Source organism: Lycium barbarum, chromosome 12, assembly GCF_019175385.1.
Source record: "Lycium barbarum isolate Lr01 chromosome 12, ASM1917538v2, whole genome shotgun sequence".
NCBI lineage: Eukaryota > Viridiplantae > Streptophyta > Magnoliopsida > Solanales > Solanaceae > Lycium > Lycium barbarum.
The window spans coordinates 105595985-105740163 of NC_083348.1; the positions used below are offsets into that span (position 1 = coordinate 105595985).

General features: G+C 35.4%; 12 protein-coding genes, 2 non-coding genes and 1 pseudogene across 18 annotated transcripts in view; 7 read left to right on the forward strand and 8 right to left on the reverse strand.

Annotated features, from left to right (window-relative positions):
• Positions 1-1325: 1325 nt before the first annotated feature.
• LOC132621882 (uncharacterized protein At3g27210-like) lies at positions 1326-4300 on the forward strand. The gene is made up of 3 exons (XM_060336354.1): positions 1326-1739; positions 3247-3327; positions 3643-4300. The coding sequence occupies exons 1-3, from the start codon at positions 1538-1540 to the stop codon at positions 4068-4070; spliced, it is 711 nt and encodes a 236-aa protein (XP_060192337.1). The 5' UTR covers positions 1326-1537; the 3' UTR covers positions 4071-4300.
• A 5389-nt stretch (positions 4301-9689) lies between these two features.
• On the forward strand, positions 9690-17421 carry LOC132622740 (triacylglycerol lipase 2-like). Its single transcript, XM_060337399.1, has 9 exons — positions 9690-10110; positions 10960-11070; positions 15367-15507; positions 15638-15748; positions 15840-15983; positions 16073-16113; positions 16198-16277; positions 16384-16479; positions 17024-17421. Exons 1-9 carry the CDS (start codon positions 9904-9906, stop codon positions 17344-17346), a joined length of 1254 nt encoding a protein of 417 aa, XP_060193382.1. The 5' UTR covers positions 9690-9903; the 3' UTR covers positions 17347-17421.
• Positions 17422-19611: 2190 nt separating this feature from the next.
• LOC132625075 (mavicyanin) lies at positions 19612-21029 on the forward strand. Its single transcript, XM_060339851.1, has 2 exons — positions 19612-19884; positions 20500-21029. The coding sequence occupies exons 1-2, from the start codon at positions 19716-19718 to the stop codon at positions 20841-20843; spliced, it is 513 nt and encodes a 170-aa protein (XP_060195834.1). The 5' UTR covers positions 19612-19715; the 3' UTR covers positions 20844-21029.
• Positions 21030-21243: 214 nt separating this feature from the next.
• LOC132625074 (chloride channel protein CLC-a-like) lies at positions 21244-27777 on the reverse strand (annotated as a pseudogene).
• Positions 27778-41067: 13290 nt separating this feature from the next.
• On the reverse strand, positions 41068-43283 carry LOC132622696 (small ribosomal subunit protein bS21c). 2 transcript variants are annotated; one of them, XM_060337347.1, is made up of 2 exons: positions 42736-43283; positions 41068-41385 (listed from the first exon to the last, which is right to left on the reverse strand). In XM_060337347.1, exons 1-2 carry the CDS (start codon positions 43067-43069, stop codon positions 41228-41230), a joined length of 492 nt encoding a protein of 163 aa, XP_060193330.1. In that variant the 5' UTR covers positions 43070-43283; the 3' UTR covers positions 41068-41227. The 2 variants fall into 2 exon arrangements, with proteins under 2 accessions (XP_060193330.1, XP_060193331.1); XM_060337348.1 differs by having other exon boundaries at positions 42729-43259.
• A 1185-nt stretch (positions 43284-44468) lies between these two features.
• Positions 44469-61234, reverse strand: LOC132625022 (vacuolar protein sorting-associated protein 52 A-like). Its single transcript, XM_060339787.1, has 21 exons — positions 61029-61234; positions 58846-59090; positions 58669-58730; positions 58495-58552; positions 58223-58318; positions 56886-56987; positions 56441-56524; positions 54513-54593; positions 53532-53675; positions 52749-52840; positions 52176-52257; positions 51520-51702; positions 48526-48641; positions 48324-48382; positions 47870-47970; positions 47368-47418; positions 46599-46778; positions 46381-46515; positions 45845-45919; positions 45056-45113; positions 44469-44983 (listed from the first exon to the last, which is right to left on the reverse strand). Exons 2-21 carry the CDS (start codon positions 58870-58872, stop codon positions 44679-44681), a joined length of 2091 nt encoding a protein of 696 aa, XP_060195770.1. The 5' UTR covers positions 58873-59090; positions 61029-61234; the 3' UTR covers positions 44469-44678.
• Positions 53387-53484, reverse strand: LOC132625292 (U6 spliceosomal RNA). Its single transcript, XR_009576730.1, has one exon. It is a non-coding gene; the product is annotated as a U6 spliceosomal RNA (small nuclear RNA).
• Positions 61235-68288: 7054 nt separating the features above from the next.
• On the forward strand, positions 68289-79327 carry LOC132622357 (ATPase family AAA domain-containing protein FIGL1). The gene is made up of 12 exons (XM_060336958.1): positions 68289-68658; positions 73570-73708; positions 73922-74272; positions 75580-75818; positions 75995-76241; positions 76321-76413; positions 77294-77395; positions 78021-78123; positions 78395-78478; positions 78558-78653; positions 78802-78929; positions 79059-79327. The coding sequence occupies exons 1-12, from the start codon at positions 68369-68371 to the stop codon at positions 79158-79160; spliced, it is 1974 nt and encodes a 657-aa protein (XP_060192941.1). The 5' UTR covers positions 68289-68368; the 3' UTR covers positions 79161-79327.
• Positions 79328-79423: 96 nt separating this feature from the next.
• LOC132622358 (cytochrome P450 94B3) lies at positions 79424-82402 on the reverse strand. Its single transcript, XM_060336959.1, is given in 2 exon segments — positions 79424-82183; positions 82186-82402. Coding segments are annotated over 2 exon segments (1587 nt in total). The 5' UTR covers positions 82214-82402; the 3' UTR covers positions 79424-80624.
• A 4078-nt stretch (positions 82403-86480) lies between these two features.
• On the forward strand, positions 86481-86553 carry TRNAR-ACG (transfer RNA arginine (anticodon ACG)). Its single transcript has one exon. It is a non-coding gene; the product is annotated as a tRNA-Arg (tRNA).
• A 169-nt stretch (positions 86554-86722) lies between these two features.
• LOC132622359 (sulfite oxidase) lies at positions 86723-94147 on the reverse strand. 2 transcript variants are annotated; one of them, XM_060336960.1, is made up of 13 exons: positions 93989-94147; positions 92486-92601; positions 92331-92393; positions 92189-92225; positions 91931-92012; positions 91671-91715; positions 90470-90588; positions 90122-90217; positions 89148-89258; positions 88966-89067; positions 87792-87839; positions 87352-87567; positions 86723-87035 (listed from the first exon to the last, which is right to left on the reverse strand). In XM_060336960.1, exons 1-13 carry the CDS (start codon positions 94061-94063, stop codon positions 86919-86921), a joined length of 1227 nt encoding a protein of 408 aa, XP_060192943.1. In that variant the 5' UTR covers positions 94064-94147; the 3' UTR covers positions 86723-86918. The 2 variants fall into 2 exon arrangements, with proteins under 2 accessions (XP_060192943.1, XP_060192944.1); XM_060336961.1 differs by lacking the exon at positions 91671-91715.
• An 8550-nt stretch (positions 94148-102697) lies between these two features.
• Positions 102698-106099, forward strand: LOC132621354 (pentatricopeptide repeat-containing protein At5g56310-like). Its single transcript, XM_060335584.1, has one exon. The coding sequence runs from the start codon at positions 103734-103736 to the stop codon at positions 105147-105149; it is 1416 nt and encodes a 471-aa protein (XP_060191567.1). The 5' UTR covers positions 102698-103733; the 3' UTR covers positions 105150-106099.
• Positions 106100-106417: 318 nt separating this feature from the next.
• LOC132621355 (B2 protein-like) lies at positions 106418-109707 on the reverse strand. Of its 3 annotated transcripts, none has more exons than XM_060335585.1 (6): positions 109551-109707; positions 108267-108835; positions 107783-107883; positions 107148-107231; positions 106954-107064; positions 106418-106862 (listed from the first exon to the last, which is right to left on the reverse strand). In XM_060335585.1, exons 2-6 carry the CDS (start codon positions 108823-108825, stop codon positions 106821-106823), a joined length of 897 nt encoding a protein of 298 aa, XP_060191568.1. In that variant the 5' UTR covers positions 108826-108835; positions 109551-109707; the 3' UTR covers positions 106418-106820. The 3 variants fall into 3 exon arrangements, with proteins under 3 accessions (XP_060191568.1, XP_060191570.1, XP_060191569.1); XM_060335587.1 differs by having other exon boundaries at positions 108267-108855; positions 109551-109666; XM_060335586.1 differs by lacking the exon at positions 109551-109707 and adding an exon at positions 109409-109538.
• A 5126-nt stretch (positions 109708-114833) lies between these two features.
• Positions 114834-128428, reverse strand: LOC132624776 (uncharacterized). The gene is made up of 2 exons (XM_060339501.1): positions 128253-128428; positions 114834-114999 (listed from the first exon to the last, which is right to left on the reverse strand). Exons 1-2 carry the CDS (start codon positions 128426-128428, stop codon positions 114834-114836), a joined length of 342 nt encoding a protein of 113 aa, XP_060195484.1.
• Positions 128429-140251: 11823 nt separating this feature from the next.
• Positions 140252-144179, forward strand: part of LOC132625223 (mitochondrial import receptor subunit TOM20) — a 4678-nt gene continuing 750 nt past the window's right edge. Inside the window, exons 1-5 of the mRNA XM_060340062.1 lie at positions 140252-140471; positions 140982-141060; positions 141919-142088; positions 142176-142223; positions 144070-144168. Of these exons, the coding sequence (XP_060196045.1) occupies positions 140376-140471; positions 140982-141060; positions 141919-142088; positions 142176-142223; positions 144070-144168 (492 nt within the window). The 5' untranslated portion in view covers positions 140252-140375. The remainder of the gene's footprint in view (positions 140472-140981; positions 141061-141918; positions 142089-142175; positions 142224-144069; positions 144169-144179) is intronic.

Here is a 144179-nt window from a genome sequence, read left to right on the forward strand (position 1 = left end):
ATATAGGAAACAATAGGACTATATCAATTGTTTCTTCTAACTTTTGTTTTGTGTATTCCTTTCTATATGTCTCCAATACAAACAAGCTTCTCTATTTATAGAAAAGGAAAAAAACTTCTAAGACAAGCCATAGTTGAAAATGACTTCTAAGACAAGCCATAAAAACTTAATGACCACACTAACAAAATGGCCAAGTAAAATGGACATACAATATAATATTTACAACAATATTTTATATTTAGTGACTATTCAAAGTTAAATTTATCTTTTTAACCTTAATGAAATAATTTCTAACAATACAAATTTCTATGATTTGTTTTAAACCACAAATTTTAAAAGTCTTCATTTATTTCTTAAACATCGTGTCAATCAAACACCGTCATATGAAATGAAACGGAGGCAGTAATAATTTTAGTTAGTATTTACTTTTCTTTAATGTGATACTATTTCACTTATCAAAAGTTAATTTAACCAATCTTCAAAATTAAAATCAAGGCCAACTCAATATTTTAAAATTAAAATTTTGACACAATGTTAAATAGCGATACAAAAAGTACAATTGTAATTCTTCTCATATCAATTTGATACATAAGCGAAAACACACATATTAGGATGAAGATAGAGAGTATCAAATTCTATTTCACTCTTAATTTGTTAAACGTCTCACTCAAATAATAAGAAAATTAAAGAAGAGTAATAAATAATTCCTTATTTTTAAAATGTCAGATATGCGAAAACGAATGTAGTTTGATAACTGATTATTTCTTAGAGAAAAAATGAAATAAATAATTTACTGAAAAAATGAGTCTGAATAGTCATCATTCTTGTCCGCGGCTCTTATATTCTTAGGAAAACTCAAAGCAGAATTAATTGGAGGGAGAGAATTCAAACGCGGAGGATTAGGCCCACGTGACTTGCTACTCGAAATGATAAACTTGCAACTATAAGCGAGACAAAGAAAGTAAATCCCCCCAATATCTTTTTACATTATTCTTTTTGGAATCATCTATTTTTATTATTGAATTATGAGCAGTAGTTAGACTAATAATAATTCTTAATATCTTCTATCCAAAAATAAAAAATTCGATTCTTATGAATCACATTCTTTTTCTTTGTTTCCTTAACCTACCACGACCCCAAACTACTTTTAAAAAATTAAAAGTAAATAATCTATATTTCAGCTTATATAAAACATCTTGGTACACGTTATGAACTCGTAAGAAAAGCCAAATCTCATATAACAAATTATTTGCAATAATACTAACCTTTTTACGTAGGACCCACTTTTCTCCATTACAAATTACGATAAACTTGGTATTCAAAGCGCCCACAATTTTCATATGATATAAGTTTGCTCTCCGCTCTCGGGGTATTCAACAATTGTCCATTCCTTGTCAAAGCGTGACGCTAAGGCACGCCCTTTGTTTTTTCTCTCCCCTTTTACTTCACTCTCTCTTTCTCTCTGTGTATTTTCCTCTCCTCCTTGTAATGACTGTTTTATAGATTCTTGAGGTTTTTTTTTTCCCTCCTGTAAGCGATGGGTTCATGTGCTTCAGTGCATAAAGACTCAAAATCAGCAATGAAGTTCCGTCTTGTTTTTTCATCTAAAACTGACAAGCTTGTAAGTCCGTCACCCATCAAAGATAAACCACTGGATAACGATGAAATCAAAATCCCTGATCCTCAACTCAAACCTCAACATTCACTGGTACTTCCCAAAACCAGTTTTAGCGACTATGGTGCGATCTTCTTGCTTTATCTTGTCGTTTTACTGTAGCATTAATTTTCTTGGATTTCTATTTTTATGTTCTTTAACTTTTTTTTTTTTTTTTTTTTTTGTGGTTTTCTGGTGAAAAAACTGGTATATTTATGCTTTTCATTTGAAACTCTACTTTTTTCTCAAGACAAATTTTTCAGTTAGTCTGATGATTCGCTAGTTTCTTTGCTATAAAAATAATTGTTTGTCCTGAATCAGTTTCTTGTTTGTCTGGTTTTGTTATGTTTAAGAAAATTATAGAGATGTTCTGTTTGATCGGAATGACATGATTAACACAATTTCCTGTTTCAAATTATTTGCTAATGAAACTGAGATTTAACTGTTTTGATAAGAAAAAAGTTAAAGTTTGTGGCGTGAAGATTACAATTTTAATAATTTTAGTATGTTCTTTGAATTAAAAAGGAGTATTTTCTTTTTTCTATTTTGTCTGCTGTCCATTCCTTTGTGCAGTTAGGAAGGATTGACTAACGAGCTATTGTTAAAAGTTAAAATCATGTGTAATGCCAAAATTCTCTTATTGGTGGGCCATCTGCAGCACATGTTGTCGTGGCACTACAGTTTTTTAGTTTTCTAGTGACGACCTCTCAGGAAGACCAAAAAAAACAAAAAAACAAAAAAAGACACCCTGTAGCTTAATGAGAATAATTCAATTGAAAAGTTATTTTCATTATTCTTTACACTATCCAGATGGGTTTGTCATTATAAAAATAGTTGCCGGATGTATTATACGTGTATGATTAATGTATACCGATTACGAAAAGTAAACAGTGAATCAGGCTGGCTTTATCTATGCAAGCAGTGCTAATCTCACTATTGAGATTGACATATCTAATTTTGTTTAATTCAGAGCTTTTCTTGAATATTTTGCTGGTAATAGCACTCCCTCTGTTCAAAATAAATTTCTTTTGTGTATCTTATGCCAATGACAAAATGTAGTCCAGCTTTTCACTGTAAACACCTAATGCCCAGGGGCGGTGTCAGGAGTTAAATTCTATGGGTTTAATTTTAAGATTATTAGCATTGAACCCATTATATTTTTAAAGTTATGGGTTCATATCTACTATTTATTGCAATTTTAGTGAATTTTTACACATAAATTTATACTTTGTATTTGGAAGTTCGGGGTTCAATTGAACCCATAACAATAGTTTAGTTTGCTAACAGAAGTTTGTAACTAGTTCTGGTTTCTTGCTTATTTGAGATGGATGTATTTATTTCAAATGTGATGTTTACTTATTGAGTTATTGTGGTTGAATAATAATGAAAAGGACAAGATCTATGTTTTCTTTCAGTTTTGTCTTTTGTTTCTCTAGTATGCTCAAACTGATTTCATGAAATAGAGTCCACATTGCTAGTATGCCTGGTGTCTATAGATAAATTGTGATCAAGTTATTGTGCATCGTCGTTATAATTTGTAACTTTTGATACATTTTATCTTTTCTAATAGCCTGAAGCATTCCTTTGTTTAGGTAGCAAGGAGGAGACCTTCTTTGATTCCCAGGCCTGGTTGGAGTCAGATTGTGACGACGACTTCTTTAGTGTGAAAGGAGGTGAGACAGACCTTCAATAACCGATGCTCTTTCCATATTCGCCCTCCATCTTTTTGCTTGTGTTATTATATTCATAAACTTGAAAATGCCCTATAGTGCATTTAACTGAATCACTTGTAATGACTGACAAGTCAATTTTAGAAGAATAGGAATCAACGCAATCTGGTATTGAAGGTGCTTGGAGTTTTTAGTTCAAGAGAAGTGCAATACCAATGCAAAGTTATTGCTAAGAAAGGATCAAAATGTTAGGAGCACATTCTATTTAAACTCGTCATCATCATCTATTCTTATATTTTCTGTCTTACTTAAATGCAGATTTTACACCGTCACTCGGAAATACTCCTTCGCGTGGAAATACACCTGTTCATCGGGGTATGTTGGCTGGTAATATGTTAGGTAATCGAACCCCTTTTGTGGAAAAACCTCCTACTTCATTACCACAATCTTCTCCAAGACACAAGAGGAAGAATTTACTTGAGCTTTTCAAAGAATCAAGAAACCGGAATGCCAATGAGCAAGGTGCTGAAGACAACAAAAACGGACTGGCTGCTGATCTACCTAAATCTACATTGAGCACACCTTATGTGCCGGTGTCTAGTGGCAAGAGAACCCCCACAAGAAAGTTCAAAAGTGAGCCCACATCGCCGAGGTCAGCACAGTGTTGTCTTCCCAGGTTGCGCTCAACTGGCAGCTTTAGGGAAAGGAGGAAGAGTATGAGCCCTCCTGCACATAGCGTTGCTTAATAACTAAAACCTGGCTTTGATAAGTTCTCTATGTATGTGCAAGTGCACCAGGAATTGTGCACCTCTTTAGATATGCAATTTGACCCTCAGTATCCAACTGAACCTGAGGGCCATAAGATTGGGTGTGCGTTGGCACACACTTACGGTGTATAAAGTTATAAAGAACGGCTTTGTTAATAAATTAACGAGGACATATTCCGTTTATGTATATGTTTCTTCTTCATTCCTCAGTGATCTGATTCACATCTCTCTTCTATTTTTTGTTTGCCTTCATAAAAACACGTCTGCTGAGAGGTGGTTTAACCCGGAAAAAAAAAATCCCCTTAACTCAGTGCCCTAATATCCAACAACCAAATCGTCCTCGCCTAACCTCCAGTCATTAGGTTACTTATAATGAAACTCGGACCTAACTTATTTCCAAAAACTAGCTCATGAGGTGAAGATTGCCCAAAATCATATAAAAGACCAATTTTCCATCACCACACTGACGTGGAAACTCAACATAAAAGGAACCTAATTTTGTTATTATTTAGTAAAACTTTGCATTGTTGTACATATGGTGGGACTTGCCTTTCTGCAGGAAACTTCAATTTTGGAATTTAAGGCTAGATATAAGTATGAAGGAGACTAGAGATTGTTCATTTCCTTGAACAAGTAACATAGTAGAGATTGCATTTTTCTAAGCCTCTTAAAGGGCTAAAGAGCCCAAGGCTAACTGGACAGACCTGGCCGAGGCGCAGGACAGTGAAAACTCAGAAGGTTTTAGTCATTTTTGAGGCCCAAAAAAGCTCACGTCCATCATAACTTGGGGTGTCGAATGGACGGGTTGGACATAAATCATTTTATTCGCGGATTGTCCTTCTTTTAGGGTGGTCTTTAATTTTTTCCCCTCAAATTGGTGGTCTTTAATTTTTGTCCTTCGCCTAATATCTTAAGGTTCTGCGTTCGAACCCCAGCTCAATAAAAAAAAGGAATTTCGCAAGGCAGAGGTTTGAATTCGCAAGGTAGAATTTTGCCTTCAAAACTCTGTCTTGCGATTTATTTATTTTTAATTTTTGACTGAACGAGGGTTCGAACTTGAAATCAAGGGATTTTTAGTGAAGGACAAAAATTAAAGATCAACAATTTGAGGGACAAAAATTAAAGACTAACCCTAGCGAAGGGCAATCCTCCAAATTTCTCGACAGAATTTAGGCGGGTCAAAAAGGGATCAGTTAATAAATGGACGAGTTATTGACCTGCCCAAAAGTTGCTTGGACTGAAATAGGCTAAGAAGTGGGCCATAAACTAACTCGCCCAATTCTTATTATATTTTAATTTCTTTGTTTCTACATTTATAATTTTAGTACCTAAAACACTGTATTCTTCCATATTATTGCTATATATGAGATATCAAATAAAAAAATATTTTAATTTTTTTTTTTTGAAAGTATTTTAACGAGATTTTTCATTAGTCAATTTGGGTTACCTAGTGGGTTGAGCGGATCATACTTTCATTGCCAATTTGCACAATTGTCCTTCATACGGACTGGTCTGTAATTTCTGCCCCTCAATTCGCTGGTCTTTAATTTTTTCCCTTTGCTTATAAAGGTGGTCGAAAATACCCCGAGGTTCTGGGTTCGAAACCCAGCAAAGTCGAAAATAATAGTAATAGTTTCGGAAGGTATTCTATGAACTAATGCCTATTCGGGCGAAGTTACATAGAACCTACACCGAAGACGACAAACTTTGTCTTGTAAGGCAAACTTTTAGTTATGCCTTAAGGCAAAGTCTGTCGCATAAAACAGACATTTTGCAAAAGCCTTTCCTTGCATTTTTTATTTATTTATTTATTTTACTGAGCGAGGGTTCAAACTTAGAACCTCAGGATATTTTTGGCTACCTTTTTAAGTGAAGGCAAAAAATTAAAGACTAGCAATTTCAGGGACAAATATTAAAGACTACCTCAAAAGAAGGACAATCTGCGCAAAAAAAAAAAAAAAGTAAAATTTACTTGGCATAGCTTACATTATTAACTATTTATGGAACATAACCAAACTTTACAATAATTATATTTAGTAGCTAAAATATAACATATTTACTTCCTATAACTATCACTTTTTTACCACTCATCTGGTAACTTCCCACACCCCTAAATTTAAGCAAAAAAAAAGGTCCCTCTCTCCTATCCCCCTAAATACACGCCATTATGCCCAATATCCCTTAATTTCCTCCAATTTCAAATCAGTTTTATAATAGTTCAACTTCCTTGTTTATCTCTAATTAACTACTCATTAATTTCACTCATAATTCAAATCTAATTCCCAAAAAAAGTAAGATTCTATATTGATTTTTACGTTTCACCGTGTATTTAACCTATATTTTCATTTTTTTTCGTTACTTCCTGAGTTTTCAATTCCTAATGTTTTGGATTGATATTTTAGTAGTTGTTTTTCATATCTATATATTTTTGCTATATTTCAATTGTATTTTGATTATTATGTTCAATATAACTTATTCTGATTTCTGTTGACTATATTTCATATATTTTGACTATATTTAGAAAAATTTCAGAAAAATCAAAAAAATAAAAAAGTTGCAGTGAAAACGTTGTTACCTCAATTATGACTATATTTTAATTGTATTTTGATTATTATGTTCAATATTACTTATTCTAGTTTCTGTTGACTATATTTCAGATATATTTTTCATATATTTTAGAAAAATCAAAAAAATCAAAAAGTTGCAGTGAAAACGTTGTTACCTCAATTATGAACTCAGCTTTAATTCGATATTTCAATAGATGAATTCAATTATATATTCGTCGTTTAAAACGAGTTCTGTTCACTGGTTTGATATTGTTCTTTTTCAAAGTTTTTTTATGAACTAGTTTTTGAACCTTTTTTTTTTTGGTTAAAAATATGAATGTACTTTTTGAATTCAATTTTTTTTTTTTTTGAATTTGTTAGCTGTTTGAATGAGATATGAGATCAGATATGGAATGGGAGGATATTTGCGTGAATCAGGGAACATTAAAAACTGATTTTAATTTAAATTGGAATAGATTTTGTTTCCATAAATATAGCACTTTCAGTTTTCTCAGCGTGTGTATTTCCGTTATATTTATCTTATATTTAAGTCGATGCGTCTACTAGCTAAATATAGGTCATCCAACTACGAATTGTAAATGTAGAATATATAGTTATACGTTGTTAGAAGGAGCTAAAAGGTAGCTGTTTGTGAAAATTTTACAAAAAAAAAAGTACTTTTATGGGCTAATTTTGCAAGTCATGATAAAGGGAAAAGGTTTCATTATGATCCTAAGTTAAAAAAGGAGGGGAGAAAACATAAATAGATAGTTTTAAAAAAAATTATTACATATACATGGCAGCATTAATTGATTATCAGTTATGGTACATAAAATATTAACTCAAGTAGCAGATTCTAATACAGAGAACCTATATTTAAGTTAAATGAGATATCATTACCATGTTCCTTATAATTTAAATTGCTCAATTGAAATCGAACACGTTTTTTTTTTTTTTTTTCAGTGTTACCGAAAAGGATTTCTGAATTTACTCTTTTTTAAGTAATGGGATTTGAACGGAGTAAAAAGATCCAAAGCTCATTATGATATTTCCCATTATTTTTTCTAACGTTATCGTTACTATTAATGTTATTAACCTATAATTGTGATTGTGGTTTTATATTTGGGAACGTTTCGGGACGTGAAGTGTGTTGTCCTTATAATTACATACATAACCATATCAAACGGATTCCATATGCTCATGTATGTTTGCTCTGACGTGGGACATTTAATTTGCCCATTGCAGCGTTATCCCAACTTCGTTTCCTTTTTCTTTCTTGTTATATTTTGTTTCCCCCACCTAATAAGAAAGTTGGGTCATACGGGGCTGCCCATAAAACTTGGGACAGTTAGAGCCACGCAACAACCAAATATGTTCTAGGATTTAAGTTGAGTACCTTGACGGTGTAACTTTTTTAACATAATTAGTTCACGTGATAGGAAGTTAATCACCATTTATACTGAATTATCAATTGGTATACCCCACAACTTTGTGATTTAGAGCAAATACATATCTCCTTACAAAAGTGGTGTATATATACCGTTGCCGTTACAAAATGATGCAAATATACCCCTGTCATTACAAAATGGTGCAAATATACCCATGTCGTTACAAAATGGTGCAAATATACTCCTGCTGTTACAAAATAGTGCAAATATACCCTTTTAGCTGACGAGATTAAAAAACATATCATTTAGGTTTTTTTTTGTCACGTGACTTTAAAAAAAAAAAAGTTACCGATTTTTTTTTAGTAGACATACTTTTCTAAAGACACATAGCAATTTTCTTCTGGTGGGTCAGGTCTGGTTTGTCTAAAAAAGTGGGTAGACTTATTTTTTTAAAGTCACGAAGATATCTTTTAAAACAAACCAGACCCGACACACTAGGGGAAAAAATTACCATGTGGCTTCAAAAAAATATGTCTATTAAAAAAAAAATAGGTAGATTTTTTTTAAAGTCACGTGACATTTTTTTTAATTAAAAAACAACCTAAATAATTATTTTCTTAAAATCGCGTCAGCGAAAAGGAAATATTTCCACTATTTTGTAACGACAGGGGTATACTTGCGTCATTTTGTAGTGACAGGATTATATATACATCACATTTGTAACGAGGGGTATATCTGCTCTAAATCGCAAAGTTGAGGGGGTATTTTTGCACCTTTTCCCTTATCAATTAATGCTTTTCATAACTTATTATTTATTTATTTACCAACTTCTAAGTGACCATTGTATCTGTAAATATTTTGTACTCCGTGCATATAATTTAAACACTAGTATTTTCTATTCTTTGCTAGGTAGGATGCTAAACCAAAGGAACGTTCAAATCCAGTCCCACTTGGTCACGTTCAAATCCAGTCCCACTTGGTTACTATCTTCAAAAGCCATCACATTATACTTTAGCGTCCGGATGACATATTATATTTAAAATTTCAATGGGTTGTTTTTCCTTTTTTGCCGTTTGCTTGTTTAAATAGCAATGGGTACTAAGTTGTTGTGCGAAGGTCCAATTGAAGAAAGAAAACGGTGAAAAAGTCAGCATGTACAAAGAGCATAAAAAATTAGCTTAGTGGAAGCAGTAAAGGTTATAAAATCTCGTTGAACGGTTATCACAAGATGATTCGATGTAGATGCTATTTCCTAAACAAGTGGAAAACCTAACAAGTTGCAGTTACTTATTCCTGTTTTGGAGATTTAACTGGATTTAAGCCGCATATCCAAAGATCACAACTATAATCTACCCATTATTAGGCACTATTATAGAAGGAGCCAAATAGATAAGTAACATGTGCAACAAAATGAGTCCCATATTCTCGCAAATGCTGCCAAGTGTAATCCATCCCAGATAATCCCTACACAAGTTGAGTAAATTAGCTTCAAAATTTGTTTACAGTAATTCGTTGAGTTTCAACATCAAGAAAACAACCCCATTCCTGACTGACGTTCTACATAGATTATCTTGCAACGCATAAAACATCCAAATATAGTGGGCTCCAACACCCATTCCTCCAAAATTCTCAATTCTCACTAGAGAAACTGACTCGAGAAAGCAAAGTGACAAATTCTCCACACCGTTTCGAAAATCAAGAAATCAGAAACAAGATTGTCCACTTAGTTGGCAAGTCGAGAGAACAAATTAAACTAAAGAAGAAATCGTTTTCCCACCTTCTCTATCTCTTTTCTTTCCGTCTATAAATATTTTACATCACTTTCAAAGCCCAACACCTCAACGTCTAAACTTAAGAAAATTGATTGGCACAAGCAGAATGACGCTGCATAGATTGTCAAATTTAGGCTTTTTGGGCTTTATGACATTAATAATCTTAGTGTTTGAGTCTCATCCAACATTTGGGTCGAGCATGAGAGGTTTTCTTGGCGTTGTTACTAATGAAAATGGCCTGAATGCTGCAACGCAAAGTGCAATGTGCGCTACCTCTGTGACTATTCATGGTTATAAGTGCCAGGAATATGAGGTAATTAAATTTCCTTGATTTCAGTCCCTCTGACTAGCTCCCCTGTTTTTTGCCACATTAGAAGGGCTTTGTTCACCGGATTAAATGTTGGTGATAATACAATAAAATTACAATTACAATTGAAAAATAAAATGAAGAAATAAAAATATCTTCGGCTGCTGCGCGGATATCCCGCTCTCTTTAAAGAGATTCAAGCCCACTGTAGCAAATTTACCGGTCCAGCAGTAATCTTTTTGACTTGTCCCTTCTAGGATACAACAGCCCGATCACGTCGTATAACTCAACAAACTCTGGACAAGATGTTGAGTCCAAAACTTCACCAAAAAGAAGAACACCTTCCTTCAACTAATAAACTCTCTTTTATTTTCCTCACTTTTTAAGAACTCTCCAAAGTATATATTTTTCTCTACCTCCACAAAATAAAGATGACAAACTATTTATAGTTGAAAAATTCATCCTTAAATTAAATTGGATGAAAGAGTGGAATAATGAGGTATTAAGATGGTGTAAATATGGAGAATATGGAAGAATTATGAGTAGGAGGTTACAAAAGAAAATAAAATCACATTCATCCATAACTCATATGAATAATGAGGTAATTAAAAAAAAAAGTAATGGCCAATTAAAGGCACAAAAAACGTGAGGAAAAGTAGACCACTTCTGCCAACTTTATGGCCACAAAGTGTAGGAGTAATTAGGACTAAATGAGGCACTTTAATATATTAATAAAATAATATTAAAATGCTCCAAATGTCCTTCGTTAAACAATGAATGTTACATGTTTTTTTTTTTTTTTTTTTTTTGTGTGTGTGGATTTTACATGTGTTTCTTCAATTTATGATTTTTCAGGTGACTACTGAGGATGGATATATACTAAGTGTGCAAAGAATTCCGGAAGGCCGTGTTGGTGGTGGTGGGCAGAATAGGCAGCCAGTTTTATTGCAGCATGGAGTATTGGTGGTAAGCATGCATGTTGGACAATAACTTAAGGAAAAAAAAACTATATTATTCCAATATCGTCTATCATGTTAGACAAAAAAAGAAAAAAGAAAAAAAAAAAAAGCTAAATGTGAAAACATATCTGAGTCTATTTAGTACCATGAAATTCTCTAATCGTGCGGTTATTATTATTTTTTTCTCAAACCAAGACCTATGAATTTCAAAAACTACAACTTTGGTCTGATTTAGAGAGCATTATTCATTTAAACCAAGACCTATTTATTTCTAATTTAATCCATCATTAGATTTACAAGTTACATCATGATATTTACACAAAAGCTCGTTTTTGTTCTTCGTAGGAGTACATGACTCGTAGGGATTAGGGAAATACTGTGGCATCTAGCAAGGTTTTGTCATGTTTTAACGATTCAATCCGGCATTTCATTTCCCTTAATTGTTTGTTTTTTCGCATCTAAAAACTGATGTTACATCATACATGTGATCTATAATGTACCACCAGTTTTTATCTATCAATGAGGGATCCTCACCTTAAACAGTTAGTAATTATTTGGTCTCATTGAATGGTTATAGTTGTAACGTCTGGAACATAGGGATGGGAGCTTCATTTATTTCCTAGCAGGAATTTATTTGATGTAGATTTGTGACTAGGGGTGTACATGGACCGGGTTGGTTCGGATTTTTTAAACACCAAACCAAACCAATTGCATCCGGTTTTAAAATTTATACACCAAACCAAACCAATAAAATTCGGATTTTTCAACCTCGGGTTTTTCGGGGTTTTTTCGGAATAGTCTTGATACAAAACATATAACTTTTACTTCAAATATTTCTTTAGCCCTACTAAGATACAATTATATAATTAAGGTGTTTCTTAAGAAAATAACACAAAATGTGAGAAGAGTGATGACATTGTATTAAAATATTCAACAAAAGCTAATATAATCGGTTAAAATAAATATTGCTAATTAACAAGCCATAAAAGAAAATGACCATAATCTGAAAATACTAAGTCATGCTAAAATAAGTATTAATTATATGACAAAGAAAAAAAAAACTTAAGTTATGTATTTTTACTCTCTAAATCAATTATGCAAAACTAAAGAATAGATATCCAACATTATTGTCATTTCTAGTGGTAAATTGAATTTCTTTTGTTAGGATTAGTGTTGAGTTGGTTTTGGTTTGAACTTTATTTGAGTTACTAACATCCATAGGATATAAAACTTATTGATATTCAAAATTCTAAGTTCAAGCTTGAATAATATGATAATAGATAAAAAATTTAAGAAATATTTATAAATTATTTTACAAATAAATATTTTTATGTATAAAATATTTTAAAAATTGAATACATGTAATGTCGGGTTGGTTTGGTTCGGTTTGACTTTTTTTAGCTAAAACCAAACCAAACCAATTATGATCGGGTTTTTTTTTCCAACACCAAACCAAGTCAAACCAAACCACTAGTCGGGTTTTTTTCTCGATTTGACTCGATTTATCGGTTTGGTGCGATTTTTCGGTTTACTTTGTACACCCCTATTTGTGACTGGTGTGTCCCCCCCCCCCCCCCCCCCCCCCGGTCTTTCCCAAACAGAAAATAAGAATACTATAATTTTTTTTTTCATTATAGCTTAAAGACGAAGCTCTCATAATTTCGCTAGGGGAGGATTTACGTGTGAAACCATAGGGACATAACAGTGAAACTGCGCGGCTTTCCTCGTCGTGTTGCTCAGGTTACAGAGCCTGTTTGGATGGGCTTAAAAAAAACAGCTTATAAGCTGTTTTAGATAAGCTAAGTCAAATGGGCCCAATTATTTTTTTGGGCTTATTGTACATTTTTTTGCACGGATTGCCTTCGTTTGGGGTGGTCTTTAAATTTTGCCCCTCAAATTTGTGGTCTTTAAATTTTGCCCTTCATATTTGTGGTCTTTAAATTTTGCCCTTTGCTTGGAAAGATGAGCGAATCCATGAAGTTCTGGGTTCGAACCCCCGCTCAGGCATAAAATAAAAAAATAATTTCGCAAGGCAGGACTGGGGATTGTATGCCGGATCCAGCATACAATCTTTAAGAAAAAGTTAAAGTTATGACAGATCCGGCATAACTAAAAGTCTGCCCCTCAAGGCAAAGTCTGCCCCCTCCGGCAGACTTTTAGTTAAACATAACTAAAAGTCTGCCGGAGGGGGCATACAAAATTTAAACTTTGCCTTGTAAGGCAAACTTTTAGGTATGTCTTAAGGAAAACTTACGCCTTATGAGGCATACTTTTAGTTATGTTTTATGGGCACACTTTTATTTAAGGCATTACTAAAGGTTTACCTTGAAAAGTTTAAAACAAAATACATATATATGCTTCAAGGCAAAGTTTGCCCATAAGGCATAAGTATGCCCCCATCGGCATAAGTTTGGTAATTCCTGAACAAGTTTATGCCGATGGGGGCATACTTTTAATGGGCAAACTTCAAAATTTAAACTTTGCCTTATAAGGCAAACTTTTAGTTATGCCTTAAGGAAAACTTATGCCTTATGGGGCATACTTTTAGTTATGTTTTATGGGCACACTTTTAGTTAAGGGATTACTAAAGGTTTACCTTGAAAAGTTAAAAAAAAAATACACATATATGCTTCAAGGCAAAGTTTGCCCATAAGGCATAAGTATGCCCCCATCGGCATAAGTTTGGTAATTCCTGAACAAGTTTATGCCGATGGGGGCATACTTTTAATGGGCAAACTTTTATGCCGAATCCGGCATAAACTTGTGAAGGAATTATCAAAGTTATGCCGAAACCGGCATACTTATGCCAAGTCTGCCCATAAGGCATAAGTATGCCAGGTCCGGCATAACTTTGCTAATTCCTTCACAAGTGTATGCCGATAGGGGCATAGCGAAATTTAAACTCTGTCTTGCGAATTGTTTTTAAAATTTTAACTGTGTGGGGGTTCGAACCTGAAACACATGGGATTTAGCGAAGGGCAAAATTTAAAGATTTCAAATATGAGGGGCAAAATTTAAAGACCACCCCAAAAGAAGGGAATTGCCCCTTATTGTAAGCACAAAATGGCTTTAAGCTGGTTAGTCAAACACTCAAAAAAGCTGAAAACAGCTTATAAACAACTTATAAACCAATCCAAACAGCCTCACAATCAGTTGGGACCTTATCCCAATGTGGTCTATCATTTACAACGTGGCTAGTTTAGCAAGGATATATATATATATATATATATATATATATATATATATATATAGCGTTTGGTTATTACTCTCCCCGTTTCAAATTATCTATTATGATTTCTTTTATATGTTTCTTAAAAAATTGTTAATTATGAGAAGGTTTTAATTATTTTATCCTTCAGCGGTATTTGAACAATCATAACATCATTCTATAATTGGGGTGCTTACAGTCTTCAAGAATAATTAAAACTAAGGGAAAATGGAAAAAAGGAAGTAAACTTATCTTAATTTCTAAAATGATAAATCATTTGAGACAACTATTTTTAGACATCATGACAATTTGAGACGGAGGAGTAATGTTTTTTCCTTGAAACTTATTCCACCGAACTTTGTTCAACGTCCAGTATATTTTAATAGCCCTCTCTAGCTGTTAAATTTAGATATTATTCTAGTGGAAAATTAAGATCTAGTATATCTAGTAGAAAACTTTGCTTCGCTCCTATCCTAAAAATTATAAGATGTTCTAGTTAAGTCGGCCGTACGTCTGTACCTTAAGCCACGTAATGATGCATGAAATCCTCATTTTGTCTCAATCCCATAGAATTTAGACAAAGCAGACACTGGGATATATATGGGCTGGCTTATTGGCCGTTTGCGCAGCTGCTCACGAGAAGGTAACTTACAAAATGCTCCTTTATATGCTTGTAGGTATATTAAAAAAAGTTTTTGTATCAGCATTAATCAAGACGTGACCCGGTGATCAATAAATAAAAGTGATGAGACAGCCAAGTTTCAATTACAATATCGACACTTTGTAATTTATTTTTATATATATCTAAAACAAAATTAGTCGATGTCTATGTTGATTGAAGATAGCACATATATTGGTAAAATAGTTGAGGTGAACTAAACCTAGCCCAATCTTTGTGAATCCGCAAAACATTGCAAGTTGTTTCCGGCGGGAATAGGTCTTGCTTAGAAGAGGCAAAGCTTGTCTTTGAGTAAATACGACAGATTTACTATTCCAAAACGAATACAAAATATGGACACGTATGATTAACAGTGCTGACAGAAATTGTCGATTGTGGAGGAAGAGTTAAACAAATTTAATTTGGATGTTTTGCAGGACGGAGTAACGTGGCTAATGAATTCACCAGAACAATCACTAGCAATGATTTTAGCAGACAGCGGCTTTGATGTTTGGATTGCCAACACCAGAGGAACACGATACAGCCAGCGCCATGTCAATCTTGATCCTAATAATCCGGTATCTCCTTCAAATCCTCCTTAATCAATAACACATTCTTAATCTTTAAAACTAGTTCTATAATTCTTAATAAGTTAATTCTATAATTTTTAATATAATATATCTTATGAGTCTAAATTCTGGTACACAGGACTACTGGAATTGGTCATGGGATGATCTTGTAGTCCATGACTTACCCACTGTCATCAACCTTGTCTACAAACAAACTGGACAGAAAACTCACTACGTGGGCCATTCATTGGTAGGTTCAGAATAAAAAATCGTTTCAACATTCTCTGGTACTATAACTTATAAACTAATTAGATGAATGTATTATGAAATTGTTATTATAGGGAACTTTGGTAGCTTTGGCATCATTCTCAGAAGGAAGACAAACAGACAAGATAAAATCAGCAGCTTTGCTCAGCCCAATCGCTTACTTGAGCCATATGACCACTGCACTTGGTGTGGTTGCAGCCAAATCCTTTGTTGGCGAGGTAATTTAAGTGCAAAATTAGAATCTTTTTTTAATTCTTTATAATTAAACTTGATGGCGATAATTATATATGTGTGCTTATATCAACAGATCACTACTATATTCGGTCTTGCTGAATTTAATCCATTAAGGTAATCACTTATGACTAGCTACAACTTATTTTTGTTTCTCTCAATCTTCTCAACTGATGACATTCTTTTTTTTTTTCTTTCCAGTCCGCCTGTGTCTAATTTTGTCAAGGCCTTGTGTCTTCAGCCTGGGGTTGATTGTTATGACTTCCTGACTGCAATTACCGGTACTAATCTAATTACTAATTCGACCTATTCTTCGGTAATTGACGAAGTCATTTGCATTTGCCATCACAATAATTAAAAGCTTAATTACTTTCCACGTGGTTACAGGGAAAAATTGTTGTCTAAATGCCTCCACGGTCGATTTATTCTTGAAGAACGCGCCTCAACCCACATCAACCAAGAACTTTGTGCATTTAGCTCAAAGTAAGTCTCTTCAATAATATAAGTGTATGGTCATTAAATTTTATCGATTACAATAATAAAGTCACAATAGTACTTTTATAGCACAGTAAAGTAATTTGACTTTGTTCACTATAACATTAGTCACTAAAATTATCCACTATATTAGTAAAATCACAAAGCTATTTTTTGTCCTATTGAATTGACTGTAACTATACAAGTTATAATAGTAAAACCATAATTTATTCATCCTTTATAATAACAAGACCCACCATCAAGGTCATTTTATTTTGTTGACCCAAAAAAAGATCATTTTATTTCCATCCTGAGTAAAAGTTTTTTCACTTTGTTATTATAGTGGGTAAATTACAAAAAAAAAAAAAAAATTGCAATTTTACTGTTATAGTGAATAAAATTAAATTACTTTACTAGCTTTGTGAAGCTACCGTTACACAGAGTAAAGTTCAATGATAAATACGTGAAATCAATCCCTAATCATAGAGCTTAACAATTTCATTAGTCATGTTGCTACTTATTTCAATTAACTGCAATCATTAATTAAATGCAGCTGCTAGAGATGGAATCCTAAGGAAATACGACTATGGGAGAACCAGTTACAATTTGGCACATTATGGTGAGGCTAAACCTCCACAATATAATTTGGCAAATATCCCTCGAGACCTTCCCCTATTTCTCAGCTATGGAGGCCAAGATGCTCTATCTGATTCTAAAGATGTGGAGACGTTACTCGATTACCTCAAATTCCACGACGTGGACAAATTACATGTTCAATATGTCAAGGAATATGCTCATGCTGATTTTATTATGGGAATTACTGCTAAAGATATTGTCTTTAACCAGATTGTCACCTTCTTTAGAAACCAACACTAAGCTATTGATTTTAGCACCCAAAAAAAAGAAGAAAAAAACACTAAGCTATTGATGGAGTTTTCGTATTGTACTAGGTCATTTTGCATGCTCAAGTGTTATGAAATTATAATAATTTTAAATAGAAAATTCAATCTACTATTTTCTTAATGAGTGCGTCAAAATCTTAAATAACAAATAAAAAGGATCAGAGGAAGGAGTAACAAAGGCTCCTTCCATGAGCAGAGATTGTTGAATTCATTTTATTACTTCAAATATGAATCTATCTAATTCAGAGGAGAAAAATTTGCATCAATATCTCAATTTCAGTTTAAACATGGTTTGGTTCACACTCCATGTTCCGAGAAATATTTATCATCCGAAATCCGGAGTAAAGAAATGTGTTGCGAAAAGATAGATGTATAATTTGACTCATGAAGTATTTAGAAGAGCACGAACGGTGACCAATTATCGTCACTAATGGTTTTGACTTTACGCTTAAGGGAACATAAGATTAAATTGGCAAAAAGGTGATATTTTTATTTCCAAAAGGTCTTGCATGGCCTAAAATGCACGTCTTTGTATCACCTACTAAATCTAATTAAAGTAATCTGTCGACAAAACTCTATTTCACCTATTATTGGAAATCAGTAGCACCTAACCTTCAAAAGAAAGAAAGTGGCAACTTTGATTAAAACCCAAGTCTGCGAAAAATCAATGGACCAACCAGAACTATTTGCTTAGCATTCCCTCACACTCAACGCGTAGGCCTGTTTGGACATGATTTCTTTTTCAAAATAGCGGTTGGTTATATATTTTGGACAGATTTTTTTTAATTTACATTTTGAAAAAGTGATTTTAAAAGTGAAATTTTTTCCCACTTACAACTAGGGGTGTACAAAGCAAACCGATAAACCGCACCAAATCGATAATCCGAACCAAACCAAAAAAAAAACCTGACTAGTGATTTGGTTTGACTTGGTTTGGTTTTAAAAAGAAAAACCCGAACACTATTGGTTTGGTTTGGTTTTAACTAAAAAAAGCCAAAACGAATCAAACCAACCCGAAATTATATTTATAAAATTTCAAACATATTTTATACATTAAAATATTTATTTATAATGTAATTTATAAATGTTTCTTTAACTTTTTCATAATTTTTTTATCTTTTAACATATTATTTCAAGCTTGGAATTAGAATTTTGAATGGTCCAACAAATTTTATAGCCCAATGATATTAGTAACTCAAATAAAACTCAACAAAAATCAAATCAATACTAATGCTAACAAAAGTAATTCATATCTAACACTAGAATGACAATAATGTTGATATCTATTATTTAGTTTTATATTAGTTTAGAAAGTGAAAATATATAACTTAATTTTATTTTTTTCTTTAATATCTAGTCATGTAATTAATACATATTACCGTACTTATTTTAGCATGAATTAGTACTTTTAGATTATGATCATTTTCTACATGTCTTATAAATTAGCCGTATTTATTGTAGCATGACTTAGTACTTTTAGATTATGATCATTTTATTTTATGCAATTTCACTAAAAAAAATTTGTTGAATATTTTAGTACAATTTCATTTCTCATCTCACGTTTTGTGTTATTTTCTTAATAAATATCTTAATTAGATAGTCGTATGTTACTAGGACTAAAGAAATATTTGAAGTACAAATTATATGTTTTGTATGAAGACTTTATCGAAAAAAACCCCGAAAAACCCGACCAACCCGAAAAAACAGAGAAAACCTGAGGTTGAAAAACCCGACTTTTATTGGTTTGGTTTGGTTTATAAATTTAAAACCCGATGCAATTGGTTTGGTTTGGTCTTTAAAAAATCCGAACCAACCCGGTCCATGTACACCCCTACTCACAACCTTCAACATTTTTTCAAATTAATAGATGTTCAAACACAACTTCAATTTCAAAATACTGATTTTCAACCTTTTTTTTTTTTTTTTTTGCAAATACTACTTCTTTTCAAATATTAGTATTTTTTATGTTGAAGCGCTTACTAAGTGTGTTAATTAAGCAAGCTTATTCTCCTATTTTTGTACAATCAGCACAAAATAATGTGAACAGCAAGCAGGAAATAGTACGTATAAACCATTGTTATCAATATTCCATGCAGTGCACCAACTACTATACTTACAAAAGAAACTTCAGAAATATAAACATTCTTGAGATCCAAGATTTGTAGGTACCAACTACCAAACAAATAAGATGACAATCATATGTGTACAGCTGTTGTATATACTATATACCAAACTTCTTCTTGTTTCCTAAATTGAAGGTCAGGTTTATCTCAAAAAACTAGCTACTACCTATTTATAAGCTGTGAAAGCAAGTGTGGAAAAAATCAATTTATTACAACCAATATGGAGGCTCTACGCAAATCTTTGTTTATTTTTGTTATTGTAGCGGTTATGATCCAGAAAACAGCAATGGCGGCCCAACACGTTGTTGGAGGAAGCCAAGGATGGGATGAATCCACTGATTTCAAATCCTGGTCTTCTGGTCAGACATTCAAAGTTGGAGATACACTAGGTATGTTAATTGCTCATTTATTTGTGCGTTTATACCAAAATCAGGTAGAATTAGAGGTAGCAAAATCAACACGTGTTTAACAATGCTTAACTCGTCTAAGTTTAAACTAGTTGTGTCACAACACATTTGTTGACTTGACCTAACAAGTTGAATCCAGACCTAACGGGCTGAATCCAAAAATGATCCATCAAATAATTGGGTTGAAACGGGTCAAAATGCAACATAAAGTCAAACATATGAAGTCAAGTTTGGAGATTGAGAATTAGAATTATGTAAATATGGAATAACTAAGCTAATAATATAAGAAAAATACATTAGTTTTCACCCTTTTTATATAAAAAAAAACACCAAATAAAAAAGGAGGGAAGGTGTTCATGTTGGGCAGGTTGAGTTATGACTTTATTATTCGTCTTTACCAACCTATCTTGTCCCAAATAAATTTTGGACGAGATGAGTCTTGAATGTTAATTTGATTTGTTTTGACAAAGCTCAAGTGGATTCTTTTAGATTTCATTCGATAGACTTGTACTAGTAATCTGCATACCTTGTTTGAATAGAGAACTAAACTTTTTAGTTTATTGATCATTTAGCTACAATTTTTCGATATTTTTGCAGCATTTAGGTACAATCCAGGACTTCACAGTGTTGTAGAACTCGAGGGTGAAAGCTCATACAAGAGTTGTGATATAAGCAGTTCCGTGAACTCGATGAGTGCGGGCAACGATGTTGTTAAACTAAACAAGCCAGGGACTCGATACTTTGCTTGTGGAACAGCAGGTCACTGTAACCAGGGAATGAAGCTTAAAATCACAACTGTTACTGGAAGTGCACCTTCTAATCAGGCTGCCTCTTCCACACCTAGCTCCTCTTCTGCAGCTTCTTTTCGGATTTCTACTCCGTTCTTCGCTTTCATTGCTGCAACTTTGACTATACAAATAACTATAGTCTTTCTGTTATAAGAAATATTTTTGCTTAATGATTCAATGTTTTGCACTTGATGAGGCGGAGTAGCTGGTATTTATACGGAGTGGAGCACTATGTTAATTTTGTCCCGTAAGTTGTTCATGTGATGTATTGTGATTCTTTTACTTCAAATTTTGTTAAGACTTTGAATAATGACAGTAATTTGTTTGTATTGTTGATTACACTCTTCTTGTAGTCTTATGTATTTACTCTAAAGTATAAGTTTTGGTTTTGTCTCAAATGTAATTGAATTCTATATTTCTATGTAAATGACTATTGATAGCTTTTATAAATCATTTCTGTCAACTTATTTACATAGTGAAGTGGTCTTTAGGCGTCCTGTCGTTTACTTCTGCTGTATCTCTTCCTAAAATACTGGAAGAAAAGAAGGGATGATTGGAAAAAAATATACAATAAGAATGACAAGCATATTTTCTCCATGAATAAGTTCAGTGCCCCTTTTTGCTACTCTTAGACTTTGCCAGATGTGGGAAGACACTCAAAATGTTGCAGGCCCTTAGATCTTGTCTGGTTAAGATTCCAACCACTGGAAATACCTACAAAAAAGCACAACGCAAGTTAGTAATACTACTTGTATTGAAAAATATACGTAAAAAGCTCTATTACTACCAACTTCTTTGGGATTGAGGCGTAGTTGTTGTAAAGTATCTTATATACTCACCCCTGCTGCTTGGTATTTGGGTACGATGATCATGTGTCGAAGCCCCACTTGCCTGAAAGCCACTAATACCTTTGCTACTGACATGCTTTCCGCCACGGTATGAGGGGTTGTGTTGATCAAGGGATGCAAATCAACATACATCTCCATTTCATCCTTTGTAACCGTAAAATCTTCAATTTTACCCCACCTTTCTGCTAGATCAATCCATGTGAATTTCTCCTCTACTTCCCAATCCTCTGTTCTCCTTCTCTCATTCAAGAACCACTTCTTTTTTAGCACCAAAAGAAGGTGAGTCCTTAAGACAAGTCCATGCAATTCAGGTATCTCTCCACCTACAACAGGGAATCCATTGTGTGTGGTATTTTTAAAACCTCCACGATTCGTCTCACTTTCTCAATTCCCTGAAGTGTAACTACTGGTGGCTTTACATCAGCAAGTTCACCAACTATGATATTCCTCATCCATGGCTCAGGATGTGCTTCCAAGAAAGGTAGACCTTTTAGTTCCAAAATTATTTCATAGATACTTGGGTTAAAGCAGTCTCCTACACTTTTAGCAATTAGAAGGACTAGCATTGTGATTGGTAGAAGGAGGAGGTTGTTTGTTAGCTCAAGAAATATGACACAAACAGAAACAGTCATTCTCATCGAACCAGCCATAAGGGAAGCTGCTCCAAGAACAGCATACAACCCTTGATCAATTTTTGTGTAAGGTCTCATGGCAATGCCAAGCAAGCGACCATAACCTGAAGGGATAATTACACTTTTGGACCATTCAAAAAAATATAGCCAGAAAATGTATAGGTTTTTGTATATTATGTATAAATATACATATAATATACATATTGTATACACAAAATATACATATAATATACATAATCAGTGTATAGATTGTGTATATTTTGGCTAGCGCCCGTAATTAATTTCTGGTAAAAATGGAAAAGCCCTAACCTGAACCCATGAGGATGATTGGAAGGAAGAGACCAGAGGGCACTGCAATTCCAAAAGTAACAACTCCCAAGATGCAATACAATACAAAGAAGATGAGAAGTGACATTACTTGGAATTCAGTGGCAGTGTTTAGGGAGAAAATGTTTCTGACCGCGTCCTTGTTTGTTGTAAGGAGAAGAGTGGCCAGATCATTGTAATAGCCATTCGGACAGTTGAATTGTTTGAAGTTTCCTGTCCCCCCAGTAGCAGGACAAGACACTGATAGGGATGAATCACAAGGCTTGCATTTAGCAAGAAAAGGAAGTCCATACATGCAAATGGAGGTGAAGAGGGAAACACTTAGAGCAAGAAACAGCTTATGTAATTTTCCCTTCCTGCAATATCACAGAAGAATCAATGTTAGAGCAGCCTTATCTGGAATATTCTTTATAGCAGATAAAATATAATATGGAAGATCTTTTGAATTGTGTAACCACCTCATCTAAAAGCTGAAACAGTTAAAGAGAACACTTAGTTATATTATGTTTGAGCCTGATTTCTTCTCTTTTTCTTCCATGTGAAAGTTTCTTTTTTGGTTCACGGATGATAGTGAGATTTGAACTCAGAACCTCTTGTCTGCTCTGATACAATGTAGGATTATGTTAATACCTCATCTAAAAGTTCAAGTTGTCAGAAAGAACACACTTCTAATTACTTGATCATATTATCTCAACCAAGATGATGTCTTGAGTAGGAGTCAAGATTGAGTTAAGGTCCAAATAAGGACTTCAAAAAGGTACTGAGCATATATATCAAATGGTTTGGTGAGCTTCAATCTGTTTCTAATTTCGGTAAGTTAACTTTAGAGAACATTCTCTGCCGAATCTGGAGGAAGTTTTAACTCAATCGAGAGTGCTTACTCATTAATGAGATTATAGAGCCTGAGGACCTTGTGGAGGACATGATTGTAGAGGCTACCAAGGAGACCGCCAATGACTCCAATAATAACAACTGGGATGATGTCCACACCATGGTACCTAACAATTACACCACTCACATCAAACATGATAAGTCCTCCTCTACCAAAAAGTCCACAGCTACCAGATTTGCAGTATTCCATGAAGGCTCTTAGTACTACAACCACAACAGCAGTGCTAAAGAAAGTTCTCCAGAGGAGGGCGCTTCTCCACCACGTTGCAACTTCCTCTAAAGCAAATAATACGCCACCTATTGGAGCACGGAAAGCAGCACAGACACCTGATGATGAACCGTATGTAATGAGATCTCGCTTGTCCCTATCATTGTTGAAGTAACGGAGCCAATGCCAACTTAGTCGAAAATTGTCTGATCCACCTTGACCTAACAAATAAGCAATGCAAGTGCCAATGTGAATTAATGGCCCTTCTTTCCCAAGATCTAAGCCTGCTGAAACTGCTCCAATGCTTCCAATGATCTGTGAATAAGTGGAAGGTAGTAGTTAAAGAATCTGCTTTGAATAGACTGTTACTTGAGCTTTAAAGAGTAATGAACCAAAAGGGTACATGCTGAGGCTCTATAGTGTATAAATAGCAGAGGTGAGAACTTGTGACTAGAATCCGTTTCTGCTCTACAAATTCATTTTTGCCAAGGCATTTGAGCAATTAGCTTAAAATTCTGGTTGTTTTACTCTGTAATGCCTCATTGTTTTGCTTGTCACCGAGAGATTAATTATTAACTTGTCAAGCAGTTCTCCCTTCCATTCATTTTCGGGCAAGTTGTTATATTTGAGGCCAAAAAGATGTTAGTTAACAAATTGTAAATATGTATATGCCATTGTGACATATAAACCAAAATCTCCTGTGCTCCTTCCTCACTTAAATGCTGGATGAGACAATTACGATGGCTATGACAGAGGATTAAAAATCGGTGCCCATCTGAGTACTGCCTGTCCCCTTGTAACTACGTTAAAGAATTGTTGTCTGAATGGAATCAAAATGGTAAAATTATAACGTCAGTGTATATAAGTTAAATCAAATATGAAACAGGGTGCAACACTCGGTGGTTCTTTTATGCTGGCACTTGAATTATCAGCATTAATGTGTTAGTATATGTGTGTGACGCACTATTAGAATTATATTTTTTGACTGTAGTAACTTTTTTTACTGCTTTAGTTATTTTTTAATAAATCCTATTTTAATACTCCCTCTGTCCCAAAAAGATTATTCTCCTTTTTCTTTTTAGTCTGTCCCAAAAAAATTGTCCTCTTTCCATATTTAGAAATAATTTAACTTTATGAGATGATTTACAGCCACACAAATATTTAAGGCTTATTTTGGACCACACATTTCAAAAGTCATTCATTTATTTCTTAAATTTTATGTCAAGTCAAAGGAGGACAATCTTTTTGAGATGAAGGGAGTACTAGTTTGCACAGCTAGCATTTTAACTGTATTTTGTTACTGCAGGTACTATAAATTAGAGTTCAACAGAGCTAAAGAAAATAGTTTCCGTTGACTGCATAGCCAAATATTTGCTCTTAGCCTTACTCTATTAAGTATTTTTTTGGTTAAAAACAACACGCACCTTGACGAAGAGTGTGGTTGCTCCAAACATATTGGGAGTGTCTACACCATTGAGATAGGCTTTGATTTCCGGAACTCCAGGCCCAGCAGCGGTAGGTGCAAAATAAACAGTGAGAAAGGCAGCTACCAATGTCAGCAGAAAGTTAGCACCCGCAAAATATGCAAATCCCATAAGGTACCTACATCATTGTTTTAAGTCAGATTTTTGAGATGTTATTTGAAGGTATTTAACATAATTGTTCAAATCATCAAGTACTAATTAAATGTCAATAACCTTTTTTCGTCAATATAGTTCACTACAGCCCGAAGTTTGTAACCAGCAATATTTTCGGTTGAGAGACCGATGAGGGTGGCCACACCTCCTGTAAGAAGCCCGACCAGGAATGCCAGTGTCCATTTGAAGAAGACATACTGTAATGCTTGAGCTCTGGATCTTCTTCTCCAGTCATGCTTGAATATATCATTCTCGTTGATCCTAAATCAGGAATACATATATAACTGACATGCATGAACGCATTCAATTTCTGAAGAACTTGGTAATACATAATGTAAGGTTAATCTAACTGATGGTTATCTAACTTTCAGTTTATTCGACTAAATAAAACACACTTTTATATCCAAAAAATAACTAAATTATTCCTATATGTCACAGAAAATTTAAAGAAATACAGATTCGGTCCAAAAAAACAAACAGATTGTTATCTCAGTGAATCGCCTTAGGCAATATCCACGCCTAGCACTACTTCAAAAAATAAAAAAACCTATATTCTGAAAGGAAAAATAAAACGCAATGTGCCACAAGGTGAAAGATATCATCATGTCTTAGGTTGGTCGGAAAATAACTCTGTTTTAATCTGAAGTGGTGCTAACTGCTAAGTAAATATTTTGTAAATATTTCACCCCCCAACTTTGCTTTAAAAATCAAACTCCCCCCTCAATTATGAACAATAGACATTCTCCCCCTTTATCCCAAGCAATGTCTATTATACACTTGACATTTTCAATCCTCCATCTATGTAATAACTTGATATATTATATAAAAAAAAATTAACATAGGTATTTATAGATTTTTATTTAAATTCATATTATAAGTAGAATAATCCTTTTATGAATTTATCACATCTAGTGTTACTTTTATGATTGATATTTTAAGACACACACACACATTACCTGTTATTTTTACATATATATGTACATGTATATTTAAATTTCACTTCTCTATTATTCTCTATTGTTAATATATAAACGAATTTTGGTTGTCATTAATGGAATACTTTAAATTATAATTTAAAATTCATTTATAATAAATAGATAATCTTTTAGGAATTTGTTATAGAATATACCTCTTTTTTATTAATTATTTTGTATCACCTACATTGAAAAATATTTATAAAGTTATTATTACATGTTATTTTTACTTGTATAAATAGATACCAGAGTTTTGATAATTATTAATAAAAAAACTCCTTTTCTTCTCATTTATTTCATTATAAAACGACATTAAGTTATATACTCAACTAGTATTTCTCACTTTTCTTTTTCCGTCTCGAAATTAATATTTAATTTTTTTATAGGAAATTTGTTACATAGATTAAAGAGTTTTAAAAAATCATGATTTTAAAGAAGTTAAAGTAAGAAAGACAAGTTGATAATATAAGGGTAACATAGGAATTTAAAAAATTTAATTAGGATAAAGGGGGGAAAATGACTATTGTTCAAAGTTGAGGGAGAGTTTGATTTTTTTAAGCACAGTTGGGGGGTGAAAATGATTTTCGCCCTTTTGTAAAGTAAGTAGTAGTAGATACAGATATACATGCATTACAATTTTATTCATGTGACAACCAAGGCATTATTCACCAATCGAATGCAGAATTTCCGGCATTTCTGTATTTTCTGTGACATAAATATAGTTGAGTTATTTTTTTCCATTACAACAATTAGTCTTATGCCTTTTAGTCATAAAGTCGGATGACCATCTGTTGAAATTACCATACACGTATGAAGACAGCAAATGTTCTAGGCAAAACAGATAAGATACACTAAGAGTGATTATTCTTACTCATAATCCAAACTTTCGATGTGGGAGACCTTAGCTCCCACAATGGCAATTGGAGTGGACGACAATGTCCGATTTCTCTTGAGCAGAGGCTGATGCTGGGAGTAATTGCTCTCTGTGTCTCTTTCTTCTTCATTTATAGTTGCAAATCGATTTGGCTCCTCCATTAAAAAAATTAAAGAAAAACCAGAAGTGAAGCTTGTCTAGATATATACTCCACTATAGTTGCTAATTCAGATATTGAAGCAGAGGAAAAGAAGAAGAAGAATGGATGCAATTATTTCTATCTTTTCGGAAGTCAAAATCTGAGAGGTGAGGAAAACGTGATTCATATCCTCGTCTGTCTGCTTCTGGTGAGAAAAGAGAATTACTAGTTTATTGATATTGATTGTAGACTATAATTGAGTTGTTTTATTAAACGCTTAATGCATATGCGGCCCCCTAAACTTGCTCTTTTTTTTCAATTTTAGCACCTCAATTAAGTGTCGTTCCTATTGAACCTCTGAACTAGTCCTCAAGTGTGTCTACCAAATACAATCCGACTTACATAGTATTCCATCTTCAATGTAGCACTATTCTAATATATATTTTATTTTAATTATGCTGTCTTTTAGCTAAGATTAGTAGCAATTGAGAGGGGAAAAAAAGAGTGACTCTTAATTAAGTTGGCAGTGGAAGAACAGAACCAACAGAAACCGACACATCCATGACCTAAAGAATAACTTATCACATGTCTAAAATATTACTCCACCTTCATTTCCCCAATTTAATTTCTGCTTTTAATAAAAATCAAATTTAGGGGGTTTAATAGACATACTTGAGGACGAGTTCAGGGTTCAATAGGAACAACACTTAGTTGAGTTGTCAAAATGGAAAAAAAAAAAACAACTTCAGGGGCCGTATATGCATTAAGGCTTTATTAAACTAATGTGACTAGATGATTGATAGGAACGTTTATTGGGATCAATTTTAAATTGGAAATATATCTGTGTATAAATTGAAACCTAGTCAGCATGATTGGCTGGAAGATTTCTTGGGAGCACTAAAGAAATTATCCATCTAACATGTTTCTATTACATGGTCCGTCCATTATAAAATATGATGGCAATAAGGTAAAGTCATTTATGTTAATTGGTAGTAATAAATTAAAATATAGAATTATCCCATATTTTATCTTCCTACGTACACAACCTTGCCTGGACAATGGAGAGACCGGTGGTAGGTTTGGGATGATGTTCGTGTAAATATTCACTATAACGTTTTAAGTGAATCTTGCGTATGGGAAGGTACAAAAGTGGAGTCATTTTAATGGTAAATTTTGGGTGTGTGATTGAAATTTCTTGTTTTATCTGCATGGACATTGGCTTGTTTAGTGCTAGTTGTCTCTCAAATCATGAGTTAGATGGTTTAAAATCGTGGAGTACACAAGCTGTAACCTTGTAGACTAAAATTGACGTTAACCAAAGCTGATTGACCAAGTCAGAATTTAGAAACTCTGTATTAGTGTCTATTCATCCACTGGCATATACTCCAACAATTAAAATGTGTCGTCATTGGTGTTCACCCATGTTATCTCTTTGAGTTCGATAGAGAAAGCACCAATCAATCAAAGAGCTGCTTTCTTAGTGTTTGTTATCTTACATGCATGCTACAATAAGTTAAAATATATTTGAGATAAAAAAGAAATAAAAATTAAATTCTTTGAATGATGATCGTCATCTTTGTTATACCCTATTTAACCTAAGTCAAAATAGTTTACAACATCCGGTAATTCCGGGGTTATTTAAAGTTCGAGAGTCGCCACCTAATTATTTATGGTGCATTAGGACACCTAAAGTTAATTAAAGTAATCATCTAAAGTTGATTTTATTTTAAAGTCTACGAAACCAAATGATTCTAGGTACGGGTTCAACTAATTTAAAGGGAAGGTATTAGGCATCCTTTAAATTTCATTAATAATGGTTAACCGACGGGACTTATGTTAATTAATTAGACTTTAAAAGAATAAATTTAAAGTGTAAAACAGTTAAGGATAAATTTAAAGTATAAAACAGTTAAAACACTACTAAAAGGAACCTTAGAGAGTTGGTTCCGAATTGTAAAAGATCAAATCCTTTGAGTCTGCCAAAAAGTTGATTGAAAAGGTAGGTCATGGTATTTTGAAAATAACTCACAATTAGACATTTTGAGTTTATAAAGTGCCAACAAGCAATATGCTGAAAATGACCCAACAACAAATTGTTTTAAAAACGTGATCTGGGCAAGGTCAAAAGCAAGATTTAGTTAGGACAAACTACCATTGACTCATGCGTTATTTGTTTCCAAAAAGTATTTTCATAACATCTTGTATGAATTTAAGGAGTTATATATAAATTACTACTTTAAAGAAACTTGATAGATTTGAGCATAGAGTTAAAAATACGTTATAGTAATACGTCGATGATATTGGAATACAGGTTTATTCTAAAAAATACAGTGAAGGAGAAAGATGCATGTTTAAAAGATCTGATAATGCTAAAAGCTCATCTCAATTGGTTAATCCTTCTTCAAATTCAACTTCGGGTAAAACAAAAGAAAACTACTCTTTTAATTTAGCTTGATTGTTAAAAGAACTTCAGCCTACTCTTCTTAACAAACTTTCACATAGCGAAAATTACTTTTAATGACACAACGAAGCTGTCCAAATCCTAAAAATGGGTTTTTATTAAGGAAGAAATAATTAAACCGCACTTCTTTCTTAGTAAGACTACCAGCGATATAAGGGTTTTAATTCTAGAAACAAAAACGTTTTAGGCACCATAATCTACCCTTTCTAAGTTGATAGTATTCTAGGCTACATCCTTCTAAGAGAACCAGCATATTCAATGGACAATCACAAAAGGAACAGTAAGATCGTAAAGAAAGTTATGATGGATGCAACTTTTGTGCGCCCATTTCATTTTGTTCAGATGAGAGGTAGAGAGGAGACGAATAATGAAGGATAGCGGCTTCGAGGCAGCATGGTCTCAAACGAGACTGCTCGGACAATGAGTCTTTATGAAGACTCCATTTTCGCTCCGAAGTGTACATGCGAGAGAAAAGTAAAGATGAAGATTAGCATACAATTCAACTAATAATAAATGAAATAAGTACAGTCATATACGTGGCATTACAACACACATCCAATTAATCAATGAAAGTTCTCAAAGTGATTTGAATACGGCGTTCCCTTCATCAAGTCAAACGTCTAAAAAAACAGAATATCAAGCACACAATTTAGAAACCTTAGATTAAGTTACTGGAACGCGCATTACTTATGAATAACAAATTAAGTTCACGTCATTAATCTTGGACTTGTTTTCTATAAACGTGATCAATGACACAACGAATCCTCGTACATTTTACAGAGCACATACGAGACACTTAAGATGAAAACAAAGGTTTATGGACAAAACAGCATATATGCTCACTGGCCACAAAGACATGGAGGCTAACCATTTAGAAGATTAAAAAAAAAAAACAGAAGTAACCACCGAAGTTAAAAGGAAACGCTGCTTAGTAATTTGTAATTACAATACTAATACTGTAAATCAAGTCCATAGCGTGCACATCCGAATAAATTTCGAAACCAGAGCCTTTTAAATGCACAATTTCTAGAACAGTGAGTTAAATCCCCAAACGACGAGAATCGACAAAAGGAGTGCTTAATGTCTATTTTCACGATTCATCAACACATCAGAGGTAAAACATATTCGCATGAACATCAAAATGATCTTACCTAAACAGAAATATTTCATTACAAACCAACAGCGAAAGAAAACAGTAAAGAAATGCAGGTTTGAGATTCTAAACGACAAACAAAAAAGAACCTGGCTAATCAAGGATTTAACTAATGTTTAGTTTATATTTGATGAATCCTAAAGCAGCATATTTTATTTTACTTGCTAAAGAATCATTAAACCTGTTTTAAACTTGCAGGTTCATAGAAAGAACAAGCATTTGAGAGACATCAACTGATTTTGAAAATACATTAAAACCGAACACGTATTTAAAGATTTGTAAAACAAGGATAATTTGAAGCTTGACATGGGAGTTAGGGACAATAATTAAGACTCGGAACAATTAGATAGCACCCTTATCCATTTTAGTTCTTACCATAATACAGCTTTTAGAAAGGGAGAAAGTGAGATTCTAGGAAAAATGATGGCTGAAACAGAACTCTGAAACGTATACCGGCAGAAAACAACAGCAGCCTAATACATGATTGCTAATAGAAACTAACACAGAATAAGGATTTAAGACCAAATGAAGCCAATAACCAACATAGACATAGCATTTAATCATTTCACTACATCTAAACCAAACAGAGGAATCCTTACTTAAACTTCATAACATGACACAAGTATCGACAAGGGGAACGCGCGACGTCTACTCTCTCAATACATCAACATAACAGATGTCCGAATATCAACACAAACATCAAATATATTCCGAAGGCATGATTTTACACTAGAGAATTCTAATTCATGCTTTTATTTCAATATGGGCAGATTCATTACACACTACCAGTAAAAAAAAACAGAGAGAAGATTAAAGCTTGAGATTCACCGACCTGTTGTGGGTGCAGTGAACGGTGCGGGGTCGCGGATCCACACTCGAAGACGACGAACAGAGAGAGCTCCGATTAAATCCAAAATTTCGACTCTATGAAAATATGGTGATTTAGAGTAATATACGACTACTGTTTTGAGACCCGAAAAATCGGAATTTGAACAAATCCAAGATTTAGAGTAAAATAGAAATGTTGAATGTGGTAAAGTATCCGGTCCCGATTGTTGTTTTTTTCGGCTGAACGATTAAGACAACATTTACAGGTGCAAATCAAACCTAGGGTTTCGATTTGGGCAGGATTAGGTCTAAGGTTTTTCAAAAAAAATGAATCAAAATGGATCCATTGAACTCTGAGCAAATCTTCACGTGATTTGATTCGGGTGTTACCAAAAAATGGTTCGACCACACCTGAATCTTGAAGATCAGCCCGTGTCTTGAAGCAAAAACGGAGATTCCTTCCTGTCAATGACAGAACGCACAGGTAATGTTTTTTGTATGGAAATGGGTAGATAAGACTGTTCGTGGTTAAAGAGGGGTGTTTTGTAACCGAAAATAGGAGTCCGGAACCAAAATAGCTCCAAAAAAAAACATTTTGAACCAAAATGCCCCAACAAAAAAAAACGTTACCAAAGTAAGCACTAGCGGAGACGGCCCCGTTAAGTCCTATAACGCAGTAAAATAATGCGTTATACGAAATACGGTCTAACATATAACGCATGATTTTACTGCGTTATAGGACTTTGCCTCTCTCCTATAATGCAGTAAAATCATGTGTTATAGTTATCACTATAACCCGATCGGGTTCCATCACTGCCCCCTCCAGTGGCAATTTTTTTTCAAAAACGCCATTGGAGGGCAGGATTTCGTGGTCCCCACCCATTAAAAACGTCGTTTTCTAGTAAATTTCATCCGGAAAGTTTAGATTCTCGGTATATTCAAGTCAAGGAGCAAGATTCTAAGTTTGAATTTTGAGAAAAAGTGGCGTACAACTCGATTAAAATATCTACAAAAAATCTTCGATTAAGGTTTTCTACTATGAACTTTTGTTATTATTTTGTTATATACATTATATTGCATGCATGTTTAACATTTAATCATCATTAATAAAAAAAAATGATTTTTTTTTTTTGGGTTTGATCGCTGGGGGCAGTGGCTTAGGCCACTGTTCCGTTTTTTTTTTTTTTTTTTGGTTTAATTCATTATTTATTAAATGTTTATGAATTGTTAATTATTAAATGTTTATGCATTGTTAATTCGATATATTTTTTTGAGTTGTTAATTTGGTTAATTATTTATGAATTGTTAACATTGTTAATTTGTTATATGTTTATGAGTTGAATTTGGTTAATTATTTTATGAATTGTTAATGAATTATTATTTTGTTAATTGAGTATTTATTAAATATTCTTTATGAATTGAAAGAAGTTGATTGGTAATGAATTATTATATTGTTAACATTTTGTTTGGATGATTGTTATGTATTGTTTTGACATTTATCGTATTATGTTGTATTATATAGGACCAAATCAGTCGTTACATAAAATAGAACCTCTCGTCGTTACATAACAATAAAATTAAAGTAGCAATCAAAGCAAACATTTTATTTATACTAACAACATAATATAATACAATAGGTAACAACCATCCAAACAAATTATAAACGATTATGAAATGTTAATCTATACAATTTTAAAAGCATGAATATATATGTTAAATAAAAAAAATTATCTTAAAAAGAATAGTTAAAGTTCTTCTTTTCATAAATACATAAGCTAACGAAAAAAATATAAAGTTTATAGGAAAATATGTGGTCGACGAATATGAACTCTTAGTTTAATTTTATCGTAGTTGTGTTGGCTATTTGGTCAACTAAAAATATATCACATATTCAAAATATAGTTCCAAACAAATATTACTGCTAAATTTCGATTAGTTAATATAATTTATCTTTCATTTCAAGAATAATGACTAATTTAGTTTGTACAGACCGTACTCTTTCATGGATCCGAATGTTCCCCCTGGGGCCGATGATCACCCGGGGCCCGCTGTTCACCCGGGGCCCGCTGATAGATCAGTATTGTCTTTGCAAGACAATCATAGGTCAGAGTTATTATGGGCCGGTAGTATAGGGATATCTACTAGGCTCCGTCCCCGTAGGCTGCAGAGAGCGTGGACTCTTTTACGCGAGCACCCCCCACATCCTCGCGTGTTGGAGATATTATTTCGAGGCGGCATCTACCGTTGCGTGTCCGTTGGTCGGGTACAGCATGATTGGGCGCTCATCACGGCCATGGTTGAGCGGTGAAGGCCAGACACACATACCTTCCATCTTCGCACTGGTGAGGCCACGATTACACTTGACGATGTAGAGGTCCTCTTTGGATTGCGGGTTGATGGAGAGCCACTGTACACTCGGTACGAGCCTCCTCCTGGTCGGACGTGGGTGACAGAGTTGACTAGGCTCACCCACTTCGTGCCTGATGCCGCGGCCCAGATATCCGGACAGAGTCGGGTTCAGCTTAGTGCACTCTGCACTTATTTGGAGGGTCTGGATCCGGTTGGCGACGGCACCCCGCAGGACGATGTTGATCGTCATGCCCGTTTGTACCTGCTTATTATATTCGGGGGCATCTTGTTTCCGAATTCATCGGGTGCCTTTGTCAGTTTACGTTACTTGGTTTTTTTGGAGCATCTGGACCGCTTGGGAGACTACAGCTGGGGCAGTGCTGTTTTGGCGTATCTTTACAGATGCCTGTGCCGAGCGTCTATTGGTGCTGTCAGAGATGTGTGTGGATTTTTTGCTCTTCTCCAGGTAATATTTAAGTGTGTTCCTGTAATGTCAACAAACCTCTTGAAAGGAAGGGCGACTAAAAAATCGTATTTTCTAATATCGTTTACAGTAATGGACGTGGGAGAGGATGCTGCCTTTTCAGCCAGTACCTAGACATCACCTCGAGATTGACATGCCTTATGCGAGGAGGTGGACAGCGGGTTTTGACCGGGATGTCAATACGCACCACAGTATTCTTCCATTCCGGGACCAGCTTGATCACATGACGGATGATGAGGTAAACTATTTAAATTTACATTAATAATTTAATTAAACGTCTTTTCTACATGGTGATCACTGATTTGTATTTATATGTTATGCAGCTATTTATATGGACGTCGTACGCTGCTATATTAGATGGTTTGCCCCCCTTCTGTAGGGCAGGTCAGGGGGTTTGGAGGTCGCGGTGTCCATTGATACACCTAGACATCGTAAAGGATCACATGCCCGAGCATGTCTTACGACAGTTTGGGCATACACAGAGTATACCCCCTGATGTCCGTCATGAGCTCCGACACTACCAGCGGGACGATCGGGCTGCCATTGATGATAATTTTTTGGCTTTCATGGATGTCCAGCTCCACCGTTGGGAGAACAGGTTGGGCACTTTAGCGGTGGTCGGCCATTTGACTCCCGTTGAGCATTACATGCGCTGGTACCATCAGATCACACGCCGATTGATTGGCAACCCAGCTTTGCGTCCCCCTAGGGATGTAGGATATTCAGCACTCGCGGGGCAGTACGAGGCATTGGTAAGTTTATCGTATTTAGATTTATCTAATTTCATTAATTGTTACGTTTTAAAAATAAACTTTTTTTGTTTCTGTTAAACACAAATGCAGTTGGTGGCCGTACAGCGTTTACGCATCTTGGGGTTAGAGCATATGCCTTACCCTGGGCTTGCGGGGCTTGCCGCAGAGATGGTTAGGATTTCCAAGGATGGTATCCGCCAGGCAGGCGAGATTAGGCGCATGGTGGAGCCTGTTCCGGAGGCTGAGTATCAGGCAGCACCGGGGGCTCCCAGAGGAGGAGGCCGTGCTGGCAGAGGACGCCGTGCTGCCGGAAGACGCCGTGCGCGTAGAGGACGCGGCGCTGCTGCCGGAGGACCTGGTGGTGGAGGACTGGTAGATGAGGCGGATGAGGCTGATCCCATTCCAGAGGGCATTCACGGTCTAGTCCATCCGCAGCCCTTCCAGGCCGATGGCAGCTCACCTGGAGACTCACCTACGTTTACGCCGGCGCTCTTACTTGCTGAGATACCCGGGTCTTCATCACAGCCGAGCCATAATGCATACATGGAAGAGCGTGATAACGTTGATTGGGCGGCGTTACGCGCTTCATTAGCTGATGAGCGGCCTGTGAGGAATTCAGAGGGAGCCCGGATTCTTGACTTTGATGAGTTTTTGATCCCGGTTAGTATTTAAAATACATATTTGTTCATTTAGGATTCGGCGCCAGCGGGTCCATCAGAGCCACCCACTCAGCCTGCCGAGGCAGAGGTGTCTTCTCATGAGACTACCGAGGCGCATGTAAGTTTTTTACTTAAAACTAATTTTATTCAATATAAGGTCAATATTTAATATACATATTTGATCATGTAAAGTACTTATTATTTCATTTTTTTCATATTTTAGGATTCGGCGCCAGTGGGTCCACAGGAGCTGCCCATTCCGGAGCATTCTCATCAGCCTGCCGAGGCAGAGGTGTCTTCTCATGAGACTACCGAGGCGCATGTAAGTTTTTTACTTAAACTAATTTTATTCAATATAAGATAAATGTTTATTTAATTTTTATAACCTTTACTTGGACTTCGAACAGCATCTCGTCCAGGAGACTACCTCATATTCACCATCACACCCATCTCAGGAGGCTACAGACCCATCTCAGGAGCCTTCTCAGGCGCCCGTTGACACACAGGTTTGATTAAATAAATAACGTTAATGTATTCAACATGAATAAGAAATGGTACTAATATTTATATATTTTTCAGGTTCATCCTTCGGCGCCTGCGGTGGCGACTCCCGACGAGGAAGAGGTCTAGTTTCCAGACCCAGCTCAGCCTGAGGTTCTGAACGTGCCAGCGGGACAAGATCCCAAGAAGAAGCACATTTTAGTTAAGGGCGCAAGGGCTAGGAGAAGAGGAGATGATCATGACTTGGAGCGCCCGGTTATTAAGAGGAAAAAGGGCGACGGAGACGATGGCGAGGGCGGTGGGGATGGTATGAGCCTTAGGCCTAGGGATAGTCTCCGCCATACTACATGTGGGACCCATCCTCGATAGTGTATATACATTAGTGTTGTATAATTTATCGTAAATATTATACATTTTTTGCATATTTATAAATATTATCATTAGTCTTTATTATTGATAATAAAAAAAACGTGACACATTGGAAATAAAGTTAAGCATTAATTTAAAAATAAGACGAAACCCTAAAAGATAAATAACTTAAAGCTAATGACTACAAGTCTTCAAACAAAAAAGGATTTCGAGCACTTTTCAACTATTAAAACGACAATTGAAAGTATCACGTATTCTTGATGTGTTGAGCATATTTTATTAATTGTACAAATATAGCTAGAGTTCTATATAAAATATTGAAGTTTCGGAGTCTTAAAGCATGATTAATATACGGCTAAACTACGTAAAAAAAAAAAAATTACGTAATATGGGAAGAATGGAAAGGGGGACTTGTGATTTTATGGTCTCCTATAACGCAGTAAAGTCATGCGTTATACGTTGGACCGTATTCCGTATAGCGCATTATTTTACTGCGTTATAGGACTTAACGGGGCCGTCTTCGTTAGTGCTATAGCGCAGTAAAATACTGCGCTATAGGTACTTTGGTAGCTTTTTTTTTGTTGGGGCATTTTGGTTCAAAATGTTTTTTTGGAGCCATTTTGGTTCCGGACCCCCGAAAATAGCGAAGGAGAGAGAGGAGACAACGACAGAGGAATGAGAGAGAGAGGAGCGGTTGTTCTCTTTTGTTTCATTAGGGTTGAAGAAAAGAATGACGTGGGCCGGGTCGGGTAAAGGGATGGTGAGCTGGGTCAAGTTGAAAGGCTAATGGGCTGGCCGAATTAAACGTGTAGTGGACTGATTTGGGCTCAAATGTTGGTTCGAAAATTTGGGGTCTCCTTTCTTTATTTTAATTATTTTTCTGGGCTTTCAACTTAATAACTAGTACAATATATATTATGTGAAGACCAATATTAATTAGTATGTAAAAAGTAAAGGATTTAATAAAGTAAAATTAATTTAACGAGTACAAATCCTAAAATGAAACGATGACGAACCATTTAAAATTTGTGATGAAGTAATGAAAGTAACGATGTTAATAGTAATAAAAATAGTGGTGAAAACAAAGTATTTAGCTCGTTAATAAATTTAAAAGCCCAAGGAAATAAACTGGAATAAAGGAGGGACAAAATTGGGTGTCAACAATCTTTATCCGGATCACAATTCTCGTATTTTGTGTTAATGTGCAAATTAGCACATGAGTGTCTTTCTAATGAACTAACTAGGGAGTTAATAAATTAACATCCCATAAGGAGAACCCCCAATCTACAAACATATTGGATAAATAAGTTAGATGCATTCCATGTACATTAATTAACTTAGATCATATATTAAGAAATTAATATAAGAATGTATGTATGATCTTATAAATGTATTCGGAAAAAGGAAAAGTCTACTTGATGCATATATTAGATAAGGTATATATGTTAGAAGAACTCATACAAATACGTAAATACTATAACCATTTTATGTAAATCTAATTGAAAAAATAATAAAACTATACATCGTCCTATTCGTCCACTTATCTCCCAAAAAAATGTTTGTTCAAGATTTTAACACAAAATTTACATGTTTGTTCAGGATTTTAACACAAAATTTACTCCTCCACAATTTTTTAACAAAATCATCCTCTTCTCCCCCCACCGTACTCATTTAATTTGGACCCCACGAATAATGTTCCAAGTTTCATAAGAAGTTTCCACGATGCTACCTATATTTGTACTATTATAGCTTGTTTGGTTGGTTGTTACCTATATTGTATTGTTATTTCAGATATAATACTACTCATATTTGTTTTAGTTTTTTTTTTTTTTTTTTTTTTTTGGTTTTCCAACGGTGTCTAGTTGCTTCATTGGAGCAAGATTGTTGTATGTAATGGTGATAACTGATAAGTGTCATTTTATGTAACGATTGATTTAGTGTGATTGCGTTCTTACCTTTTTTTTCTTATCTTGTCTTTACTTATTATTTCATAATTCTATCTTTTACGTAAATTTCTTTTTATAATAGCTTTTTCTTTGAAGTATAAAAAGCTTATAATTTTTCAGAGTGCTGCTGCGTGGCATTTTGAAATGACGAGAAACGACATAATTTATGCAAATATTATATTTATTAAAATAATAAAATACAATATGATACATTATGACAAGGAAATATATATGTGGTTTCATGTGGAGAATCGAGACGTCAAGCCAAGATAAGTGGCTGTTGGATCAGATTTTCCACATCTATAGTCATTTAATTTTCTGTATTGTTCCTTTCATTTCGCTGTCCTTTCTTGTCAGTTCTTACATTTTTTAACATCTTGAATTCCTATCACAAGAACGAGAAAAGGAAAACGACATTTTGGAGTTTTACTCAACTCCATCTCTCATGGTTCTCCTTACGGATGTCCAATTTTCTGGACTCTAAAAGACACAAGTCATGAATTTCTGGACTCCAAAAGACATACGTCATGAATTCTTTATAACTCCCAACTTATTTGCTCTTTTATTTTCCAACATAAAAGTTGTCAACAATCGTAAGGCTTGGACGGTCACTTTTGCAACCACCCAATATCCTAATTTTATTTGGTTAATGGCATTTCTTTCTTTTTTTTTATCGTAACAAGATAATGGAAAAGATATACTCTCTCCATTTAATTTTATATATGACAATAATTTGAAGCATGAGAGCTAAACTATCTAATTTTCAATGCCAATTCGGACATAAAATTAGTGGTTGGCAAGTTTTTTTAATGAGAGTACCAATAAGGCCAGCCCCCTCCATTTTCTAGTGCCTTAATGTGTGCTTTTTTTTTTCAATGGGAAATGACGTTCAAGTCAGCGAATCTCCAGGGATCCTGGGGCATGTAACATGTCAAACATTATTATTCCTACTTCTGTTAAATTTTAAATCAAATACGATGCTGATTGCTGGGGCATGATACATGCTAAACAATTAAGAAAAAAAAAAAGCCTATTTCCATTTTGCTTTAAGATACACTTCTTTCCATTTTCATTTCCACGTTCAAAACCAATGGAGTAGACTTTGAGTTCCAACGAGTTTTTAACAGAAACGTGATCATACAATCTTTTCTTTAATGTATGATTCATATTCGACCGTCCAAATTCTGATCCTAATAGCCAAAAAGTAATATAATTCACACAGCCTCCCCCAACCCGATGCTAGCCGTTTATATAATTGTTTGTGACGAATTATAATATTACAGTATCCTCTTTGAAGACTGTATACAATGTGAAGCAAAACTACGTCCAGAAAAGTTTAATGAAATATGATAAAATATTAACTCAAAAAAATGACGATCAAACAGCATTGCTTGGGTGTCTGAACTAATATTATCTTTCTACATGTTTCATACACGAAATTCCCCACCTCTTCATCTGCAGTACTGTAAATCTGATAATCATCAGACGATCGAAACTGTTGAGAGTTTCTCTTTACCCGTGATTAAAACTTAAATTACACCCAAACAAAGAGTAGAGAGCAAACATCGAACAAAATACAGAAATCACCAGCAAAATAGAAGTTCGTTCTAGAAGCCAAGTGCCAATCTTTTTTTTGATGACATGGGAACCCGCAGCTGCTACCCTTTGGGTGCGCACAGGGTAAACCCAGCTCCTGTGCAATAGCTTGCAAACCAATCTGACATATTAAATTCATTATTCAAGTTGTTCAGCTTCACAATCTCATGAATATCAGAGATTCAGAAGCCACTTTTGTGCTATACCTGGTTCATAGATCGGTGTGGAGACGGAAGACACTTGTACGATTCTTTTCGAGCTTCACATATGCCAATCACCAGGCACTCATGACCAAAGATAAATCACCAAATACCTTACTCCAATTCAACATCAGGACTGTGCCAGTGTTTTCGACACATCATATTTCCAGATACTAATGGTAACCTTGATACGTTAAGTATAGTTTTACAGACAAAAGACTGACCAATCACTACATTTCTTATAAGCAAGAAATTTACTGTTTCGAGCTTCGAAACTCGGTGGACAACGGGTCCACTTCTCTACCCTTCTCCACATAAATACTAGAATTGTTCACCTTTGCCAAGTGAACAAAATCCTAGGTACCGTCCAACGTCTACCCTTGCACTTTGAAGAGAACATCTAAAAAATATTTTCATCAATTAAACCTGCTGCTTTTTACAGAGGAACATACTAAAAACACCCGAGATAAATTAGCAATGCATCACACTAATATGTGATGTCTCTTCAGAAGTTCAGATATATCACTAGCAGCTATGAGGACAAAATCATGAAATAGCAAGGCAGTCGACCAATCTAACACTTTGAAGCAAGGATTAACAGTCATGTTTCCATTAGAAAATTGCGAAAAAAGAAATAGGTGAAGGAAATAATTCCCACAGGATATTACATGGTTAGAAAGCCCCTCCAGGATTGAAAATGAGCCACAACCTACCAAGAGCCAAAACGAAAAAAGATCTGAAAATTAATTTCAATTGGGGATACCTCCATCAGGAAGTTCCCAGTTATCTTCATCATCATCGTCCCTCTTGCTCTTGGTTGTCTCTTGCTTATCCTGTCCAAAATTTCTTGATGGTGGTGGGCCACGTCTGTTCCAGTAAAGGACATGAGGTTGGTAAACATGTACATAGAATTATTTATTTATTTTTTAAATAAGGAATATGTACATAGAATTAGTAAATTCAAAACATCTGTATTGCATCTTTGCGTAAGCTGGTTCATAAGATTTGAATTAGCAGATTCTGCATTCAAAAGAGCAACTTAACAAAGCTAACCAATTAGATCCTTTTTGGATCTCACACATAGCAAATCAAGGAAGCAAACACTACGCTGCATATATGTGATCCACTATCTATATAGCTTCTTCCTTTCAAGACTGAATGAGCATATTCTTTGGCGAGGACCACGGCCTAGTAGAACTAAACTCTAATGTCAGAGGGCCAAAAAACATAGAGCACATCATTTAGAGTTTGTCTTTACTTTGTTAAAGATTTGAACTTGATTTCGAGTTAATGACATTAGATTAGATAGATCACAATGTAGCTTAACTGGAATTGCATACATCCACAGTCACTAAATCAACTATTATTGTCAAATTAACTGAAGCCATATGAATCCTCCATATCCATTTTGCTTTATTTCAGTATCAGAAGATTCATCATAGTTCAATTATTTTTGCAATGGCCATCAACCTATGCAATCATCAGCTTTATCTAGACGTGGACTGACTCTAATAAACAAAATCACATAGATAGTTAAATTGCACCAATTTACGCATTCAACTAATACTCTCTATGTGAAGGTGTTTGACTAGACACGAAATTTAAGAAAGAAAAAGACACATTTAAAACTTGAAGTCCAAAACAAGTCATAGGCATTTATGTGACTATAAACTAAGGGGTCATTTTATTGCTAGTTAAGAAGTGAATATTCATGTATTAAAAATCAGCATAACTAGTATCATGTTTGGCAGCATTTTGGTTGCTATGTATAAAATTCAGTACACAAGTACGGTGTTTGGTTATCAATTTACAATCCCGCTAACTTAAACATGAACTCCCTCTATTTCAATTTGTTTGTCTTAGTTTGACTAGGCATGAAGCTTAAGAAAGTAAAGAAGACTTTTTAATTGTGGTATTAAACTAAAGATACGTATAATGTACCAAAATGTCATTTAATCTTGTGGTCTTAAATATGTCATGTGTGATGTTGGAAGTAAAGAGTTGTCGATTAGGAAAGAGGCATTCTTTTTTAAAGAGACTGAAAAGTAAAGTAAGACAAACAAATTGAAACAGAGATATGAGTCAATTTATATACTATTTTATGCGGAGTACAAGATGGAAATAACTGAATTAGTAACAACAAATATCTAAGGAAAGTAACAACAAATAGTTAAGGAAAGTAAAGACATAGAGAAGGGATAGACAAAGACCTCTTACGGTTGCGTTTAGCAGCATCACGTGTCCTGCGTTTCTTCTCATCTTGGGAGTTCTCGAAATATCTCCTACGCTTGCATTCCTGTATTACTCCAGCTCTCATCACTTCCCTCCGAAAGCGTCCGATAAGCCTCTCTTCGTGCTCATTATCATCCACAATGACTTGAACATTGTAAGCTGATCTGAAGAAAAGGGTGTTTGCGTTAGCAAGTGATGGGTAAACTACGGAAGTTGAAGATGATACTTGTAAAGGGGAAAAACAGGGAATTTTGGGGGTTGGTGGTGGTTTGGACGGTGTGAACAAGGAGAAGAGATTGGCTATGGATGAGACTGCCATTTCCCTTTTGGATAGAAATTACAAACGCTCAAAAACAGCAGAAATTGAAAAGACAATTATTTAACTAAAATGGGTCCAAAGTTAAATGAATCTTTTGTTGGTTTCGTGATCGGCTTCGACTCTTACCCATTACGGGGATAAAATACTGGGCAATTTGCAGGATTCGCCTTCGCTGAGGGCGGCGCTCTTTAATTAAAGACCAAATATGAGGGACAAAAATTAAAGACCAAGCCTGTTAGAACTTTTTATTAATAAATGTAGAATTTAAAGAAATTGTGGCGAATTTTCAAATAGTTGTCGTAAAAGTGATTGGGCAATTGGCAGAATTGCCCTTCTTTTGGGGTGGTCTTTAAATTTTGCCCCTCATATTTGAAATCTTTAAATTTTGTCCTTCGGCTAAAATCTATGGGTTCCAGGTTCGAACCCCCACTCAATCAAAAATTTAAACAAAATTCGCAAGGCAGAATTTAAATTTCGCTATGCCCCCACCGGCATACACTTGTTAAGAAATTACCAAAGTTATGCCGAATCCGGCATACTTATGCCTTATGGACAGACTTGGCCGGTCCAGCATAACTTTGGTAATTCCTTCACAAGTTTATGCTGGGTCCAACATACTTATGGTAAACTTTTAGTTAAACCTTAACTAAAAGTGTTTTCCTAGTTATGCCTTATGGGACAGACTTTTAGTTAAGGCATAACTAAAAGTATGCCCCATAAGGCATAACTTTTCCTTAAGACATAAACTTTGTCTAATAAGGCAAATTTTTAGTTATGCCTTAAAGGAAAATTCCGCCTTATGGGGCATACTTTTAATTATGCCTTATGGGGCATATTTTTAGTTGTGCCTTAATTAAAAAATCTGCCCCATAAGGCATAATTAGGAAAAGACTTTTAGTTAAAGCTTAACTAAAAGTTTGTCCATAAGTATGCCGGACCCGGCATAAACTTGTTAAGGAATTACCAAAGTTATACCGGACTCGGCATACTTATGCTAAATCTGCCCATAAGGCATGAGTATGCCGGTTCCAGCATAACTTTGGTAATTCCTTAACAAGTGTATGCCGGACCCGGCATACACGTGACCCAAACATTACCTTGCAATTTTTTTTTTTAATTTATACTTAAACGGGGGTTAGAACAGAGAACCTCAATTTCTGCGTAAACGCTTAGGATTGCAACGCAAAGGGCAAAAATTAAAGACCAGCAATATGAGGAGCATAATTTAAAGACCACAAATATGAGGCAAAATTTCAAGACCACCCCAAATCAAGGGCAATCCGCGCAAAAAAATGAAAGTGATAACCAACTAAGATTCGATTGGGGTGAAACTGAAAGCCCAAACTAAATAATACACTTCTAACGTCATTTGAAAAAATTGAAACACTTCCAACGCATGGAACACAGAACCAAGAATATGATCATCATTACACATATTAAGAAGTTGTCAGAAGGTATAGAAACACATTAATACAATCTTACAAAATGTCAGTTAAATAATAATGCAATGGTCAATTGAAATGCCTTACACAGAGATTCAAGAGACTCTAAATAGGGTGTGAAAACAAACATGATCGCTGTAAAACGGACACGAAAAGAGAAAAATGTCCTAGAAAGTCCTCGAATATTTTCTGATCTCATACATTATGGATGAAATTGAAACAAGATCCTTGTTCAAGGTAGAGCCACCATTTATCCTCTTTATACAATCTGAAAGCCTTGTATAGTAAAGAAGAAGTTGAGTTAATGCAGCTCTTAGAATGTCCATACCACACAGGAAATTGCTGAAAGAAGTAATCACATCATTGTGCATAAGCTCAATGGCAGCTTTCCATCTGCTTGCAAAGTCCTTAACAATCGGCTCGACTTCAGCAATAGTTATAGGTCTTTCAGTGCCAGTACTTGGATCCTCAGCTGCAATATGATAATAATCAGAGCATCTGAGAAGGTTTGAGATAAATTGATATGCATAAAATTAACACTTACACCCTCTCGTTTTTACAAACTTGATAAGATCGCTAAAATGCTCCAGTAGCACTTCTTCCTGCAATAAAATAGAACATAAGAGAAAACCCTATAACTGAAGTTTATAATTGTTAAAAAGCTCGAATATTTGTGCAATCAAGAAGAAGAGGCTTGACATGAAAATTGTTCAAGAAAACTCCTACAGATGTTGATATTAACGTTGATTACAAATCCTAATTATTCCACTATTATAACTAGACTTTGAGTATTTGGAAGCACAAAGGAAGGGCAAGGCTTTGGTTGTCAGTCCGTGACTTATATTCGGTATTCCAAGTAGGTTATGGCACGGGCACCGTATTGTATGGGGCGGGTATGTAGGTGTTTGGAGGTGGTGAAGCATAAACTTCCATCGGGGAATGGAATTCTTCCCTTCTTTTGGATCTAGGGCTGAGAGTATGGGAGATGCTTGCCACGTCTTCCTCCTCCTTTCACATTAAGGAAACTTATCTAGGAAAAGGTATCCCACTATTTGGGATTGCAATCAACACCAAATATTCCTCTTGAAATCTAGCACTCACAACAAATATAGATGAACTCTGTGTTATTGGTTCAATCTATCTCAATGCTGATGTTTTCTGGACGAACATCATGGATTTTATTTTCAACAGATCACCTAAGTCTACTTCGGCACCTAATTGAACCTGACAGTCGAGCAATAATAGAAGTGACTTGGCGTTTGTCAGTCTTGGAGAAATATAACAATAATTAATTCAACATTCTTGGAATGCACGAATTGAACTGTGTGCTCACCACGAATATGGCTGTGTTACTCTTTAGAAGCTCTTCAAAGTACATCTGGATCTTCCCACCATCTGGACCAGCTTCCTGAAAGCAAATGAAAGATTATTTGGTGCTTTAAGTTCTTTAGCATTAAATATTAGTACAATTTAGACTTCCAAATTATATAAAATCTGCTAACAATAACATCAAATGTTTAGATAGGGCATAGTCAATATTGATACGTCTACAGTATGATGGTTTGCTAAATTTCAGAATACAGGAATCAGAGCCACTGACATGCCACTATCCAGATTTGCAATGTAATAACAGGAATCAATACTTTGATACCTCTTTTCATTCGACAGAAAGGAGGCCGGGGAAATAGTCCAACAGATCCCCATTTTCCTTTACAATCCATCTTTCTTTTCATTAGACAATTATCCGCATATGACCATTACCCATATTGATTATTGATTCAAGACAATGACTTGCACTTGTCATGATTCATTTCTTGTCAATCAAAGAAATTGTCGATCAAAGAAAAGAAAAATATAGTAACTTCTTACCTTCAAAACGGATATTATCATGTCATAGTTGTTTATCAGGAATACTGTTTGCAGCTTTTGTTTTGCGAACATATGTGCAAGCTTGACAAGCAAGTCATCAACAGCCATTCTGAGTCTCTCCAGATTCAGTTCAGGCTACAAAAATTAGCAGCAAGTATGAAAGCCAGTCTGGTGCAAGCAAACCACAAAGTAAAAAGAGGACCTTCATGTTCTCCAACCTGGCCTTCTCCATATTCTACATTAAGGTGAATAAGGGAGGCAGTAAACTCAGCATAGCGCCTTATCACATAATGTGGGTGAACATCATCTTCCCAGAGAGTCCTGATATTAGCATTTCGCAGACTGTGGAGGTGCAAGTCAAAGACCATCTTGAATCGTGGCCATAAAGCAATATTGACCTGCCAAGATTCATTAAGAAACAAGTGGAAAGCAGTCCATCATAAAGGGAAGATAGCTATAAAAAACAGTTTATTTTTAATTTTCTTTTGGTTCCAGACTCATTATGTTGAACTTTCTAAAGACCTTAAGGAGTTGAGGTACATTTATACTCACCTTTTCTGAACCTTCTATAATTATGAATCCTATTATTCCTCATTTTAAAATGGTCCACCTCACCATATTCTATTTGCAAGGTGTTTAATTTCCTATGTAGTCCTGCCAAACATCATGAATCCCAAGATGAAAATTTATACCCCAAATTAATAATATTATATGCTTCCACAAAGAACCCCTGCATGTGCCCGCTATGCTTGTGACTGTTTTTTTTACAGATCACAGCAGCAACAAATGGGAACTAACACAAGGACATACATCACCCCAACAGAAGGCAACAGGTGAAAAATAAGTATCTGGTGAAATAACAGCTGCCAAGTCATTTAGGTTCATTTATACGCAAGTAACTCACATGCATTGGCAAAAGGTGGGAACAGGGATATTTTCCAGTGATACTGGTGACTTAGGTGGTAAAGTGAATCAGATGATACGTACCTTGTCCAAGTATGAATCCAGGCATGGAATTCGGCGCCTGGACATTACAAGCTGGGAAAAAAAAGCAGTCCTTCTATAAGAAAAGATTCCAGCAATAATTAAGAGCCAAAAAACCACACATTTGATGTCAAGTTATTTAACATGCTATAGGACCATCCATCATACACGTGTATTAAGCACATGATTCCTCAATGAACTTCCAAATAATCAAATATTTATATAAGCTTTAAAAAAACTAAAAGGAAAATGTAAAAAGAATATCTGACATAATTCATTTGCTTTTTTTCTTTGAGATATTCCCAAGTCGCGAAGCATTTTTACCTCAGTCCATTTCTATTATCTTTTCATTTTTATATTCCTTTTTTTTTTAAATGAATATTTTTAAATTTCTTTTGAGCTAAAGACTAAAACTTCATTAAAATTCTTTGATGCATTACAGGATTTTAATACTACCTGCGTTTAATCTGAAAGGTAATACCAGAAAAGAAGCTTAGGGGTATACCTGGTGCTGGTGAATGATGCGAATCATTAGCATTAAGCCAATTGCATCAAAACTATTGGGAAGAACTGTACCGAAATGCTCATCAATTACTGAAAGCGGGCCTGAAATCACACAAATGTTTATCATTAATCTCATTGAAAATCCAAGAATTTACATTATTCCTATCAAAATTAGCAATTGCAGATTTCAGCATGTGCTGAAGGTGTTTGAAAATTATCATAATACAGATTGGGAGAAGGAGATCTCAACTTAATTTAACAGATTAAAGGCAACATGAGATAGTCCTAAGAACTGCATATACAACTTTGGTTAAACATCTCGATCTGGAATTGACAGGATACTTTTGAAATCTGATTTATTTAAGATAAATACTCTAAGAAGCACAATCAGGATATTTATCTGCAGCAAGGTACATGACAACGAAAGTTTACTCTTAACTCACTACTTCCCATACCAGTAAAAATATCATAAAACATGGTCTGTTCTCCAAAGAAATCATCACAGAAAAGGTACCTAATCAAATAAAAGGAAAAAGTAAGTTAAATCATATTTAACAAGGAAAGTTAACCACTCTATTATCAGTAGGAAAGCTATACTGTTTCAAAGTGAGTTACAACTCAAAAGCTTGGTATTCAAATAGGGAAGTCGTAGAGTACTCAGAAGAAGCAGTATCCATGAGCAGCTTGTGCAAACTCCTGAAAAGGACCTCATACGGATATTTTTTTGAGCTGGCTTCAGCAATATGTGGAATTAATGGAGGCTCATCAATCTCCTGAACACAGTGGAAAGTATATGCCATAAATACTACATCTAATCAACATGAACATTGCTACAACATTTTTCGTATCTCCCTATCAATGGGATGGACCAGACTAAATCAAGAGTTAACAGAAAATCGAATAAGCACGTAGTTGATTCTTTTTTTTTTTTTTTTTTTTTTTATCAAGTAAAAGTATTTTCATTCATAAACATGGCCAAGAACGACTGTATGCAAGGGATATACTAAAAGATAAATAATCTACAAAAATATGATTCTCTACAAACTCCACCCAATCCTCTATACAACTAGGAACTTTCTGATTACACCAAAAGAAAATAAGGGAGCGAAGACTACTACTCAATTGAGAAAAACTTGACTCTCTTCCTCCAAAAGCTCTCTTGTTTCTCTCATTCCAGACTATCCACATCAATGCAAGCGGAACCATGTTCCAAGCCCTTTGTCTTCTCGTCCTTCTCTCGCTCTTCCAACTAACCATCAACTCTTTCACAGTTCTTGACATTGCCCAATGAACCACCCAAACATGCCCCACCACAGTCTCATGGTAAACCTAAAATGTAGAAGAAGATGCTTCACGTCCTTCCCCGTCTCCTTGCACATGTAGCACCAACTGACTCAAACAACCTTCCTCTTTCTAAGATTTTCCGCCGTCAAAATCACTCCTTTAGTGGCTAGCCAATTGAAGAAACACACCTTCCTTGGCACACTTGGAACCCATATTGCATTACATGGGAAATCAACTTCCTCCCTAACCAAAAGTTTCTCATAAAAAGACTTCACCGAGAACACTCCATTATTTCCCTGGGCCCACCACGACACATCGGGATTATCCACCCGATTGACTTGCCTATGAAGCAAATCTATCAATCTTTGAAACTCGTCCACTTCCTAATCTTGAAAACACCTTCCAAATCTTAAATCCCAAAAAGTCTCTCCACCTTGAGTCCCCCTAATCTGTTGAATTGTCAAATCTCTTTGGCAAGATATATTGTACAAACTCTGAAAATCATCTTTCAATAATGTCCCCACAGCAGTTGTGTCCCCAGAAATATACCGTCCTCCCATCTCCGACCTTGAATGAGATATTTTTCACAAAATTATCCCATCCCTTCATGATATTTCTCCATAAACCACAACCAAAAGGCAAAACAGTATCTCAAGTTTTCCAGCCCCCTTCCATAATCCCATATTTGTCAACTATCACCCCCCCCCCCTCCCCCCAACCACAAAGCTTGTACCTCCACCCCGAACCTCCACATCCATTTGCCCAATAAAGCTTTATTAAAGACTTTCAAATCCTTAACTCTGAGGCCTCCCCATTTTTTAGGAGATGTGACAATGTCCCACCCCACCAAGTAAAACTTCCTTGCCCCATCCGCCGCATCCCAAAGGAAATCTCTCTGAATCTTTTCCAACTTATTAATGACTGAAGTTGGAGCAAGAAATAAAGACAAGTAGTAAGCGGGAATACTCGATAATGTGCTTTTAATAAGCACTCCCCCCCCCCCCGGGACAAATATCTTTTTAGCGACCCTGCTAGTCTCTTCTCGACCCTCTAAACAACCGGATTCCACACCGTAAGATCCTGTTCGAGGAACCTAGCGGTACTCCAAGGTAAGTAGTCGGCAGAGCTCCGACCCTGCAATTCAAGACAATGAGCAAGCGACCCAATGTTATTCACCTCCCAACAGGGATAATCTCACACTTCCTCAAATTAATTCAACCACTTTTACTTGTGGTAGTCTTTATAGTGCTAGCTGAGCATAAGTCATGGTCTTTGTGCAACACAAGAACAACCCTTGGTATAATGGCATTCTTTGGATTGTCACAGCCTAGACAGATAGTTGATTCTTGGAATAGATAATTCAACCACTTTTACTTGCGTTAGTCTTTTTAGTTCTAGCTGAGCATAAGTCGTGGTCTTTGTGCAACACAAGAACAAGCCTAGGTATAATGGCATTATTTTGATTGTCAGCCTCTAGCAGATGGCTTCAAATTGATTATAAATAAAATTATTTCACCAAGTAGTGCTGATTTCTCCTTTTCTTTAATGGCTCCCAATATATCTGAAATCCAATAGCTCAGGTTGTTGTGCCTTTTGATTATAGTGTGGTACTGAAGGATACTTCATTTTTTCCACATATCACCAGGTGTTTATGGAATTATATAGCAAGTTCTTCCAGTAATATGTTGCATATGTTCAATCGCCTTGATACTTGGACCAATAGATTCAAATTGGGACAGTTAAGCAGGTGTTAACCCAAGAAATGTACCAAGGAATGAACCTAGATGCAACTCAGATTGTTCTTAGAGCTACATTTTCCTTAGTCTTCATAGAACATTTCAAAGATAACTTCCTCCCTAACAAGAAAAATTAATGCTGAAAATATGACATTTCTTTATTAAAAAAAAAAATACATGACACTCTACAGAATAAAAAAGCCAAGAACAATAGCAGCACAGAACATGTGATTTCAGCAGTCATTAGATAGGTTCCTTCACTTATGCGTCATCCTTGAATAATTATGATGTAAAGAAAAGAGACTTCACATTATCTCCATTAAGTATCTTCTACATAAAAGGTGCTAAGATCATACACATCTGAAGCTAGTACTGATGAATTAGTCAGTATTCATATATATTCATTCCAATTATCAGGCAATGCATCCTCCAAACGCACTAAATCAAAGTTATTTTCAAACTAAAAAGTAATTTACCAGAGTGAAATTTACAGATACCTTTACACTCGAACAAGCTAAAGCACACTAACATTCAATGATGCACAAAATTCATAATCTCTGCACTCTGCAGAATGATATGGTGACAATCTTTTTGGTCATAATATCAAGGCTCAAAGAAAGAAGATGACGACCTTGAGAATGTTTATCCTTTCTCCAAGAGCAAAAACTGCAGACCTGTTCTTCAATGGTTCTCTTCCTCTCGAAAAAAGACCCGTGCTTCTGGTCTCAACACCTATCAGATCACTAGATGTTGCAATATCCAACTGAAGCTTTTCTAAAGCTTGAATATAAGCGCGGAACTGCGCACTCAGAACCTGTGACACAATTTTTCGCTTTAGTATTCATGAAAGAGCACAATCTCTTGTTAGCCAAAAAGCATATTTAAGTCTCTTATCAACTGTACATGCGGGCAACCCATACCTATGACAATACCTTAAGACTGATTAAAGGCATATCAAACATTAGGCAAAGCAGCAAATTAAGTCATGTAGGCATGTCTTTTCCCGAGAGTGATAAGGTGTTGGACCCGCTTCCATACACCAGAGAAACATTTACAACTCATAAACAAAAACTTAAGTCTTCAAGGATGGGCACCAAAGGAACAGTCAAGTTAAGCACTCATGGACCTTAAGAATATTAAATTATCTTTTCGAACTTGCACGTCAAGAGCTACTACGTCGATCCCAATGAGTTAGACATCTATGAACTCATAATCTTTAACTTTCGATTCATCAACCATCTAAGCTAGCAAAATTATCCAAAATAAATTAATAATGTAAAATTTAACCTTGTTCATTGTGTCAATATATGCTGCTCGAACCTCAAGATACACCTCCTTGCTATGCTCCTTGAGAAAGGAAAGGATATACCTGCCGAAATAATTGCAAAAATAATCTTCAACTGCATGTTTGGACAAATCCAGGAATTTGAAAGTGTGAAAAGAAAATTGGAAGGAAGCATTGAGGCTGATGATAATCATAATTTTAGGTTATGGACCTCTTACGAAGAACTCATCCTGCTTGACATCATTTAAGTGGACCACGATAGCAATAAAAGGCAACACCCCATACACACCAGGATCGCACATAAATTTGGCTTTTTTTACATATTTTTTTTTTCTAAGTTTTTCAAGAACCTGTTTGTTTAAGTTTCTTTCCAAACAGCTTTTTCAAGTACTTCAAAAAAAATCCTGTGGAGAATAACAATGAAGCACCTTTATTCTTCTTCGCACACTCAAAAAACTGCAACTCTTCAATCATGTGTTCTTTTTGCACAAACAAATTAGCTACTCCTCAGTAGTCAGGAAGAGAGGAATGAGAAATAAAATATATGATAGAAACCAGAAGAAGATGCAACTCACTTATATTTTAGAAGGACACTCTGCTGAAGGATCTGGATATTAGTTTTGGGTTTCCTTAAAGCGTATAGCTTCTGAACCATGAAATCAAACACCTAGAAGAGGAAAAGGAAAGTGGATTAGATGTGACAAGACTAAAGGCAACATAGTTCTAGAAGTTTATGAACAACCCAATCAGATGAGTAATTAAATTAAAAACAATAACTCTTCTTACTTATCTAAGACTCTTCTTATTGGTAAACCAATTAAAGGCAAAAAGCACAACCCCCAAACAACAAGCATATGCATTAAGCAAAAGCAATAATTAGACATCATTTATCACCTTATGAGCGCACAACTTTGTTGTGGGGTGGCAACTGGAAAGCGCATTTAAAATTAAAAAAAGTATGTGAATTTGATGCATCAAAATCCTAGAAGAGGAATTTTTCCAGTTAAGAAATGTGGAGAAAAGTGCTCGACAGATAGATCCAGACAAGAAGGTCCACATAGGCAGAAGGCAGTATTGAAAATAACTTGCAACTAAGGCTGATGCAAATTCAGATGATACACAGTTTTTCACTATTTATACAGATTGTGTTCTTGGCTTATTGGTTGAATTGGCTGTCACTGTAACCTTGCACACCTTTTTTATTTAATTGAAAATACAAATGGACCATTTCTCAATTTGTGTCATCCTTGCGCAGGGGACAAGCGAATCTTCTCATACCATTCCAATTTTATTTGATGTCACCAAAGGAACTAGCATTGCACACTCGGCATAAGCCAGACTACTTGGCATATACATACCTTGGAGACTGCTTTCTGCCGAAGTTTTTCTAGCTCAGGCTGAACATCTTTCAGAGCTTTTGATGTTTTAACAGTGGGATCTGCATCTGCACACTTCAGCTTTTTACTCAAAATCTCAAGTGTCCTCATGTATTCCTCATTAACCTATAAACATTCAGTGTTGCATGGCAGGTTAGAAGCCATGAGTGAAAAAGGCTTTCAAATAAGCAACAACAACAACAACAACAGCCCAGTGAAATCCCACATCTTGGGGTCTGGGGAGGGTATAATGTACGCAGACCTTACTCCTACCAAGGTAGGATGGCTGTTTCCGAGAGACCCTCGGCTCAATAAGCAATTTTTGAAAATTAAACATCTGACAGAATGATGCAATACAGAGTAAGAAAAAGATATAATGCATTATATTTTCCCTGGTTCAGAAGAGATGGTGATTAACTAGAAGAAACTTAACATTCCAAACAGAGCCCCATTATCAAATGTAGCAATGTAATACCAGCAAAGCCAAGACCAAAAAGGAGGGGAAGAATAGCAAAAGAAGAACTGAGAAAGTCTGTCCAGCGTTAACAGTCAACCACCAAAAAGAACAGTGTTTTATTGTAAGACTCAGTATTCCAGGAGGCCGAAATGATGGAAAGAAGGGAGAAGTGAGGAAGTCCAGCGTTAACAGTCTACAACCAAGAAGAAGAGTTTTCGATTGTAATTTAAAATTCTTTGGCAGCGCTATGTAAACCTTAAAAAATTAAAACAATAATCACTTTGAAGAAAAGAATAAACCAAGCTACTACACACTCAGTCGCCCCAACAAGTCACATCATTGTCCTCAAAATCATATGAAAGATTATAGCAACTCATTCACCCTTTCTTCCTCTACTTAAATTTCACATTTGCCATTTTCCCTCATTGTTATTCTTCTTTGACTCACTATAGAATACAATGTAAGAATAAATATGAGGAACAAACAAACCAAGGAGCCAAAAGTACCTCTCCATCAACAATTATTTCTATCATTCTTGGAGGAACAATAATATCTTCAACAAACTTTGCCAGCTTTGACTCTGCCACCTGCAAAATAAGATAACTATTTAGCAAGTACACTACAGACATCAGAAACTATTTTCCGAGCTCAAACACCAAGACTCAATTATGGTTGTCATATCAAGTATACGGGACACCACAGCATGACTAATTTGCAATAGTAGCAATCTAATATGTCTAAGAGGAGGTACATCATGAAAAAACATAAGAAGTGAAGTGTCTAATAGGTTAAATTGGAATACTTTTTTACTTTTTTGATAAATGTTAAATATTTTACTGAAACTGCCAACAGCACTACGACTGTGCTGAAGAAGCTTTACAAACAGTGCAAGGCACCGATCAGATCAATGATATCATCCATTTCATGTAAAAAGAATCTGCACCAAAAACTAAGAGAAGGATGGTTCTGGTCTCAAGGCTGAAACTGATCCCAGTAAATTATTGTCAACATAACTCTGAACAACTAATTTTGGAGAGTCCTTCAGAAGTTCATGAAATAAAATCAACATCAAATAAAATAGGAAATGGTATTCAGCAAAATATGAAAGGACACATGCTGTGATCCAAATGCGTAACAGATACAACGCCTTCAAAGATGACAACAGCTTCAGAAAAAAGAAAATATGTTTTCTTCTATTCATTATCTTTAAATTAGGCACCTCCAGGTAGCAATGATCATTGCCAAAAAGTACTAGAAGAGATGAGAATTATGTTAATCCATGTAAGGATGATCTACCAAGAAGTTTTTCTGTTCCTTTGTGGGTGTTGATGCCTTTTGAGAAAAAATATATAGACAGAACTTATTGGGAAAAAAAAATTTAGACAGACCTTTCCATTCCAAACAGCTAAAAGGTAATTAAACCACGGACTAACTTAGGATGATTTCTTTACTCTGGCATTACTACTATAGCACATCAACAGTGTAGCTTTTAATACACTGAAACACAATTTTTGGTCACTAAATCTTTCGGAAAAATTGATAGGATTTTCCTGAAAATCCAGTGAACTCGGCAAGCAGATAAGTGCAACTACTCATGCAACTTGCCAAACCGCATTTCTATTGTTTGGCAAAATATAACATACAAGATGTATAATGGGTAACAAATTTTATTAATGGTTGGGCAACAAATGCATATATACTAGTATACCAAAAAGTAGAAAACTTACAAAAAGATATGGTTTTCTACGAATGACGCCCATTATCTATACATACAGGAACCTCATGGGTGGCACCAAAAGGAAATAAGGGACAAGAGGCTACTCCACAATTTCATAAAATTCATCTCTACGCCTTCAAAATCTCTCCTGTTTCTCTCTCCAAACAACCACCTATTGGCTATTGGATAAAAATGTGATTCTCCACAACGAGCATCCACACCTACTGCAATATTACATATGCTCCAGAAGTGTATCAAAATGAAAAATATTCCTCTGATTTCTACATAGGAGTTTTCAGTTCCTTCAAATACTTTTTTTTAAACGCAGTTCCTTCAAATACTTTCCATTCTTCTTTTTTCCCCATTGTCTATGTTAGCGAAAGAGGCCACCATCCATGACTGATTACTCATAAGGTCTTCTACAGAAAGTAATGTAAAAAGCAAGATAACCAAAAATCTATAAGATAAAGAAAATGGTCAATACCACATGTTTGGAAAAAATAATAACTTCTTCACACATGAAATACAATTAGTATACACTTTATTCATTGAGACTGATAATGTGATACATTCCAACAACAGCTGTCAGTATCAACATTGCTTCAGAATTAGAAGGTAACAAATAATCTACAGATGTAACTTACATTATACAAATTAAAGGAAGCCCAGGACTAGACTGTAAACAGTACAAGAAAGTCCATCCTTTAACAATAATACCTTGCGATTCTTCAGCCTCAGTCCCATATCCATAGACTGCTCTTGGAGAATTTTAATATCTGAACTTATAGAACCTATCTCTTCCTGGCAAATAAAACAGTGAATATCAAGTTTAATGATAAAAGATACAGCCAAGTTGACTTTTAAGATGTTATGTAGTGTTTCTTTAATTTATTGCATTTTCTTCTTTGTATGGTGAGTGAAGGCAGAGACAAAGAAATCCTGATAGTGATTTTGCCCCAAAATAAAACCGAAGTCATCCCAGCATGTGAAGATGGATGATACTATACACAATATTACTAATAGTAACAAGGTGACCTACTTGTACCACTTATCAATGATATCATCTCCGGAACAAACAAACTTTAAAGCCTTAATCAGCTGATTTGCTTAAGCAGGAAAAAAAAATTGTTGCCCAGTTTAACTTGATATTGATGGAAAGTACCTGAAATCCACTGAGAAGAGTCTCCATTCCGGACAGAATCATGTCGCAATCACGAATTTGATCATGAAGTGAGACGAGATTATCACTTTCCTTAATGTAATCCTATTGATTTGATAAAAGAGAACATCTCATTATAATGTCATTATAGCCAAATTTACAAGGCACTTGTCAAAAAACTAGCACATGAGTATGAAATAATCGTATCGTATCGTCATTATACCCAAGTTCATTAGGCTTCACATGAATTTGTGTTGTGACAACTAGATTTATTCCGCCTATTTCTGAAAAGATGTAGAATGTTTGACCAAGGATAAAGAGAAAACTCTAAACTACAGTGCAAGGATATTCAGAAGCTCGTCGAAATCGGCAGTGGTTCGCGCTGATCACAGACCAACATCAAAGAAAGAAACATTTGTAAATTTCTGAGGCACATGGGAAAGGAGTAAAGACAAGTGTCTTTTATGTGTCCCAAGTTGAATTATACATTTAAGTCGGGCATTTTAGTACAGTTCAAGAGAAGAGTTGACTGTATTCTAGCAAGGAAAATGAAGGCACTAAGTGGAGAAAACCCTTACAAGTGAGGAAGAAATAAGACAATATGGCTCTTGAAACTAGAAGCATTGAAAGAAAAACTGAGGAAGGAAAGGGGGCTCGAGAGGATAGAGAATGACTAAGTACATTTGAAGAATAGAATCTCTTTTCTAGTTTCTTTTATGCACGCCATGAGGTTCTAATTCATATAGAAGGCTGGGTGTCTTTCGTGGAGAATCATATTATGTTGTAAATTCTCTACTATTTGGTGTACTGCTTGTACACATGCGATTTTCTGTCATTAATAAAATTATTTATCTAATCAGAAAAAAATGCTGAAGGGAGTATGTCAAAAGAGAAAAACAATGGAGAAGTCAAGTGCACGGGGGAAGTAGGAAAAGCTGGCAAGCTAAAGAAATCAATTGGAGACAAAGGTCCAAAGGCATATGGGTTCAATATGGAGACCAGAGTAAGGTTCTTTTAGAAAATGATCAAGGCAAAAAGAAAGGGGTAAATACTGTTGATAAACAATGGTAGAAGCGAACATGCTAGAAAATGCAGATTTAATGTTTCATTACACAAACAAGGAAGCCTTTGTATTTGTAAATACTTTGTTATTAGCATTATTAGCAATCACTAGTACTAAGTTGAACGAAAAAAATCTTACCTTTCTTTCAAAATTTAAAAAATAAATAAAGATCCAGAAAGCAAAATGCATGATAAACCTAAACGTCCAAACTGGAACAACTCTGAATCCCAAGTTATGAATACAGACAAAACAGAGTTAATGTATTAGTACAGCAAACCTGGATAGAATCCAATTCAACTTGCCGCAAATTATTTTCAACGCCTTTAGTGTGTTCCCGCAATGTTGCCCCTTTAGAAAGTATGTTTGCAACAACCTTTGCATATAAAAAGGCAAATTTAGACTCAATAGGCCAATATTAGTGTCCCCAAACCTATCCCCTCCCCTCAAAGGGGATGAAAATGGACTAAATTGTACAAATATCAAGCTTTAATTGGAAACATATTCAGCTGTTACTATGAAGGAAGTGACATAAATGTATGACATTCTTACATCATCAGTTTGACATTCCTGTAACTCTTCCTCAAGTCCCTCAAGGGATATATCATCGCTGGAAGAAAAGAAGAAGAATGTCCTAAATTTCTTCATATATAGAGGATCGAGAATGAAAGACTCACAAGCATTATAGAAAAATTAGCAAAATGAGTCCAGGAAATGAAACTAAACCTGGCAGTTTCATCATCAACATTCAAGTCGCCAACGAAGGATCCTAAATCCAAGAAGGATTTCTGCCCATTGTTCGCATTGGCCAAAATTCACAGATGTAAGGCAACACAAGGATATGAAAATGTGCACTAACTAAAGCATGAAACTTTGTGGGAAAATGAGAAGACAGTTGTTTACCGATGTGTTGCCAGCCACCTCCGCCATAGCAACTTCAAAACCAACAAGTTTTCTGCTGATCCACAGAGTGCAGCTATCTAAGAGTAAGCCAGATCAAGCATTACTATATTCAGAACCGAACCACAAAAAGAAGTTTCTCTAAAACCTGCTTTGTGATGCTGTCCAGGTAACGATCTATGGACGGACTTCAGAGTTCAATGACTGTATTCCGACTTCTTTATATCTAGGAAAGGGCACAAGCTTTACTGCATGCAGTGCAAATACATTTAATGTTAGACAGGTGATTTTGTCAACAACACCCTCAAATACAGTTCATCAATTCAGGGTAATTTTTATTATTAGTTTTGTTATTATCATTATTAATATTATTATGTAAATACAGGCTTGTACTAACATGGATCCGTAATGCATACGTACATTCAACTTATCCAAAATAACCAAGCGAGTTAGAATGGATAGTTAATATACTTTTATTGAAAACATATAGCAACTTGAATATGGAACTTTGCAGCGAGAGATTATTTGGTTAGTTGGTGCTGGGTAACAAAAATATCTTAGGTGTAAAATACTTGTAATTAGTCTTGTGGGATTAAATATTACTGATTTAAATAGAAAACTAGTACACATGTTATGATTAAAGTTGCAAAAATCATGGAGAGGGAGATGTCGAGGAGTTGCTAGTTAGGTGATTCCAACAAGTACTGCTTACAAAATCACCCAAAATCATTAAATAAGCATATGCAGACCAACTAAAAAGTCTAACAAATTCAGGATCTCATATCCAAATTATTAATTAAATATACAGCACTAAGACCCTATCAATATTCATTTAAATGCAAAAGACTAGCCTCATTCTCAGTTCTAACTAATAGCCTGTTTGGCCAAGCTTTTGGGAACTCAAGAGCACTTTTCAAGCTTTGGGGAATTCAAAAGCACTTTCCTTTGGAAATTTGAAGTGTTTGGCAAAAAAGGAAAAGCGTTGTCGAGCAGTAGCGGAAGCAATTTTTCTGATGGGGGAAAGAAGCTACAAACTAAGCTACATTAAAAGAAATTCTTTAGTATTCTTCAGTAAATGCACCGCTATATTTTACAATTCCTCAAATTGTATCATTCTAGAAAGCACTAAGGCTCATTATTAGTAACTGATTGAGGCCAATAACCCTGAGACGCTTGCCCTACTTTCACTAGGAATTGCATGATCATGGAGGAATTATACAATGCATTAAGAAAGTACCAGTACTGGGCAAAAACAGCATGTGGGCCGCACGTGCTACACTCACTACCCGCACAATACCTGTCCATCACAAGGCTTAACCCATCTCTGACTCCCTATACAGTACGTCTCCAAACGACCAACTCCTAGAACAAGCGACCTAATATGAGTGTCGTGGACGATTGAACTCCATGATCACACAACCATTCTCATACCTCCTATAATCTGAGTGTGGGAACAAATGACCTTCCACAACGTAGGCCATGACTTCCACAGTAACGCTCATTTAATCCACTGATTGAGTCATGGGGACAAGGTTGAGAGTTTCGTGGACTCATCATTCTCCTCAGCCACCTCTGCAGTAGCTGCGTATCCGCACGGCAACTGTCAATTAGGAACCCACTTCTTCTCAACAGAGATTCCAATTGGACTCGGGCTCCAAGAGACCATAGTCCTATAAATAGAACAGCTCTCAAACGAACAACGGAACTAGGGGCATTCAGTTAAGAATTAGCCACTCTCACAAGACGATTTATACTTTTGTATTTTCTGTCATTGTCTTTATACTTAAGCTTTCTAGAATTAGTTTGATCCTAATATATTCAAATGAAGCTTTATATGGTCGTGGACACGAGTGATAAAACCATATGCTCATTCTCTCTCTTATTTATTTCTCTCTGTTGTTTGTCCTTTGAATTACTTTACTTATTGTATTAAGCATTGTTGATGTCCTAACATATAAGGAACAACAGTATAGACTTTTCCCTCTACAGTAACTCTCTAGAAAATTGGACATTTCAAATCACGGCCTTAAATCCAATCAAGGATAACCGTTTTTAACATAAGAAAACAAACCCTTTTTGACATAAAAATAGGCAGATGTCTCGTTACAGGTAATGTCGAACAAAAGCATTTCAAATCAAACAAATCATAATCAATCCACACCCTATTGTAGAAATCAGTACGCTACCTGATAGCGGTGAAGAGCCAAGGAGAGATCTGAAATTTTGAAATTGGGATTTAGTATTATATCTCTGAACAGAAAATAAATGTTGTGATTTAGGCCAAAAAGAAAAACAAAACGGATAAAACAATTTGGAGGGAGAACATATATAGTGAAATCTCGTCTTCCTCCCACAACTTGCTCTAATGTAAATCTAATTACTTGAGAATGTACTATCTCGTACCTGAGTTGATCGCCTACTGTAAATTGTAATGTAAATCTAATTATTTAAGAATCCGAGGATCCACTAGCTTAACTGTTTCCTCAATTTTCCCTTCCATACCCCTGTACCTATGTAATAAAAAAATAAAAAAATATTCAAGAATTACTTTACTTTAATTTACTTTACTACTATATTAGAAGCACCTGTTTGGGCACTTCGTCGTCCGTTTGTGGGTCTAAAAAAAAAAATTGTGGCCCACATATTTTAAACAACTATTAATATTTTAAAAAAAAATTGTGGGCCTCATATTAAACACCAACCAGTAATAAAAAATAAAAATAAATAAAAAGTGGAACTCATCACATCTAAACTCACGGGAAAAAAAAAGTGAATCCCATATTAAAAAAACAAACAATGTTAAAAAAAAAGTGCTTAGAAAATCAAACAATTAAATCAATAATGATGGATTCATCGCCACATGCGTATCAACCATTAGAGGGAGCAAATGAAATTATTGTACAGCAACATACTTAAAATACAAAAATGCTTAGAAAATCAAACAATTAAATCAATAATGATGGATTTATTGTCACATGCGTATCAACCCATTAGTGGGAGCAAATGAAATTATTGTACATCAACATACTTAAAATACTTAAATATATATATCCGTTTTCCAATTTTTGAAAAAAAAAATTGTGAGCCCATATAGCCTGATGGATTCATTGCCACATGCGTATCAACCCATTAGAGGGAGCAAATAGAATTATTGTACAGCAACATACTTAAAATACAAAAGTGTTTAGAAAATCAAACAATTAAATCAATAATGATGGATTTATTGTCATATGCGTATCAACCCATTAGTGGGAGCAAATGAAATTATTATATAGCAACATACTTAAAATACTTTAAAAAAAAAGTGTGGTCCCCATATTAAACACCAACCAATATTAATAAATTCAAAAAAACACCAACCAATTAAGCACTTAAAAAAAGTGTGGTCCCCATATTAAACACCAACCAATATTAAAAAAAAAAAAAAAAAAAAAAAGTGGAACCCACCATCTCCAAACTCATGGGAAAAAAAAGGTGGACTCCATATTAACAAAATCAAGCAATATAAAAAAAAAGTGAATCTCATGTTAAAAAAACAAACAATGTAAAAAAAAAGAGTGCAGACTTTGTATTCGTAGCTAACACTAATATAATAAAGTTTTAGATAGGAGTACAAACTACAATGTTATATTAATCGTGCTTTGAACATAGTATCCCATATTGACAAAATCAAGCAATATAAAAAAAAAAAAGTGAATCTCATATTAAAAAAATAAACAATGTCAAAAAAAAAAAGTGCAGACTTTGTATTCATAGCAAACACTAATATAATAAAGTTTTAGATACGGAGCACGAACTATAATGTTGTATTAATCGTGTTTTGAACATAGTATATGTATATATATTATATGCATAAAAATAGTACAAACTAATAATGTCCAAAAAAAAAAGTGTACCCCATACTAAACGACATCAAGCAATATAAAAAAAAAAAAAATGAACCTCATATTAAAAAAAAATAATGTAAAAAAAAAGTGCATACTTTGTATTCGTAGTAAGCACTAATATAATAAAGTTTTAGATATGAAGTACAAACTACAATGTTATATTAATCGTGTTTTGAACATAATATATATATATATATATATATGTGTGTGTGTGTGTGTGTGTGCATAAAAATAGTGCAAATTAATAATGTCAGTGAAACCATACAATTTTTTTTATTTTTTATATTAGCCTGAGATCTAATCTAGATATTAAACTGTTGTATTTGCTATTCCGCCATGTCATTTATTTGTTATGTTTACTAAAATAAATATACTTAAAATATTTATATTTTAAAATAAGATATATATATATATATATATTATCACTATTCAAAAACAACTACATACACATAAATGCACTATAATCTAAAGTGTTAGGCCCGTGCGCAGCACGGGCATAGGACGTCTAGTCTTAATACATTATTTAGATTAAATTACTCCAAATAAATAGTACTACTAGGAAGCCCCGTAGAGAAAAGGACATAAATGGTCCCTTAACTATGAGAGTAGGTTCAAAACAGTTCCTTAACTATGCACTTAACAGTTTTGGTCCTTTAGGTTTGCCATAGGTTAACAAAAATGGTCCCTTAACTATGAGGGTTGGTTAAAAATAGTCCCCTAAGTATACACTTAACAGTTTTGGTCCTTTAAGTTCGCCAAAAGTTAACACTTTTAGTCTCCGACAAAATATTCATCGAACTTTATTTGTTGGATTTGACGAGAACTAAGAAAAATAAAGAATAAATTAGCGAGAACTCACATTTAAAGATACACATTACTAAAGAAAAGCCTAAATACCTCGAGACAAAACCGACGTAAGTAAATTAGAAATAGCAAAAACTACAAAAATTGTCACTACTAAAAACAAGAGAAAAAAAGATGGACGGAAATCGATGGATAAAAACGAGGGACACTATTTTTAAATTTTTTACGAAAACCAACGGTCGTCCGTCGGTTATTTTCTAGGAAAAATGTGCGAAAACTTTTTTTTTTAAAAAGGAATCACTATAATGGAAGTATTTATTTTTATACCGGGTTTTTAGTAAAAATGAGTCTAGTGTATTTTACTTAGCCAATGGACTCCCTCGGTTTTAATCAACTAAGTCCATCGGTCTTTATGTTTCGAGACACTATTTTATGACATTATCAAGTATGTAGGTTTTTCCTCGGTTTTTCCCTATAACGGACTGACGTCCGTCGATTTTGTCCTGAGGTATTTGGCCTTTTCTTTAGTAATGTGTACCTCTAAATGTGAGTTCTCACTATTTTTTTTCCTTTTTTTTATAGTTCTCGTCAAATCTAACAAACAAAGTTCGATGAATATTTTATCGGAAACTAAAAGTATTAACTTTTGGCGAACTTAAAGGACCTAAACTGTTAAATGCATTAAGGGACTATTTTTAACCAACCCTTATAGTTAAGAGACTATTTTTGTTAACTTGTGGCAAACTTAAAGGACCAAAACCGTTAAGTGCATAGTTAAGGGACTATTTTGAACATACTCTCATAGTTAAGGGACCATTTATGTCCTTTTCTCAAGCCCTGTAATACATATTGCTCAATTTCAAAGGCACCTATTCTTCTTCACTACACTCCCTGTGTAATTATCAAAGATGAATATAATTGTGTAGTCCATTTTTTTCAAAACCAAATACTTAAACTCTAATGAAAAGCTTACACAAAGGCAACATTTATTTAATTCAGTAAATTTAACATTAAAAGAGGAACAATAAAATATAAACTAAAATAAAAATACAACAAATTATATAAATAAATATTTATACTATATTGTCAAATAATATAAGTACCGTACATTCATAATGTGAAAGTTGCGGAAATGAACATGATGAAGCGGGTGTGTGGACATATTAGGAGATATAAGATTGGGAATGAGAATACCTGGGACAAAGTGGGAGTGGCCTTCATGGTGGAGAAGATGAGAGAAGTGATGATGAGCCCTGAGATGGTTTGGGCATGTGAAGAGGCAGAGCGTAGATGTTCGATGACTGTGATGAAGTGTGAGAGGTTGGCATTGGTGGGCGTAAGAAGTATTAGGGAAGGTGATTAGACAGTACATGGGGTATTTTCACCTTACCGAGGACACGACATTAGATAGGAGGATTTGAAGGTCCCAGGCTAAGATAAAAGGGTAGTTGGCAGTTGAGCGTTCTCTCGCTTGCCTGCTGGATAGACTCAGTTGTACATGTACTTATATACTTTCTTACCAGTATTATTCGCTTCTTCACATGTGTACCTACTTTCTTATTGTTGTTATTATTATTCTTTCTTCTTCTGAATGTTATATACTACTTTCTATTTCATATTATTTCATTACTGTTGTTGCTTTCATTTACGTATTTTCTTTTTTCAAACTGCTTCAAGATGCCTTTTACCTAAGCGAGGGTATATCGGAGATAACCTCTCCATTTTTATGAGGTAGGAGTAAAGTCTGCATACACTCTACTTTCCCTGTGAAAAATCACACAATATGTTGTTGTCGTTGCATTTTTTTTTGGGGGGGGGGGGTGTGTAGGTGGGAGGACCACCCAGTTCCAAAATCAGAACCTGGGTGGTATTTTATTGATAAGAAAAAAACTATACAAAGAGGGGAGGGCATAAAACCATACCCCTATGCAATATGAAAAACTGGACAGATCCAGTTTTGATGCATGCTGGCCATAACCTTGCTACAATTACCTATACCTATGCTCAGAAAACATATCACACTCATTTTTAATTAGTGCAGTCTGTTTTCTAAGTTACAGAAACTCTAATGCAATCCTATTCTAAAAGAAAACTATCCTACCACTCAAGGAGGACCAAAACAGAATTACTGTTATTGACAGGCCTCGTTCTGATACTTGGCAATCCCATCCTGTCAATGTTGAGAATACCTTCAACTGATACAGGTAGTTCCTGAAACTCATTGTAAGTAACAACACCACTATGTGAATGCCCCGCTTGAGTTAATTTATCAGCAACTTGATTGGTTTCCCTTAGGCAGTGATTAATTTGGATATGATGAGAAGATAATATGCTCTGAATCCAAGTAATAAGCGGAGCAATGTTTCATGACACTTTTATCCTTCCTTGAATAGCTTGTACCACCAATAATGAATCAGATTCCACAATGATCTTCCTCCCACCCTCACTGTTGCACCATTCAATACCATGTTGCAATGTTTTTGCTTCAGCCCAGTTGCTGGTGCATTTGTCAAGACTAATACTGTAAGCATGTACCGGTTTTCCTTTATCAGTTCTGATGACCCCACCTCCCCCACATATTTTTCACCTCTGCAGCTTCCATCACTATTCAATTTAATGAAACTGGGGGGGGGGGGGGGGGGGGGTGGAGTCCATTTGACTATCTTTATGTTTTTTATGAGAGAGTTGATATTGAGCTTGTTACAAAAACTATGCCAATTTGTTTCCTCTTTAATCAGAGGGAACTGCAACCTGGTAATCTAAAAAATATAACTGATGATGTTCTTTATAGAGTGACTATTGTTGTCGTTGCATAAGTACCTTATATATTCAAAATGCAAGAAAGCTACCGGTAGTTATTGGAAAGTAAACTAGTATATATACATAACTCATGCTATTTTTTATCATGGGCATGAATAAAAATTATCAGCAAAAATTTGTTTGAAATATTAATTATATAGTAGACATTTATTTCGTGTTTGTTTGAATTTAGTGGTTATATTATTCCTTTGATCATAGCGCTATTTTTCTCTGAATTTAATGACCCTCGTTTATTAAAAGGGTTAAAGTTAGGTAAAATATTTAAGTTAGTGTTAATTTGACATTTCATATTCAAAATTACTATATTTATTATTCGTTATTTATGTGCTTCCACGTATTTGTCTGCTTCCGTTACTTCATATATGATCACAGGTCGCTTCGCTTTTTACTACTGTGTGTTTAGATGAAGTGATATACCGTTAAGTCAAACTTTGTCTTAGATGTAGCTAGCCATCTAAGACGGTCACTAATACTCCCTATAAATAGCAAATGTGCCTTTTTTTTCCCCGACCAATAACTCAACTGGAGAGCTTTAGATCTTAGTTTACGTGTTCTAATACTCCACGTTCTTCCTTGATGTCAAGTGCTAGAATGCTTATTGTAATCCACTTGACATTGCATACAATTTAAGAGTATATTTGATTTTGACACAAATACATTAATCATCTCATAAAAACAAGTCTCATAATTTAAAATATAAAGAAAGCGATTTAGCAAATTAAAACCGACGAGATAGTTCTGACACCAAAGTTGTAAATGAAAATTATGTTGATGAAAACAAAAGTTTTATGATCAAACCCATTATAGTACCTGTACAAGGAGATAAAACAATACAACAGGATTTTATTTTATTTTTTATTTAAATTTTGAGAAGATACAAGGCTTACGTATAACATACAGAAACATCAGGGCGCAATTAAACGTATCTTTAAATACTTTGGCATTGCATGTGATTTAAGGGATTGTTTGGTTGGTGGGACAGGCATAACAATTCCATAATAAAATGCGGGATTATTTCATTCCACCTTTGGTTATAGGTATTAATTAGTTTCAGAAATTATTTTATATTAAAAATGACGGAATCAACTATCTTATATAGAACGTGTAATAGCTAATCCCATAGAATATCCCTGTCTATCTTATACCGAATCATTCTGATAATCTAAGCGACTCTAAAAGTAGATTTAATTTTAACGCCAGTGCATCGAAGTATCATGTACAAACAAGTCTCATAATTTAAAACATAAAATAACGATTTAGTAGACATAATTAATGATTAAGAGAGTTCAGCACCCAAGGATGAAAGAAAAATTATATTAACGGAAACAAAAAATACAACAAAGTAGGACTTATTTCAAAATTCGGAGAAGATGTCAGGCTTGTGTATAATGGGATAAGATGAGATATCTATCATTAAGTTTGAGGTATACCAAACAAAGTACAAAATTAATCCCAAACTTAGTGCTGGGGTATCTCGCCTTATCCTATGTACCAGAACGACTTATAACGCCTGTACTACCGGCACAAAGAGACAATTTAGGCCTGTTTGATCAAATTTTCTAAAATTATCTTATTTTGAATTTTTTTTTTTAAACGTGCTTTTGAAAAAGTATTTTTGATAAGAAGCCGTTTGAGTTTGATCAATTAATTTATAAAGCCTTTGAGCGACAATTAGTAATTGATCAAGTTTTTAAAAAGTATTTCTGAGTGTATTTTTTTAAAAGTGCTTTCCAAAAAATGCTTTTAGGGAAAGATTACTTCTTTTATCTTCTGAAAACAACTTTTACTATTCTTTAGAAATACTTATTTTCTCTTAAAAACTTAATTAAATATCATCCTTTTTAAAGATAAACACTTTTGACCTCCCAAAACGTTGGCCAAACAGGCTAAAAAAATACAATAGGAACTCTTTTTAATTATGAGAAGATAAGAGACGTGTACAAGGGAGAGAAACATCAGGGAAAATATCTTTAAAAATACTCATACTAGATAGCATCAGTTGGGAAGGAGGGAAAATGGCGGGAAAGGAGGAGAGTAGCAAAAATATGGCACCGAGTTCGAAAATATCATGGAGGAAAGAAGTGGACACAAATCTGAAGAGGGTCCATTCTATGCTATTTGGAGCAGAAGTAGCTCTCGAAAGGAAGGATTTCAGTTCGGCAACAGTAGTTGGATTAGGACTCATCGGCTTCCTCGATTCCCGTGCCCATTCAGATGTTGACGATGCCTTCATCCGTCCAATTCGTTCTGAAGCTCTGTCGAAATTCGATTCTGCTCGACGGTCCCTCATTACTCAATCCGATCGGTAAACCTTTTTCCTATTTAATTATTATGCCATTTATTTTGATGTCGTACCGCCTTCATTTGTTTGGACTGACTGTAGTATTTGTATTATAGTTTTCCTTCATCCTAAGCTGTTTTGAGAATCTAGACTAAAAATGCACGCGTCATTACTGAATCCTTTTGGTACACCTTTTTTCTATTTTAGTTATGCAAAATATGATTTATATTTAGGGGAAATTACGTAAATGTACCCTTCGGCTAGCTAGTTTACCAAATATGGCCCAAGTACACTCTACACTTCGGCTGTATAGGTATGTATATGTTGTGTATAGGTGGTGTATAGTTTATACTATGTCGTGTATAGGCAGTGTATAGTTTATACTATGTTGTGTATAGGTATGTAGAGTATATGTATATTTAGTATAAAATGTACACTACCTATAAACTCTGTACATATTTTGCAAAATAGATGGCCGAATGCTATTTGGCTGTAATTTTCCCTTATATTTATGTAATTTCTGTAAATGCCAGTGAATATTCAGAAATTGATGTCCATGTCCCAACCATAGATTAGATGCGCTGAATTTTGTATCTCTTTCATTCGTTTTGGACGGACTGTAGTATTTGTATTATCTAGACTAGATGTTTTTCTTCAACCTAAGCTACTTTGAGAATATAGACTAAAATTGGAAGTTAATTTCTCTGACTTGCTCTGTTTGCAAGAAACAAAAAGCATCAATAGCAACATAGTTCAACAGCTATGGGGTAATAGATGGGCTGATTGGGTGGAACTTGAAGCAATCGGTACAAAGGGGGGTATGATAGTGATCTGGGATAAAAGGAGATGAGTGAAAGTAGACTCACATCAGGGCTGCTTCACAATTACTCGCATGCTTAAGAGTACAATTGAGAATTTCAGGTGGTGCTTCACTGGCATCTATGGGCCACATACAAATCCGAAAAGAGAGGAGATGTGGGATGAAATAGCAGGGATAAGGGGATTATGGGAGACCCAGTGGGTACTAGGGGGTGACTTTAATGTCTGCAGATTTGAAAGTGAAAGATTCAATTGCACAAGGAGATCAAGAGCAATGGAAGACATTCTCAGATACAATTCAAGACCTTGAGATCATTGATTTGCCATTGCAGGGTGCCCAGTATACTTGGTCCAGAGGAGACAAAAATCAACAAGCAGCCATAATCGATAGATTCCTCATCTCACCAGAATGGAGTGATTCTTTCAAGGATGGGAAACAGATTGCAATGCCTAAGGTGATCTCAGAACATAAACCAATTTTGCTGGAAAGTGGGGACTGGGATGCTACTCCCTCCTATTTTAAATTTGAAAACATGTGGCTGGAAGTGGATGGCTTTCTGGATAAATTGAAGACTTGGTGGCAGAACTACAATTTCAATGGAAGGCCAGACTTCATTCTTATGCAGAAACTGAAGAGCCTAAAAAAGGATATCACCAACTGGAACAAGGAGGAATTTGGGGTGTTGGAGACTAGGAAAGGCAGAGCACTAGATGAGCTGATGTAACTTGAACAGAACACAGAGGGCAGAAAATTGAGTGTGGCAGAGGCTAGTCAGATGACAAATTTGAAAGTCGAGATACAGCAGTTGGCCAAAATAGAGGAGATCTCATGGAGGCAGAAGTCCAAATGTCTTTGGCTCAAGGAAGGTGACAGAAACACTAAATATTTTCAAAGGATTGCTAACTCAAACAGGAGATCTAACAGCATAGACAAACTACTAGTGGACAGTGTCATTATTGAAGATAAGGAGACAATTAAAAGGAAGACACTGGAATTCTTTGAAAGATTGTATACTGAACAGGAAAACTGGAGGTCGGCTGCCAACTTTGATGGAATTGCATCCATCAATACAGAAGAAAGCAACACTCTAGAAGCGGCCTTTGAAGAAGAGGAAGTATTAGCAGCAATCAAGTCAAGTGCTCCTGATAAAGCGCCTGGACCTGATGGTTACACTATGGCTTTCTACCAGTGCTCTTGGGAATTTATTAAGGCAGATTTGCTAGCAGCTATGCAGTATTACCACCAACATTGCTGGATGGTTAAGTCCGGCAATGCCTCATTCATAGCACTTATTCCCAAGAAGAAAGGGGCAATGGAGCTCAAGGACTATAGGCCAATTAGTTTGATTGGGAGCACATACAAAATCACAGCAAAGGTTCTTGCAGAGAGGCTGAAAAGAGTGATGGGAAAACTAGTCTCAAACCAACAGAATGCTTTCATAAAAGGAAGGCAGATCACAGATGCCTCACTCATAGCAAATGAGGTGCTTGATTGGCGATTGAAACAAGGGAAAGCTGGTCTATTATGCAAATTAGATGTGGAGAAAGCTTTTGATCAATTGAATTGGTCTTACCTCATAGCTATACTCAGGCAGATGGGGTTTGGTGATAGGTGGATAAAATGGATTCAATTCAACATCTCTACTGTGAAGTATTCAGTCCTAATCAATAGGAGTCCAGTAGGTTTCTTCTCCCCACATAGAGGCCTAAGATAAGGTGATCCCCTATCACCTTTTCTGTTCATTCTAGCTATGGAAGGGCTAAGCAAAATGCTGGATAAAGCTAAGGAATTGCATTGGCTAAGAGGTTTTGATATAGGAAGGAACAGAGCGGTTAATATTTTACATCTACTTTATGCAGATGACACTTTGATTTTTTGTGAGGCTGACAAAGAACAGGTCCGGTATCTAAATCTCACATTGCTCATCTTTGAAGCAGTCTCAGGGATTCACATTAACATGCTCAAAAGTGTAATCTACCTTGTTAATGAGGTGCTGAGCATTGAAGAACTGGCAAGCATATTGGGTTGTAGTACTAGAACTTTTCCTACCACATACTTGGATTTACCACTAGGGACTAAATTCAAGGCAGAAGGCATTTGGAGTGGAGTCATAGAGAAGTTTGAAAAGAGGCTTGCTTCTTGGCAGATGCAATACCTTTCAATGGGTGGCAGACTAACACTAATCAATAGTGTGCTTGATAGCATACCAACCTATAGTATGTCACTCCATCCCATCACCACTAAGGCGTTGGAACAGCTAGACAAAATTAGAAGGAACTTTTTATGGGAAGGGAACAACACCACTCACAAATTTCATTTGGTCAAGTGGGATAAGGTCTTGCTGCCAAAGGATCTGGGAGGCCTGGGCATCAAAGACCTTGCACTACACAACAAATTCTTGCTAATGAAGTGGCTATGGAGATACACACGGGAGGATCAGTGCCTATGGAAGGATGTCATTATTGCCAAACATAGAGCCTTGAACCACTGGTGTTCAAAAGTCTCAAATGAACCTTATGGGGTTGGTTGCTGGAAGAGCATAAGCAAACTATGGGATGTGTTCTCTCAGCACAAACACCTGGTAGAAGGGAATGGCCAACACATCAGTTTTTGGAGAGATAAGTGGTTGGGCAACACCCCTCTTGAGGTTGCATACCCCAAAATTTTTTAGATAGCCAATGAACCAGATGCTACAACTCATCAACACAGAGATGGAAACACATGTAACCTCAACCTAAGAAGGAACATTCAGGACTGAGAGATGGAAGAACTGATCAACCTTTTAGCAGCACTTCATAATGCCACAATCAACAACCTGGTGCCAGACCAACTAAAATGGGGGAATAGAAAGAAGGGGGAATTTTCAGTTAAGGTTGCATATAAACTTCTTGGCCCTCAGAATGCAATCACAGCTCATTGGCCTTGGAAGCTCATCTGGAAAGTCAAATTACCTCGTAAAATTAGTTGTTTCAGCTGGACAACACTACATGAAGCATGCTTGACCCAAGATAACCTAGCCAGAAGGAATTTTCATCTGGCAAATAGGTGCTTTATGTGTTTGAAGGTAGCAGAATCACACAACCACCTTTTCATACACTGTCCAGTGGCAATAGAGTTATGGAATATGTTTATTACACTTTTTGGACTCAATTGGATCATGCCACAGAGTATCAGGGATGTTTTTGAAAGCTGGAGTTGCTGGAAAGTTGATAGCACCATCAAGAGAATCTGGAAGATGATACCTGCTGCTATTTTTTAGAGCATCTAGAATGAAAGGAATAGGAGATGCTTTGATGGAATATCAACTTCCTTCCAATCTTTAAAAGCTAAATGTCTTATGTTTTTGTATAGTTGGGTTTACTTGTCCCCAGTAGATTCCCCTGTTACCTTTATGAACTTTATCAACTCCTTAGCTCTTAACTAGACATGTACTGGAGATGATAAGTTCCTTTTGCTACTGTACTTCTGTAACTACTATGCATCCACTTGATGCCAACAATGAAATTACTTCATCAAAAAAAAAAAAAAAAAAAAAAAGAATGATGTGATTCTATTTTTCCTTTTAATCGGATTTTCTGTTAGCCTTGCAAAAACTTTTGAAATATCAGCTCACTTTAGTAAAACTGAGGAGAAAACATGAAGTATGTGACTCTATTTTTCCTTTCTAATCGAATTTTTGTTATCCTTACAATTTTTTTTTGAAATATCAGGCCTGTTTAGTTAAGTTGAGGAGAAAACACGAAGAATGATGTGATTCTATTTTTCCTGTATTCTCTTCCATTTTAAAAGCTGTTATTTTTCAAATGAACCAACAGTAAATTAGTTCATTCTAAATAAAGAGTCAATTGAGGTAAATCATGATTTTACTTCAGTGAACTATTAATCCTCTGAAAAGGATACCTTACTTCAATTGCATCATTCATCTTTTCTCGCAACTTGAAGACAAACGGAATAGTACAAGTATTTCCTTGATTTTTCTCTTCCAATTAGAACCTGATAAGAATAGTGCATTTTGTTCATCATTCATGATTCACTTTTATTAGGAATATAGATTATCCAATGAGCCGATACATTGTTACATGTTGAAGTTGCTGATCTTCACTATAAATCTTCAGCCACGCATTTGAACAAGCAGGGAGAGATCCAGGCTGCATATTTACCAAAGGAAAAGATATTGATATTGAGAAGATTAAGCAGTCTAAGTACTTTCTTGCTCTTTTTCCGCAACATGAAGGCACAGCTGTAGGTGAAGAGGTGTGTGGACTAAATAATTTATTATTTCCTTCTTCTTTTCAGTCACCAACACCGAGAATCCTATTTACATGCTTGTTAATCTTTCTCTGGTTTCCCTTTCTCTTGAATGCACTATATCTATTGGAACTTTATTCAAGTTACTTTCCATTGCTTGTGAATAAAGAGAGATCGTTTTGAGAATACTTGAAGTCATTAAAATGTATTATCTTGCAGGGAAATCAATTAAATAGGCATGCCAATGTGGGTAGCAGGACCTTGAAAACACCTGCACACACTAGTCCGAGAGATTTCTCCTTGACGAAGAATAGAAGCTTCGCAAATGATAGTAGCCCAGAGGTTTGCCCTGTTGAAAGGTTTCCCTCAAAGCATAGCTGCACAAAGCATCAAATTGTGGACATTACAGATGAACAGGAAGAAAGAACCTGCATTAATGGTTCCAAAACAAGACGGTTGCACCGGGAAAGCAGTGGCTCTAGAGACGAAAACATTTCATCTCCCTTGTGCACTGAAGAAGCTGAAGTTGATGCTTCTCCAAATGGATTTGTCACTGCTAAAACAAAACTGGTACCTCTTGCATTTTTCGTGGAAGCTTCTTGAATGTTGAGTTACGTATGTTTATCATAGCTACAACTTTCTGAAACAATATGTTTTAGGCTTTTATTTTGGCTAATCAAGTCTGTCTGACTTGTTTGCTTAAATGCACAGATCAAGTTCCTTGGATAACAACCAACTTATTTTCGTTCAAATTAAGTCTTTATTTTCCCCTTATTCTTAATCCACAAATGTTATGCGAAAGTTCAATCAACAAACATAATGGTCTGATTCTTAGTTCTTTATTCCTAATTTAAAACCCATAATTACTCAGGTGGGCCTTCCCCAGAAGGAGGAAATGAGTAAATGGAATGCGATAAAAGCTTTTCCCGTTTATCAGAATCTTTGTATTCTATACAGTTTCAAAAAGAAACTTTATATGCTATATAAGGTCAAATTTTACATTAAGAGGAAGAAGAGTAGAAAATTTTATGGGCTTAGATTTCTATAGAAGAAGATGGCTGATCAACTAATTAAACCCAAGGGAATGCTGCACCACTTGTTATTTCTTTAATGCCTTTTCTTTTTCAAAAAAGCTTCTGTCCATAACCCCCCCCCCCCCCCCCCCCCCCCCAAAAAAAAAAGAACAAAGCTTTACAGCCTTCACTCAACTGATTTTTTCAGGTGATTTCTGTACTGATTACTGGAAGTGCTCCTATGTTTCCGTGGCTTTTATTTGTTCTTGATGCACTCTTAGAGTTCTTTCGAGTCATTACATAATCAAACTTGCTGTGAAGACTCCTAATTGGCAAGTTAAGATGTTTTTCAATCAATGCAGTATTTCCAACCTATTGCTAGTGTAAATGGTAGTGTTATGTGGCACACTTTCCTTTTTATTCTGCCCCAAAAAGAATGTCACCTTTCTATGTTTAGAAACAATTTAACTCTATGAGATGATTTACAACCACATAAATATCTAAGGCTTGTTTTGGACCACAAATTTCAAAAGTCTCCGTTTCTTTCTTAAACTCCGTGCCAAGTCAAATGGTGCCACATAAAGTGGGATGGGGGGAGTATATGTTTTCTCGTAACAGGCATGGGTCAATGATGTCATACCTTTTAGCATCCAGACAGAAGACTGGTTATGTAAAAAGAGAACTGATTGATTTTCAGAAAGCAATTATATAATCTGATAAATGTGTTTCTTAAATTGAGCAACACTGTGCTATCAATTTGCTTTGTTTGTTAAGGACTGCCATTCTTGAAACTTCTCAGATCTGTAAATCTTTTGTTTTGTTTTGTTTTGTGTGTGTGTCCAGTCTGATCATTTCATGCTGTAGGAAATGGACATAAGACAGAGGCGAGGGTTGAGTAGATCACCAAGTGCTTCAATCTCCCCACAGAGCGATAGCACCTTGATGAATAAAGGCTCTGGATTCAGGTCCTACGGTTTTCCACGCCGTGGCATACGGGGCAATTTCGTTCCTCCTATCAGAGGTAGTAGCAATAACTTAGGCAATGTTACTTCACGCAATGCTGGGAAAGGAGAAGATACATTAGATGATTCAACAAGGAAATGGTTAGTTGACTTTGCTTGTTTTATTTCAGTAGACATCTATATTGAGCTAACTATGCTCTTTAATTCAAGTTATATTAGCTTCGTCCATTTTATAAAAGATGATCACAGGAAGATCTAAAAAGGTGCTTAATAATGTGAGACGCTCATCATAATTCTTCATATTCTGTACCATTCAGTTTGGAAATGTTAGTTGGTCCTGATGGTGAGCTTCCTGAGAAATTGAGGAATATAGAGCCTCGACTTATTGAGCATATCAGCAATGAGATTATGCATCGGGATCCCAATGTGCGGTGGGATGACATTGCTGGCCTGGAACATGCTAAAAAATGTGTGACTGAGATGGTCATCTGGCCATTATTACGTCCAGACATATTCAAAGGCTGCCGATCTCCAGGGCGAGGTCTTCTTCTGTTTGGTCCACCAGTAAGTTCTTAGTCCACCCGGTCATGACAAGTTTAAAAGAAGCAGTTCTCTGTGAACTTATAACTCTCTCATGCTTTAGGGAACTGGCAAAACAATGATAGGGAAAGCTATTGCTGGCGAGGCAAAAGCAACCTTCTTTTACATATCTGCCAGCTCTTTGACAAGCAAGTGGGTATGTCATATTTTTTGGTTATGCATGTTATTCTATGAAAACTGAAATGTACTTGATCCCTTTTCTCGAAAGAAAAGAAGGATGAAACCCCCAATTTCCTGCAAGATATTTAACTTTGACACGAACCGTCATAAGTAAGGTAACAAGATCACTGTTTTTAACCACCCGCAAGGGTGGCTCAATTGTTTGAGCATGGGGCTTTCATAATGGAGGTCTCAGGTTCGAAACCCCCTGCCTACGACAACAGGGGATTTGCCTTTTGGGTCGAGCTCATCGCATGGGGCTTGCCTAGTGCGGGTTACCTCTCCTGTGTAGTTTGCGAGCTATTGCACAGGAGCTGGATTTACCCTGTGCGCGCCTGAAGGGTAGCGGCTGCGGGTTCCCATGTCATTAAAAAAAAAAAGGATCACTGTTTTTAACCTATGAATTCATGTCTTTGTTCTCAAATCTTGCAGGAACAATAATCTCTTTGTAGGCATCATAAACATTTTACCGTGCATACGATTTTATTGTTAGCAGCTCCTTGATAGGTTTATGATATGAAAAACCCAAGTGAATAAATATTATACAGGAGATCTCCCAAGTCATTTGGAGTCTTAACTGGTATAGCTGTAAAATTTCATGTAATCCTGGGAATTTGATAAGAAGTGGCAAGGAAATTTTAAGGGATTGGGCAAAAAGTGCATGACAGCTGGAGTTTTGATTAGGCCTTATTTGCAGTTATTATAGGCAGTCTAAGCGAGTTTAAAAGTTTGGTTGATGTGGATTACTAAAATCTAGCGCATGAGACTTGCATTCCAGCTTTCTTGTACTAGATATGTATTTAAAGGTGGGTGGATGGAACTGTCTTGGCAAATGATTTTGAATTTGTTTATTGTAGATTGGAGAGGGGGAGAAGTTGGTGAGGGCACTTTTTGGAGTTGCCAGTTGTCGTCAGCCAGCTGTTATTTTCGTTGATGAAATAGATTCTCTGTTGTCTCAGGTATGTAACTCTCTGATACAGTGTGAAGAGAAATCTTTTCCTTAGTGCATGATTTTTGCATACTGAATGGGATGCTTCTTTTTGAAAAAAAGAGCATATCTTTTTTTTTTTTTTTTGGGTCAGAGTGTCAAAGAGAGCATATCTTGCAAATTGCTTGCTTCCTTCTCTGACAAATGGAAATGTTGGATTTAATCAGAATTGTGGTTGGAGTCATGCACTGACAAGGAATTTATTTCTCTTGTCCACTCCTCAGCTAGCTGATATAGAAATTGGTATTATACCTACTTTTTGACTCCCTAGTGATTTGGGACTTTTGGCATTTTGGAAAAAAAAAAAAAAGTTTAGAATCATTAGGGAACAAGGAAACAAAAGGGCGACCTAAAACATAAAGAGAAATGACTTATAGTAGAGAATTCAGTGTTCTCTAGTTGTGAGCTTTTGAAGTGACATTGTGGTTGAAAACATGATAAGGCTGCAACACAAGTTAGAAGGTAAGCATCAATCATGCTTGTACAGGCGTGTGTATATTAGAGAATATATTTTGTCTTTAGCTGGACTTTTCTCCATAAGCTGATTGCTAAGTAGGGATGTTTAGACCTTTCTAATAGACTTTACATGATTGCAGCGCAAGTCAGAAGGCGAACATGAATCTAGTAGGCGCCTGAAGACACAATTTCTGATCGAGATGGAAGGCTTTGACACTGTGAGCGAACAAATTCTTCTTATAGGTGATTTCTGGATCCCTCTACACTTCAGCATGTTAAGAAAGAAGCGGATTCCCATTTAAAAACCAAGTAACCACTTCCAATCACAAACCTATGCCACTCAAAGGTTCCTTTGTTTGCGCAAGAGGTGTGCATTGTGGATGAATCCATGAGTTGTAGTTTGTATAATCAATTCAATGAGAAATTTCAATTTGCCAGATTCCTTTTTACTACAGAAAAATCCTTAATTTAGTACCTGCAGAAGAAAATTTGATGGTGTCATTCATGGAAACAGGTGCAACAAATAGGCCCCAGGAACTTGATGAGGCTGCAAGGAGACGGCTTACTAAAAGACTTTACGTTCCGCTTCCTTCCTCAGGTGCAAGCTAGAGCCTCCTTTTTGTTGTGATCAGGAATCTACTGTGACCAGTATATTAACCATATGTCTTCGAATACAGAAGCAAGAGCTTGGATTGTCAAGAGTCTATTGGAGAAGGATGGGTTGTTTAAGCTTTCGGATGAGGATATTGTCTCCATTTGCAAATTAACAGAAGGTATTCGCAACTGATGTTGCTAACATTAAAACATATGAAGTCCCATCTGATGAGGCCATAGTTTCGTCCATTGTTCCTATTTTTCCTTTTTTTTTTTTTCCTTTTATTTGTAAATGTCTTATGTATCATGTGTTGCTTATATTTTCAGGGTATTCTGGTTCTGACATGAAGAATTTAGTGAAGGATGCTTCCATGGGTCCACTAAGGGAAGCTCTTAGGAACGGTACTGAAATCACAAAGCTAAAGAAGGAGGATATGAGACCTGTAACTCTTCAGGTAATTTCATGCACGCAAGAAACAGAAAAGTCAGATGCTGTAAGGAAAACAAAAGAAAAGAACTAAGGCAGTTGCGTATTTGTTCGTAATTTTCTCATGGCAGCATTTTCAATATGTTGTTTTGCACAGGACTTTGAGAGTGCGTTACAAGAGGTAAGGCCTTCCGTGTCTTTGAATGAACTTGGTGCATACGAAGACTGGAACAAACAGTTCGGAAGCTTAGCACTTTAAGAGCCACAGGAATAGAAAAATAATGTTAGTTGCATGACTTTTACATTTCTTGTGAGAGTGCTACTGGATGATCCATGCATTTCTCTTTTCTGTTCAGCTACACGAGGGACATGTAAATTCGTCTGCTACCTAAATGACCCTTCCAGATCAAGAAGAATATTCCAATATTCTAGGTTTTTGTGCAGCATCCCTTTCTGGTTTGTCGAGGAGCCGGAGATGGAAATACAACCCATAAGTAAAAGTTTAATAGTGTAGCACGTCATGCCCCACGTTATCATGGAAAATGATATTGGTTAATTTAGAACATATTTGCTGTTAATGGGTATGTACTCAAGTAAATATCTAGTTATGCTCCTAGCCGCCAGGAATCTGCTTCGAGATTGACAAGGTCAGCGCTAGTTTTTTTTTTTTTAAAAAAAAAAAGATTAAACAAGTTGTATGAGTTTAAATAAATCAATAAAGAATTGCGTCTAATTCGCACTTGCACCAAAAAGATAATAGTAATTGTTTATGGCATCTAGCTTGGTTGCAATTTAATAGCCACTGGTTACCAATGTAAACCTTGAAAAGAGCTGTATAGCTTGAAGATAACGCATGTGTCTTCCAACTTGATAAGAATGCAATAGTAAAAAGAAAGAATAGCATGCAGCTTATGCAAGCTAGAATATAAGATTATATTCTAAAGCATAGCAACAAATTTATAGAATGCAAATCATTTTGGTTTTCAACTCTCACCTAATTGGTACTTAAACCTTAGAGAATTGTATACCTGTACTTCTTATTCGATAATTTTCCTTTCCTTCCAATTGGTACCAAAGCTTAGAGAACTGTACCTTCCTTCTTTTGGTATTGTAGGGCATGCGTCCATACCTTTTGGTTTTATGTAAATATACCTTGTTATACACATTATTTATTTGATTAATCGTATAACATATGTTTCAAGAAGGGGTGGAAGAGTAGGAAATATGCCACAAACACTTTATCTTCTAAAACAAATTTCTCTTGCTACATCCTAAAGACAATGAAGGATTTCAATTTCTTCGTTTCTTTTCTTCTCTAGTTAATTCTTTTGCTCACTAGCTTCTTGGTTCCAGCCAAGTGTAAAGAATAGATCACAGGGAGCATAAAATAAAAAATGAGGATGGGAAAGTTGTCTTAGCCAGTAGAACCTTAGACAAAGTTGAATTAATCGTTCAGACCTATCCTCAATGCCGCCCTATCGAAGTAATTGATCTCTTCATACTAATTAGGAGGTTAAACCAATAAACATTTCATTCCCTGAGTTGGATACCCTCCTTCAAAAAATGTTTTTGATCCAATCGGCAGGAATTAAAGCCTAGCTAGGTAGAAAATGAAAGCTCTGTTTTAAAATAATAAAAATCAATTCTTTTGAGACCTCGGAGATAATGCTGGTGGCTGTTGGAACAAGAACTCGTTGGAGCTTGTGAAGACCATGCAAAGGGGTCATCTATATGTATTTGGCTTATGGACAAAAATCTTAAAACCACCAGCCATATGAGCTGTTAGGAGAGGCAAAAACACAGGAGGATCCGAACAAGCTGGTCTGATTTGGAAACGCTTCAATATTGAAGCTACAACATACTTCATTTGAATAAAGGCCAATTCTTTCCCAAGGCAAACTCTTGGACCTGCTTGGAAGACAGGAAACTTGTACAAGTTTGATACCTGCTCGGCTCCTTGATCTTCTTCTGATTCCTGCATCCATCTCCCTGGTTTAAACTCTAACCTGTCCTTTCCCCACAAGTTTTCCATCCTCCCCATTCCATAGGGGAAGTAGGTCACTCTATTACCAGCTTTGATATGAGTACCATCTGGCAAAATATCATCAGAAATTGCATGTTTTGAATCCCATGCAACTGGTGGATAGAGTCTCATTGTCTCACAGAGGCAAGCTTTCAAGAATTTCATCTCTTTCAATATCTCATGTTTCGTTAGCGTTTCAGCTTCTATAAACTTCAGTTCCTTGGAAACCAGTTCATTTTCTACTTCAGGATGGAGATTAAGTAGATAAAACAACCAAGTCATTGCTGCAGATGTTGTGTCTCTTCCTGCCATAATGAAGCTTATCACCATGTCCCTGACTTCCTCCTCATCAAAATTTGATGCCAATATCAATTTTGAAAGAAGATCTTTATTGGTCTCTTGCTGGTTTTCCCCTCTGATCTTAATCTTTCTCTCGTGGATGATATTAGCGACTGATGAATGGATTTGATCAATGGCAAGTCTCAGCTGTCTTTCAGATCCAATATTTAACCATCTTTTTACCTTCCATATGGCAAATATTGGAGCAGCTCCTCTACCAGCACATATCTGTGAAGCCCTTTCAAACGCATCTAGCAGAGGCGAAAATGGAAGAGAATCATTAAGGCAACATGGATCAAACCCCAAGGAAACTTTGCAAACCACATCAAATCCAAGTCTTCTTAACCAGTCTTGCAAGTCAAAGGCTCTATTTTCAGCCTCCATTAAGTCCAACATAGGCAACAACTTGTTCTCTACTTCTTCTTTGAGCGCATTCACAACGTAATCTCTCAAAGACCTTGCGGTGAACTCATGGCTAACCATTTTTCGCTGTTTGTACCACATTTCTCCATCCACATTGAATATACCATTTCCAAGAAAATCACCTAGAATTTCATTGAAAGGCTTGCCTTTAGGAAAATTGTCAAAGTTGGTTTTGAGCATGTACTCTACGTTGTGTGGATTAGCTGTTACTATGGTCCTCCGTGCTCCTAATCTGTCTATCACGATTGTTTTTGTTGGCGACTTAGAGAGAAGATGAGTGTACCAATCTAGTAGACGATAACGGTTCTTGTAAAAAGGAATCAAGCAACCTATGATGGGGTAAGTTGGGGGCCCGGTAACGCCTTTACGGCCTTGCTGGGATTGTCCAACAATGACATATGATAGATACGGAATTACAGTTAGACAAAGGAATGGAAGAATGAAGGGGTATGTGGTGAAGATGGAGAAGAAGGTGACCATGTCTTTCAATTTTTTAAACAATGAAAACTGTCGACGTATATGTACATATATAGGTAATAAACTAGATCGGTCCATATATAATATGTTTATTCGCACATGTATAAATAATACAGTAGCTGTGATTGATCTGTCCTTTGGAACTTGGAATATTAAAAAGAGACAAAGCAAGTGGTTCCAAGTCTTCGCTTGTATGCTTCTCTTTTAAGCATTATATTGCTATTGCTACCTAAATGTAAATGTAGTTGTATAGATGGCGGTTTTCATGCAATAAACTATGAAATTTTATAATGTATTTTGATCATGCATTTTTATTTCCTACCGAAAGAAGAAAGGAAGATCAACAGCGTCTTCTTGTTAGTCTTTCTTTTGAATTTTCCCATTCATTTTTATAGGAGCGAGAAAGTGGAATTTGCAACATGTACCTTTCAGTGCATGAACGTCGATATTTAACTGTTCAGCTTTGAAATATTAGTTACTTAAAAAAGAAAAAAAATTGCAAGCGTTTTGTGCTTTCTGAGTTTAATAGACAATGAGACAACACAGCTACATTCATGTTGTGGACTGTGGAGCACCTATATTTTATCTCCGAGCTGATACTTTGTTTGTGGAGGGAAGGAAAAGGAAGGAAAATTGTGGAAGGAAAAGGAAAGGTCGAGGAAGTAAATGAGACATATTCTTTATTTGGATTGCAAACAAATGGAAAGGGACCCCCTCTTCAACTATAGAACGTAGACCAAAAGAATTAAGTACTAGAAGTACTTTTCTCTACATTACTCTCGTCTGCATAAAACGGTATTCCGGTCTCAAACTTAACTATTGTACATAGTTTTAATATTGAAGATATAGTTGGAAACAAGCGTCAATTTTAATCTTAAATTCTTAAAGTGACAATTATTTTGAGACAATTTAAGCTAAGACTGTTACTTTTGGATGAAAAGAGTAACTTAAAATATTAGTACTCCATATTTTATCGCTAGGATTTTGGTTTAGGGGTAGAAGTGTATTGAGTAACGTGATTAGACGTATATCATGTTTATTGTAAACAAAAATCTGATGTATAAATGGAGAAAAATAAAGGGACAAATTCATTGTTGATCATCAACAACAATATAATGTCGGTCAGCAAAGTAAATTGATGGATTCATTATCTATCAAATTTCCAATGGCGTCCTAGACCTTCGGCGTTTTCTCAACTACCGACAAAACAATAAAAAATGTTGTAATTTATGATGTCTCAACTCAAAATACCACATGCAACAAAGGCCCCACGGGATTCACAATTACGTGGTTTGGTTGGTATTCAATCTCATTTAAAGCACAATATGACCGTCCCCGCTAGAGTCTAGACCCTAATAAAAAATTCTGTGCAGCCCGTAATTTAGTTGGTACTTTGATAGATGGAAAATGAGTGGAGCGAGTGAGACTGAGACGCAATTTTGACATTTGTCATGGTAGAGCTATGCATTGACAATAACGACACAGATGGCACTATTTATCCCCTTTTAAAGCAATATCACTGCCCCATCCGCACACACCGAGTTAACCCAAACGTAGTATACACCGACGAATGTATGAAAAGCATGCAAAAGAGATAAGACCATATTTTAATAAATCCAAGGGCTAGGGGGTAATCGACAAGACCATATTTTAATAAGGCCAAAGCTTTATCCTGTCAATGAATAGAAATGTGATTGCATGACTTTGGGGAAAGACAAAAGGAGGGCATCATGTTGCCTCGACACTGGATGACTCGTTCGATTACTGTCCACAGCCTTGCTGTCCGTCTAACAGAAAAATTAGCTGAACTTTCTGTCAGGCTCGTTTTATTTTAAATTATATACTTCCTCCCTTTCAATTTATTTTGTCTGATTTTAACTTGATACAGAATCTATGAAAATAAAGAAGACTTTTAAATTTTATGTTGTTAACTAAAGATATGTATAATATATCAAAATAAGTTTTAATGTTGTATTAAACAAACCACATGGAAAGTTGAAATTAAAAAGTTATCAAAAAGAAAAAAAAAATCTTTTTTTTAATGGACTGAAAAAAAAAAAAAAGTAAGACAAATAAATTGAGAGGATAGAGTATTTGTTTTCAAAATAGATTGTTGATTCTCTTAAATCAGAGATTCTAAACTCTTACCTATAACTTGTTTGGTCAAACTTTTAATAACAACTTATTTTTACCTTTTCTTTTTGGTTAGAAGTTACATTCTTAAAAAAGCACTTTCGTAACCTAAGAATTTATATTTAACTGATTAATTTAAAAAACACATCTATTAGAACAGCTACTCTGAATCTGTAACCCCCGATCTTTGGACGAGAGTCGTCAAATCTTGCCCAAATAGGATTCCAATCATAGCTACACGGAGTACGGTAGAATTTCTAAGTACGGTCATCCAGGAAGTCCCTTGAGGGAGACTCCCATACAATTATTTCGAGAATTTTTACCTTATTATTAAAAAGAGAAGGTTTAGTAAAGAATCTTTCAGCCCTTTTGCTGGAAAAGTTTTATCCTTGGCCAAACATTTAAAGAGTAATTCTGGGAGAAATTGTTTTTTCATTTTCTTTTTTTGAACAGCAACGATACTTATATATATAAAACAAAACAGACTGAGTTCACATTACATTCATAGTGTCGCTTAGGACAACTGAGATTACCCAAACTAGCTAATAGATTAATGACACTTTCCTTAATAAGCTTAATACATAAGACTCTACCACATTTATCTAAGAATACTTGATCAACTACGAACATAGGTGAGTTTGGATAGATATAGGGATTGGTGGAACTGGGTTGCTTGAGAGCCTCCTTTGCCAAACGATGTGCTACTTTGTTCCCTTGCCGAAAGTTATGCCGGAGCAAAACTCGACTCCCCTTCGTCATTAGCCATCTGCAAGAGGAAATTATGTTGGAATATAATTCATGTCCCGTTAGAATGGCCGAGATTGCATCAGTACTGTCCAGCTCTATTTCCAATGGAAATAGCTGTTGGCCCGAACACCTCAACCTACCAAATAGTTACTTATTTACAAATATAAGCATTTTTAACTTCCCACAGGCTCGACAAAGCAGGCTCATTGTCTCAGACATACACAACACTCTTATAACCATTCAATAAAAAACTGCTAACAAGCACCGAACGTTATGTGAAAGTAACAACAACTACTAAATTTGGTCCTAGTAAGTTCGCGTTACCTGTATGAAATTTGTATCATTTACTTTCATTGTGCTTACTAAATTTGCGTTGATTCTGAGACAGATCATAGTACTTTCAACTCTTGTTTTTTCATATTCTACATCGTCTCTTTACAAATTCATTCATGGAATATAGTACGAAAGAAGTGGCCAAACTGTCCAACGCGTCGTATGCAAAAAAATAAATATAGTAGGAGAAAATAGATTGTTATAGATTTTTCTGATTTTTAGATTTGCATTTATTTTTATCTTTTGGTTAACAGTAAGTGTTTTAATCTTTCAGTTGACAATAAAGTAACGCATTATTTAGAGGAATCTTGTCTTTTAGTTGGATATTAGATCTTATCTATTGGAGTAGTTTGAGTTAGTCTTTGTCTTTAAGTTAGGGGAGAGTCCTAATTGTGTAATAAGAACTTTGATTTGTTTACGGCTCCTTATTCTATAGAGGTCTTAATATATTTTGTCTCATAGACTTTACTAGTGATTCGACATTGAAATTCATCCTCGTCTCTCTCCCCCCTATTGTTATATTCCTTTTTTCCTCTTTCTCCTTTGTGTTGTATCACCATTTTCTACTATTACTAATGAATGATAATCTTATCGTTTATATATGATGAACCTTTTTTCAAATGTGATCATTTCTCAACTTGTCCGCCTATGTATGATTGCATGTTTTATAATCCATACTGAGGATATGAATTTTGCTGGTTCACTATGACACTTTATTAATTATCTTTCTATTCCAATCTTAGTTTTAACATCAAATCTTCATTTATGTCACTCTACTGAAAGACTAAATCTGAACACCTGCATCCTTTAGTTTAAGCACCGCAAACTCATCGCATCTCGCTTCACCTTCGTTCTTTTGGGAGGGCAGTTCATCTACTTTTGTCTCACTCATCCTAAAGCATTTACTTTCCACAAGCTCCTTTTTTGGTTGACTCACTAGTTTCATCAAATAACACAAACACGAATCTAGAACCTCATTCTATGTTGACAACAAACAAGCACATGCTCCAAATGAAGAAAAGCAAGCTACCTGTGGTGAAAGAATACACTTCCACGCCTCTTTGCCAAACAATTGGCGAAGAGGGCATAGTACAACAACAAGATGACTCCGTGGCCCAATGGATAAGGCGCTGGTCTACGAAACCAGAGATTCTGGGTTCGATCCCCAGCGGAGTCGTTCACTTATTATCTTTTGCGAAAAAAAACATAGTACAAAAACTCCGCCTCTTTTGCTGTGATTGGATTTTGTCTTGCTTTCACTTCAGTAGTTCTATTATACCAAAACTCCAAAAATAATTAGGAGCTTGTCCAGATCAAACTAAAAAGGAAAAATATAGAGAAATAGATACGGGGAAAGAAGCTAACACAGCCGATTGTCAAGCTGCAACCACTTCCAGATTATTATTATTATGAATACATTATTTCCATTGTATTTTGAGACAACAAAGAAAACAGGTTACTTTCATTTTAATCTACGAAGATACAGACAACCATGGCCTGTGATGCTGAATACTGTCATCCGCTCAAAACATGAAACACAGCCTAAAGATTTGCTTGTCCAACTCGGACTTGAACCCGATGCCATGAGGTGTTCAGGATTCCTCTCAGATTCCAAATAGAATCTATACTTTCAGGTTGGACATTTGCAGCTATATCCACCTATTAAGCATAGAATATCAACTGAGAACAGGACAAAAAATCCAGCAGAGTGAAGTCTTCAGTGTAAAATAACATGAGAAAGCAACTTCCTAATGCATTAAGCAAATTATGGGGTTGCGAGATGTGACATTGTACATTCTCCCATCATAACTCAGCCAATAGAATACTAGAAAGAATACTTAACTAAAGTATAAAACTGATCGCTAAAAACACATCACTCTAAAATTAGACTAATCAGAAATTATGGCAGTTAACAGTTAAATCTTTTTTCTATTAGAATGGGAAGAGATGCAAAAATTACAAATTAGTTACTTACCGCTTTAGCAACTATTTCCGCACTCTGGGGGATATTTGCCTCAGCTTCAAAAAAGACCCACGCCCATTTGTCACTACCTGAATCATCAGCAATATATGGAATGCCAATTCTCTGGTATCTGGTGGCTTCCACCCAACTTTTACCACCATCAATAGACACGTCTACCCTTTCTATGCCACGCCCGCCTCCTGATACTGCGTACCCCTTGATGGTTATCTGAAAACAAATACTAGAAGCTAGAACAACCTAATGAAGTACTATGATTGTCTATGTACAGTAGTTCAAACCAAGACTGCATAACTGGACCATGCAAACTCGTTTTCTTTCCATGCACTGGACCGTGCAAACTCATTTACACTAGTATATGTAAATGTCCATGAAGGAATAAGATAAATGTCAAGAAATACTTGAACACAAAGTTTATCCATATTAAAACTGACCTTTCCATGCTTTACAACACACACATCCTCCAGGGAACATATTGCACTCTGCAACCAGAAAAGGGTATAAAATAACTGTCAGCAATTGACAAACTTTAAGAGGTTGTAAGCGGTGTTGGTTAAAAGCCAGACCCAGATGTAAATGCCAAAGTCAGGCCAAATCAATCAATCATTTGACCAACAGCCAGTTAGCTGGTTCGACCATCCAGATCTGAAAAATAGACACTCTTACAAGTAATCACAAGGGTTTCTACTTTCTAGAACCGTCAAGTAGAGAATTCTAAGGTAACATCATATCTCAGGGACATTAATACTTATTACACAGGAAAAGAGAAGTTTTGACAGTGTAAATGCATATCATTAACCCAGTTGTAATATTCTATCAGACAAATTAGAACACATGCAGCAACCACACACACGCGCGCGCGCAGAGAGAGAGAGAAACTAAGTATCCTTTGGACAAAAAATGAGTTCAAACTGACAAAAAGAAGTTTATTTGAAGTTGAAGATGGGAAAACAATTTGTACAAATTGAGATTTGTGAGTTGAAGATTTGAGAAACTTCACTTGAAAAACATCATGGCCAAACTTCAACTTGCAAATGCTGCTTCAGTATTTGCAAGTGAAGCTATGGGCCAAGCGAGTCCTAAATCTCTCCAAGTTCAGAACCTGGGAATAATCATGGGAGGTAGCCCTTGAGCAGTTGCAAAATCATGAAATCTAACCACGAAGCATAATGGACAGTTGCTTCAGTATATTTGGTCACATAAAATTCTTCATTATCTAAATTAATGGATATCGATTCAGTTCCATATAAGTATAAAGGCATTGCATACCTTACAAAATTGGTGTAACACAATCCACGAGTAACTCACAAATTTCACACAATTACTATTTATCAAGTTGATTATATCAGAATAAAATGTTCAAGGTGGTGTTTGCTTCGAAAATTCGACAAAAGAGTTTTTGCAAAAATCTGAAAAGATTTTCGAATACAAACTTTCAAATTCTTTAGGAAAACACCACCCAAGTGTGTAATCTTGAGTTCCCAGTCTACCTATGTTTTTAAGATAAAGTCCCAGTCTACCTATGTACAGGATCGATAAGTCTATATACAAAAAAACTAAAAGAAACCAATCGAAAATGTACTGAGGTAGAGAAATTTAACCAATTACCTGAACAGGGAAGTCCATCTGCGGTCTCCTAGTAGACCAGTTGATGTTATCCCAGTTCACTGTTGGTGGAAACATCTTGTAGTCTTTTTGCATAAAGAATCCCTGTTCAGCAGATATTTTGTTAACAAGTTCAAAAGAAAATGTTCCAATCATTCTGAAGTTACTAATACACAAAAAGCAACCTGACATTCTTCGGCAATGATATTGATGGAATCAAGCCACTTAACTGACCGGGCACCTATCACACCTGGGACAACCACACGCAGCGGATAGCCATGATCCCTATTGAGTGGCTTCACACGTGAAGCAATTAAGGTTACTATAGCATGTTGCAAGTTGAGCCAACTTATAAGGTTTTAAAGGAAATTTCAAGGGCAGAAGCAGAAGTTTCTAAGCTGATATTGAAAATGCTAGTCTTCTCATTACCAAGCATATCGAGCATAGAAACAAAACTTACAAAGTAAATTTAGAATAGCATGCTCAAAATGCCACTTTTTATTAAGAATGCTCAACAAGCAATTAGAAGCATAATTTTCTGTCAATCAGATATCCCCCTCTTTCTTCTAATTGATTGCTCTCTGATGGACTGCTCAACAAAATAGATGACATTTTTTTTAAGTGGGAACAAATTCAGAAAGTTACCCCCAGTTGAAGCAAGTTTCAAATAAGATTCTTTGGTTTTTTGTACAGAAACTTATAAACTGCACTATTTAATGTTTTGATGACTACTGCACTATTTAATGTTTAACAAGGGAAAACACGAACTCACATTAAACTTCTCTTTTTAAGTGTACAATAGGGAATTTATACAGAGAACAGTCTATGTGGGTCTCTAAAAGTTTTTACGAGTATAGCTTGTTTGAATACTTTGTGTTGGAAAAGTGGGTTTTGTGTTGGAACAGGCTAAAAAGGTATAAATCAATTTGAAGAACAGGTAACACTAGTTGAATCAATTTGAGATGTAAATTTTTCAACATAGGTAATAAGCAACTACATCATTCGGAAAGCTGAATAAGGACGATAAGTCAAATCGATATAAGACTGAAGTCATACACATTGAATGTAAAGCATACCATCATCTTACAAGACAACAAAAGAAGAAAATGAGAAAACAAACATATTTAATCATGACAGAAAACAAAAAGATTTGTAGTACCTCGCCATTCATCTCATAAGCCAGCAGAACATCAGCTTCGGGGTTTGTAGCCTGATTCAATGGAATTGATGCCTTATAAGGGCCTCCTTTTTCCTCCTAGAATCATAAAGGAAATTTTACAACAACAAAAACAACATACCCAGTGTAATCCCAGAAGTCGGATAGGGAGGAAACTTTACGGCAAAGTATATATTTCTAGCTAAGAAAAGTAAAAGAAGAAAAGGGAAAAAAGGGGATAACGTTTACCCTGTGCGCAACTGAAGGGTAGAGGTTGCGGGTTGCCTTGTCATAAAAAAAAGGGGGAGGATAACCTATTTTATAAAGGCATGAGATATCCTACATAATCACCTTACACTTGTCAATGCTCACAAATTCAACATGCTTTCCTCCAGATTGTGTGATACTTGTCAAATAAGGTATCCCAACTAATTTTAGAACATCTGCCAGTTTCGCCCCACCCCAAACAGCTGAAATGCACAACAATGTAATTAGTTAAATGTGAATTTATTTTCACTGAAATGAGGCATCAACAAGCATTTTAAGCAAAAAAGGTTTTTGGTTTTTTTTTTTTTTAGAGTGGTAACAAAAAGCAAAACAGGTTTTTGTGAAGTCATACTCAAAACAGACACTAAATTCTGGTGGAGCAGAGTCAACCAGTTGATTAATCAATTGTATTCTCGTGATGAATTGAGGCACTTTCAGTGTATAGTAAAGTCAACCAGCAACCACTTTTTCAGGTTGATGTGTGTTAGGAGTTCCTCTTTCTTTTTTTTTTCTTTTTTTCTATTTTTTTTTTTGACAAAAACCTCGTGATGAATGCTCTGCCTTATTAATCATTTTTTGTAGAGTCATACTCAAAACAAACACTAAATTTTTCAAGGAAAACAGAATAGCCGAGTAACAAAGAAAATAAAAAATAGTAAGTCAAACAAATAATAAAGCATCTTGAAATCAGTATAAATATATAGGAAGTGAAGCCTCTCCGAAGTAGAAGAAAAAGGGAAGAATCCACACGAATCAGTTAATGCAGTTGCATTTTACCAAGTCTTTTATCACAAGAAATTAAAAGTAATAGGAGGAGCTACAAAGGGGGATTTGGTGGTCTCCTTTTAAATCCAATGATGGAGTAAAACATAGAACAAAAAACTACTGGAGATGTATGGTAGTGTAGTAAGTGTAAAGGGCGGCCCGGTGCACCAAGCTTCCTGTGTTAGCAGGGTCCAGGGAAGGGCCGCACCCCAAGGGGTGTGACGTAGACAACCTACCTTATGTTAAGTGTAGTAAGTGTACCAAGCAAATATCCTTTGACTCTCTTTTGTTAGTACTTAGTACTTACTGTTCTAGACTTAAATAGAATTGCATTAGGAGAAATTTGGCCCACTCTAATAATCTTTAAAATTGTCTTTGGCTACTTAGATAAGAATGGTCCCTTCTGGGACATCCAATAAAATTGGAATGGCACTTAGAGAAGAATGTGTATACATGATCACAAATAGATAATGAACAGAAAAGTAAACTTCTCAACATAGAAAAGTTGAATTATGTCTACCTATTTGCGACTTCTCCATCCGATCTAATCTATTTCTCAAGTTTTCTACAGCAGTAGATGAGAACCAGATATTAGATCAAGCATTTATATGATGGAAACACTGCAGGTTTAACCAATAGACACCAAAATATGCTCGGATGACCCTAGATGAAAAGCTTCATTGTTTTCACAAGATGTCAAAATAAAAAAAAGGAATATATTTCTTAGTAGGCAAAGAGTAAGACATCAGATAACTTGGCAAGAAATCTGAATCAATTTACCGTTTCCTATAGCAGAAATATCCCAACCAACTCCTCTCACTGTCCGACTCTTGCTCATAGCAGTTCTTCTGTTACCAGCACACTAGAGAAGGATTAAACAAATTAGTAGCAAATAGCTGAATGATCAACATTAGTGCATATTCCCCTCGTGAGAATTTTACAAGATATGGCCCAAAATTTTCTTTAATTTTATCATTTCCCAATCCACAACTCTCTCCAACGAACACAATGATCTAGAGCCAGGGAATAAGCATTTACCTGTAAAGTGGCAGTAACCGTATATTTTGGAAGCTTCCTATTATTTATTAAAAAAAAAAACTAGTCAATTATTTGAGTGAGTTGCATGAAAATTGAAGCACTAATGTAAAGTAGTATGCACAGTACATTCTAGTATCCTCACCAAATATCCTTCATAAACAGCTCCTTGGAATTTTCAACAAGACCACGTAGAGAAATGGAATACCTGAAGAATGGCTCAGCACTATCAGCAAAAAAAACTCGCAAAAATAACATAACCGTGAAAGGATTTTACAAAAACAAGCTAAGGTATAAAACCTCTCAATGTCATCCACAACCGGTATGGGTCCATGGTTCCTCTTGTAAAAGAAATCAACAGGAGTGACATAAGATGAAATCAGATCAGAACGCGTTGGCTCAGCATTAAAGGGTTCCTACACAACAATTAAATAATTAGTAATTCCCGTAATGATTTGATCAGCAGACAGTCATAAGCAGACAGTCATAACCAATTAGCAGAAAATTGCAATAGAAACTCAACAACAACAACAACAACAACAAGCCCAGTAGAATCCCACAATGTGGGGTCTGGGGAGGGTAGAGTGTACGCAGACCTAACCCCCACCTTGAAAGGTAGGGCGGCTGTTTCCGAAAGACCCTTGGCTCAAGAGAGGATAACAAGACAAAAAGTCAGATAGGGACAAGCATATCAAAAACAATATGAAAACGAGGAATAACAAAAGCGAGAAAGTCATGATAGAACAGTCCGGAAAGAAAGGAGCATTAGCTACCATAGATAAATAAGATAGTCAAATTACAAAGGCCCAACAAATATAAGCAGAAATCAAATGGCAATAAACGAATGAGCAAAACTACAACTACTAGGGTGAAAGGATAAGCAACCTAGCCTTCTATCCTAATCTGAGTCCTCCACAACCTCCTATCTAAGGTCATGTCCTCAGCAATAGAAACTCAACGAAAACGAAATATTAATATGATTCATAAGCATTCAGACACTGAATCAGCTTTCGTGAAAAAGTTATAATGCAAAAACAACAAATTCCTTCAGCGTCTAGGGGCCGTTTGGTAGGGTGTATTAGGTAGAATAATGTTGGTGTAAAATTTTAGTACAATGTTTGGTTGCAAATTTTATTCAGTACTATTCTTATACGTAGTAAAGATGGCATTAACAATACCAGTACTATTCTTACACTTATACAACCTATTCAGTACTATTTAGAAATTATGAAATGTTATTTTTAATACAGCAAACCAAACCCGTTAACAACAACATCGTACCCAGTGTAATCCCACAAGTGGGGTCTGGGGAGGATAGTGTAGGCAGACCTTTACAGGTAGAGAGGCTGTTTCCGCCCTCGGCTTAAGTAAAGCAGATACACAACAATTAATGAAAACAAATGCAGTAACAACAGCATGATAGTAAAAAAACCAAACAACAAATAGTAATAGAAAACCGAGAATAAGAATCAGGAGAGTACTAAAATAATAAAAGTGACGAAAATAATACTAATACTACTGGTAAAGAAAAAGCAAAACTAATCCCAGTACTATTGGTATTCGAACAAACGACCCCTTACAAAAAAATTGGAAGATGATATCGAGTTTTCCATAGCGCCACACGAGAATAAACATCGGAATTACTACCAAATGAGACTCAAAATTATGATAAACCATCAATTAAAAAAAAAATCCTATAAATTCAATAGAGAACACAAATCAAATCAAATAGAATAACCAAAACTTAATTGCAGTGACGTGTGGCAAAAGAATAAGGAAAACGGGAAAATAGAGTATTATAACCTTGGCATTAATTTTGAGGGAAGGATGGCGACGGGGTTCTCGCGAATAATCGGAGGGTCCTTTAATTCCAGGCATCTCTTATTTCTCAGTGTCCTGTGTGAGTGGGAGAGAGATGACGGAGTTTTGTATAAATATTGGAGCGGGTCCTACTACGTGACGAGTTTGAGGTTAATCATGTTTTTGGAAATCTAAACGCTGCGGTTTAGTGTGATATCTGATGTGTAAGGTCGAGGTCGCATAGACAGCCACGGTGGATTATTAGGTGGAATAAGCATTGCATTTTGTCAGCTTGTTTATTTCATCATACAATGCGTCCGTGTCCAGCTCATTGGTCTTTGGCTTTTTGCTAAATGCTAATGCTTTCCCTTTCTTCTTTTGACTCCAATATTTAATTCCAATTTCCAGTTGAAAGATTTACTCTTCTTTTCTCATTCCTTTGACAATATTGGATTGAACACGAAAAGAATTTTACAAAAAGGTTGTTTATTGATACATATTAGATAGACAAATTGAAGTTGTCATAATCATCATGTATCATCCACATGTCTATCAATCCTCTCCTGATTTGGAAAACATCTCTGAATTACCACAAAGCTCAAATGCTCCAACTAGTATATAATATTTGCATAAGTATCCAATTTATCAAAAAATGTTTAACTCCAAAAAGAAGGTATGCTCTCAGTGAATAGGTATCATGGTTAGTTAATTTGATTTAGTAAAAAGTTCAAATAAATCAAGATCGTCTAAATTGTTCCCAAAAAAACAAGATTTCACTTATCAACTAGACTAATCTCATGATTTCAAATCATAGTTTCAAATCGCATGTCCAAACGCCTATCAGATAAGGCATAGAAGCACAATTGAACTATAGTGAAATTGTCTGTTACACACTTGAATTATGCGGGAGTCTTATGACTCCCTGAACTTATTTTTTCGTATTTTTTACCCCTTTCATTAATGACTTGGGCTAGAAGGTGAATGCAAGTTACAAGAGCGCATATCAACCAACTTAAAATCCATATATTCCTTATATATGTGCACGTAAGGTTCCAAATCAAAATCTTGTACTCCCTCTAGATCAAAAAGAGTGTCCACTTAGTCATTTGCACACTTTAAAAAAATACTAACTCGTAGAAAAAAATAGGTAATTTGATTGAACCGCCCCTAATTCAAGAGGTATTGTGATTTGATTAGATAGCACTTAATAGGGGGAAATCTGGAAAAAAAAATGTTAATTCTTTTTTGATTTGATAAATGAACACTTTTTTTTATCAAAGAATAAAAAGGGTAAGCGAACGCTCTTTTTTATCGAGAGAGAGTACCATCTTTGTTAACAAGGTCCCTTCCCGTCTCGTTTTAGACATGGATGATGAGCATTAAAGTTCAATTTTTTTCGTTGTTACTAAATATTCTTATTGGTCTGAAGAGGTAAAATTATTTTATTGTAAATATCAACTCTCCATTCATCTCTAAGAGTTACATCTTAAAGTTAGATTTTTACTTTTTTTTTTTTCTAAATCGGTGTATAATATTAGAGTTAGCCATGTAACATCCAATAATCCTATGATCTCTTTAAGTTTTAACGAAATTACAACTACAAATAAAATAATAAACTTTTTGAACATAAGTGAGGTAATGTTGATTCATAAAACTAGACGGCGTATGCCCGTGGCTGCGCACGGGCGCAACACTTTAGATTATAGTGTATCTATGCGTATGTAGTTATGTTTGAGTAGTGATAATGTATATATTTTATATTGCTAATAAACATATATAAGTTTGTACTGTTTTTATGCATATATATATATATATATTATGTTCAAGACATGATTATTATAACGTTGTAGTTTGTGTTCCGTATTCAAAACTTTATTATATTAGCGTTTGCTATGAATACAAAAAGGGGCAGCTCGGTGCACTAAGCTCCCGCTATGCGCGGGGTCCGGGGAAGGGCCGGACCACAAGGATCTATTGTACGCAGCCTTACCTTGCATTTCTGCAAGAGGCTGTTTCCACGGCTCGAACCTATGAATGCAAAGTTGGTAAAAATTTATTAATACTTTTTAAAAGAGAAGACTTGTTTAAAAGGAAACTATTTTCCTTTCTTCGAGATAAAATAATAACAATATTTAAGCATCAGTTTTGATATTTTGAAATTTAATTCGATTAATTTAAAGGTGTAAAATATTCTATTGTTAATGTATGTAGATTGGACCTAAACAATACTTATTAATTTTTATCAAATTTTGATTTGGATAATTCTAATTCAAATTCTTAAATTAATTTTGCATGTTTAAAATGAAACAAAGTAGAAATTTATTTTTCTATTTAAATGAAGAACTACTATTTTTTAATTTTTGGTAAATATTCTTGGTTTAACTCATTTTACTTATCATGTTGTCTTTTACACGGTTTTTTAAGGAAACGTTAATTAGAATTAGAATTTAACTAATTTACCTTATTAATTATTTGATCTCCATTTAATATTATTTTTTCTTTTACGACATTAATCTCGTTTCACATTTATCAGATTAAGGAAAAAAATAAAAAAGTAATTAAATTCTATTTTATTTTAAAATATAAATATTTTAGTAGTATATTTATTTTAGTAAACATAACAAATAAATGACATGGCGGAATAGCAAATACAACAGTTAAATATTTAGATTAGATCTCAGGCTAATATAAGAAATGAAAGAAAATTATATGATTTGTCTACTTAACCTTTTGAAGAAAAACAATAATATGGGGTTCATGTTTTTTGCTGTACAATAATTTCATTTGCTCTCACTGATGGGTTGATACGCATGTGGCAATGAATCCACCATTGTTGACTTAATGGGGATACTTTGAAAATTACATGAATATTGTTTGATTTTTTAATATGGGATGCACTTTTTTTTTTTTTTTACATTGCTTGTTTTTTTAGTGTGGGATCCACTTTTTTTTGTTTTTTTGATATTGCTTGATTTTTGTAATACGGGGTCCACTTTTTTTTTACATGAGTTTGGAGATCGTGGGGTCCACTTTTTTTTAATATTGCTTGGTGTTTTTAGTATGGGGCCCACCCTTTTTTTTTAATTGCTTGGTGTTGGCGGAATAGCAAATACAACAGTTAAATATCTAGATTAGATTTCAGACTAATATAAGAAAAGAAAGGAAATTGTATAATTTGGCTACTTAACCTTTTGAAGAAAAGCAACAATATGAGGTCCATGTGTTTTTGTTGTATAATAATTTCATTTGCTCCCACTAATGGGTTGGTACGCATGTGACAATGAATCCACCATTATTAACTTAATGGGGATATTTTGAGAATTACATGAATATTGTTTGATTTTTTAATATGAGGTGCACACTTTTTTTTTTTGACATTGTTTTTTTTTTTAATATGGGATCCACACTTTTTTTTTTTTTTGATATTGCTTGATTTTTGTAATATGGGGTCCACTTTTTTTTTTAAATATTGCTTGGTGTTTTTAGTATGGGGCTCACCTTTTAAAAAAAAACTATATAGAGGTGTTTTTAGTATGAGGTCCATCTTATTTTTTTTTATATTGCTTGGTGTTTTTTAGTGTGGCCCCATTTTTTTTTTTTTTTTTTTTTTAAGGTGATGATGACTGACGACGAAAAGTATAGAAATCCACGTTTCTATATAGTTAACTAGATATGTGAGGCCCGTGCATTTAATTTTTAATTTTATTTAGGTATTCACAAGCTATTACATTAGAAGTTTAATATTTGTTCTTGTTTAAATTTTAACATTGAATAGGAGAAAACGTTCGTCTCCTATTATACTTACACGTGACATCTTACTATTTTTAATATTGTATTACACATTTGGAAATGATTTTTTGCCTATTTTATTCACAAGCAAATTTTTTTTTTTCAAAAAAAAAAAATCTTCGTGCAAAATTGCATCTAGATAATAGGTTTACTTGTGGTTAGAATTGCAATAAACACATATTTTTACCTACTCTTTTTTTAATTGTCTATTACAAAGTTAAAATTACGTAAAATACCTTATAAATTAATATATATTTTATAGTCGTGACTAGTTCATGTTTTTAATGAGTAGGCTGTTTAATGTATAATAATTAAGAGTATTTGATTCACGAAAAAATTGTAATATAAAAGATTTGTTTATTCATGTAAGAATTAAGATAGATGGTACATTAAAGTGGTCATAATGCATTTGGTTTAGAAACTTAATAATAGTGTTCATTAGGGATATCAAATGGAAGGGGTTGAATTGAACTTGAATGGTGAAAATGGGTTGAACAATTGTAGAAAGAATTGGGCTATATAATTAGTCATATCTCAAACCACCCGGCTCTTATTAATTAAGTTTTAATTTATTTGTTTGTTTTCTTATAATTTTGTTAATCATCTAATAAAAATTATTATTTACTTATGATGGTTATATATTGAATATTTTGACAAAGTTTTTCAAGAGTAAATCTAGGCGACAAAATAATCTAATTTTTATATATGTTGAATCGAACATGTCAAAGTGGGTTGAGTTAAAAAATGAAGTAGCAAGATCATTAACCCATCCAAAGTTGAACGGATTAAGCGGATCATATTTTCATGGACTAATTTTATCACTCTAAAAAAATGACTTCATGAAAAGTTTCTTTTGCTAAATAAATATATCTATTTTTTTTATGCGTTTTTTCTATCTTGTTCCATCATCTAAATAAATATATCTATTCTTTTTTTTTCTATCTTATTCCATCGTGTTTGCAAAATATTCAATTATTACAAGTGTAAAAAAAATTAGAAGAACAATTCTAAACATCTTTTTTTCATTGTTTACACCAAAGAATTATAATGTGCATAATTAATTCATCTTTTAGAATAGTATTAAAATAGTTTTCTTATCTATCACACATTTTTTTATATCACTGAGTAAAACACATGATATAGAAATTTATTTTGTTTACTAAAAGATAAAATGGAATCTAAATTTATGGAGTAGATTTACTATTTTTTATTAACAACTTGTGTACTGAAAAAGAAAAAGTAAAAAAATTAATTAAGGAACTCCATGGATTCACACGGAGATATGAAGTACAACAGTGGGTCCCCCTATTGCTGTGCCTTTTACCTTAGGCTGGTGGATTATGAGCAAACTGACGATGCTTCCAGAATTTGCTATTGAGACACAATTACAAATTTACCCTTAAATGAAGGTAAATTTGCAAAATTGCCATGATGGACGACGAAACCATCGTGGAACTCATGTTTATATAAAGTGCTAGATGGCCTATGCCCGTATTGCGCACGGGCCCAACACTTTGGATTATAGTATATCTATACATATGAAGTTGTGTTTAGATAGTGATAATATATATATATATATATATATATATATATATATATATATATACTATGTTCAAAATACGATTAATATAATATTGTAGTTTGTGCTCCGTATTTAAAACTTTATTATATTCATGTTTGCTACGAAAATTTATTAATACTTTTTAAAAAAGAAGACGTTTTTAAAAGAAAACTATTTTCCTCTCTTTGAGATAAAACAATAGCAATATTTAAGCATCAGTTGATACTTTCAATTTTAATTCGATTAATTTAAAGGTGTAAAATACTTATTATTTTTTATCAAATTTTGATTTGGATAATTCTAATTCAAATTATTAAATTAATTTTACATGTTTAAAACGAAACAAAGTAGAAATTGATTTTCTATTTAAACGAACAAATGCTATTTTTAAATTTTTGGTAAATATTTTCGGTTTAGCTCATTTTACTTGTCATGTTGTCTTTTACATGGTTTTTTAAGGAAATGTGAATTAAAATTATAATTTGACTAATTTACCTTATTCATTATTTGATCTTCATTTGATATTAATCTCTTTTCACATTTGGGAAAATACATAACCCCCCCCCCCCCCCAACGTATAGCCAGATTAATTATGACGCACCCAACCTTTGCGGGCGACCTATAACCCCCAGTCTTAATTTTTCAGTATTTTAGTACCATTTTTTACTGACGTGGCAAAAAAAAATTATGGCGAGTGAATTGAAAAAAATGAAATGTTACAACTCAGATGCTTAAAATTGAGAAAGAAGACATTGAAGACTCCTTCCCTCCCTCTCTTCCACATTTCAATTGTTAAATGCAATTTATTTTTTCTCTTTCTTCTTCTTTCTCCTTTTTCTCTTTCTTCTTCTTTCTCCTCAACCACTGCCGCCACCTCCTCCTCCGCAGCAGCAGCAGCAACAGGAGGTACAAAAAATATTAAAAATGAGTTGAAGAAAATGATTAAAAATATTTTGGTGTTTGATTTGCCTTTAAATGAATGTGTGTGTTAATGGAGGAAGAAAATGGGTTGAATGTGTGCGTGTTAATGAAGGAAGAAAATGGGTTGAATGTGTGCGTGTTAATGAAGGAAGAAAATAGGTTTTAATGGAGGAAGAAAATGGGTTGAATGCTTCTTGAAAATAAGCTCTTTATGATTGATGATTAAATTGAATGTGTATGTTAATGGAGGAAGAAAATGGGTTGAATGTGTGTGTGTTAATGAAAGAAGAAAATGGGTTGAATGTGTGTTGTTAATAGAGGAAGAAAATGGGTTGAATGTGTGTGTGTGTTAATGGAGGAAGAAAATGGGTTGAATGTGTGTGTGCTAATGGAGGAAGAAAATGGATTGATGGATTTCTTGAAATGAAGAAGAAGAAGAAGAAGAAGGGTTTAGTGATGAAGAAGAAGAGTTTAGTGATGAAGAAGACAAAATTAATAGTTTAATAGTTAATTAGAGGTTAATTAGTGTAAATGTAATTAATAAAAGAAAAATCAAATGAAAAAAAAAGTGACAGTGACGTGGCAGCAGCGTGGCACCAATGTGGCGGAGAGTGTGCAACACTCTCCACTATGCAACTGGGCTTCATTTTCTTTTTTGCCACGTTAGTCAGAAAATGGTATTAAAATACTGAAAAATTAAGACTGGGGGGTAATAGGTCGCCCGCAAAGGTTGGGTGCGTCATAATTAATCTGGCTATACGTTGAGATTTTTTTTTATGTATTTTCCCTTCACATTTATTACAGTAAGAATAAAAATAAAAAAAAGTAATTAAATTCTATCTTATTTTAAAATATAAATATTTTAAGTATATTTATTTTAGTAAACATAACAAATAAATGACATGGCGGAATAGCAAATACAACAATTAAATATTTTGAAGAAAAGTAATAATATGGGGTTCATGTTTTTTACTGTGCAATAATTTCATTTGCTCCCACTAATGGGTTAATACGCATGTGGCAATGAATCCACTATTATTGACTTGATGGGGATACTTTGGAAATTACATGAATATTATTTGATTTTTTAATATATGGGGTGCACGTTTTTTTTTTACATTTTTTTTTAATATGGGGTCCGCTTTTTTTTTCGTGAGTTTGGAGAGGGTGGGGTCCACTTTTTTTTTCATGAGTTTGGAGAAGGTAGGGTCCACTTTTTTCCTTTTTTTTTTTTTTTTAATATTGCTTGACATTTTTAGTATGGGGTCCACCTTTTTTTTTTTAAGAGTGACTGACGACGAAGCATGGGTAAACCGATGCTTCTATATAGTAGAAAAATAGAAATATAATAAAGTATTTCTATCTATTTTTTAGAAGAGTTGGTAATATAAAGTATAAAATGTCATTTTTTTGCCCTTAAATAAAAAAGTGGGACCGAACACGGACGACGATCTTGCCTTTATAAACCGACTCTTCTATATAGTAGTAAAGTAATACATATATTATGTTCAAAACACGATTAATATAGCATTGATTTTTTTTTTAATCAAAGCCAATCAGCCTGATGTTGATGGAATTTATTAAAATGAATAATAGTATTTACAGAAAAAAGAGAAATATAATGGAAAGAAATGAAGGAAAAAAGAAAATCTATACTACTCTATCCTAGGGAATGAAAGAAAAGCCTAGTCCTTGTTTGAGCAGCCAAGTGTAACAAACTGCAAACAAGAACACTCCTTCTTTGGATTGATGCTATTATCAGTCATCTCAAGCTCTCACCAGGTGCTATGGTATCAAATCTCACTACTGTCCTTATGTTGTCTTTATGCTGACCTTATGTTGTCCTTATAATCAAGTTTACACAATCAGTCATGTGGAATGTGTGTAACTGGACTAGGTAACTAAAGAAATCCTGTTAGTAGGATGAACATTCCTGTTAATACCACACACTAACAAGGATAGCATTGTAGTTTGTGCTCCGTATTCAAAACTTTATTATATTAGTGTTTGCTACGAATACAAAGTTGGTAAAAATTTATTAATACTTTTTAAAAGAGAAGACTTATTTAAAATGAAACTATTTTTCTCTCTCTGAGATAAAACAATAGCAATATTTAAGCATCAGTTGATACTTTGAATTTTGATGCGATTAATTTAAAGGTGTAAAATATTCTATTGTTAATGTATGTAGATTGGGCCTAAACAATACCTACTATTTTTTATCAAATTTTGATTTGGATCATTCTAATTCAAATTATTATATTAATTTTACATGTTTAAAATGAAACAAAGTAGAAATTTGATTTTCTATTTAATTGAAGAACTTGTATTTTTTAATTTTTAGTAAATATTTTTGGTTTAACTCATTTTACTTGTCATGATGTCTTTTGTACGATTTTTTAAGGAAACATCAATTAGAATTATAATTTCACTAATTTACCTTATTAATTATTTGATCTCCATTTAATATTGTTTTTTCTTTTATGACATTAATATCTTTTCACATTTATTAGAGTAAGGAAAAAATGAAAAAGTAATTAAATTCTATCTTATTTTAATATATAAGTATTTTAAGTATGTTGTTGTACAATAATTTCATTTGCTCTCACTAATGGGTTGATATGCATATGACAATGAATCCATCATTATTGATTCAATGAGATACTTTGGAAATTACATAAATATTGTTTGATTTTTTTAATATGGGATGCACTTTTTTTTTGACATTGTTTGTTTTTTTAATATGGAATTCACTTTTTTTTTTAAATATTGCTTGATTTTGTTAATATGGATCCACTTTTTTCCCGTGAGTTTGGAGATGGTGGGTTCCACTTTTTTTTTTTTTTTTTTTTTTTAATATTGGTTGGTGTTTAATATGAGACTCACACTTTTTTTTAATATTGATTGGTGTTTCATATGGGGCCCACACTTCTACATTTTTTTTTTAATGAAACGGATGACGAAAAAGTTGAGCCAATCGGCTCTTCTATATAGTTAATAAAAAAAAATGAAAAATAGAAAGTAAATGAGGAGATTTTAGTCGAATAAATGTGAAAGGACGAAAAGGTTAAGAAATAAAAGAGGCCCGGCCGGTTTCGAGCTTGGAGCATAAAATAAAATAATGACATAAGACCATATAGACATGTGCATGCACATACCCAATTTTAACTTATTTTCTTAATCAGATTATTATTTAATGGGGTAAAAAATACATTTTATAAATAAAATACACGAGAGTCCTACGATCCCTGCATAATTCAGGTGTGGTAATTTCACTACAGTTAAAGGCGTGTTTTTATGCCTTATACCTTTTGTATAGTTACGAAAATTGTCAAATTTACTTCAAAGGATTAAGGAACTGATGTTGAGGATAGAGTAAAATTAAATGCTTAATAATCTATGATTAAGACAGAGTACTTTATATACTCTGTAGCTGTTATGACAAGAAGGTGGTTCTTGTAATATGGTTCCGCCAAAATGAACATGTTCAAGCTCCGGGGTCTCCATTACAGGCACCTCTCTACTATCACCTATACTCGTCATTCTCCTCCACACCTTTCTCTCCTAGCCGACCAATGCACTTCAATTCACCAACTCAAACAAATCCATGCCCAAATGATCACCACAGCCCGTATCCACGACAATTTTGCCGCCAGTCGCTTACTATCCTTCTGTGCTCTCTCAAAATCAGGCAGTCTTTCTTATGCCTTAAGACTTTTCGACAGTATCAATGAACCCAATTCATTCATGTGGAACACTCTCATTAGAGCTCAAGCTGGTAACTCAAATCCCCAACAAGCTTTGTTTCTTTATGTAAAGATGCGAAGGCTTTGTGTTACTCCTGGTAAACATACATTCCCTTTTGTACTTAAAGCTTGTTCGAATGTAATGTGTGTTTATGTTAGTAGACAAGTGCATTGTCATGCTATTAGATTTGGGTTGGATTCAGATTTGCATGTTGGTAATGGTTTGATCAGGGTGTATACTGTTTGTCGTGTGTTAGAGGATGCACGAAAGGTGTTTGATGAAATCCCTGAGAGAAATTTGAGTATTTGGACGACGATGATTTGTGGGTTTGCTCAGAATGATAGATATAGTGACGCTATTTGGTTGTTTGAGCGTATGGTTGGGGATGGAATGGCGCCCAATGGAGCTACATTGGCTTCGGTGTTGTCAGCTTGTGCCCAGTCGGGTAGTTTGCAGTTAGGAGAACAGATTCGCGTATATATGGAAGAAAACGGGATAGAATTAGGAGTGATTCTTGGCACGGCGTTGGTGAACATGTATGCAAAGAACGGTGCTATAGTCGAAGCAGAGAAGTGTTTTAGTGGTATGAGAGAAAGGAACATCGCGACTTGGAACGCGATGATTTGTGGGTTAGCTGCTCATGGACATGCAAAAGAAGCAATTAACTTCTTTAAGAAGCTAGAACAAGAAAAAGTGAAGCCAAATGACATTACATTGGTTGGGGTTCTATCAGCATGCTGCCATGCTGGATTGTTTGATTATGGGGAAGAAATATTTCACTCCATGGAAGAGTTGTACGGTATAGAGCCTAAGATTGAGCATTATGGATGCATGGTTGACATTCTTGGGCGTAATGGGAAACTGATAGAAGCTGAGGAGATCATAAGAGGAATGATTTGGAAGGCTGACGTGGTTATCTGGGGATCTTTATTAAATGCATGTCAGAGCCATGGAGACATAGATATTGCAGAACGAGTTGTGAAAGAAATTCTGCTTTTGAATCCAAATAGTCATGGAGTTTATGTTGTCTTATCTAATATGTATGCAGAGGCTGGAAGATGGGAGGATGTGGTAAAATTAAGGAAGCAGATGAAGCAAGGAAGCTTAAAGAAAACGCCTGGTTGGAGCCTTGTCAATGCTACATGACTTTGCTATCATTATTTGTAAAATCTTTGTCATCAACGATCACGAGGAAGATTTTAATTTCTTTTAACGAGATCACACTTTCAAATTTCATGACAATTGCATTTCGAGACGTGAATGCAATCTCATTTTTGAGAAATAAATCCATCGGACTTGTTTCTTTAGGTGGACAAAAGTGAACATCAAAGCAAGTCGCACCTGAAACATGAACCTTCTTTCTTTTTTTCCCAATCTTTGTTGAATGGGCTTGCTGGAAGTACTAGAGGTGACATGACAACACCAGCAGACTATCTTTGACAGTCCTCAGGCAGTATTACCTCTCCCAGGAATACTTTTTATGCTGCAAGATTCTGTCTGAAATCCTGGAGGATGATTGATATCAATGATGTTCAAGGTGGTGTCTTTTGATCTTAAATGGACCTCTTTTTTTCCTATTTATATCTTTTTCCGAAAGTGCTTCTGGAAGGGTGAGGTAATACTGCTAACAGCTATTTGAGTACAAGGCATTGACAAGCTAGTCTGAGAAAGATGAGATTTTTTGAAGATCAAGGAACAGAGAGTGTCCACAACAGCTTAAATTTCACTTGATTGAAAAGAGAACCATACCTGGGTCGGAATTTCAAGGTGCACTCCAGCTTTCTGCTCCTGGATACAAGCATCATTGCAGGGACAAACAAGCTATGCCGCTGCGTCAAGGAACCAAGTGAATTAATGTTTATTTTAAGTGGTGTGGCAACATTAATTTTACATCAGTTCCCCAGCTCTTCATATTGTTGAGCTCTTTTTAAAGCTCCAGATAGTGTTTAGTTCTCTTGAACATAGGTATGATGAGAATCTGGGAACTCTAGAAAGATCCCAGTCAGATCTGTGATTATAACTGATGAACGTTTTTCCAAAGATCTATTAGTACCCATTACTCTGAAAGTAAAAATTGACATAATTATTTTGGTAAATATACCTAGATTGTTATCTCGCACATAATATATATTAGCAATACTAATATAACGACAAACGTGGCTGGACAGTTAAAGGTAAAGAACTGCTTTTCATGTCTGGACAGTTAATGGTCCCACAACTGCTCTTCATACCGTATATGAGCAGCTGAAGGACCATTACCAGTCCTGGGCACTCCTAGCCAAGGTTGGAGACACATTACTGTATCACTGTTCCATAATGAGCCAAGATAGCCACACAGTTTCTGCAAAAACTTGTTGCTGGATACTCTTTCACCATCAACCAGATATTTTTATGACAAAGCCACACCAAATTCCTTAGCGGCGGATACACACTGGCATTCCTTAAAAGCAAATAAATATTAGGAATTCGCGTGGTACAAATCGGATGAAGCAGAGTTCCTCTGCAGATACAGGAACACATCCGATCTTGACCCATTACATAATCAGCTTACTTATCTCAAGTTCACTGTAAGATTACATAGCTAAATTTGTGAAGCTAGGCTGCAAATATCATCAGAGATAAGCATTGCACTTATTTGGCTTACACAAGACAATCCTAAAGTCACAAACTATTAACCAGACCTGCCCACCAAAGCTTGCGCTATGAGAAATCTACGGACAGCACACTGCTGACATGCACCACAAAACTATAACATTCACATAGCCTACAATTCCTTTATGCTTATTAGTACAGGACGCCAGCACGTGCACATAGCACCTAAACACCAGCTTTTTCACAGAGATCCATTAAGTCCAAAGTCTGCAAAACCGATAAGGTTTGGGGGTTAAAAACATGTGGTCCGCCCATAACAGGTCCATGGAACTTATACATGAATAGAATCTCATCTTACCTCAGGCACAGAGAGCTCCAGGCGGAACTTGGGGCCATCATAATGATGTAAAACTGGTCTAAAAGCATCTTCCTCCAACGGCTTACAGACTTTCCGGACACGGATCCTCACCTAAATAGTAGGTGAAACTAAAAAATTCAATACAAATCCTTCAAAAGCCTCAATAGAAAATGAACTGTAATTCATAACCTTACCTGAGCAGGGAACCTTGACTCTCCTTTGCACTTTTTATCCTCCCACGCAGTTGGATCAATGTTGGAAGCTCCAAAACTCGATGCCTGCCCAGATAGTTCAAATAGTTCAAAAGAAGGTCATGGCGAATGCTGGAGATTTTATTGGATTGAATCCATTTTTTTCTCTAATATCTATGCTCATTCATGAATCAATCGGAGAAGTAAGAAGGCCTTCCACTGAAGCTATTCTAAAAGTGAAGCTCGTGGTGCTCATATTTAACAACATATAGTAATCAGAAATCATTTTTGGCTAGAAATAAGAGGCCAGCAAGTTAATTCTCAGGAAAAAGCAGTAAAATCATAAAGTTCCCGATAAACTATAGAGCACATCAAGGCTTCAGACTTAACACTAGGTAAGGAAATTTTCTAACCACAGTACTAACAAAAAGTGATAAGAGAACAAACAGCTATTCTTTATATGACTATTAATCTTATGCTTCACACTGCAAGTATGCATGCAAGAATGTGAATCTGTATGCCATGCAGCATCCAATATGATATTTGATGTCAATTACTCTTTAGTTACAAAAATATAAAACACTTGATTTATTGCGCCATTTTGAGCTCAAGTATAGCCAATAGTTACTGCAACTAACCTCGAAGATACCATGCAACTGGTGAGTAGTGTAATTATATAGGAACAATGGTAACCCTGGTGTTATTGCCCTCACGGAATCTCTGTATCTAGGAGGAAGGCCTGCAAAGGAATGATTGGAGTTGAGAAGAGGTGATAACAATGGGAAGAAATTACTTCCTAGTCATTATCTCTTTATCAATGATTTTAACTTTTGTTGGTTCTTGGCTAAGTTGTGATTGGAGTTGAGGATAGGTGATAGCAATTCTGAAGAAGAGTCAACTTAGAGCTAGTAACAAAATTGGAATTCATTTTCTTCAATTGTTGGCTAGTTGCTTTTTAGCTTCTTCAATAAAAAGTGTAAAATCACTGGTTGTGAACTAAGCAGGTTCAACATGCATTTTGTCCCACTAGTAACAAGACATAAAATTCCAGGCTATTGAATACCAAACTCTATGGTACACTTGGATCTACAATGCTTAACATGATAGGGAAAAGGTAATTACCGAACAACAGGCGCTTTAAGTCTTCCTGATGTGTGTCATTGTTACAAACAAATATATATCCACCAAGAACCTCATTCTTCGGCAGTGTCTCAGCGGCAGGCAGAGTCTTAAACCTTTTGTCAACAGAGTTATTTCCGTTGGTGCTCTCAGTGTTGTTATTGTTATTCTTGCCATGTTCCTTGGTATAGTTGCTAGCGTTGAACTTGCTTAAAGATGTATTCCCCAAGCTGTTAAAATTGGGTTTAAGATAAACTGGATTTGCATTGTACATGCTATCCATAATGCGATTCTTGCTCATATTTTCAGTCATCTTGTTATCCAAATTTAACATGTTGAAGTTAAGGCTTTCCCACTTGTTATCTTCCTGAAACATAGGATTACCCCTGGGCCTAATTTCAGCCGAGCTCTTTGAAAGGTCAAGGTTATTCCTCCGTTCACCCTTGTAGTTCATCTGCTCAGCCAATTTTAGAGCAGCTGTTGACCATTTATGATCCTCTGAGACTTTTGATTGTCCTCGAAGCTCATCTCCAAATTGCCAGTAGCTGTTCATATTCTCCATGTTGCAGTATCTGATTACAGAAGCATATGCCTTGAGATTTGCCGTAAAACACATTTTTCCAAAGAAGCATAAATAAGATCAGACCTACTATAAGTGACTCAACCATAGCAATTCAATCTATACGAACATATGATAGAAAGGAAGAGACAAAGCAAATAAACAAGTAGCAATATTTGAACTTGATAGAGATCAGCAAATAGCTCAAGAATCAACATCGAGGTAATTAAATCACCTAACTCGTAGAAAAAGGAAACCTAGAGAAAAATATGGTTTGTTCGCATAAACAAAAAACTTGGAAAACGTATAAGTATGTGGTGTTAATAATCTGCGCAAAAGAGAAAAGTTTATGCCTTGATTATATAAATAGTTAGCAGTATTTTTAATCTAAGTTGAACATGAATAACTCATCTTCATTCAATAAAATTTCCGATAAAGTTACTAACTTCACAAAGTAAAAGAAGAGATCAAGGAAACAAAATGGATATAAACATATAAAAGAACTTCAAAGACATTTAAAATTGATACGTTGAATCAGAGATTTAGTGAAAACACAGCAATACATAAGGCCGAAATTAAAGCTTACTACAAAAAATTGAGGGCGTAACAAGCAGATCACACAAACCCTATATTTTGGGATTCAAAGGTAAGTATAAATACAACTATACAAAGAGTGAGAGTGAAAAAACTCAAAAACCTAAAAATAAATAAATAAATAAATTATTCACCTTTATCACTTTGGCTGCGAAGACCCGTAAGATGCGACGGAGGACAAGGTTAGTACAGATTTTTGGATATTTATATATCCAATTTTAGCTAAGATGCCCTCACCTTTTAACCTAATCACGTTACTGCCATGATATTTTCAAAATAATACTGTACTTACCATGGAGTGCCTCTAATATAAAAGTGTAACCGGGATGTCCGTTTCAAATTCCTAATGGATGACCATTGACCAGTCGGCTCGGTGTATTTAGTCACGCGTGACATGCGGTGAAATTTAGTGCTGTCGGTCGAGTGACTGGATCTTATGCAATCAAATTTAAATTTACATATTTTAGCATTTAAATCTGAGATTATTAATTAAGAATGAAATAGTGCTATTACTTCATCACAATCCTTCCTACGGGTATCTTTGAACTTATCTTATACTTTATGTGAGTACCAAGATCTAAGTTTACAAGATTTGCTTTTGAATTTTCCCTTGTTCTGCTTAATTAATACTCCCTCTGTTGGCTCCAGAATGTTTGTCTAGGGCTCTCAATGCACTGCATACCGAGGATGAGTACAAGGAATATGAGATGCCAAAATGGAGTCCATATGTCAATCATTTGGCATATGCAGATGATACTATCATTTTCACCTCTGCTAATGAACAGTCTATGAGATTAGTGATGAAGACTTTGAGTAATTATAAGAAGGTGAGTGGTCAGAAGATTAACAAGCAGAAAAGTGTTGTTTATATGCATCATTTGACATCTCATAACATTAAGGACCTGGTATTTTCTGTCACCCAGATTCCTAAAAAGGATTTTCCATTCACATATTTCGGTGTACCAATCTACTATGGGAGAAGAAGGAACATTCATTACAAGGAGATAATAGAAAAGATTCAGAATAGACTGAGCTCATGGACTGGTAAGCTGTTATCTATTGGAGGAAGGACAACACTGATTAAACATGTTTTACAGAGCATGCCTATACACCTAATATCCGCTTGTGACCCTCCTAGTGTTATACTTGCTCAGATTCATAGATTGTTTGCTAAGTTCTTTTGGAGCAACTCTGTGGGAAATTCAAGTAAGCACTGGGAAACTTGGACAACCTTATGTCACCCACAAGAAGAGGGTGGCATGGGGTTTAGAAGCCTACAAGATATATCTAAAGCCCTCTTTGCTAAACTGTGGTGGAACATGAGAACCAAACAATCCTTATGGAGAACTTTCATGAGTAATAAGTACTTAAAGAAGTTTCATGCTGTGATAGCCCCTAGCGGAACAGGTACTTATGTGTGGAAGAAGATGATTAAATACCGAGATGAGATAGAACATGAGATATGGTGGAAGCTTCAACAAGGTAATTCTTATTTTTGGTTTGATAATTGGACAGGACTGGGAGCCCTATACCATATTACTCCACCAGATTTTGAGTGTGATCCCACAATCATCCTTGTAAAAGAAATTGCAGAAGTGGGGCAATGGGATGAACAGTTGCTAAGAAAAATCCTTCCTGAGGATCTAGCAGACCATATTGTGCAGCACATTAATCCACCAAATGAAAATGGCCAAGCAGATAAGGCTTTCTGGAAATTAGATTCGAGGGGGAAATTCACAGTTGGGTCTGCATTTCAATTGCTCAGACAAAGAAAAGACCCTTGTAATTTGTATAAGCAGATGTGGATCAAAGGACTACCAATAAAGATATCTTTTTTTATGTGGAGATTTTGGAAGTTCAAGCTACCACTGGATGATAAGTTGAAGAAATGGGGACACCAATTCCCTTCCAGATGTTATTGTTGTCAACATCCAGAAGTGGAAGATACCTCCCATGTCTTTTTATGCTCACCAACAGCTCAAGCCATCTGGAAGTATTTTTGTGGACCAGTGGGAATAAATACTGAGAATTTGCAAGTTACCCAAATAATTAACAGATGGTGGGATATGCCTAGTAGACTACATGTCAAATGCATCAACCAAGTTGTCCCTGCTATTATTATTTGGGAACTCTGGAAGAGGAGAAACACTATGAGACATGAAGGGAAGGTGTCAATCACAAAACTCATTTATCAGGTGATGCATACTTTGATTCAATTCATGAAGGCGGAAAGGAGAAATTTTAGGTATGTTGACACCCAATTTTGTCCCGCCTCTCCTCCGAAATACATATTGGCGCTTCTAATATTTAAAAAATAAATAAAAATAAAAATAAAAATAAAAATAAATAAATAAATAAATAAATAATAATATATATTATGTTTACTATAATTGTTAGTCCCTATCAATGACGGCGTTTCATTATTCTGTTACAACTATTATTATCATCATCATTATTATTATTATTATTAACGACTATTATTATTATTCTTAAATTACCATTATTACTAATTGTCATTAATTATTATTCTCGTTATTTCCATTATCATTATTATTATTATTATTGTTAATTACTAATCACTATTATCAGCGTTATTTTTGTTATTAATTATTATTCATCATTACCATCGTTATTTTTTATTATTAATTATTATCATTGATTTTATCAACAATTGTTATTTATTATCGTTATCGTCATTATCATTATTATTATTATTATTATTATTATTATTGTTAGTATTATTATTATTAATTATTATCATTATTCCTATTGTTATTTTTGTTATTAACTGTCAATATTTGTTATCTACTATTATTATTATATCTATTATTATTCTTATCATCGTTATCATCAGCATTATCAGTATTACCGTAATCATTTATCATTATCATTGTTGTTTAATTATTAGTATTACTATTATTAGCGGTATTATTACTACTAGTCATTCGTTACAGTTATTTAATATTATTGAGACTCGCGTTTCTCGACATTTTATCCACCCCTGCATACACATCGCATTTTATTTTCGTGCATCTTTAAATGATAGCTTTATTTATTGTTGAAACATTATTACACGGTCATTGCAACAACATAAATTTTTATTATCCGGGTCTTTTTACAATTACACATTTTTTCGTACCAGGTGATATTCTGGCACCTTTAGTACATCGTTAATCAAAATGGGTCTTTTATTCAAATTTCGAAGACGAACTATTTCTTGCACTCGGTCCGCATTTTGACTTACCGGACTCCAAATCAAAGCCGATTGACTCCTGATATTTTTTCGACTAGTCCATATCCCTTATCTCAATTTTTGGAATAATCCGTGTTTTAATTTATTAGCCTATTCTTTTAATACCCGGTCTAAAAATTGACCCAGTCCACAAATGGACCAGGCCCGATCCATTTTTTGTTCAAAATAAGGGAAAAGGGTTTCCCTTATTCCCTTTCATCCTCCTCTCCGCCGCACCCCACCTTTCCCGTCTCCTTCTTCGTCTTCTCCTTCATTCCCCTTTTCCACTTCTCCGCCTCTCTTCCCCTTTCCTCCTTCATTTTTTCCCTCTTCCACACCCGCCGCACCTCTCCATCCCTTCCCCCTTTTGCCCTTTTCCGCTCGTCTCTTCCTCCTCTCCAAAATCCTAGCGCCGCAACCCTCTTCCCCCCACGTGATCTCACCTGTACCTCCACTACGTTTCTGACATCCCATTTCCTCTGCTCCACTCAACTTGACCACGTTATACCCGACACCTCCACTATCTCACTGCCACCTCCACCGCACCACACGCTGTTCCCCCACGCTTGTCCCCCACTCCTTCATCTCTATCATAAGCTCCTCTATTTTCTTAAACCAAAGGAAGCCCTATAAATTTGGGGCGAATGGTTCTGTTAAAAGGGGAGGGGGGAGGATCCCAAGATCGACGGATTTAAAACCCGAAAAAACCCCCTTAAAGAGGAACGAGTTTATTTTCAGTAAAAATCCCCATTGATGCTAGTTCATTAGCCGCCTCAAAGTCTCCGTAAAATCAGCCTCTTTAGCAAAAATCACAATTTCATTTAGTCGGGTCGAAATACTAGATCTCAATTTATACTTTGTTTGCCTGGTTGTTGCTGTGAATTTAAGTATGTCGCGAATTCGAATCTCGCAACATCAATCTTAAAGTAGTTCGAGGTAGATCAAAGACCTCCGTACTCACTTCGCTGCCTCCAAAAAAGGTGAACTTCATTCATTTTTCCTCATTTTTCAGTTTATATGTAGTGTGTTTACATGCTTAGTTTGCTATTTAGTCTAATTGTCATTAGGATATACTTAAATGTTTCTACGATGTAGCGTGCTGTTTCATTTGGTTATTTGTCGTTAGTTTGTCTTCACTATGTTTACTCGTCCAGTTTTGTGCTAGATATAAGAGTTATACCATGCGAGGTTTAATTTGCTTTAATAGGGTCAGATGTGCTAGCTTAGTTGGTCGTTAAGCATGCTGATTATAGTTGTTGACACCCAGTTTTGTCCCGTCTCTCTGCCAAAATACCTATTTTTAAGCTTCTAATATTTTGAAAAAAAAAATTAAAAAAAGTACATTCTGGTTACTATAATTATTAGCCTCTTATCAATACCGACATTTTATTATTCTATTATAATTATTATTATTATTATTATTATTATTATTATTATTATTATTATCATTATTATTATTATTATTATTATTTATTAATATTATTATAATTCACAATTCTTATCATTTCGGCATTTTACCAGCTTACGCATTTATCTTTGCATAAATAAATAATAGTATTTATTTAGTGCGGATTTTCAAAGAAAAGTAACATATATTATTACACGGCTATTATAACACCATATGATTTTATTACCCGAGTCTAGTAATCACATATTTTTTGGTATTAAGTAATATTTTGTCACCCTCGGTATGTTCATTAATTAAAATGGGTCTCTTATTCAAATTTAGAAGTCAAACTATTTCTTGCACTCAGTCCGTGATTTGACTTACCGGACCCCAAATCAAAGTCCGATTAATCTCTAATATTTTTTTGGACTAGTCCACACCCCTTATCTCAATTTTTAGAATAATTCGTGTTTTAATTTATTAGCCTATTCTCTTAATACCCGGTCTAAAAAGAATTAACCCAGTCCAAAAATGGACCCGACCCGTTTCTTAATTAAATGAAAACGGGTAGGGTTCCCTCTCCTCTTTTCTTTTCATCATCGCCGCCTCTTCCTCTCACTCTCATCTCTTCTTTTCTTCTCTCTCTCCCCATCGCCTCTTTCCCTCCTCCGCCGCACTCCATCGTCTTCTCCGCCTCCCCTTCTCTTCGATTCCACCGCCCCACTTCACCCTCACACCCATACCTCTGACACCTCCACTACCTCCATCACGCCTCCACGATTACCTCTGTCCTCCACTTCACCTTGTCGTTCCCCACTTCTCTCTTTCATCGTCATCGTCTCCCCCACGTTGCCTCTGCCGCTTCTGCCCCTTCCACCTTCCTTTGTTTCCCATGCCTCTGCGCTCCACTCCCTTTTGTCCACGCTCCTCTCTCTCTTCTTCACGGAAAAACCCTAACAATCCCCTATAAGTATTCATTTTTCAAGTCACTAGAGGGGAGGATTTTTTGGTCGGGGAATGCCCCAAAGAAACTGGAGGATTTTTTTGATTCAGAAAATTCCACCAAGAATTGAAGCTTTCAAATCGCAAGAAAACCCCTAAAAAATTAAAGTTCTGAAACAATTCTAGGATCATCTGAAACCCTTCTGAAATAAGAGTTCTGAGTCACCCTAAAGTTTCCAAAACATCGAATTTGTAGTGGTTTAAATAATTCAAAAATCGAGTGCCAAAATATTAGAATATTTGTTTCCCCGTTTTTCGTCTGTCTTGTTCGTGGCTGGGAATTCAAGCATCGCAACCTCTGATTTAGTAGTGTTCGAGGTAGATTCGAGACCTTCGCCTCACTTCGCTGCACCCGAAGAAGGTAATACCCCTTCCATTAGTGATTTTTTTAGCAAAATGTTTGAATGCTTAAACTGCTTACATGGTTCGTTTGATCGTTGATGATTAAGTTCCTGTTTATGTTGGGTTTTAGTTGTATTACGTGTGTTTGAGCTTAGTTTAATCCTGTGTCTAGTTCTGTAGTTGTTCAGTTCTATGTTAGGTATCGATTTGGATTAATCATGTATTTTGTTAGGTTCACATTGCTCATTTGTTCTTCGTAAGATTAGTTCTGTATATCAGTTTGTGGTTTGCTAACGATGTGTATGTGTTTGTTCCGCGATGGTTCATTTATGTTTTTGTTTTGATCAACCATATGCATCCAACTTATAGCAGTTTAAGTATATTTTGTATGCTCAATAATGTTTGTTCACATATTAGTCCAGGTCTGTAGTTACTTAGCTATGCCATACATGTCCAACTTTGACTAGTCATGCATCAGATAAACCTGTGGTTCACCTGGCCATGATAATAACAATTAATTTAGGTTTATTATTATCCCCCATACTAGTTTAGCAGAAGTCCTATCGGTGCAATTGCATATGTTTACTCAGATGTTTTAGTAGTTCAATAAAAAATGCGAATGTCATTCAGTTTAGTGTCTCTTTCATATCAGTTTGGCATAAGCATATTGGCCTTTTGTGCCTCTGTAGTTGTTTGGTTCGATTTGAACTTTTGTTTGCAGTTGTGTCATGGTAACCTCACTGAGAATATGACAATGGCCTTCCTTATTTGATTAGAATATGTTGTAATAAAAAATGAATGAGTTCCAACATATCAGACTAAGTCCTTAAAAGTCTATGTTCTGAGTCTCATCTGTCTGCACTAGAAATGCCAGTTTTTTTGGTTTTGTATTGTTTGAATTCCCTGGGTATGAGTTCATACATTAAGATCTCTGATTGTTCTATAAGAGTTTGGATAAACATTTGGCCTTAGCATAAGTTCAGTTCTGTCAGCTTGATGGAGTGTATATTAGTCCAAATTAAACATTAGCCTGTTTCTTTTGTTTCCATTCTTAGTTTGGTTGCTGTTGTAATCTATACTTAGTCTAGATATTAGCATATGGTGTAACTTTAAAATGGTTTTGAAGCCACTGCTGAGATTTCAAACTGATGATAGTTTTAAAAGTGTTACTTTGTTTTCAACATAGTTTTGTAGCTGTTTCTTGGCAAGAATCTGCATTGCTGTTGTTAATCTCCAGATCAGCCCTTAGTTGGACTCTAGGATCCAGGATCATATATTGCATCTCAACCATACATTTGTAGGTCATACTACCCTTAGCATCATTCATTGACTAGTCTATCCTATTGGAACACCATATTAGCTTCACCCTGGTTTATGACCTCTGCGCATGTCACCATTTGCATTGTACTACACTGTTCTGAATTAATCTCCTATATGTTGATGTTGACATATCTCCCTTCCCTGCTATCCTGCCTCTCATCATAAGCACCCCCTCCATCTCTGTGTATGTTTCCTTATAGTTCATAGCCTACTTATATCTCTTTGCATCCATTCCCTTTACCAAGTTATGTCATAAAATCTAGGACTCCTTAAACCACCTATTCTATTGACTAACTGCAGTAGTTGTCTCTTGATGATCCTGACAACCTTGTGATCTTGCATCTGTTTTATTTGTTTTAATTTGGGTACATGTAATGATCTTAAGAAAAGAGGTAATTATGACAATTATTTTTAACTAGATAGGGCATTCTTCTTTTTATTTGCTGAAAATATACAAGTAAATGTTAAGATTATTCAATATATATGAACTAGCCCCTTGAACTTCCACCTGCCTGTCCCCTTACCAGAAAAGTGTTCTATGAGTCCATCATGTATAATGTATGTCTGCGTTTGCAATAGTCGTAACATTATCATATATTACTTGTTTCAAAATGACTTTGAGGCCTGGTATTCTGCCTATCTGTGTTATGACTCTGCCTCAATACTTTGTCTTCCTCTTTATATGTTCATGATAAATGAGAAACTGATTGAATAATGTGAACTGAGAGGCGACGATGTTATGTTATTGCTTTAGTATTATAAGCTACAGGAAGAGATGATTTTTACTATAACCACTGGTGTCTTGCTTGTTAATATAAAGATATGAACTGAAATGTGTCTGAATGCCATAAATGTCCCTCCTAAATTCAGTAGATGTTTAGTATACCATGAATCATCCCAAAATCTGCAGATCGGGTGACTGTTAGTGCTGGGCAGATGTTACCTTAGTATGTATAAATACTCTAATGCTGTTTGCTTTAGCATACGGGCAGTTTTCTTACAATATTCACTGCTATTGCTGTGTTGGTGTTATTTGCCTTAGCATATTGTATAATTTTTCTGGTTACGTCCACTGCCATTGATGGGCAGATTATGTGCCTCAGTACGTTATAAATGCTTTAATGTTGTTAAGGCAGTGAGATCGTATACCTATGTATACACGAGTTATACTTCAAATATACATAGAATATACACGATCTGCTAATGTGTTTGAGTTTATATTCTACATGTTTGACCTCATTCATCGATTATATACTGATCCTTTTCTTTCCATTTTTATGCATGACCATCGCATACGAGTCCGAGGGACTTGTCTCCTTTTTGCATCCGGTGTTGGGCTAAAAGCCCAACGGAATCTCCCTCGCATCAGCCCCGTCCACGGCAAATAAAATTCTGGGCCAAAGCCCAAACGAAAAACCGCAGCAGCAGTCCCTAAAATGGGCTGATCCATTTAATTCCCATCCTCTTTATCTTATTTTACTCTATGTATTTGATTTGTATTATTTGACTAACTCCCTTTACTTTTTTTTGCTTTCTTAACTTAGATGAACTCTAGTAAATTAGTGGGTTAGTTCTAGCAATGGGTAATTAGCTCAAGGAAGACAAATAAACAATTCTATAAATTTTATTCTTTCTTTTTTTTTCTTTTTACGTTAAAACCATTTATAATGTCTAATATTTATTTTATTTAAAGATCGATTTACAAAAAAAAAAAAAAAAAAAAAAAAGATTATATATATTTAAATGAAAGAAATTATGTTCTTCTTATCTAAACCTTCAAAACGTCATTAGTATGTAAAAAATATAAAAATTAAGTATTATGTTTGTAAATAACTCTTCAATTTTGGAATCAATCGCACATCATTTTAGCTGAACCTAATTAATAAAGTTAATGAAAAGGAGGGAAATTTATGCCCTTTTTCGTCATAATTTTCTTCTAAACAAAAAATGAGTCTAAGCATTTCTACATCACCATATTGATATAATATAAGTTTACTTAAGATTCACATTAGCTATTTTATATTTGTTTATGCTCTTAAAATCACAGAAAAGAATTATTAATATCTCGCCGTTTGGTTTGTTAAATATTTATTAAAATACTGTACAAGCCCGCGTCTTCTTCTATTTATATATTCTATGCAAATCTTATTTTAAGAAGCATTATTATTTAAACCTTTTTTAGCAATTTTATAAGTTTTATTCGAAATGACGTTTAAAATCTTCCTTTATGTAAATTATTATATTTTCTCTAAATCTTATCTCAAGCAACAGTTTATATTTTTCCTTAAAATTTCAGCAGTATTTATAAGCTAGTTTCTTTAACTTTAATTATTATATTTGCATCTTTAGCCTTAATTAATTAACCTAAGTTTGGTCGGATAACCGTAAGTTAACGGATTCTAAAGGATGCCTAACCCCTTCCCTTTAGGATAATATAGCGCCCTTACTCAGAATCACATTGGTTAAGCAGACTATTAACGGAGGTTTAGTTTTTAACTTTACCTTAGTTAACCTCTAGGTGTCCTAATTCACCGTTAAATTAATTAGGTGGCGACTCCTTAAAACAAACAAACAGGAATCACCAATACGTCATACTCCTGATTTAACCCGGTTAAAAAGGGGTGTGACAGCTTGGCGACTCTGCTGGGGATCGGTAGGCTTTTAACCATAACAACTTAGGTTATTAAATAATTTGTTGGATGCTTTGTTTGTTCTGCTTTATCTTGCCTATATTGTTGCTTTCTGTGCTTTTAAGTTTTTTTTATTGTTCCATTGCTTATGTGCATTTTCTATGTAATATGTATATTACTGCTTTCCTTAAATTGGCATTCCGCTCATATTTCTTCCACTCCTGGAAAACTCACACATATTCACACACTTAAAACGGCTTCGCAGTTTGCGCCCGTGCACTACTAAATTTCCCTTTAGTTGGATTGGTCTTGTGGATTTAGTCGATCGGCGGTGCAGTCGACGGCCACGGACTTTCCACTTCCAAGTTGTCCGCTTGGGGGAGCCTTGTGTCATAGGAAAACCATTCTTAGTCTACCCAGGTAGAGCGAAAACCAAAACCTTGTAAGGACATGCATCATTTTAAACCTAGGAAGCTTAATACCCTTGGTGTATTAAGTTCATTAGTCAACCTTACCAAATGTCCAAATGAGTCTATGACTCTAAGTGACACTACTCACTATCTATGTGCATTATTTGAAGGACAAATATGTGGAATATGTGGACCTAATACTCTATAGATAAATATTTCAAGGAAACTGACATTTTGTTGCAGGTTGCCGTGGAGCATTAATTAATGCCGGAGGTTGAAGACAACCAAAGGAAATTAGTGAAGTTGAAGTATTAGATATCTTAGGTTGATTTTGAGATGTATTATTGGCATGTAATAATTTTTATTCTTGCAAATTACTTTTAGGAGGAGTTGTGGAATAATACATAAAAGACATGTTTGTCCTTCAAATATTCGTTAGGCCTACCTCTGGCATAAAGAGGTCCCTTGCATTATAAAACGCGATGTATTATGTGCAATAATGTGTTTATATGCAATAATATGTCCTTACCGTATACTGACTCATTTTCTTTTTTCTTTTTCTTGTTTTATCTTTTTTCTTTTTAAAATTTATTTTCAAAATAAAAGGTTGACTTGTGCTAAAGGGGAACTGGCGGAGCATCCATATTTCACACGGTCTAGAGCCAAGAAATCAGACTCTGACTCATCACTAATCGCCTGGTTAACTAAAAAGACTCGTTCTAAAATGGAGCAAAGTTCGATCAATGCAACCACTTCATCTGAGCCATCTCTTAGTTTACCGATCACGAGTGATCCCACATCCTCCAAAGAATCAGAAACACATTTGGAGACCATTGCTCGTCTGGAGCGACGAGTTGCCGAACTAAGTCATATGGCACTTCACAACCGGTCATTTTCTCAAACACCGCCACATATGACTCCGTCCCAGGGAGTTCGTCAAACTTTGCCTGTGCCACATCCATTCCCAAATTTGGACGAATTTAACCAAGCAAATTATTTCACCACTTCTCAGCCAGTTCGTTCCGAACACCTCACTCAAAATGCTCCCTTTTTATTTACAACCACCTCTTCAAAAGCTCAATTCATACCGCCAGCACATGACACACATCAAGTTCCGCCGGTGTATACTTATACCACAGCTCCACCCATGACACAGATTCAAGGACAATGTCGCACAGATGTTGATCATTATGTCGAAGTTGAAAATGAGGCACGGTCAGTTAATGATGAAATGATAAATAGAAAGCTCAAAAGTTTGGAAGATGCCATGAGAAGTTTGCGTGGACTTGGTAGTAACCAAAGCGTGAGATATGAAGAATTATGTGCATTTCCTGAGGTAGAATTGCCACCAGGTTACAAGATTCCAAAATTTGAGAAGTTTGATGGATCGGGGAACCCTTTCTTCCATTTGAAGGTCTATTGTGAAAAGTTGATTGGTGTGGGGAAGAATGAAGGGATAAGAGTCAAACTATTCAATCAGAGTTTGAGTGGAAAAGCCTTGGAGTGGTATTCTAAGCAAGATACAACCAAATGGCGTACTTGGGATGATTTGGCAAATGCTTTTGTGGATCACTACAAGTTTCATGTTGAGATCGCTCCTGACAGAATCTCAATTACAAAGTTGAAGAAGAAGTTCACCGAATCATTTCGAGAATATGCTATACGGTGGAGGGAAGAAGCATCTAGGGTACACCCACCCATGGAGGAGACAGAAATGGTTACTTTCTTCATTCAAGCACTAGAACCGGAATACTATGAACGTTTGGTGACAATGAGTGGAAAAACTTTTGCAGAAGTGATCAAAGCTGGGGACATGATCGAAGATGGCATTAAGACAGGGAGAATAACAAGTCTAGCAGCTTTGCAGTCTACCAGTAGGGCTATACAAACTGGTACTCTCGGAAATGGAAAGAAAAAAGAGAAAGAAGCAGCATCGGTGATGGCCTTGGGAAACACCTCGTACCACCATCAACGATCCCCGCGATACCAGCCTAACGCTCACCACTCACAATATTTCCAATATTCTCCACATCCCTACGACCAAGCTTTGTCATCTTACCAACCTCAATCACCACAAATATCCTACCCTGTTTACAACACACAACCAGCATATCGAGCTCCACGACCACCAACATATCCAGCTCCACCATCACAAACTCATCATCCAAACAATGCATCTGCACCTCGCCCAAATAAACCGTTTCGCAATTTCACACCATTAGGAGAGCCACTGAGCGTTGTTTTTGAAAGGCTGCAAGCTTCAGGCTTAGTATATCCTGTGGAAGGTAGAATTCCAGATCCATTACCCAGAAGCTTTGATCCCACTAAAACATGTGCATATCATTCGGGGGTAAAAGGCCATTCCACTGATCGTTGTTACGCATTGAAGCATAAGGTTGAGGATCTTATTGAAGCAAAACAGATCACGGTCAAACCACCAACACCAAATGTGGTTAACAATCCACTCCCGACCCATGATGGGGCCACGATAAATATGATTGGAATAGATGAAAATGTTGACGACCCAGCCGAATTTATAGTGCCTGTGGATCGTGTGGAGGATCATGATTTTGTAGCCGTTGCTTCTCCGGCTGTAGTGATAAGGGGTTGTGTGCCTGTCGAGATATTAGGAGCTTCATCAACGCCTGTGGAAGTAGTTCAAGCACCAAATCAGTTACCAGTGCTCGATACAAAAGCCGTACCATGGAATTATCAACAAACTGTGATGGAATGTCGAGGAAAGGACACGATCACTGACAAGGTTAAGACATCAGGAATGACAAGGTCTGGAAGATGCTATTCTCCAGAAGAGCTAGTTAGATTGGGGCAAGTTAAGGAAGCCAATGTACCTCCCAAAAGGGTCGTGACTGAAACCGAAGCAGAAGAATTTTTGAGGAAGATCAAGGCTAGTGAGTACTCAGTTGTGGATCAGTTGAAAAAGACCAATGCTCAAATTCCTATTCTCTCTTTGCTTTTGAGTTCAGATATGCACAGGAATGCATTGTTGAAGATCTTGACTGAAGCGTATGTTCCAAGCGAAACAACTAGTGAGGCGTTAGCTGGGATGATTGAGCGCGTGCTTGACAGCCATCGAATCAGCTTCGATAATGAAGAACTGCCGCCAGAAGGATGTATGCATAACAAAGCACTCTATATAACTGTCAAGTGTCGTAATATGTTTGTGGCTAAAGTATTGATTGATGGGGGTTCTGGACTCAACATCTGTCCATTAGCAAGTCTGAAGAAGATCGGATATAATGTTAGTGAGCTCAAGACCAGTGATATGAATATTCGAGCATTTGATAGGGCTCAAAGGCGCCCTATTGGGGAAATAGAGTTGAAAGTGTTGATTGGCCCTGTTGAATTCATTATGGATTTTCAAGTACTTGATATTTCCACGACATACAACATGCTGTTAGGTAGACCGTGGATCCATTTGGCTGGGGCCGTACCATCTACTTTGCACCAAACTGTCAAATTCGAGTGGGATCAGCAACAAATATGTATACACGGAGAAGGAGATACGTCTTTCTATCTAGAGCAATCCACCCCATTCGTCGAGGCAGAAGGAGGGTTCGACGGAGCAGCTTACCACGCTTGGGAGGTTGTGAATGTCACTAAGGAGAGTGAAGTATGTCAAACTCAAGAGTTCAAAAGATCATGTGCCGCAATTATGGTTGCAAAAGAAATGGTGAGAAATGGGTACCAACCTGGATTTGGGCTAGGGAAAACACTAAATGGGCGGGTTGAGCCAGTCGTTCTCCCTACGCAACAATTTACATTCGGTTTGGGATATGAGCCAACTGAGGAAGAAGTGAAGAAAGCACGAAAGAATAAAAGGAAGGAGATTGCATTGCCAAAACCTATTCCTACCATTGATCAAACTTTCTCAAAACCTTCAGATCTGATTGTTGAAGTTGCCTATGATGATATCGTGGAGGGAGTCAAGAACCTGTTCGTGGAAGATGAAAATGATCATGCTGCGATAATCAAAGACTTTGCTGAAATATTGACTTTATAGGCTGCTGAGCCAGGACCTGAGTTGCAAAATTGAACTTCTATCTTAGCCCCGGTTCGTCGGGAGTTTCAGTATTTTCAGTTTAAATTTCCTTTTGTAGTAGGCCGGAGGTATCAACTAGAACATTTAGTTCCTTTTGTCATGTTGCCTCTATGTTTTGTTACGGCCTTTTTAAATTAAGATTCTGTCATTTTGTTTGAACGAACTACGTTTGGCCTGACTTCCTGTTGGATACGTAGGCAGCCCACATCGGGTTCGGCCACTTTTTCAAAATATTTCAGTGTTTTTGTTGTATGAGTGGAACTACGCATGGCCTGATTTCCTTTTGGATACGTAGGCAACCCACATAGGGTTCGGCCCCTTTATTAAAAAAAAACAAAACAAACTCAAAAATCTTTATGTTCATCACGAACTACGTCTGGCCTGATTCCTTTGGGATACGTAGGCAACCCGAGGCGGGTTCGGCCCTTCTATCTTAAAATTTTTATCTTCAGTTTGTCCAAACATTTTGGTTCCTATAAAATACATAAGGATTTTTATACAAGACTTGGTCTTCCCACCGCTTAAATTCATGTGTCTTAGTATCTTGAAACTGGGATAAATTTTTGAAATCGGTCAAATCACTTTCAAAAAAATTTTCATTACAATTTTCTCACTTTTCGATCGTTTAGAACCAAGCGTTTCCAGGACTTGAAACTGGGACAAATTTCGAAGTCGGTCAAATCACTTTCGAAAACTTTCATTATAAGTTCTTATTTTTCAATTGTCCAGAATCAAGCATCTCTAAGACTGAAACTGGGACAAATTTTTAGAAGTAGCATAAAAGTGGTTTTAAACAAAAGTCCATCCATATTTCTAAAATGTGAGTAAATTCAAAAATCGAGTCTTCTTAATCATGTTACATATTAGAGCCACTAAGTATTTCCTTTCAAAGTCATCCAAATCTCATTACTTTTATTTTCAAAATACATTTTTTTATAACTGAAACTCCCCGGCAAAGCAAGATATGTGGTGAGACATCGAAGAACGTGGACGCGACCGAGACAAAAGTCAATTCAAGGGCCAAGTTCCCCGATATGCACAAGTCAACCAATTTTCTTTTAAACTCACAATTTTTCTTTGTTGAGACAGGTCCAATTAACATGAACATGGTGCATATGTTAAATTATGGGCGTAATCAAAAGTTAACTTTCTTCAAAATGCAAATATTCTTCAACGTGGATGCAAAGGTAGCTTATGCCGAACGGCGGACGTCGTTCCACTCATCACGAAATTTTAATTGCAACAGTGGACACAAGTTCATCTTCTCAACCAAGGGCTGTAAGTATAATTCTTTCAGACCCAACTATTTATTCTTATCACTAACAATTGTTTTAGCTCGTGACATTCATCGATGGATCGAATACATATAATCATGGACACTGACCTTGATCACCTGTTATCGGTTACAATTCCTCAATTTCGACATCATTTCATACATATTCAAATCATTATCAAATTCTTTTAAAATGAGGTATTTTAATAAGATAGCAAGATCTAAATATTGCATCGTATATCAAATTGTGGGGTTAATTATAGATTTAATTTCCGTCACAACGGGACAGGGATTAAGATGTGGATATCTTTTTACAATACTATTTCTAAAGTGGACGTGGATTTACATTTACATTGTGGATGCGAGCATGGAAGTGAAAATAGAATTATATTACGGAAAATATACCTACAATTGTAGAAAGTGGATACAGATTTACGTTTTCGAAAGTAAAGTGGATTTATTTTGCGCCGTATAATACGGATGTGAAAGTAGATATAGGTTTGTTTTGCACCGTATAATACAGGCGTGAAAGTCGACGTGGATTTATATTTGTACCGTGAAAAATGGGCATGGATTTACATTTTTGCGCCATAGGAAGTGGACATGATTAGGCGCCCACCTTAGAATGCGGGTATGTCAATTTTCAATATAGGCGCCCACCTTAGAATGCGGGTATTTCGATTTTTAATTTAGGCGCCCACCTTAGAATGCGGGTATTTCGATTTTTAATTTAGGCACCCACCTTAGAATGCGGGTATTTCAAAATTTAATTTAGGCACCCACCTTAGAATGCGGGTATGTCAATTTTCAATTCAGGCACCCACCTTAGAATGCGGGTATTTCAATGTTCAATTCAGGCACCCACCTTAGAATGCGGGTATTTCAATGTTCAAATTAGGCACCCACCTTAGAATGCGGGTATGTCAATTTCAATCCAGGCACCCACCTTAGAATGCGGGTATGTCAATTTCAATCCAGGCACCCACCTTAGAATGCGGGTATTTCAATGTTCAATTCAGGCACCCACCTTAGAATGCGGGTATTTCAATGTTCAAATTAGGCACCCACCTTAGAATGCGGGTATGTCAATTTCAATCCAGGCACCCACCTTAGAATGCGGGTATTTCAATGTTCAGTTCAGGCACCCACCTCCGAATGCGGGTATCTTATATTTCAAGTTCAGGCACCCACCTCCGAATGCGGGTATCTTATATTTCAGTTCAGGCACCCACCTCCGAATGCGGGTATCTTATATTTCAAGTTCAGGCACCCACCTCCGAATGCGGGTATCTTATATTTCAGTTCAGGCACCCACCTCCGAATGCGGGTATCTTATATTTCAAGTTCAGGCACCCACCTCCGAATGCGGGTATCTTATATTTCAGTTCAGGCACCCACCTCCGAATGCGGGTATCTTATATTTCAAGTTCAGGCACCCACCTCCGAATGCGGGTATCTTATATTTCAAGTTCAGGCACCCACCTCCGAATGCGGGTATCTTATATTTCAGTTCAGGTACCCACCTCCGAATGCGGGTATCTTATATTTCAAGTTCAGGCACCCACCTCCGAATGCGGGTATCTTATATTTCAGTTCAGGCACCCACCTCCGAATGCGGGTATTTTATATTCAAGTTCAGGCACCCACCTCCGAATGCGGGAATCTTATATTTCAGTTCCGGCATCCACCTCCGAATGTGGATTCAACTTTCGAAGCAGGGGTTGCAAGTGTAACTTCTCCAACCCTGCCTTATTTACATATATTTCTTTATTGCTAACACTTGTTTTTAGCTGATGGCTTTTAACAATATCAAAGTTGGCATCACACATCAAATCGTGGAACTTTTTCTTCGGCAGCGAACTGGGGCAATTTGTCGGGAAGGATAATCAGACTTCCGACACGGGTCAAAGATCTACCTCGAACACTCGTCTCTAATTACAAGTATTCTCTTGCATTTCAGCAATTCAATTTTCAGAATTCTCAAGTTTCTATCATAATACTCAGTGTTATCATAATTCAACACTGGGACAATATTTTGCAAGCTTCGCGCCAATCGGGGTTCAAGTGTCGTAAGTATCCCAGAACTACACTCGACCTGATTCTCGTGCAGCCCGAGATATGTAGGCAACTCAGAGACCGGAGTTCGGTCATAATCCTCTCAGATTTCCTTTAGCCGGGACAAAATAGGCTATTGAGTCAACGTCTTTGCCCGACAACTCTTTTCATCATTACCGGGCAAAGAGGGACAAGTTGTTGACACCCAGTTTTGTCCCGTCTCTCTGCCAAAATACCTATTTTTAAGCTTCTAATATTTTGAAAAAAAAAATAAAAAAAAATACATTCTGGTTACTATAATTATTAGCCTCTTATCAATACCGACATTTTATTATTCTATTATAATTATTATTATTATTATTATTATTATTATCATTATTATTATTATTATTATTATTATTATTATTTATTAATATTATTATAATTCACAATTCTTATCATTTCGGCATTTTACCAGCTTACGCATTTATCTTTGCATAAATAAATAATAGTATTTATTTAGTGCGGATTTTCAAAGAAAAGTAACATATATTATTACACGGCTATTATAACACCATATGATTTTATTACCCGAGTCTAGTAATCACATATTTTTTGGTATTAAGTAATATTTTGTCACCCTCGGTATGTTCATTAATTAAAATGGGTCTCTTATTCAAATTTAGAAGTCAAACTATTTCTTGCACTCAGTCCGTGATTTGACTTACCGGACCCCAAATCAAAGTCCGATTAATCTCTAATATTTTTTTGGACTAGTCCACACCCCTTATCTCAATTTTTAGAATAATTCGTGTTTTAATTTATTAGCCTATTCTCTTAATACCCGGTCTAAAAAGAATTAACCCAGTCCAAAAATGGACCCGACCCGTTTCTTAATTAAATGAAAACGGGTAGGGTTCCCTCTCCTCTTTTCTTTTCATCATCGCCGCCTCTTCCTCTCACTCTCATCTCTTCTTTTCTTCTCTCTCTCCCCATCGCCTCTTTCCCTCCTCCGCCGCACTCCATCGTCTTCTCCGCCTCCCCTTCTCTTCGATTCCACCGCCCCACTTCACCCTCACACCCATACCTCTGACACCTCCACTACCTCCATCACGCCTCCACGATTACCTCTGTCCTCCACTTCACCTTGTCGTTCCCCACTTCTCTCTTTCATCGTCATCGTCTCCCCCACGTTGCCTCTGCCGCTTCTGCCCCTTCCACCTTCCTTTGTTTCCCATGCCTCTGCGCTCCACTCCCTTTTGTCCACGCTCCTCTCTCTCTTCTTCACGGAAAAACCCTAACAATCCCCTATAAGTATTCATTTTTCAAGTCACTAGAGGGGAGGATTTTTTGGTCGGGGAATGCCCCAAAGAAACTGGAGGATTTTTTTGATTCAGAAAATTCCACCAAGAATTGAAGCTTTCAAATCGCAAGAAAACCCCTAAAAAATTAAAGTTCTGAAACAATTCTAGGATCATCTGAAACCCTTCTGAAATAAGAGTTCTGAGTCACCCTAAAGTTTCCAAAACATCGAATTTGTAGTGGTTTAAATAATTCAAAAATCGAGTGCCAAAATATTAGAATATTTGTTTCCCCGTTTTTCGTCTGTCTTGTTCGTGGCTGGGAATTCAAGCATCGCAACCTCTGATTTAGTAGTGTTCGAGGTAGATTCGAGACCTTCGCCTCACTTCGCTGCACCCGAAGAAGGTAATACCCCTTCCATTAGTGATTTTTTTAGCAAAATGTTTGAATGCTTAAACTGCTTACATGGTTCGTTTGATCGTTGATGATTAAGTTCCTGTTTATGTTGGGTTTTAGTTGTATTACGTGTGTTTGAGCTTAGTTTAATCCTGTGTCTAGTTCTGTAGTTGTTCAGTTCTATGTTAGGTATCGATTTGGATTAATCATGTATTTTGTTAGGTTCACATTGCTCATTTGTTCTTCGTAAGATTAGTTCTGTATATCAGTTTGTGGTTTGCTAACGATGTGTATGTGTTTGTTCCGCGATGGTTCATTTATGTTTTTGTTTTGATCAACCATATGCATCCAACTTATAGCAGTTTAAGTATATTTTGTATGCTCAATAATGTTTGTTCACATATTAGTCCAGGTCTGTAGTTACTTAGCTATGCCATACATGTCCAACTTTGACTAGTCATGCATCAGATAAACCTGTGGTTCACCTGGCCATGATAATAACAATTAATTTAGGTTTATTATTATCCCCCATACTAGTTTAGCAGAAGTCCTATCGGTGCAATTGCATATGTTTACTCAGATGTTTTAGTAGTTCAATAAAAAATGCGAATGTCATTCAGTTTAGTGTCTCTTTCATATCAGTTTGGCATAAGCATATTGGCCTTTTGTGCCTCTGTAGTTGTTTGGTTCGATTTGAACTTTTGTTTGCAGTTGTGTCATGGTAACCTCACTGAGAATATGACAATGGCCTTCCTTATTTGATTAGAATATGTTGTAATAAAAAATGAATGAGTTCCAACATATCAGACTAAGTCCTTAAAAGTCTATGTTCTGAGTCTCATCTGTCTGCACTAGAAATGCCAGTTTTTTTGGTTTTGTATTGTTTGAATTCCCTGGGTATGAGTTCATACATTAAGATCTCTGATTGTTCTATAAGAGTTTGGATAAACATTTGGCCTTAGCATAAGTTCAGTTCTGTCAGCTTGATGGAGTGTATATTAGTCCAAATTAAACATTAGCCTGTTTCTTTTGTTTCCATTCTTAGTTTGGTTGCTGTTGTAATCTATACTTAGTCTAGATATTAGCATATGGTGTAACTTTAAAATGGTTTTGAAGCCACTGCTGAGATTTCAAACTGATGATAGTTTTAAAAGTGTTACTTTGTTTTCAACATAGTTTTGTAGCTGTTTCTTGGCAAGAATCTGCATTGCTGTTGTTAATCTCCAGATCAGCCCTTAGTTGGACTCTAGGATCCAGGATCATATATTGCATCTCAACCATACATTTGTAGGTCATACTACCCTTAGCATCATTCATTGACTAGTCTATCCTATTGGAACACCATATTAGCTTCACCCTGGTTTATGACCTCTGCGCATGTCACCATTTGCATTGTACTACACTGTTCTGAATTAATCTCCTATATGTTGATGTTGACATATCTCCCTTCCCTGCTATCCTGCCTCTCATCATAAGCACCCCCTCCATCTCTATGTATGTTTCCTTATAGTTCATAGCCTACTTATATCTCTTTGCATCCATTCCCTTTACCAAGTTATGTCATAAAATCTAGGACTCCTTAAACCACCTATTCTATTGACTAACTGCAGTAGTTGTCTCTTGATGATCCTGACAACCTTGTGATCTTGCATCTGTTTTATTTGTTTTAATTTGGGTACATGTAATGATCTTAAGAAAAGAGGTAATTATGACAATTATTTTTAACTAGATAGGGCATTCTTCTTTTTATTTGCTGAAAATATACAAGTAAATGTTAAGATTATTCAATATATATGAACTAGCCCCTTGAACTTCCACCTGCCTGTCCCCTTACCAGAAAAGTGTTCTATGAGTCCATCATGTATAATGTATGTCTGCGTTTGCAATAGTCGTAACATTATCATATATTACTTGTTTCAAAATGACTTTGAGGCCTGGTATTCTGCCTATCTGTGTTATGACTCTGCCTCAATACTTTGTCTTCCTCTTTATATGTTCATGATAAATGAGAAACTGATTGAATAATGTGAACTGAGAGGCGACGATGTTATGTTATTGCTTTAGTATTATAAGCTACAGGAAGAGATGATTTTTACTATAACCACTGGTGTCTTGCTTGTTAATATAAAGATATGAACTGAAATGTGTCTGAATGCCATAAATGTCCCTCCTAAATTCAGTAGATGTTTAGTATACCATGAATCATCCCAAAATCTGCAGATCGGGTGACTGTTAGTGCTGGGCAGATGTTACCTTAGTATGTATAAATACTCTAATGCTGTTTGCTTTAGCATACGGGCAGTTTTCTTACAATATTCACTGCTATTGCTGTGTTGGTGTTATTTGCCTTAGCATATTGTATAATTTTTCTGGTTACGTCCACTGCCATTGATGGGCAGATTATGTGCCTCAGTACGTTATAAATGCTTTAATGTTGTTAAGGCAGTGAGATCGTATACCTATGTATACACGAGTTATACTTCAAATATACATAGAATATACACGATCTGCTAATGTGTTTGAGTTTATATTCTACATGTTTGACCTCATTCATCGATTATATACTGATCCTTTTCTTTCCATTTTTATGCATGACCATCGCATACGAGTCCGAGGGACTTGTCTCCTTTTTGCATCCGGTGTTGGGCTAAAAGCCCAACGGAATCTCCCTCGCATCAGCCCCGTCCACGGCAAATAAAATTCTGGGCCAAAGCCCAAACGAAAAACCGCAGCAGCAGTCCCTAAAATGGGCTGATCCATTTAATTCCCATCCTCTTTATCTTATTTTACTCTATGTATTTGATTTGTATTATTTGACTAACTCCCTTTACTTTTTTTTGCTTTCTTAACTTAGATGAACTCTAGTAAATTAGTGGGTTAGTTCTAGCAATGGGTAATTAGCTCAAGGAAGACAAATAAACAATTCTATAAATTTTATTCTTTCTTTTTTTTTCTTTTTACGTTAAAACCATTTATAATGTCTAATATTTATTTTATTTAAAGATCGATTTACAAAAAAAAAAAAAAAAAAAAAAAAGATTATATATATTTAAATGAAAGAAATTATGTTCTTCTTATCTAAACCTTCAAAACGTCATTAGTATGTAAAAAATATAAAAATTAAGTATTATGTTTGTAAATAACTCTTCAATTTTGGAATCAATCGCACATCATTTTAGCTGAACCTAATTAATAAAGTTAATGAAAAGGAGGGAAATTTATGCCCTTTTTCGTCATAATTTTCTTCTAAACAAAAAATGAGTCTAAGCATTTCTACATCACCATATTGATATAATATAAGTTTACTTAAGATTCACATTAGCTATTTTATATTTGTTTATGCTCTTAAAATCACAGAAAAGAATTATTAATATCTCGCCGTTTGGTTTGTTAAATATTTATTAAAATACTGTACAAGCCCGCGTCTTCTTCTATTTATATATTCTATGCAAATCTTATTTTAAGAAGCATTATTATTTAAACCTTTTTTAGCAATTTTATAAGTTTTATTCGAAATGACGTTTAAAATCTTCCTTTATGTAAATTATTATATTTTCTCTAAATCTTATCTCAAGCAACAGTTTATATTTTTCCTTAAAATTTCAGCAGTATTTATAAGCTAGTTTCTTTAACTTTAATTATTATATTTGCATCTTTAGCCTTAATTAATTAACCTAAGTTTGGTCGGATAACCGTAAGTTAACGGATTCTAAAGGATGCCTAACCCCTTCCCTTTAGGATAATATAGCGCCCTTACTCAGAATCACATTGGTTAAGCAGACTATTAACGGAGGTTTAGTTTTTAACTTTACCTTAGTTAACCTCTAGGTGTCCTAATTCACCGTTAAATTAATTAGGTGGCGACTCCTTAAAACAAACAAACAGGAATCACCAATACGTCATACTCCTGATTTAACCCGGTTAAAAAGGGGTGTGACAATAGTCAGATGAGCAAAGCCCTCCTACCTTATTTAATAATGTAAATCTGCTTGGTGTGCCTAAATTGGCTAAATCTAGCAGGTCCTATATGATTATTTCATTCGGTTAAGCATGATTATGCGTCAGTTAGCCTAGTCTTTATTCATTTAAAAGGTTTATGTGGGTCTGTTTAGTATGCTTACCTGGTAACTGGATGAATTATACTCCAATCAAATATGTTCATGTTGGTTTGGGTTGTTTTAAAAGAAGAGATGATGTGGCTGTTCTGAAGTGTTTTCTCCTTTTCCATACTCCAATATTTTGTCTCATTGATCGGAATTCTTAGATGAATCTAGATTAATATAAGTTGGTAAAGAATGGGTCCTTGGTTGTTCCCATTTCAGAGCAACACAAATGCTGATGGTGGAGTTTGGAACTGAAAATGCTCACCTCTAGTATAGAATGTTGATATGAACTAATGTAGACTAATTTTGTTTAAGAAAGATTGAGGAAAGGGATTTTAACTCTGAGTCATGTATCAAACTGTTTCTACTATATGACTATAACTCACTTTCCCTTAAGAAGTAAGGGTTCAGGATCTGTTAGAACTTTGTGTTTATAACTTAACCACATGAATGTTTCTTGCCCTACTCTGTTGTTCGGATTATTTGAAATTATTAACTTCTTAACCTTTCTTCTGTCGATAGTTATTTATCCTATGAGCATTTGATCTACCATGAATAAATGCATCACTGCCTGTGTTAGCCGTAAAAAAAAATATAGTAAATGTGTTTAGGAGTCTTAAGGGGTTGTGCTATGCTCCATTTCATTTAAATTGATCTAAGCTCATCTGGGAACTTAAGGATGATATGTCTAATGAATACTTGACTGATGTTGTGTGCCCCTATTTGCCATTATATGATTCATGAATGTATTTGCATGCTGTAAACCTCTGTTCGCTGTTCCGTTGTGCACAATCTTTCTATAAGAGCACTTTGTAATTGGTCTTTGTACGTGGCTATATGTTTCAATACATTTATACAAGAGGTATACTTTAAATATACGTAGTATATATAGTTACTGATTTATTTTGAGTTTATACTTTACATGTTAACATTATTCATTGATCACGTACTAATTATTTTCTTTACATTTTATGCATGATCTTCGCATACGAGCATCTTCCGCATTCGCCGATGTTGGGCCAAGGCCCGACGAAACAGCCTCTCTTTTCCGTCCAGTCCGCTTTTCACAGCAAAAGAAAAAATGGGAGACACAAGTTCTGGGCCCAGGCCCAATATACATGACAAGAGCAGCAGTATATACAAGTGTCATTGGGCTGAAGCCCAATGGCAATTGAATCCATAGCAGTCCCAAAAAGAAAGTGGGCTGGCCCATACGATATTTTGTTTATCCCCTTCATTTTATTTTTGTGCCTTTAACTTGTATTATGCAACTAACCCTTTACTTTGTTTTGTTTTCTTAATTTAGATAAGTCCTAATGAATTGATAGGTTTAGTTTTAATAATGGGTAGTTTAGTTTAAGAAAGACTAACAATTAATCCCATAAGATTATTCTCCTCTTTCCTGATTTCATTTCTTGATTTGCAAAATGGCATGATTTTATATTTCAAATTAAGAGAATTCTTACTATTCTAGAAATTTCCAAACATCATTAATATACAAATATAAATTCAAACACATCTTATAACTCTTCAAGTTTTTTTTTTTGAGTCAAGCATGCATATTCTTCATTATGCATGGTTGATAAAGATAATATAAAAACGGATAAAGGAAATCTATTAGCTATTTTATATTTTATTCGCACTTCTAAAATTCAAGTTTAATTAATACCTCATTGTTTAGTTCGTTTAGATATTTATCGCGTAAGTTTCGCATCTTCTTCTACCTATATGTGAATCATCATATTTAGCAAACTTCATTTTATTATGCTACTTCCTTTAAAAACTCCTAGTAACTATTATAAATTTTATAACATTCTGAGATTCCCCTTTATACAAAATATTAGTCTTATTTTAATAGCCTTCTTATTTCAAAAAATAGCGTTTAAAGTTTCTTTATAGAAATTATTATATTCTCTGTGAATCCTATTTTAATTGACATGATTTTCTTCTTAAAACTTTAGCAATATTTTAAGTCATTTTCTAAAATTTAAGCACTATATTTAGCCTTAATTAATTATCCTAAGTTTGGCCGGATAACCGTAGTTAACGGATTCTAAAGGATGCCTAACCTCTTCCCTTTAGGATAATATAGAACCCTTACCTAGAATCATACTGATTAAGCAGACTACTAACGGAGGTTTAGTTTTAACTTTACCTTAGTTAATATCTAGGTGTCCTAATTCACCGTTAAAATTAATTAGGTGGCGACTCCTTAAGACAAGCAATTTAGGAATCACCAATATGTTGTACTCCGCTCTAATCAACCCGGTTAAAATGGGGTATAACAAGGTATGCACCATATAATTGGAGTGTGATTGTTGAGGCATTACAGAGATATTCTCCAAAGATAAGAGTAACACCAGTGACTTGGAGAACTCCGGATATTGGATGGATAAAAGTCAATACTGATGGAGCCTCAAGAGGAAACCCGGGTAGGAGTTCATGGGCCTTTTGTGTAAGGAATGAAAGGGGAGATGTGATACAAGCACAGGCCAGAGAAATAGAGGATCTTCAAAGCACCAACACCGAGGCAGAGGCCCTAGCCATTTTACAGGCTCTCGGGTATTTAAAAGACAATCAATGGGATCAAATAAGGATAGAGACAGATTCACTTTTGCTGAAGAACTCTATTCAAAGGACATGGGAAATTCCTTGGCAAATCATTACTATGGTGGAAGAAATTTGGAGAATAAGTGAGGAAAAAGTGGTGGTGATAGAGCATATTTATAGGGAAGGAAACAAATTAGCAAATCACTTGGCTAATTTAGCGTTGGACACAGGGGACATACAATTCAATTCCTTTCATGACATGGAGAGCCACTGTAAAAGAATTGTGAACAGTGACAAATTACAGCTGCCCTATCTAAGAATTAGATCATGTTAAGGAGACTGAATATAGGGGGAGGTGGGAGAAAAGGAGGTCCTCACACTCAAATCCTTTGGGAGGAGAATGTGAAGGATTTGGTTTACACTAAGTGTTTGCTAATGGTTGCAGGTACACAAACTAACATAAATGGAGGATTTTAATTCAACAGGTACCACAGAACAACCACACCGAAGGAATACCAACAAGCAGCGAAACACAGTGTAATCAGGATGTTGAGAAGTTTTACCAGCATAAATTGCAACTGGTTGGAGGCACTTTTGACAAATGACATGAAGTGGAATTACTGCTCCTAGTGATTGAGCACATGGAACACAACAGACCTCTTGAGTACACATGGGCATACAGTTTCTATTTAGTGGTTATTTCTTAGTTGGTGGTATTAGCACCCCGGGATGCTCATCCTACTGAGAACTGGTCATTAGTTAGAAAATGTACTGCCTTGGTGCATATAGAGGGCCAAATATAGAGCATGTGAGATATAGAAACAGAATTTCTTTATGGAGCAATTATTTCAAATTTCATTCTATTAGTAATTTTTAACAATTTGTAATATCAAATTAAGACAAGTTATAAGTCTTAATTTGATCATTACTTTAAATTTTGTATTTTTCATTAGCCTTTTGGCTAGAGTTGTACAAACTTCTGGATTTTTTGATAAAATTTATAAAATTAGCCCTAGGTCAAAAGCCTAGTGGACTTTAATTAAAAAAAAATACTCCCTCTGTTTTTAAACAAATGGTGTTTTAGGTTTTTTATTTTGTTTCAAAATAAGTGGTATTTTAGGATTTCAAGAAGAAAGTGATCTTATTCTTTCAAAATTTATAATTATTTACAAAATTAAGAATCATTAAGCAGCTTTTCTATAAAAGAGGTAAAATTTGATTAGAGGTAAGTTAGTAAAACACTCCTAATTTTTTAGAAAATATAATTTCTTAAGAGGTGTGTATAAATTAAAAACATCACTTATTATAAAACGGATGGAGTATCTAACTTTTAAAACGGTAATATCCTAAGTAGATAAAAAAAAAAATTCGACAGCTTTAGTTTGGAACTCCTTTTTTAAAAGAGCTTTGCAATATTCGATCGGCCCACATCCATTGTTTCTAGTGTTGGGAACGATAAATCCAAATTGTTTGTGAGCATAAAAACGGAGTTTAGTTGTGATGTTCCCTGAGTTGGAAATCGTGCCATTTTGAATCACGTTCATATCTTTGAATTTATTACTTAGTATGAGGTTTGATATTAATATTGGATGTGAGTAAGTATTTAAAAAATTATTTGTATTTTATATTCACAATGAATTAAAGAACTTGTATAAGTATACATCCTAAATATAACTTGATACGTGACATGAGGAAAGAGGAACACGTGGTAGATGGAATCAATCAATGGTACGAAGATTGATTTAACCGGAAGGAGTGATTTTGTGTGAGCCAGGATCAAATGTTACGGAGCAATTGATATGGGTCAATTATGAGCAACAAACGTTACGTAACTCATCGGATTCAGAGCTGAACATTACACTTTTGTATTAAAAGTAGCATTTATTGATTATTATTGCCCATTATTAGGCTAGATTTAAAACTCAAAACTGCATCTCTCAACTATAAAAGGAGCTCAAGCTCTGTGTAATAGGCATCTGAAACATACATCTTACTCACAGTTATACAATTTCATTCTAATTAAAAGCAAAATTGTTTTCATGGTATTCTTTTTGTTCCGAGTTAATTTAAGTTCTTCAAGGTCAAGTATTCCACCGGAGTGATATTCAACAAATGATCTCCTCCGAAACTCATACGGTCTAGGCTTACTTTACTGTTTTCTTGCTTTATATTTACTTGAATTCATTACTAATTGCTATTATTTTCTACTTACTTATAACAAATCAATTCACGTATCCTTTAAATCACTAACAAATTTAATTTCACCTTTTCGGGGTAAACAATATGATTCTTCTCCTTTACAAATAACATAGATTCTTCTATGTGGACAAAGACTTCATATGTGCACCAAAATTTAAAATAAAAGAATTTTTGAAATGGACAAAATATTCTTTTCTAACCCCTCAAAAGCTCTTTTATTATTTCCACAGCTGACAAGACCTTGCGTTGATGGTTAACGGAGTAATGTTCCATTTTTTAAGTCTTTATCATCTTATGCTAAAGATTTCGTTGCTAAAAGTATTTCTCATTAAGCTCAATATTGCTTACTGCACCCCTAGCCAATTTAGAATGAATCAGTACATGAGTGAGGCAACAAATACTGAGAACATCTTAATCCCATCTCATAATCAAGAAGAAAGACACCCATTTTACTATGAGTTAAAGTTGTCTACGAAAAAATAAACTGAGAAAACAATAGAATGAGTAAATAAATGAAGGGTAGATTCGTTTACTTTCAATTCATAAATGAAAGTAAAAAATGATTAACTTTTTAAATTCTAATCAAGGTCGGTTGTTGAGCTGTTGCTCGCTCGATTGAGAATGAAGGGGCTATAGTTTGACTTGCTACAAAAGTGATCATTGATTGTGGTAATTGGAGAAAACCTTGTAAATAATAGATTAACTTGTTTTAAGGGTAGGATTTCAAATCAAGTTGTCGGTTATTTGAGGGGATTGGATATGTAAATGAGCCGAGTTGGGTTACTGTATATGTGGCCTCCATGTGTCTCTTCCAATTTCTGAAGGGAAGATTTGATCCCGTCGCTAACAAAAGGTTATATATAGTCTAATAGTATATCAGAGATTTTTAAACAATATTATATTATAAAGTAGAGGGCCAAATATGATCCCTTATCGATTAAATAACTAGTCAAAAGTTTGTAAGTTGTCGACAAAATTCCAAATGTGAATTAATCACTTTTAGCCTTGTAATTTAAGAATAGCCACTATGTGGAATTTTAAAATGATTATTTTTTAATTACAAGAGCTAAAAGTAGTTGGAAATGGTGGTTTGATTACTTGTCCATGGTTATTTTTCAAATGACTTTAAAAATGATGGTCTTGAACTTTTGACCCTAGCTTGACCCATCGAATAGTCTTCAAAATCAAAAGTCAAAACTCGTTGAACTTGAACTTTTGTCCATAGGATAAGTGAGGTTAAAAGTTCAAGACCAGCCACCTCGAAGGCCATTCTTGTAAATCTTTGCTATTTTTGAACTTTGTCTAGCATATCCAATCCATTTTTTTTGTGCGGATTGTTCTTTTTTGGGGTGGTCTTTAATTTTTGTCCCTCAAATTGCTGGTCTTTAATTTTTACCCTTCGCTTAAAAAAGTGGTCGAAAATACCCCAAGGTTCTGGGTTGGAACCCCGCTCAGTAAAAGAAAAAATAATTTCGTAAGGCAAGGCTTTGGGAAAAATCTGTCTCATGCGGCATAGGTTGTCTTAAGGCATAACTAAAAGTCTGTTGTATAAGGCAACCTCTGCCGGATCTGGCCTAACTTTACTTATACCTTAAGGCAACCTATGTCGGATAAGGCAGACTTTTTTCAAAAGCCTTGTCTTGCGTTTTCTTTTTTATTTTTATGCTTGAGCTGGGATTCAAACCCAGAACCTCAGGGTACTTTAGGCAAAGAGCGAAAATTAAAGACCAGCAATTTGAGGGCAAAAATTAAAGACCACCCCGACAGGGCAATTCGCAGGATTGCCCTTCCTTTGGGATGGTCTTTGGTTTTTGCCCCTCCAAATATTGGTATTTAATTTTTGCCCTTCGCCTTGTAATCCTGAGCTTCGCGTAGAAATCATGAGGTTCTGGGTTCGAACCGCCGCTCAGGCATAAATTAAAAAAAAAAAAAACTCGAAGTAAAGCTTGGTTTTCTTGTATGCCGGACCCGGAATACACTTCTTAAGGAATAACTAAAGTTATGCCGGACCCGACATAGCTATAAGTTCCGCCTTATAAGGCAAAGTTTATGTCTTAAGGAAAAGTTCCGCCTTATGGGGCATACTTTTAGTTATGCCTTAACTAAAAGTCTGCTCTATAAGGCATAACTAAAAGTATGCCCCATAAGGCGGAACTTTTCCTTAAGGCATAACTAAAAGTTTGCCTTATAAGAAAAAGTCTATGTCTTAAGAAAAAATTATGCCTTATGGGCAGACTTTTAGTTAAGGCTTAACTAAAAGTTTGTCCATAAGACATAAGTATTTCGGGTCCGGCATAACTTTGGTTATTCTTTAACAAGTGTATATCGAGTCCGGCATAAACGCGACCCAAGCCTTGCCTTGCGATTTTTTTAATTTATGCCCGAGCAGGGGTTCGAACCCAGAACTTTAGGTATAAGGCCATTTTTCAAGCGAAATGCTAAAACTTAAAGATCACAAATATGAGGGTCAATATTTAAAGACCGCCCCAAAAGAAGGATAATCAGCGCAATTTTTTGATTGCCCTATCCAATCAGGAATAGGCCCATAAACCATTTACAAAGTCCAGTCCGAATGGGTAATCGCTGACTTCACCGGCAAGTCCGCTGGTGATTTTCCTCTTACAAAAGGAAAAGAAAACACAAGCTATGTGGAAAAGTACTGGCGAGGTTTGAGGTTAAACCTTAGAACCCTAACAGAGCAAATTATCGTACGAAGGTCATGGAAATGCAAAACGATTTCGATAGGCTCCTATTCTTCGAGCACGCTCGAAAGACTGCTGAAACCACCTATGCTAAAGATCCTCTGGATGCTGAGGTACCTCCTCTTTCTTCTCTCTTTATGGGTCGTTTGGTACTCCCCAGGATTAAGTTTGGGAGTAAATTTATACTGGTTGACGGTATAAATTTATCTCCCACCTCCCAAGTGGGATAAATTAGTTCGAGAATTATAATCCTGAGAAAATTTAGAGCCTGTTTAGATGAGCTGATAACTTACAGCTTATAAGCCAATTCTAGCTTATGGCTTTTGACTTATTTTTGTTATTTTGGCTTAAAAAGTAAAAACAAGTCTTTAAAAGTTTTTTTTTTTTTTTAATCTTAGTCGGACACTACAAAAGTGCTTAAAAGCTGTTTTGACTTAAAAACACTTAAAATAAGCCAATCCAAACAGGCTGTTAGTCCGCGAACCTAACAACCCCAAACAGGCTGTTACTTGCGGACATATGCTTGTAATATTACTTTTATATAGCTCTAACTTTTAATTAGTTGAGATCAGATTTGTGTTGGCTAAGGAATTGGGACTATTGTTTCTGACTAATTCGTGCAGAACTTGACGAGATGGGGAGGTGCATTGTTGGAATTATCACAGTTCCAGTCCGTCACCGAATCAAAGAAGATGATTTCTGGTATTGTGCTTATTACTAGTATTGTAATCCCTGCTAAAAGGTTTTCCTAGAATTGGCTATTGGACAATGTCCGCCCATTTCTAGAATTCACTCAGAGTTATTGGGCTTTTAATTTAATTAATTCTTGTTAAAAATCACCCCAAAACCCCTTAATTAATGAATGCGAAGTATCCTAAGGCCTATATAAACACCGTAATTTGCGCCCACTTCTAATTGTCCACACATACCAATATCTATCCACTAGTATAGGTATTTGGGTAAATAGGTAGATGGCAAGGTAACTATTTATGCCTTTGCCAACGCTGGTCTCCCATGATTTTCATTCCAGCTTCATCAACCAATAGGTGACTCCCTAGGTGTATCCTTTTTAAGCTACTTGAGTGTCCTTTTTTTAAACCGGATGTGATGCTATATTTTTCAACACTACTCCCTCATGTGACCAAATTGGTTTTCTTGTGTGAACTTTCATATGGACTTGCGAGTGTGAGAATTGACTTGGCTCATATGAAGGAATTTGAGTTTTGAGCATCTAACTCCAATCCTAAGAAAACAAGTATAGTGGCTAAGACATTTTAAACAACTTGGATGCCCTGATATTAATAGACCAATGGAATATTTATGTAACTCACCAAAGTTTTTTTTTTTTTATATCATAGTAGGAGTGTTCCTTTTCATGGATAATTAATCAAACAATGTTGTTACTTCTCTCGAAGACAAAACTATTATGGCACACTTACTCTGCAGAAGGAAATGTTTGGAGGGCGGGTCGAATATTGGGACCTCTTCTTGTAATAAGTTGATGGAAATGAATATAGTATTTTCTGTTCTTGTTCTCTGATTGGGCATTATACTGTCCAGATGCTATCTCAAAGTTAGAGGAGGCTTTGGAGGTTAATCCACAGAAGCATGATGCGATTTGGTGTTTGGGGAATGCCCATACATCCCAGGCATTTCTAACTCCTGATGAAGACGAGGCTAAGGTTTACTTCGACAAAGCGGCTCAGTACTTCCAGCAAGCTGTTGATGCAGTATATTTCTTCTCAATGCAGATTCCGATATTTTTAGTGCTTAGGTTTATTTTTTATCGTTATAGCTTTTGTTCCTGTGAATTGTAGGATCCAGAGAATGAGCTTTATCGGAAATCATATGAAGTTTCTTCTAAGGTAAAGTTTGTGCTGTGTTTTTAGCTTGGTTTTGATATGTTTAATGTGCTGAATTGTTATGTCACGTTTAAGTATTCCCTATAAGTGCCTGAGCAAGTAGTTCCATGTGTGCTTCAAGGAGCTTTCGACTTATTTATCGACTGGCGTAGTGTGCTCTCAATTTTTTTTATCCCTTTCCTTCACAATAAATAGTTTCACCTATCAAAGGAAGTTCTACGTGTATGTGATTCACCGCATGGTTGCACAAAAATAGTGATATGAAGCAGCCATTTCTTTTCCAATCAGCTAAACCGAGCACTTGAATCATTTGTTCAGAGTAAAGTGTTGTATTCTTGTAGTTGATGGCTTGATGCAAGCATATCCTAATTTAAAATGTTAGGTAGGTTCACATAATATGTTTGCAGGAGTAGAAGAAACCATCAAACTAATTGTTGCATGTGGAGGGGAAAAGCATATAGAATCTATCTTTCAATGTGTTGTACAAATTAACTATATTCAAAAAGTCTATGGGTTAGTCTGGGATTAGCCCATCTACTAGCACGCTAGTTAACCAAGTTATTTAACCCTGGTACGTTGAGCAGGTACATGATTAGGCACACGAAATTCCCTGCTCTAGTATGATTTAGCAACTACGCGGTGGCTTTGCATTCAGTAGAGACTTTGATTTTCACTTGCATATATTTACCCTCTACTTGTGCTTGTTTAGTTATACACATGTGTCCATTGAGGGTGTGTTCGATATGAAGGAAAATGTTTTCTTAGAAAATATTTTCTAGTAAAATAAGTGGGTCTCTTATTTTCTTGTGTTCGGTACGTAAGCAAAAAATATATTATCCTGAAAACATTTGTATATAATCTAGATAAATACTATGGGAAGTAGGGGTGGGTGATAGGGGTATGGGGTGTGGGGTGGGGGGGGGGGGTTGAAGATCATGTGTGTTGGAGGTTGGGAAAGACACAATCGATGTGGAATGCCACTTGTGGTACTTGTTTTCTCTACTTCCACTAGGGATCAGTGTTATCAAAAGCAAAAAGCGCAAAAAAGCTCTAAGGTCAGCCTGGGGCTTTAAGCACAAAGCGCAAATAAAGCATGGGCTTTAATGAAAAAAGGCGCACTGGTGCAAAAATACAAATATATATATATATGTTTAATCCAAAACTAATAATAATAAGCATGAATAACAAATATATGGACAAAGAAATTGTAAAACCATTACGATAAAGTGAAATATGAATTATCTAGTGTCACATTTTCAAGAGAGGCTTATGGGCAAGGAAAAGTTGTCTTAGATCCTCGATGATGACACTGAAGCGCACATAAAGCGACGTGAAGCGCTCAGCATGTTTTGAGCCTCGCTTCAGGGCTTAAGCGCGCTTTAAGTGCGCCTTTGACAACACTGCTAGGGATAACTTGTTTTCTTAGAGAAAATATTTTTCAAAATTTTTGACCAATAGGACACGGGAAATTGGAAAATACCAAACACGCCCTGAGAGTTACGATATATGCACTTTATAAAAGATGAGTTTGGGTGTCAGAAGGTTTGGTCTGTTGCTCTCTGTTAAACGGCATACTGCTAGATTCTTCTGTTAGTTATAGGCTCATATTTCTAAGGTGGCAAAGGATCGAAAGAACCTTTCATTGCATCTTATTTTGTGGAATGAATGGTTGTGTTGGATTCTTTTATCGATATAAACTACAATATGTGTAAATGTGCTAGGTGATTCATACTATTGATGGAATTACTCTTGTTTATCATATTATGAGAACCAGTTGTCCTGTAAAGCCATTTTATTGTGTATAAATGTCCTTTCTGTTTTTATTTATGTTCTCCTACCTTATTTTTAGGCTCCAGAGTTGCATGCCGAGATTCACAAACAAGGTGCCATGCAACAAGCCATGGGTCAAGCTATGGGACCAGGACCTTCTACATCAACGAGTACAAAGGTATCCATTTT

Bases quoted from the DNA above. Each gene is read 5' to 3' on its own strand.
- LOC132621355 (XM_060335585.1), bottom strand. From the start codon at position 108,825: ATGGAGAATATGAACAGCTACTGGCAATTTGGAGATGAGCTTCGAGGA. The intron at 107,065-107,147 runs GTAAGGTTATGA...CCTACTATTTAG, and splicing joins AGTCAAGGTTCCCTGCTCAG to GTGAGGATCCGTGTCCGGAA. The intron at 106,863-106,953 runs GTAAGATGAGAT...TCGGTTTTGCAG, and splicing joins TGGAGCTCTCTGTGCCTGAG to ACTTTGGACTTAATGGATCT.
- LOC132622740 (XM_060337399.1), top strand. From the start codon at position 9,904: ATGACGCTGCATAGATTGTCAAATTTAGGCTTTTTGGGCTTTATGACA. The intron at 10,111-10,959 runs GTAATTAAATTT...ATGATTTTTCAG, and splicing joins ATAAGTGCCAGGAATATGAG to GTGACTACTGAGGATGGATA. The intron at 16,480-17,023 runs GTAAGTCTCTTC...AATTAAATGCAG, and splicing joins CTTTGTGCATTTAGCTCAAA to CTGCTAGAGATGGAATCCTA.
- LOC132625075 (XM_060339851.1), top strand. From the start codon at position 19,716: ATGGAGGCTCTACGCAAATCTTTGTTTATTTTTGTTATTGTAGCGGTT. The intron at 19,885-20,499 runs GTATGTTAATTG...ATATTTTTGCAG, and splicing joins CAAAGTTGGAGATACACTAG to CATTTAGGTACAATCCAGGA.
- LOC132622357 (XM_060336958.1), top strand. From the start codon at position 68,369: ATGGCGGGAAAGGAGGAGAGTAGCAAAAATATGGCACCGAGTTCGAAA. The intron at 76,414-77,293 runs GTATGTCATATT...TGTTTATTGTAG, and splicing joins GCTCTTTGACAAGCAAGTGG to ATTGGAGAGGGGGAGAAGTT. The intron at 78,479-78,557 runs GTGCAAGCTAGA...CTTCGAATACAG, and splicing joins CGTTCCGCTTCCTTCCTCAG to AAGCAAGAGCTTGGATTGTC.
- LOC132624776 (XM_060339501.1), bottom strand. From the start codon at position 128,428: ATGAATACTTATAGGGGATTGTTAGGGTTTTTCCGTGAAGAAGAGAGA. The intron at 115,000-128,252 runs GTGAAGTGGAGG...GAATACTTATAG, and splicing joins GAGAAGTGGGGAACGACAAG to GGGATTGTTAGGGTTTTTCC.
- LOC132622696 (XM_060337347.1), bottom strand. From the start codon at position 43,069: ATGGCAGTCTCATCCATAGCCAATCTCTTCTCCTTGTTCACACCGTCC. The intron at 41,386-42,735 runs GTAAGAGGTCTT...TTACTGGAACAG, and splicing joins TGATGCTGCTAAACGCAACC to ACGTGGCCCACCACCATCAA.
- LOC132621354 (XM_060335584.1), top strand. From the start codon at position 103,734: ATGAACATGTTCAAGCTCCGGGGTCTCCATTACAGGCACCTCTCTACT.
- LOC132622359 (XM_060336960.1), bottom strand. From the start codon at position 94,063: ATGCCTGGAATTAAAGGACCCTCCGATTATTCGCGAGAACCCCGTCGC. The intron at 92,226-92,330 runs GTGAGGATACTA...AATAAATAATAG, and splicing joins CTGTTTATGAAGGATATTTG to GAAGCTTCCAAAATATACGG. The intron at 90,589-91,670 runs GTAGACATAATT...TGTGCATTTCAG, and splicing joins GATGGAGAAGTCGCAAATAG to CTGTTTGGGGTGGGGCGAAA.
- LOC132625022 (XM_060339787.1), bottom strand. From the start codon at position 58,872: ATGGCGGAGGTGGCTGGCAACACATCG. The intron at 53,676-54,512 runs GTACTTTTGGCT...GAATGTTTATAG, and splicing joins AAATAATTGTTGATGGAGAG to GTTAATGAGGAATACATGAG. The intron at 51,703-52,175 runs GTTAAATTTTAC...ATTGTGTCACAG, and splicing joins ATATTGACACAATGAACAAG to GTTCTGAGTGCGCAGTTCCG.
- LOC132621882 (XM_060336354.1), top strand. From the start codon at position 1,538: ATGGGTTCATGTGCTTCAGTGCATAAAGACTCAAAATCAGCAATGAAG. The intron at 1,740-3,246 runs GTGCGATCTTCT...TCCTTTGTTTAG, and splicing joins AACCAGTTTTAGCGACTATG to GTAGCAAGGAGGAGACCTTC. The intron at 3,328-3,642 runs GTGAGACAGACC...ACTTAAATGCAG, and splicing joins CTTCTTTAGTGTGAAAGGAG to ATTTTACACCGTCACTCGGA.